Raw genomic sequence first — 144,179 nt, 5'->3', positions numbered from 1 at the left:
GATACGTTTTATGCTTAAGACCTTCCACCATTCTTGTAGCCCGTCTTTGGACCCGTTCAATTTTGTCAATATCTTTTTGTAGGTGAGGTCTACAAAAAGATATTGACAAAATTGAACGGGTCCATACGTCTTAACATTTGCTGAGGTGTAGAAACACTGGTATATTAAAAAAAAAAACCAAGGAGCATATCCCATCTTGTTTTTCTTCAGTATGGATTTACTTGTCACTTTCCCAAATTGATCTGGAAGAAACAAAACACCAAGTCAGAGGAAATGCTTCCATCTCTGCCTCGCTTGAAGCCAACCTATTCCCACCCCAACCCCCAAAAAACATTGTTTAAATACTTCCATAAAGTATGAAGCAACTTTTCCTAATCTGGCACCCTTCCAGATAAGACTAGAATTGCCACTCCAGAATTTGGAACCACTGTGGAATTGGATTACATTGTGGAAAAACGGATTAAGGAAGGTTTTGGAAAGGTGCCAATATTTAGTCAATTTTCAGGATGGGGGGGGGGGAACAGATAGTCCTCAACTTACGACCACAGTTGAGCCCAAAATTTCTGTCATCAAGGAAGACATTCGGAATCTACAACTGTTTCTTTCCTTTTACCCATCAAGTATAAGAACAATCTTTATCTTTCCCATATAAGCAGGAGAGTTACCTATCTTGTTTAGTATAAGGATTTCAGGCAAGCTTAACTACTCAAGAGGAAATATATATATATATATATTTAAAAAAAACACCTCTTTAGTAATCTCCAAAATGATGAACTCCCTGCAAGGGAAAATGTAAAAAAAAAAAGGCAGATTAAAATGAAATTCATCTTTTTAAAAAAAAATAGAATATGTAAAAAAATATTTTAGCTTATAAAAAAGGATTTACAGTCTGAATAAAAACAACGTACAGTATTTTGAGAGTTCCCACTTACCTTTCTGTGTATAAGTCCTGGTCATTTGGGACTTCTAGGTAAATGTTTAAATATTTGTTAAATAAGTATTAACCAGCTTGTCAATATTTAATTAAACTTTCCGTGGAATAAGCTCCATTCTAGATTTTATGAAAACTGTTAACAATCTTCTCGTAGACTTTTTTCAAATTCCCAGCAAAGCCCTTAGGTTTCAGAACAGGGGTCCACAAACTTGGCAACTTTAAGACTTGTGGACTTCAATTCCCAGAATTCTCCAGCCAGTGTGAAATCTGGGAGCTGAAGTCCACAAGTCTTAAAGTTGCCACGTTTGAAGATCTCTGTTTCAGGTTCTTGGCTTGGAATTTGGAAAAAAATTGACGTGAAGGCTCTTGCCAATCTCTTTTGTAGTCTTGCACAAATGTCTTCGTAAAACCTAGAATGGAGTTTATTCCAAGGAAAAGTTGTTTTATTTCCTGCTTATATTCCTCTCCCGATCAAGTGACATAATGATCACTAAAACCTGCCACTGGCCCCAATAATTAGTCCTCGACCTATGACCAAAATGGATCCTGCCTTATCACATTTATATACCATGATGCTTGTGAAAAGGTGGCTCATTAACCAAAGCCATTTGACCACTGTGGTCAGTAAGCGAACCAATAGTTTGCTACTGGCTGGTTTTGTCAAAAGCAGGAAATTAATGCTGTTTTTTTTGTGTGCAAAATTAGCATGAGACATGGTAAAAAAAACCCTTTAAATGGCCAATAATGCAGGCTGATTGGCAACACCTTTTCATATGACCCGAGATGGGAGTCTAGTTGTCAGAACAGGGTCCTAGGTACCTCTGAAGAGATCCGTTGTAACTTTGAACTGTCACTAAGCAACAAGTCATAAGTCAGGGACTACCAGTATATCTCATCTAGTGCCATCAAAATATTGTAATTCTGTATGCAGGTAAAAAACCTCATGAAGTTTTATTAAGAATTTAATTCAGGAAACCCAGATTAGTTCTTGATTTCCCCCATTAAACTGTGGTATACAGATTAAAAGATTTGGAAGGGACCTTGGAGGTCATCTAGTCCAAGTATTCTGAGTATTCTGAGCAGAGTCAGGTTACAAGCGGTGTGCCACAAGGGTCTGTTCTGGGTCCTATTCTTTTTAATATGTTTGTGAGTGACACAGGGGAAGGTTTGGTAGGGAAGGTTTGCCTATTTGCCGATGACTCTAAAGTGTGCAATAGGGTTGATATTCCTGGAGGGGTCTGTAATATGGTAAATGATTTAGCTTTACTAGATAAATGGTCAAAGCAATGGAAACTGCAGTTTAATGTTTCCAAATGTAAAATAATGCACTTGGGGAAAAGGAATCCTCAATCTGAGTATTGTATTGGCAGTTCTGTGTTAGCAAATACTTCAAAAGAAAAGGATTTAGGGGTAGTGATTTCTGACAGTCTCAAAATGGGTGAACAGTGCAGTCAGGCAGTAGGGAAAGCAAGTAGGATGCTTGGCTGCATAGCTATAGGTATAACAAGCAGGAAGAGGGAGATTATGATCCCGCTATATAGAATGCTGGTGAGACCACATTTGGAATACTGTGTTCAGTTCTGGAGACCTCGCCTACAAAAAGATATTGACAAAATTGAACGGGTCCAAAGACGGGCTACAAGAATGGTGGAAGGTCTTAAGCATAAACGTATCAGGAAAGACTTAATGAACTCAATCTGTATAGTCTGGAGGACAGAAGGAAAAGGGGGGACATGATCGAAACATTTAAAGATGTTCAAGGGTTAAATAAGGTCCAGGAGGGAAGTGTTTTTAATAGGAAAGTGAACACAAGAACAAGGGGACACAATCTGAAGTTAGTTGGGGGTAAGATCAAAAGCAACATGAGAAAATATTATTTTACTGAAAGAGTAGTATATCCTTGGAACAAACTTCCAGCAGACGTGGTAGATAAATCCACAGTAACATGCCTGGGATAAACATATATCCATCCTAAGATAAAACACAGAAAATAGTATAAGGGCAGACTAGATGGACCATGAGGTCTTTTTCTGCCGTCAGACTTCTATGTTTTTATGTTTCTAATCTACTGCCCAGGCAGGAGACCCTCATGTCTGCCTCTATCTAGGATCGAATAACCTCCAGATAGTGAGGCCAGAGTGCCAGCTCAGCTTATTTAAAAAATCCATTTTGATTTATTTTAATCCCTGACAAGTCCAAAGCATTTGACTAGTCTTGCTGCTTTTATTTTTTCTAAGCTTGGCCTTGAATGTAAAAAAGCAATGCTTTTTTAGGGGGGTTGGACATTCTCAATATAGTTAATTTAAAAAGTTACTGAGGACAATTAATTGGATTTATATGCCGCCCTTTAGAGAGGGGTGGCATATAAATCAATTAATCAATCAATCAAACAAACAAACAAAAATAAATTTGGGTCTTGGCCTTGCGGGCATTTCCCAAGTTTGGTTGAGATAGGTTGGTGGTATGAATTGATCAATTTATTTATAAATAAAATACCAAAAGAAAAAAAAGTCACAAAAACCTGGATGTTGTCTTAGGAGACTATTAATTTAATTTAATTTATAACTCCTTCTGGGCTCCATATTCATGAAATGATTTTTTTTCTATATCGCAACTACGATAAGACTTGGGTTAGATGGACCCAGGCTGCTCTTAATGTTATTTTTTGAGTTTTACTGGAAGTCCTATATTATATAAAATACAGAAAATAGTATAAGGGCAGACTAGATGGATCATGAGGTCCTTTTCTGCTGTCAGTCTTCTGTGTTTCTATGTCCTTGACTTACAAGCAGAAAAAACATAGAAACATAGAAGACTGACCACAGAAAAAGACCTCATAATCCATCTAGTCTGCCCTTATACTATTTCCTGTATTTTATCTTAGGATGGATATATTTATTTATTTATTAGATTTGTATGCCGCCCCTTTCCGTAGACTCGGATATATGTTTATCCCAGGCATGTTTAAATTCAGTTACTGTGGATTTACCAACCACGTCTGCTGGAAGTTTGTTCCAAGGATCTACTACTCTTTCAGTAAAATAATATTTTCTCATGTTGCTTTTGATCTTTCCCCCAACTAACTTCAGATTGTATCCCCTTGTTCTTGTGTTCACTTTCCTATTGAAAGCACTTCCCTCCTGGACCTTATTTAACCCTTTGACATATTTAAATGTTTCGATCATGTCCCCCCTTTTCCTTCTGTCCTCCAGACTCTACAGATTGAGTTCATGAAGTCTTTCCTGATACGTTTTATGCTTAAGACCTTCCACCCTTTTTGTAGCCCGTCTTTGGACCCCTTCAATTTTGTCAATATCTTTTTGTAGGTGAGGTCTCCAATGTTTCTGTCGCTAAGCGAGACGGTGAGCTTTGTCCCATTTCACAGGACTTTCTTGCTACATTAAGGAAATTCCTGCAGTTTTTAAGAAGACAGTTGTCAAAATGGGAGTTTTGCCTCCTTTTCCCCCACAGTGGTGAAGTCAGGGGAAGGCAAAGATGGATCTTCGATGACTTGTGAACTTCAACTCCCAGAATTCCTGAGCCAATCGTGCTAGCTCAGGAATTCTGGGAATTGAAGTCCACATTGTCATAGAAAAGCCAACTTTGGCTACCACAGGCAGCCATTTTGAAGTTAGCAACATGGTTGTTAAGCGAATCATTGCTTGTCAGAAGGTTGCAAAAGGGGACGTAACACACACGAGCCTGAGGCCTGTAGTAAATGTGAAGCGGTTGCCAAGTTGTCCTAATTTTACTCCCATGACAGGATGCTGGAACGGTCCTTAGGTGTGAAAACGGTCGTTAAGTGTGAAAAATGGCCGCAAGCCCCTTTTTCTCAGCGCCACTGTAACTTCGGTCACTAAACCGAGGCCTATTTGCCCACTCTGTTTGCAACTGCAAAACGGGCCCGTAAATGGCCCTAACATAAATTTATTGTTTCAAACTTCTCCTCAACCAAGCTCTGTATCGCAACTACGCAGCGAGGGAGGCTCGGAAATAGAAATAAGTCACTCAATTCGCCCCTCCTCCGTCCCCTCTTTTAGGAATGGTAGCCGCTAGAGAAGCGGTACTCCGTCCGGATCCCATCATCCACAGCTGCCTTCTTTTCGAGAGAAGCCTCGTAAGGAGGCCGCGACCGCCGGGACTCGAACGCGCGACCTTTGGAACGGGAGCGAGGGGGGGGGGGTACCGCTCAGTTGACGTTCCACTCAACAGCCGCGAGGAGACACCTCGCATCCGGGTCCTGCTGCAGGGGTGCCATGGCAACGCGCCGGCCCTTCCCAACCCCGCGCCCGTGCGCGCCTCTTTTTGCAAAGGGGAGGGGGTAAAAAGGCGCAGAGAGCAGCTATTACGAAACGCCAGTGGAACAGTTTTGGCCTTCGGGCCCCGCCGGCGGGAGGCCAAGAGCACTTCCCCCCCACCCCACCCCACCCCTCCTCGGGGAGAAGCCGTTTAATGCCACCCATCCGTTTTGCCTTCTTACACCGACCTACGAAGCGGCGGCTCCCGACGGCCTCTCCTTCGCTTTTCCGGCCGCGAGGCTCTTCACTACAGCTCCGCCGCCCACCGCCACGACTTCGGCCTAATTGCAGCCGCTCGCAGGAGCGGGCGCGTCATCTCCGAGCAGACGCCCTCTCCCGTCGGGCGTCTCGGTGGTTCTTTGGGAGGCTGCGCGGCGCCGAGCTTGCCGGGCGATGTAGTTCTCGCCGCGCTCAAGGAGCGCTATCAGGCCGGCTTAGCTTGGCGCGCTTCGGAACTCCCTTTCCCACCATGCCACGCGGCGGAGGAACGCCCGGACGAAAGGCAGCCAATGAAAAGCCGCGCTGGACTTCCCTCCCTCTCTCTCTCTCCCTCTCCCCCGCCCCGCTCCGAACCTTCAGAAGGATGATGTAATGGCAAAGCGGGCGAAAAGGGCGGAGCGCTCCTGCCTTGCGCTGCAATTCATTGTGCCGTATAAACCCAGCCCGGGGCCGCCTTCTTCCCGGCTCCCGCTGCTTTGCAAGCAAGCAGGGCAAGGGGGGAAAAACAGCCGCTGAACTCCCCCAGCGAAAGGGGGCGGGAGCGGGTGGGTTGGCGGGGAGGGGAGTTTGCATCCTTGAAGGAACCATCATCCCCCGCCAAATGTCCCAGTGACTTTGCCTTGGAAGCTGCCTTTTTCTCCCTCCGTTTTTTTCCTATTCTTTTGGCAAAGGGGGCAGAGGAAGCGGCAGTCCCCTAACCAGGTGAGTCGCCTCGCTTGCTTCCTAATTTGTGTGTCTAATTTGGGGTCTATGTGTGTCTATAAACGAAGAGCCCAGAGCCACCACAAGCTCTGGAACGTTTAAAATGTATTTGAAACTACTAAAAATTACTGAGCTTTCCTCAGCCCCCATTGACTTCGTCAGAGGATTAAAATCCCCATTGAAGAAATGCTTTATACATCCATTCATCCATATATATATATTGCAAGTGGTATATATATATATTGCAATATATATATTGCAAGTGATATGTATATATATCACTTGCAAAACAAGTGATATATATATATATATATATACACGGTATATATCCCTTAATTTTCAAATTCAGCAAAAACATGTGATATGCATATGTATGTATGTATGTATGTATGTGTCTGTGTATATATATATGTATATGTATGTATGTATGTAGATTGTTCTAAGTTCGGGTTTTACCCTGTGTAATAAAACCCAAACTCAGAACAATCTACATACATATATCCGTGAAAATTTACGAAAACACACACACACACACACAATGTGTGTGTCTCCTAGTCTACCTTAATTTTCAGATTAATTCAAATTTTCAAATTCAGCAAAAATATGTGACATATATACATATACTGTACATACACACACACACACATAAACTGTATATACACGGTATATACATATAAGTATAGTTTATTATGGGTTTTAATCTGGGTTTTGTTGTTAGATTGTATATTTGACTTCTTTTTAATTGTTTTTTGTATTTTATATTGTTGTAAACCGCCCTGAGTCCTTCAGAATTGGGCGGCGTGGAATTTGAATTATATATATAAATGAATTATAATATAATTTATTCATTTAATATGATATATAATATGTCTGTCTGTATGTGTGTGTGTGTGTGTGTGTATGACAAACACACATAGTTACACACACACACACATATCGGTGGGTTTTATAAAGATCTATACAGTATCTGTATATGGATATATAGATATAAGGGCTGCTCTGGGTTTTCCTGTTTTCCTTTTTGGTTTTTTTTTTCAAAATTCAAAAAAATCAGCTTGGGATGTCTTGAGCTGCAAAGCCTATACAGTATAACCTTCTGCTATAAGGGTCGTGGTTGGGGAAGCTTTGTCTCCTGTGGGTTGGTGGGTTTTTTGGGGGGGAGATGGTGGGGGGGAAGAACCAGCATCGCCCTGAAGTTGGAAAATTGGTAGGGATATGCAGGATTGGCCTCACCTTTCTTGAATAGGAGAGCGATGCCCCTTCCTGAGCTGCTGGGTCGGGGAGTTTATGTGAGGATCGAAGGGTTTCCCCCCTTCCTTTTCCTTCCTTCCTTCCTTCCTTCCTTCCTTCCTTCCTTCCTTCTCATCCCTTCCTCTTTCATCCTTTCCTCCCTCCCCTGTTTTCCTTGCTGTTCTGCTCTCTTTTCCTTCCTTCCTTCCTTTCTTCCTTCCTTCCCTCCCTCCCTCCCTCTGTCCTCCCTCCCTCCCTTCCTTTCTTGCTACTATCCTCTCTCCTCCCTTCCTCTCCTCCCTCCCTCTCTGTCTTCCTTGCTGTTGAGCTCTCTTTTCTTTCCTTCCTTCCTTCCTTCTCCTCCCTTCCTCTTTCATCCTTTCCTCCCTCCCCTGTCTTCCTTGCTGTTCTGCTCTCTTTTCCTTCCTTCCTTCCTTCCTTCCCTCCCTCCCTCTGTCCTCCCTCCCTCCCTTCCTTTCTTGCTACTATCCTCTCTCCTCCCTTCCTCTCCTCCCTCCCTCTCTGTCTTCCTTGCTGTTGAGCTCTCTTTTCTTTCCTTCCTTCCTTCCTTCTCATCCCTTCCTCTTTCATCCTTTCCTCCCTCCCCTGTCTTCCTTGCTGTTCTGCTCTCTTTTCCTTCCTTCCTTCCTTCCTTCCCTCCCTCCCTCTGTCCTCCCTCCCTCCCTTCCTTTCTTGCTACTATCCTCTCTCCTCCCTCTCCTCCCTCCCTCTCTGTCTTCCTTGCTGTTGAGCTCTCTTTTCTTTCCTTCCTTCCTTCCTTCTCCTCCCTTCCTCTTTCATCCTTTCCTCCCTCCCCTGTCTTCCTTGCTGTTCTGCTCTCTTTTCCTTGCTTCTTTCTTTCCTTCTTTCCTTCCTTCCTCTCTCTCCCTCCTTCTCCCTTCCTCTGTCCTCCCTCCCTTCCTTTCTTGCTACTATCCTCTCTCCTCCCTTCCTCTCTTCCCTCCCTCTCTGTCTTCCTTACTGTTGGGCTCTCTTTTCCTTCCTCCCTCCCTCCCTCCCTTCTTTCCTCTTTCCTCCTTTCCTCCCTCCTTCCCTAATGCAGAGAAGGACTTGGCTGTAGAAAATGCATCCCATGGCCAGCTCCCCCTGATTTCTTTTCCCTTCCAGATGTTGGGGGTTGCGGAACCTCTGGGGCTGCTGGATTGTGCATTGCTGGGTGGGGACGTTATAGGGGAAGGGAGGGAGAAAATGACACGTTGGATGACTTGTGAGTGGTGTGTGAATTCATGACACCTTATAAAACCGGCTCCTGGTCCTTCCCCCACCCTTTCATTGTTGGTTGCTTTGATGTAGGAAAGGCTTCCTAAATGCAAAGGTTGCTGTTTTTACCCCCTTTGTCCTTTTCTCAAAGGTGACAGACATGTAAGGTTTGGGGTTTTTTTTTTAAAAAAAAAAATCAGCTTCTTTAGCAGTTCTGAGTTGTGAGTTTTATCTACTCTGGTGTAAGCCCCAGTCAGATCAGTGGATCTTAAAAAACAAACAAACAGCCTTTAGCCTTTGCAATGGGAGTGGCCCTTTGCCTTTGATCTCTGCCCCATAAATGCCCAACCAACCTCACATCTGGGTGTTAAGGGGACTGCAAATGTAAATGTAATACTTCCAGATGTAAAATAATGCACTTGGGGAAAAGGAATCCTCAATCTGAGTATTGCATTGGCAGTTCTGTGTTAGCAAAAACTTCAAAAGAGAAGGATTTAGGGGTAGTGATTTCTGACAATCTCCAAATGGGTGAACAGTGCAGTCAGGCAGTAGGGAAAGCAAGTAGGATGCTTGGCTGCATAGCTAGAGGTATAACAAGCAGGAAGAGGGAGATTGGGATCCCGAAGCATTTTCCACTTACAAACCTGAGCCTCCGAAACTGTAACCGGAAAAGACAGGGAGAAGCCTCCATGGGCCTCTCTAGGAATTTTCTGGGAGTAAGCAGGGCCGGAAAAGGCAGGGAGAAGCCTCCGTAGGGCCTCTCTGGGAATCTCCTAGGAGGAAACAGGTCCGGGAAAGGTGGGGAGAAGCCTCCGTGGGGCCTCTCTAGGAATCTCCTGGGAGGAAACGGCCGGAAAAGGTGGGGAGAAGCCTCCGTGGGGCCTCTCTAGGAATCTCCTGGGAGGAAACAGGGCCTCCACTCTCTCTGTGGTTTCCCCAATTGCACACCTTATTGGCTTTTACATTGATTCCTATGGGGAAAAATTGCTTCTTCTTACAAACTTAATAAGAACCTGGTCACGGAACGAATTACGTTCATAAGTAGAGGTACCACTGTTTTTGCAAATATTCTTCTTCGACCTTCTGACTTTGATTAGTTTGATCCCAGTCAAGTAATAAATGGGGGGGGGGGGAACAGAAGGATATTTGTTGGTAATAATGGGTGGGACAGGGTCCCTTATTTTGGGTCAAAGGACATGCAATGCAGTTTCATTGGAATGGGCCACCAGCTTAAATGGTGACTTTGAAAGAGGTACAGAATTTGCTGACGAAAGAAGACATTAAAAGAGCTTCGGAACAAATTAATCTTGGCTTCTTTAAACAGCCTAGGGAAGTTCTCAGATCTTTTCAGTCTGTTGGGAAGAGTTTTGTGTCGTTGTCCACCCCCCCAGCTGTGGTCGCTGTTTGTTTAGTTGCAAAGGAATTGCTTTGAATTCTCCAGAACTTCTCAATATTGCAGTGTTTCCACAGTGAGGTCTTGTGATGCGTTTTGTGGTGCTCAGCAATCCTGACAGCACACAGCATAAAACTTGCCCTTTAGGATAGGACTGAGTTTTAGGAAAGGATATTTTAAGGTTTTGTTGAATGTTCAACGAAGAATGTTCTTTCTGCGCCAGCTCAGGAAGCTCAAGCTGCCCAAGGAGCTGCTGATCCAGTTCTAGAGAGGAATCATTGAGTCTGTCGTCTGCACCTCCATCACTGTCTGGTTTGGTGCTGCAACCCAACAAGACCGACACAGACTTCGGAGGAGAATCAGAACTGCAGAAAAAACAATTGCTGCCAACCTGTCTTCCATTGAGGACTTGTACATTAAACAAGTCAAAAAGAGGGCCATGAAAATATTTACTGACCCCCTGCATCCTGGACACAAAATGTTTCAACTCCTACCCACAAAATGTCGCTATAGAGCACCGCACACCAAGACAACTAGACACAAGAACAGCTTTTTCCCGAATGCCATCACTCTGCTAAACAAATAATTCCCTCGACACTGTCAAACTGTTTACAGTGCTGTAAAGCACTGTGAAGCGGTATATAAGTCTAAATGCTATTGCTATTAATGACTGAATGACTTATTATTATTGTTATTATTTATTAGATTTGTATGCCACTCCTCTCCGGAGACTTGGGGCGGCTCACAACAATAATAAAAACAATATATAACAAATCTAATAATTAAAAGTCACTAAAAAACCTCTTATTAAAAGCAAAACATACACACATTCCAAATTTGAATGGGCACAACAGCATGTGAAATTGATTGTCAAATCAATCTAAATCTAAATAATAATAATAATAATAATAACAACAACAATACTTGTTTGGATATAATAATAATAATAATAATAATAATAATAATAATAATAATAATAGTAATCCTGATTCCCCTTGTGGTCATGTCGAGGACCAACTCTACAGACCATATCAAACAAGAGAAGGGCAGCATACAAGTGGCGCAGCAGGTAGAGTTCAGTACTGCAGGCTACTGAAGCTGACTGTTGATTTGCAGGTCAGCGGTTCAAATCTCATCACCGGTTCAAGGTTGACTCAGCCTTCCATCCTTCCGAGGTGGGTAAAATGAGGACCCGGATTGTGGGGGCAATAGCCTTGCTCTGTTAAAAAAAAAAGTGCTATTGCTAACATGTTGTAAGCCGCCCTGAGTCTAAGGTGAAGGGCGGCATAAAAAAAAAAATCAAACAAACAAACAAATAAATAAATAAATAAAGATGATGTTGATGATGATGATGATCAGAACAGAGCTGGAAGGAACCTTTATTTTCCCAACCTGAGCAATTTTCAATGCTATGTGGACTTCAACACCTACAATCCCCCCAGTTGGCTGTGGAATTCTGGGAGTTGAAGTCCCAACATCTTAAAGTCTCTGGGGTTCAGAAGTGGCCGGCCAAAACGTGGACTCTAGGAAGGACGTCTTTGTGACGTCCAAGCTCCACCCCTGGAATTCCATAATGGGATTCCCCACCTCCGTTTGAGCCTCCTGACTGGCCGACAGCTCCGCAGCTCTTCTGCAAATGTGACAGCCGGGCAGTGGTGCTTCTCGGAAACTTTCCCAAACTTCCGGGTTCGGCGTTCGCGAGAACACCGAGAAGCCCCCCGGCTGTTTTGGAAGGTGACAGCCGGGCGGCGGCGCTTCTCGGCGTTCTCCCAAACCCGAACCTGAACTTTTGCTGAACTTTTCAGGTTCAGGTTTGGGAGAACTCCGAGAAGCGCCCGGCTGTTTCAGAAGGTGACAGCCGGGCGGCGGTGCCCAGCAGATCGCAGGTTTTTTTTGGCTTGCATGCATTAATCGGTTTTTCATTGTTTCCTATTGAAAACATTGTTCCGTCTTAAGAACATTTCGCCTTATGAACCTCCTCCCGGAACCAATTAAGTTCGTAAGACACGGTATCACTGTATAAGTCTAAATTAGTGTAAAGCACCGCAAAGTGGTATATAAGTCTAAATCAGTGGTACTCAATGAGGGGGTTGGGAACCCTTTGGGAGTCGAACGACCGTTTCACAGGACAAATTTCCCATGGTTTCCGGTCACAATTCAAAGTGTTGGTCATGACCTTTAAAGCCCTACATGGCATTGGGCCAGAATACATCCGGAACCGCCTTCTACCGCACGAATCCCAGCGGCCGATAAGGTCCCACAGAGTTGGCCTTCTCCGGGTCCTGTCGACCAAACAATGTCGTTTGGTGGGCCCCAGGGAAAGAGCCTTCTCTGTGGCGGCCCTGGCCCTCTGGAACCAACTCCCCCCCAGAGATTAGAATGGCCCCCACCCTCCTTGCCTTTCGCAAATTACTTAAGACCCACCTTTGTCGCCAGGCATGGGGGAGTTAAGTTATTCTTTCCCCCTAGGCTATTACAAGTTATGCATGGTATGTTTGGTTTTTTTATAATAAGGGTTTTTTAGTTGTTTTTATTAATTGGATTGTTCATGTTGTTTTACCACTGTTGTTAGCCGCCCCGAGTCTGCGGAGAGGGACGGCATACCAATCCAATAAATAATAATAATAATAATAATAATAATAATAATAATAATAATGATAATAATGATAATAATAATAACTACAGCTTCTATTCGGGCACCTTTTTATAATCAGGTGTTTACAGTGGGAGTATCCCTCTGACCTTCCTGCCAATCATCTTAAAGATCTGTTGGGAGAATTGGTGCTAGACTTATGGTTGGAGGTCACCACAACATGAGGAACTGTATTAAGGAGTGGTGGCCTTAGAAAGATTGAGAACCACTCCTCTAAATGCTAAACAGGCCTGTGTTTCGGACTTTGCTCTAATCCAGCTTTCAGGATTCCTCTCCTAAAATGTCTGATCTTCAGGGAGGAAACTTTTGCCTCTTAAAACAAAACCCCATGTTGTTTTTATACTTTAAATAAAGAGAGAAAGGGGGGTGGGGTTAGAAAAAGTTGGTCAGGCCGTCAAAGTTCCTTTCATTCTTTGGGCTAACACTGAGGCTTTTCATCCTTCTGGCCAAATCCATTCTGGTGAGAAGCCAAAGTTGGCATTCGTTTCGTTGGGAACCGGTGAAGTTTTTCAGATTTTTCGTCTTTTAAGATCCACACCCAGGAAGCTCCAAGTTAGTCTCCCCATAACTGTACTTTGAAAAAAAAAAAAGGGGTGTGTGTGTCAGAGGGCAATGATTCAGCAAGAATGAGGAGGTAGAGGTAGTGGTACCTCTACCTAAGAACGCCTCTACTTACAAACTTTTGTAGATAAGAACCTGGTGTTCAAGATTTTTTTGCCGCATCTCAAAAACCATTTTCCACTTACAAACCAGAGCCGCCGAAACTGTAACTGGAAAAGGCAGGGAGAAGCCTCCGTGGGGCCTCTCTTGGAATCTCCTGGGAGGAAACAGGGCCGGAAAAAATAGGGAGAAGGCTCCATGGGGCCTCTCTAGGAATCCCATAGAAATCTGTAAAAGCAGATAACGTGGGTGGAGGGTGGAGGCCCTGTTTCTTCCCAGGAGATTCCTAGAGAGGCCCCACGGAGGTTTCTCCCCGCCTTTTCCGGCCCTGTTTCCTCCCAGGAGATTCCTAGAGAAGCCCTACGGAGGCTTCTCCCCACCTTTTCTCGCCCTGTTTCCTCCCAGAGGATTCCTAGACAGGCCCCACGGAGGCTTCTCCATGCCTTTTCTGCCCCTGTTTCCTCCCAGGAGATTCCTAGAGAGGCCCCACGGAGGCTTCTCCCTGCCTTTTCCAGTTACAGTTTCGGAGCCTCGGGTTTGTAAATGGAAAATGATTTTTGAGAAGCGGCAAAAAAAATCTTGAACACCCGGTTCTTATCTAGAAAGTAGAGGCGTTTTTAGGTAGAAGTACCACCGTATAAATCTAAAGTGCCATTTGTTATTATTTGTTATCATTCCGAGTAGTTTAGACTTAGCAGGCGTTTTACCCGGGAGCTGAAATGCATAGGACAGCAGTGTGTTGTGTAATCTGCAGTTTCTGGGATTGTTGGCAAGTCGGTTCCTTCGCTGTGTGGGGATATCTGGAATTGAATCCATGGTGGGGCCCCAACGCCCGGATCCCTTCCAGCTGCTGTTTCTTGTTACGGCCGCAGAGATTTATTTGAATTCTTCCCTTGTGTAACCGACATTGTTTTGTCCCTTGGCAAACTTCTCCTTGTGTATGTGTGTGTGTGTGATTGTGCAACACGAGAGAGCTGGATGAACAATGACATCCCTTTCCTCTGAGTTTCCCCAAATTTGTAAAGACTGCCAGAGTGGCAAATTTTGTCTTGCATTATTTTCGAATTTGCTGTTTGTTTGTGCTAAAAAAAAATTGCCTTTCGCAGACATGGGATCTGATCTCTTTATCCTCCCTCCCGTATTTTCTTTCGAGAAGAACAATGAAGGCCCAGTTCTTAGTCTTTCCTAGAATTATTATTCCCTTATCCCCTTATTGAGCTTGGATTTCATTTTTTTTTAAAAGAAAAATTTAATTTTCTCCTCCTGGCTTAAAAAGGACAAACAATTGGGGAAGTTGGCTCCCCCGACTGCATTGGGAGACTTCTCTTGACAAGTCGACAAAAAGTACGAGAAAACTATGCGAAGACTTTAGGAAAAAGGGTGTGTTTTGAGTGTCAACTCCAAACCTAATGGAAACAGATGTTTTTCGTAGACTGGTTTAATGTTTTTTTCTGTTTTTGCAGTCTTGTGGGCTGGTTTCCTTTCATAGCTTCATCCCTTTTCTTTTTTCTTTTTATTATATACACATAAAACACATACATAAACAAGTCAGACAAACATATATGGGTACCCATATATGGGTATGTATGTGTTGTATGGTTGTTTAACAGTTGGGTTTTTTTATATAATTCTTATTATTAGATTTGTTCCATTGTGGGTTTTTTTTTTTGTTTAAAATATACTTTATTAGTTTATTAAAAAAGAAAAGAAAACAGGGGAAAAGGGGGATGGGAATACAAAAAAGAGAAATGGGAGGGGGAGGGGGTAAACAGTATTATTATACAACGGCTTATATATATTATTGTATACACATTCCGAGTACTGTATTTGTCTATATGTAAATATTTTGTATTCAATATTCTTATTTGGATAATATTATAGCTGTAATATTTAATAGTACAAGAATAACGTGGAAAGAGAAGGGATAGAAAAGGAAAGAGGGAAGAAGGAGAAAGAGAGAAGAGAGAGAAAAAGAGAGGAGGAGGAGTACCTGCAAGCTAGCAGGCATTTGGATTGTGACAGCTTAGTTTGATTATGTTTGTTGTTTTTGTTAGTGAGATTTGTTCCATTGTTTATACTGTTTTTTATTATTGTTGTGAGCCGCCCCGAGTCTTCGGAGAGGGGCGGCATACAAATCTAATAAAATAAATAAATAAAATAAATAAATTCCCCTTTGTTTACAGTAAGCATCTCTGGGTTTGCATCCACCAATATACACTGCTCAAAAAAAAATACACACTTAAAAAACAGAATATAGCTTCAAGTAGAAACACAGAAGATTGACGGCAGAAAAAGACCTCATGGTCCATCTAGTCTGCCCTTATACTATTTCCTGTATTTTATCATAGGATAGATCTATGTTTATCCATCCTACGTAAATAAAACTTCTGTGAAATTAAACTGTGTACTTGGGAAGCAACACTGATTGACAGTCAATTTCACATGCTGTTGTGCACATTCAACTTTGTACAGAACAAAGTATTCAATGAGAACATTTCATTCATTCAGATCTAGGATGTGTTCTTTGAGGGTTCCTTTTATCTTTTTGAGCAGTACAGTATACTTTCCCTATATAAAATATACTGCTCAAAATATTAAAGGGAACACTCAAATAACACATCCTAGATCTGAATGAATGAAATGTTCTCATTGAATACTTTGTTCTATACAAAGTTGAATGTGCACAACAGCATGTGAAATTGATGGTCAATCAGTGTTGCTTCCTAAGTGGACAGTTTGATTTCACAGAAGTTTGATTTACTTGGGGTTATATTGTGTTGTTTAAGTGTTCCCTTTATGTTTTTGAGCAGTGTATTTAGATTTTGATAAATTGTTTTTTCTTTCTCGCTTGTTTCTTCTTCTACATTATTCTATACCAGTGATGGTAAACATTTTTTGGCTCGGGGGCCAGAAGAGTATCTCCGAGCGATGTCCGAGCGCCATAGTGTTTTGCATGGGTGCCCACACCCATAACGCACTGCCCTCGCAATCAGCACAAATCACCCTGGGTCCCTGCAATTACGGGCTTGGCATATTTTCAGGAACTGGTTTTGTGGTTTAAGGAACTGTCTATAGAGCATTTCAGTATGAGAATGACGAGGATTGTTTATTTGTAGCCTATGACAATCATTAAGTGTTGTACCAGATGATTCTTGACAAATGTGTCCTTTCTTTTATGTACACTGAGAGCATCTGCATCAAAGACAAATTCCTTGTGTGTCCCATCACACTGGGCCAATAAAGAATTCTATTCTATTCTATTCTATATTCTATTCTGTTCTGTTCTATTCTATTCTATTGATTCTTGACAAATGTATCTTTTTCTTTTATGTACACTGAGAGCATCTGCACCAAAGACAAATTCCTTGTGTGTCCAATCACACTTGGCCAATAAAGAATTCTATTCTATTCTATTCTATTCTACCGACCTTGGAGCTGGTCAGAATTGAACCCCTAGAAGTTGGCAGAGTTAGTCTGAAATACTGCATCCTAACCACTGCACCCCCATGGTTCCTTCCTTCCTTCCTTCCTTCCTTCCTTCCTTCCTTCCTTCCTTCCTTCCTTCCTTCCTTCCTTCCTTCCTTCCTTCCTCTCTTATTCCCTTTTTCTTTCCTCCCTCCCTCCCTTTCTCTCTTACTCATTTTCTCCCTTCCTTCCTTCCTTCCTTCCTTCCTCTCTTATTCCCCTTTTCTTTCCTCCATCCCTCCCTTTCTCTCTTACTCATTTTCTCCCTTCCTTCCTTCCTTCCTCTCTTATTCCCCTTTTCTTTCCTCCATCCCTCCCTTTCTCTCTTACTCATTTTCTCCCTTCCTTCCTTCCTTCCTTCCTTCCTTCCTTCTTTCCTTCCTTCCTCTCTCCCTCCCTCTCTCTCTCTCACTCCCTCATACTGCAATAGCACTTAGACTTATATCCTACTTCATGGTCCTTTCCAACCCTCTCCAAGCACTTTACAGAGTCAGCCTCTTGCCCCCAACGGTCTCTAGGTCTTCCTTTTACCAGTCCCGCAAGATGTTGGGCTAATTTATGCAGCCTAGTTGCAGATTGTTTGCAGCGTAGGGAAATCTCCAATTGTAAATTGCTGCACCATTTAGTTCTTAGAATAGCTCAGTAAGTTTGGAGCCATTTGAAGAAAGGCGAGGGGGGGAGACGGTGGCCAAATTGTCCAGATTCCAGATAGCTAAACACACACACAAACACACACACACAGAGTGTATGGCCTCTGCCTTCTCCCTCTCCCCCTTTCATGATGCAATTTATTCCATTTTGACCCTGGGGTGGGCCTAATTGGCTTAGAACAGGTAGTGCTGTTCTCTAGGCAAATAATCTTTAATTTTTGGTAGGGTTTTTTAGCTGCTGCAAAAAGCTCCATGTAACACAAATGTGTGGAATGCGTGGTGGTGGGGGTGCTGGTCGGCTGCCCCCTTGAGTTGGGTGTAGTGTCAAAGAAAGCAGAACAGCCAAGTTTGCAGCAAACACACACAACACACACACCTCAATAGCACAATTATGATGTCATTAAAATAGAATAGAAATATGGAATAGAATAGAATAAAATAGAAGATGAATACAATAGAATAGAAAATGAATAGAATAGAATTGAATAGAATTCTTTACTGGCCAGGTGTGATGGGACACACAAGGAATTTGTCTTTGGTGCAGATGCTCTCAGTGTACATAAAAGAAAATATAGATTTGTCAAGAATCATGTGGTATAACACTTAATGATTGTCCTAAGGGTCAAATAAGCAATCAGGAAACAATATTAATAAAAATCTTAGGATACAAGCAACAAGTTACAGTCATACAGTCCTAAGTGGGAGGAAAAGAATAGAATTGATAGGAATGATGAGAAAAAAAACTAGTAGAAATAGTAGTGCAGACTTAGTAAAAAGTTTGACAGTGTTGAAGGAATTATTTGTTTAGCAGAGTGAGGGCGTTTGGGGAAAAAACTCTTCTTGTGTCTAGTTGTCTTGGTGCGCAGTGCTCTGTAGCAACGTTTTGAGGATAAGAGTTGAAACAATTTGTGTCCAGGATACGAGGGGTCAGTAATTGAGCACGTAGACTTGTAAATGAGGACCCGGATTGTGGGGGCAATAGCCTAGCTCTGTTAAAAAAAGTGCTATTGCTAACATGTTGTAAGTCGCCCTGAGTCTAAGGAGAAGGGCGGCATAAAAATCAATCAATCAAACAAACAAACAAACAAACAAATAAATAATATAAATAATATAAATAATATAAATAAATAATATAAATAAATAATTTAAATAATATAAATAAATAAATAATATAAATAAATAAATAATATAAATAAATAAATAAATAAATAATATAAATAAATAATATAAATAAATAATATAAATAAATAAATAATATAAATAAATAAATAATATAAATAAATAAATAATATAAATAAATAAATAATATAAATAAATAAATAATATAAATAATATAAATAAATAAATAAATACCACGCCCTACAGTGCTTTCCAGGCCTCTCTAAGCGGTTTTACAGAGTCAGCCTATCGTCCCCAATAATCTGGGTCCTCGTTTTACCGACTTCGGAAGGACGGATGGCTGAGTCATCCTTGAGCTGGTCAGGATCGAACTGCTGTCTTGGCTTGTGTGCAGAGTCAGCCTGCAATACTGCATCCTAAGCACCGCGCCACCACACTAGTACACGGAGCTCACGTGACGGTGGCCAATAAGGTTGTAAAATATGGGGTGGGGGACTTAACTGAATGAAGGTTTCACTTAACAGTAGAAATTTGGGGCTCAGGTTTGATCGTAGGTCGGTCACTAAAACGACGGTGTGTTTAATAGAATTCTGCAGAGAACATAGAAACATAGAAGATTGACGGCAGAAAAAGACCTCCTGGTCCATCTAGTCTGCCCTGATACTATTTCCTGTATTTTATCTTAGGATGGATCTATGCTTATCCCAGGCATGTTTAAATTCAGTTACTGTGGATTTACCAATCACGTCTGCTGGAAGTTTGTTCCAAGCATCTACTACTATTTCAGTGAGATAATATTTTCCCATGTTCATAGAATCATAGAGTCGGAAGAGACCTCCAGGGTCATCGGGTCCAACCCTCTGCTCAATGCCGGATTCATCAAACCAGCCCAGAAAGATTATTTTTATTAAAAACACTTCCCTCCTGAACCTTATTTAAACCAATTATTATTATTATTATTATTATTATTATTATTATTATTATTATTATTAATTAGATTTGTATGCCGCCCCTCTCCGCAGACTCAGGGCGGCTCACAACAACAATAAAACAATGTACAACAAATCTAATAATTTAAAAATCACTAAAAAACCGCTTATTAAAAAGCAAAAACATGCACACAAACATACCATGCATAAACTGTATAGGCCCGGGGGAGATGTCTCAGTTTCCCCATTCCTGACGGCAGAGGTGGGTTTGAAGGAGTTTACGAAAGGCAAGGAGGGTGGGGGCAGTTCTAATCTCTGGGGGGAGCTGGTTCCAGGGGGTCGGGGCCGCCACAGAGAAGGCTCTTCCCCTGGGTCCCGCCAAACGACATTGTTTAGTCAACGGGACCCGGAGAAGGCCAACTCTGTGGGACCTAACTGGTCGCTGGGATTCATGCGGCAGAAGGCGGTCCTGGAGATATTCCAGTCCGATGCCATGAAGGGCTTTATAGGTCATAACCAACACTTTGAATTGTGAACGGAAACTGATCGGCAACTAATGCAGACTGGGGAATGTTGGTGTGACATGGGCATACTTAGGGAAGCCCATGATTGCTCTCGCAGCTGCATTCTGCACGATCTGAAGTTTCCGAACATTCTTATTTAACCCTTTAACATATTTAAATGTTTCGATCCTGTCCCCCCCTTTTCCTTCTGTCCTCCAGACTCTACAGATTGAGTTCATCAAGTCTTTCCTGATACGTTTTATGCTTAAGACCTCCCACCATTTTTATAGCCCGTCTTTGGACCTCTTCAATTTTATCAATCTCTTTTTCTAACGAGAAGCGGGGCAGAGGGAAATTACCCCAAAGACACTTTTTGTGCTTAAGGAAGGGTGTTTGCCTGTTGCCGGGTTGCGAAAGTAAGGAAATCCGTGCTTTGCATCTTAATGAAATGCCCCAATTCACCTCTTTTATTTAATTATTTTGAGCCAAGAACATAACGGGACCGGAAGCTTTCAGCAAGAAGGGTCCCCAACCTCTCATTTGTGGTGGTCCAGTTTCTGCTTCCCAGCTTTTCAGGGCTCTTAATGAGGATAAAACTTTTTTTCGATTCCTGAATGGAAATGTTTGAAGTCCACAAGTCTTAAAGTTGCCACGGTTGGAGACCCTTGTACTAGAGCAAAGTGAAGTGATAGTTAGAAAAAAAAGCTTGCAGGATTTTAATTAGTTACCGTAGTAGGGAAAAGAGAGAATTATAATGTAGGATCTATCTATCTATCTACCGTATATCTGTCTGTCTGTCTGTATGTCTGTCTATCTGTCTATCTGCCTGGGATAAACATAATATACATCCTAAGATAAAATACAGAAAATAGTATAAGGGCAGACTAGATGGACCATGAGGTCTTTTTCTGCCGTCAGACTTCTATGTTTCTATGCCTATCTGCCTACCTGTCTACCTACATACCTACCTACCTATCTAATCAAACTTCTGTAAAATCAAACTGTCCACTTGGGAAGCAACACTGACTGACAATCATTTTCACATTCAACTTTGTACAGAACAAAGTATTCAAGGAGAATATTTCATTCATTCAAATCTTGGATGTGTTCTTTGAGTCTTCCCTTTATTTTTGTGAGCACTACAGTCATACCTCGTCTTACGAACCTAATTGGTTCCAGGGGGGAGGTTCGTAAGATGAAAAGTTCGTAACACGAAACATTGTTTCCCATAGGAAACAATGTAAAATCAATTAATCCGTGCAACGGAAAATAAAAACGCAAAAAACCGCTGCCGCCCAGCTGTCACCTTTTAAAACAGCCGGGGGGCTTCCCAGCGTCCTCCTGGCCCCGAACGCCAAACCCGAACTTCCAGGTTCGGCATTCGGGAGGCCGCCGAGAAGCCCCGCCACCTGGCTGTCGCTTTTTGAAACAGCTGGAAGTTCGGGCTTGGCGTTCGGGTCCAGGAGGACGCTGGGAAGCACCCCCGGCTGTTTCAGAAAGCGACAGCCAGGTGGCGGGGCTTCTTGGCGGCGGGTTCGTAAGAAGAAAAAAGTTCGTAAGAAGAGGCAAAAAATTTCGGAAGCCCGGGTTCGTATCTCGGGTTGTTCGTAAGACGAGGGGTTCATATCATGAGGTACCACTGTATATATATATAATGCAATACAATGCACAGAAAGGGAAGAAAGGAAGAAAAAAAAGGGAAGGGAAAGAGGAAAGGGAGGGGAAGAAAAGAAAGGGAAGGGAAGTAAAGGTAGGGAGGGAAAGGAGGAGAGAAGTAAAGGAAGAAAGAAAAGGGAGGGGAGAGAAGAGAAGGAAGAAGGTAAAGAAGAAAGGTAGAAAGGGAAGGGAAGAAGAAATGGAAGGAAAAGAAAGAAGGAAAGGAGAGGAGGGGTTGAAAGGAAAGGAAAGGAAGAAAATATATTGGGCACAAGAATAATGGGGAAAGATAATGAGATAAGGGAAGGGAAAGGAAAGAAGGAAAAAGGAAAGGAAAAGAAAATGTATGGAAGGCAGGAAAGAAAGAAAGAAAGAAAGAAAGAAATAAATGTTGGATGGTCAGAACCCACAAATGGCTTCTCCCTCTGCCAAGCATCTCTTAATTGTGGTTCACCCTAAACTTGGCATTATGCTCCATTGTAAACAAGCCTTTGGTTTCATCTACTCCACATTATTTCTGTGAAGGTAAGATGCCAGCATCCTATCACTCTCTCTCTCTCTCTCACACACACACACTCCTCCCCCCTCTCACAAGTTATAATGATTCCCACTAACTCAAAATTAAAACCAGCTGCTCAATTTGCAAAGCTGGAAACCAATAGTCCACTGTGGTCATTTTGGGAGTTGAAGCCTCCACATTTTCAAGCTGCCAAATCTGAGCCAAGCCCTGGCCTAGGCAATTTATTTATTTATTTATTTATTTATTGGATTTGTATGCCGCCCCTCTCCGGAGACTCGGGGCGGCTAACAGCAACAATAAAACAGTGTACAATAGTAATCTAATACTAAAAACGATTAAAACCCCATTAATATAAAAACCAAACATACATACATACATACATACCATGCATAGAATTGTAAGGACCTAGGGGGGAAGAGGATCTCAATTCCCCCATGCCTGATGGAAGAGGTGGGTTTTAAGTAGCTTACGAAAGGCAAGGAAGGTGGGCGCAATTCCAATCTCTGGGGGGAGTTGGTTCCAGAGGGCCGGGGCCGCCACAGAGAAGGCTCTTCACCTGGCTCCTGCCAAGCGATATTGTTTAGTTGACGGGACCCGGAGAAGATCCACTCTGTGGGACCTAACTGGTTGCTGGGATTCGTGCAGCAGAAGGCGGTCCCTGAGGTAATCTGGTCCGGTGTCATGAAGGGCTTTATAGGTCATAACCAACACTTTGAATTGTGACCGGAAACTGATCAGCAACCAATGCAGACTATGGAGTGTTGGAGTGACATGGGCATACTTGGGAAAGCCCATGATTGCTCTCACAGCTGCATTCTGCACGATCTGAAGTTTCCGAACACTCTTCAAAGGTAGCCCCATGCAGAGAGCGTTACAGTAGTCGAGCCTCAAGGTGATGAGGGCATGAGTGACTGTGAGCAGTGACTCCTGGTCCAAGTAAGGCCGCAACTGGTGCACCAGGCGAACCTGGGCGAACGCCCCCCTCGCCACAGCTGAAAGATGGTTCTCTAATGTGAGCTGTGGATCGAGGAGGATGCCCAATTCCCTGGGGTATCGTCCTGAACTAGTAAAGAAACCGTTTTGAGACCGGCTGTCTGCCAATCCTGCTGAGACGGAGGAATAATTCTGCATTCAATTCTCAGGGCGATGTTGAAGAAGCTTGTAGGGTGAGGTCATCATTTATGTCCCTCTGCCATCCGAGGAGGCTAAAGTGCTTTTCCTTCTGACCGGCAGCTGGAGATAAACACTGAAAGGCATTACCGACAGCAAAGGATTCTGTAGCTCAGTAGCACAGCTCTAATGGAGAATTCGGGATGGGATAGGATAGAATAGGGGAAGAATAGAATAGGATGGAATGGAATGGAATGGAACGGAATAGAATAGGGATGGGAGGGGGAATGGAGTAGAGGTAGAGTAGAACAGAACAGAACAACAACAACAGGAGAATAGGATTAGATAGGATCCGGCCCTATTTCTTCCAGGAGATTCCTAGAGAGGCCCCACGGAGGGTCCTCCCTGCCTTTTCCAGCCCTGTTTCCTCCCAGGAGAGTCCTAGAGAAGCCCCACAGAGGCTTCTCCCTGTCTTTTCCAGCCCTATTTCCTCCCAGGAGATTCCTAGAGAAGCCCCAGGAGGCTTCTCCCCGCCTTTTCCAGCCCTATTTCCTCCCAGGAGATTCCTAGAGAGGCCCCACAGAGGCTTCTCCCTGCCTTTTCCAGCCCTATTTCCTCCCAGGAGATTCCTAGAGAAGCCCCAGGAGGCTTCTCCCCGCCTTTTCCAGCCCTATTTCCTCCCAAGAGATTCCTAGAGAGGCCCCACAGAGGCTTCTCCCTGCCTTTTCCAGCCCTATTTCCTCCCAGGAGATTCCTAGAGAAGCCCCAGGAGGCTTCTCCCTGCCTTTTCCAGCCCTGTTTCCTCCCAGGAGATTCCTAGAGAGGCCCCACAGAGGCTTCTCCCTGCCTTTTCCAGCCCTGTTTCCTCCCAGGAGATTCCTAGAGAGGCCCCACAGAGGCTTCTCCCCGCCTTTTCCGGTTACAGTTTCAGAGGGTCGGGTTTGTAAGTGGAAAATGGTTCTTGAGAAGAGGCAAAAAAATCTTGAACACCCAGTTCTTATCTAGAAAACTTCGTAAGTAGAGGCGTTCGTAGGTAGAGGTACCACTGTATACCACTTCATAGTACTTTTACATCCCTCTCCAAGTGGTTTACAGAATCAGCATATTTCCCCATACAATCTGGGTCTTCATTTGACCTACCTCGGAAAGATGGAAGGCCGAGTCAATCTTGAGCCGGTGGTGAGATTCGAACTGCTGAACTACAGCTAGCAGTTAGCTGAAGTAGCCTGCAGCGCTGCACTGCGCCACCACTGAAATTTGGGATTCAGGTCTTGAGTTGAGGACTACTGTACACGTGTTTGCCCCCATTCAAAAAGGGAAATAGCAAAGTTTCTAGTCCTTATGACTTCTGGAAACCTTATTTACTGTATTTATTAATTGGACTTTTATTGCCGCCCCACTCTGAGGACTCTTATTGTGGGTGGTGGGTGGGGCAGGCTGCAATTCTCCTAGCTGAGTTTGGGCACTTTGACTCCCTTGCTGTGGCCTTCAGCAACCAGATAATCTGAGTAAATATTTACAATGTGGAGAGAACATTTCATGGCTTAATCTCCCTTGTCCCTTCCAGTACGTGTCTGGCTTTCAGTTTCCCATAGATTAGTAACCAGCCATCTGAATTTTTCCCTTCCTAATCTTTCTCTCTCTCTCTCCCTCTCTCTCTCTTTCTTCCTTTCTTTCTTTCTCTCTCTCTGTCTGTCTCTTTCTCTGTCTCTCTCTCTGTCTCCCTCTCTCTGTCTCTTTGTCTCTCTCTGTCTCTGTCTCTCTCTCTCTGTCTCTCTCTCTCTGTCTCTCTCTCTCTCTCTGTCTCTCTGTGTGTGTGTCTCTCTCTCTCTGTCTCTCTCTGTCTCCCTCTCTCTGTCTCTTTGTCTCTCTCTCTCTGTCTCTCTCTGTCTCCCTCTCTCTGTCTCTTTGTCTCTCTCTGTCTCTGTCTCTCTCTCTCTGTCTCCCTCTCTCTGTCTCTCTCTCTCTCTCTGTCTCTCTGTGTGTGTGTGTGTCTCTCTCTGTCTCTGTCTGTCTGTCTGTCTGTCTGTCTCTCTCTCGTACAAACACACACACACACACACAAACAAACAAACACACACACACAAACCCGAATGGATTTTTTTTTTCTCTTTGGCACGCTGGTCACACGGAAGTCCTTATCGGCAGAGAGGAAAAAGGCTAGAACGGGTCCCCAAACTTGGCAACTTTAAGACTTGTGGACTTCAACTCCCAGAATCCTCCAGCCAGCGTATAGATGGCGGTTTCTTTCCCTGCCTTCTGGTTCTTTGGAAAATAAGTTTACAGATTAACAGAGTTGGGAGGGACTCTGTAGGTCTTCTAGTCCAAGAATGATCAAGGAAATGGAGCCACCTCCCTTATGAAACCAGGTTGCAACGCCTCGGTCTCTTCAGCCTTGAAAGACGGCGTTTAAGGGGTGACTTGATCAAAGTGTATAAAATCATGCATGGGATAGAAAAGGTGGATAGAGAAAAATTCACAAGAATTTGTGAATGCTGGCTGGGGAATTCTGGGAGTTGAAGTCCAGATATCTTCAAGACCTAGAGAACATCCAAAGTCCCTTCCAACTCTGTTGTTGTTGTTGTTCTTGTTGTTAATTGTTATCCATAAGTTGAGGATTGGCAGTTCTGTTCTAGCATATATTTCAATAAATATTTTTTTAAAGTTTATTTTTTGGTTTTTACACAAATACAAAAATAAATATTGTTCACATTTGTCATTTACAGATCATAAACCATTCTATTACATTCCTTATTAACACATCTATACTGCTCAAAAAAATTAAGGGAACACTCAAAGAAACACAGCCCAGATCTGAATGAATGAAATATTCTCATTGAATACGTTGTTCTGTACAAACTCGAATGTGTACAACAGCAGGTGAAATTGATTGTCAATCAGTGTTGCTTCCAAAATGGATACAGTTTGATTTCACAGAAGTTTGATTTACTTGGAGTTATATTGTGTTGTTTAAGTGTTCACTTTATTTTTTTTGAGCAGTGTATATACAATATGTATTATTCAAAGGATAGGTGTGATAAGTAAAATAAATTATAGTAGTTAATTATACAGTATTTCCTCGATTTTCGTGGGTTCGAACTTCGCGAATAGCCTATACAGTACCACGGTTTTTCAAAAAATATTAATTAAATATTCGGGTTCGAGCTTCGCGAAATGGCTATACCATGGTTTTTCCTGCCCGATGACGTCATACGTCATCCCCAAACTTTTGTCCGCCTTTAATAATTTTTTTAAAATAAACTTTAATAAATAAACATGGTGAGTAATAATCTAAATGGTTGCTAAGGGAATGAGAAATTGCAATTTAGGGGTTTAAAGTGTTAAGGGAAGGCTTGTGATACTGTTCATAGCCAAAAAATAGTGTATTTACTTCCGCATCTCTACTTCGCGGAAATTCGACTTTTGCGGGCAGTCTTGGAACGTATCCCCCACGAAAATCGAGGGAACACTTATACCACGTTTTTCCCCGCCCGATGATGTCATACGTCATCACCAAACTAATAATTTTTGCAAACAAATAAGAAAAAAAATAATTATTGTTAATAAATAATTATGTTTATAAATATCAGGATCACTAAGTGTCTTATTCAATGGTGAGTACCAGTAATAATGGTGAGTAAATGGGAATGGGAAATGGTAATTTAGGGGTTTAAAGTGTTAAGGGAAGGCTTGTGATACTGTTCATACTGTTTCCGCATCTCTACTTCGCGGAAATTGGACTTTCGTGGGTGGTCTCGGAACGCATCCCCCGCGAAAATCGAGGGAACACTGTACTTATAAGTCAATAAAAATATCACTGATTAAGCTTGACAATATTTAAATAAATATTGTAGTGTTGGAAGAAAAGGCCAATACACAGGGACCTTTGTCCTGCCATAGTTGAAGGAGCAAAGTCTGTTAAACATGAAAAAAATCATCGGATCTGCCACCTCATCATTTTGCTTCTAATCCTGTAGCCGTTTTCTAGAGTCTCTGCTGCTTTCTGATAGAAGGAGAAATATCTCTCTCCGTCTGGATCGATTCATTGTTCTTTCTCTTTTTTCCCTTTTCCTTGCAGCTCGGTAAATGAGTATGGAAGATTATGACTTTCTCTTCAAGATAGTTTTAATCGGGAACGCTGGCGTGGGAAAGACCTGCTTAGTGCGACGATTCACACAGGTAAGAAGGCGTCTAACGTAGAAACGCTGTAGATATTTCTGCATAGCACGGAGAAAGGCCTGGATAGGATGCGACACATACACCCCGATTTGCTTGAGAGCTCTGTACAGGATTAGTAGCCATTGGCTTTTGATGGGAGGTGATATATTTTATTTTATATTTTATTTTATATTTTATTTTATATTATATTTTATATTGGTCAAAGCAATGTGCCACAAGGGTCTGTTCTGGGTCCTATTCTTTTTAATATGTTTGTGAGTGACATAGGGGAAGGTTTGGTAGGGAAAGTTTGGCTATTTGCCGATGACTCTAAAGTGTGCAATAGGGTTGATATTCCTGGAGGCGTCTGTAATATGGCAAATGATTTAGCTTTACTAGATAAGTGGTCAAAGTAATGGAAACTGCAGTTTAATGTTTCCAAATGTAAAATAATGCACTTGGGGAAAAGGAATCCTCAGTCTGAGTATTGTATTGGCAGGTCTGTGCTAGCAAAAACTTCAGGAGAGGATTTGGGAGTTGTGATTTCTGCAAAAAACAGCACAACGGGCAAACCAGAAGTCCATTTTTAAAAAAAAAAAACGTTCTGGTTTGCCGTTGGGCTGTAGGGGTAGTGATTTCTGACAGTCTCAAAATGAGTGAACCATGCAGTCAGGCGGTAGGGAAAGCGAGTAGAATGCTTGGCTGCATAGCTAGAGGTATAACAAGCAGGAAGAGGGAGATTGTAATCCCGCTGTATAGAGCGCTGGCGAGACCCCATTTGGAATACTGTGTTCAGTTCTGGAGACCTCACCTAGAAAGAAATATTGATAAAATTGAACGGGTCCAAAGACGGGCTACAAAAACGGTGGGAGGTCTTAAGCATAAAACGTATCAGGAAAGACTTCATGAACTCAATCTGTATAGTCTGGAGGACAGAAGGGAAAGAGGGGACAGGATCAAAACATTTACATATGTTAAAGGGTTAAATAAGGTTCAGGAAGGAAGTGTTTTTAGTAGGAAAGCGAATACAAGGACAAGGGGGCACAATCTGAGGTTAGCTGGGGGAAAGATCAGAAGCAACGTGAGAAAATACTTTACTGAAAGAGTAGTAGATGCTTGGAACAAACTTCCAGCAGACATGATTGATAAATCCACAGTAACTGAATTTCAACATGCCTGGGATAAGCATCCTAAGATAAAATACAGGAAATAGTATAACGGCAGACTAGATGGACCATGAGGTCTTTTTCTGCTGTCAATCTTCTATGTTTCTATATTATTTTATTATTTATTTATTAATTAGAATTCTATGCCGCCCTGTTCCTCAGACCCAGGGCAGCTCACAACAGAAATAAATACATAACATGTAGAAATCTAAATCTAAAAAAATACTAAAACCCCAATTTCTTAAAAAAAAAGTTGATCCCTTTCAGCAAACCAAACATATAAATCCATTTGTTGGCTGGGGCTAGATGTTGATCTTAGCGGCCCCAAGCCTGTTGGCAAAGATGGGTCTTTAGACTCTTGCAGAAGGCGGGGAGGGTGGGGGCAGTGCGAATCTCTGGAGGGAGTTGATTCCAAAGAGCCGTGCCACCACAGAGAAGGCCCTTCCACTAAGTCCTGCCAGGCGACATTGTCTAGCTGTAAAACTAGGTAGTTTTACGTTGTTAACATTATACAATTCTTTTGCCTCTGCAATTTGGAATATTGCATCAAGTAGGCTCCAATCTTGACATCTGCTCCCATCTACTGTCTTGTCTATCACATCCAAACGACACTTCTGCAGCAAGTAATCATTGTTTTAATTTTCACGTGCCTGTAAGGCCAACCGCCACACAAAGCAATATTATTATTATTATTATTATTATTATTATTATTATTATTATTAATTGGATTTGTATGCCGACCCTCTCCGCAGACTCGGGGCAGCTAACAACAATGATAAAAAACAACATGTAACAATACAATTTAATAAAACAACTAAAAACCCTTATTATAAAAACCAAACATACACACAAACAAACATACCATACATAACTTGTAATGGCCTAGGGGGAAGGAATATCCCAACTCCCCCATACCTGGCAACAAAAGTGGGTCTTTGGTAATTTGCGAAAGACAAGGAGGGTGGGGGTCGTTCTAATCTCTGGGGGGAGTTGATTCCAGAGGGCTGGGGCCACCACAGAGAAGGCTCTTCCCCTGGGTCCCGCCAAACAACATTGTTTGGTCGACGGGACCCGGAGAAGGCCAACTCTGTGGGACCTTATCGGCCGCTGGGATTCGTGCAGTAGAAGGAGGTTCCGGATGTATTCTGGCCCAATGCCATGTAGGGCTTTAAAGGTCATTACCAACACTTGGAATTTTGACCGGAAACCGATCGGCAGCCAGTGCAGGCTGTGGAGTGTTGTAGAAACGTGGGCGAATCTAGGAAGCCCCACGATGGCTCTCGCGGCCGCATTCTGCACGATCTGAAGTTTCCGAACACTTTTCAAAGGTAGCGCCATGTAGAGAGCGTTGTAGTAATCGAACCTCGAGGTGATGAGGGCATGAGTGACTGTGAGCAATGACTCCCTGTCCAAATAGGGCCGCAACTGCTGCACCAGGCGAACCTGGGCAAACGCCCTCCTCGCCACAGCTGAAAGATGATGTTCCAATGTTAGCTGTGGATTGAGGAGGACGCCCAAGTTGCGGACCCTCTCTGAGGAGGTCCATTACCCCCAGGGTAATGGACGGACAGATGGAATTGACCTTGGGAGGCAAGACCCACAGCCACTCCGTCTTGTCTGGGTTGAGCATCAATAATTGATTTCAGTTGCTTGTTCAAATCCATTTGGAGATCGCTGCTGAAATACAGAGGCTTCAATCTCTTCGATGGCTCGTAATGTTGAAAGCAAACCTTAAAACCCGTACGGGAACAACAAGGCATTTCTGCAGAGAGAATTAATACTTAAACCAGCTTCTTCTGCTATGGACAAAATGGGTTTTAGGGCCTTTTAAAATGTTGATAGATCAGGCTCCAGGTATACAATAATTCTGGGAAACTCCGGTGCCAACAGTCTGAAACGAGGGGGAAAAGGCTATTATTATTATTATTATTATTATTATTATTATTATTATTATGTCAGTACAACACAGCAAACAAGATCACTATGCTGGATTTCGTATTTCATCACCAGTCGGGCACTTCCCAAGCACCTAGGATTGCGTGATGTAGCGGCGAATTATGCTTGCCGATCCCAGTAAAGCGGCCTTTTGCAATTGACAGGTGGAGATTTTGTCAATTCCAATGGTTTTCAAATGTCCGCTGAGATCCTTTGGCACTGCGCCCAGTGTGCCAACTGGGGCCACTTTCACTGGCTTATGCCAGAGTCGTTGCAGCTCGATTTTTAGATCTTCGTATTTCACTAATTTCTCTAGCTGCTTCTCCTCAATTCTGCTGTCCCCTGGGATTGCGATGTCGATGATCCATACTTTCTTTTCCTCCACGAGTCACAATGTCTGGTGTGTTATGCTTCAGAATTCGGTCAGTCTGAAGTCGGAAGTCCTACAGTAGTTTTGCTTGCTCATTTTCGACCACTTTTTCGGGCTTATGATCCCACCAGTTCTTTGCCACTGGGAAATGGTAGTTCCGGCACAAGTTCCAGTGGATCATCTGTGCCACAGCATCATGTCTATGCTTGTAGTCAGTCTGTGCGATCTTTTTGCAGCAGCTGAGTATGTGATCGATTGTTTCATCTGTTTCTTTACAGAGTCTGCACTTTGGATCGTCTGTTGATTTTTCAATTCAGGCTTTGACAGCATTATTATTATTATTATTATTATTATTATTATTATTATTAATTAGATTTGTATGCCGACCCTCTTCGGAGACTCGGAGTGGCTCACAACAATAAAACACAGTACAAATCCAATGATTAAAAACAGTTTAAAACCCTTAATATAAAAACAATCATGCATCCCAGACAAACCATGCATAAAACTGAACGGCCCGGGGGAATCAATTTCCCCATGCCTGACAGCAGAGGTGGGGTTTTAAGGAGTTTGCGAAAGGCAAGGTGGGTGGGGTCAGTCCTGATCTCCGGGGGGAGTTGATTCCAGGGGATCGGGGCCGCCACAGAGAAGGCTCTTTCCCTGGGTCCCACCAGACGGAGAAGGCCAACTCTGTGGGACCTAATCGGTTGCTGGGATTCATGCGGCACGAATTGAGTATGACCTGGCTTAATTGTATGTCCGTTTGATTACGACCATAGCTTCTAGAGCTGGAAGTGTTGCCTAAATATTTTAATTTTCTTTCTTTCTTAAGGGACTTTTCCCACCAGGACAAGGAGCCACCATTGGGGTTGACTTTATGATTAAGACGGTGGAGATAAATGGTGAGAAAGTCAAGGTGAGTCCTTGTTTAACTTTCCGGTGTAAGCTTGGAATCGGTTCATCTTCCAAAAGTGTGTGTTGCAACTGAGGACAATTTAAAGGAAACATGGTATGCTTCCCATGTGGAACTGGGTCTCCAATCCAACCTCTTCTTAAAAACTTCCAGTGTTGGAGTACAGTGATCCCCCGAGTTTCGCGATCCCGATCATTGTGAATCGCTATATCGCGATTTTTCCACCCGATGACGTCACTCCCTTCCTTTCTCATCTTTCTTTCTCTCTCTCTTTCTCTATCTTGCTTCTTCCTCTCTCACACTCTCTCTCTTCCTCCCTCTCTCATCTCTTTCTTTCCTTCTCTCTCTTTCTCTATCTCTCCCCCTCTTGCTCTCGAGCGGCGGGCGGCACCCAGGGAAGGTTCCTTCGGCCGCCCACCCCATCTTCGGCTCCTCGCTGCTGCCGCGCTGCAAGCGAGCGGCAAGCGAACGGCAAGTGAGCAGCCGGGCGGGCAGGCGAACGGGCAAGCGGCAAGCGATCTTGGGGTTTCCCCTTTGCCTGGGCAACGGGGGAAACCCCATCTTCGGCTCCTCGCTGCTGCCGCGCTGCGGAGCAGATCAGCTGTTGGGCGGCCGAAGGGGTGTTCCCCACCGCCCACACGCAAACTCCACCATCTGCGCATGTGCGGCCATGGAAAAAGGGGCGCACATGCGCAGATGGTGTTTTTACTTCCGTGCCGCTACATCGCGAGATATCGATTATTGCGAGGGGTCTTGGAACGGAACCCTCGCGATAATCGGGGGATCACTGTATTCACAACTTCTGAAGGCAAATTGTTCCATTGATTACCCTCTTTCTTGGAGTAAATGATGCACCTCCCCCCCCCCCCCCAAAGCCCTAATTAGGTGCTAACAGTCTTCCCAGCTCTTACCTTGCAGGCTTTTCCATTGTTACTCTCTCCAAAGAATGTTTTCCCAGCCCTAAGTCTTTGCAGACTTTTTAAAAATGGTTCTACTTGCTCAGAATAAGTTTCTTTCCAGCCCTAACGAGGTTCTAATGATGTCCCAAGCTATCACTGGCTTGCAAACTCTTTCATTGTTACTCTCTCCAATTAAGTTTTTTTTAAAGCCCTAATCAGGGGATAAAATAATGTGCTGAAGCTGACCGGAGTAAGGACGCTAGCCAGATGAATTACCTGGTAAGCAGGTTTTTTCCCACCCATTTTTCTCCCCTGTAACTAAGTGTGTCTTATACTCTGGTGCATCTTATACTCCGAAAAATATGGTAAACGTTCTAACTATCAGGAAATTTCTCCTTAGTTCTATGTTGCTTCTGTCCTTGATTAGTTTCCACCCATTGCTTCTTGTTTTATCTTCAGATGTTTTGGAGAATAGCTTGACACCCTCTTCTTTGTGGCAACCCCTGAGATACTGGAAGACTGCTATCCTGTCTCCCCTGGTCCTTCTTTTTATTATTCATTCATTCATTCATTCAATTTTTATGCCGCCCTTCTCCTTAGACTCAGGGCGGCTTACAACATGTTAGCAATAGCACTTTTTAACAGAGCCAGCCTATTGCCCCCACAATCCGGGTCCTCATTTTACCCACCTCGGAAGGATGGAAGGCTTAGTCAACCTTGAGCCGGTGATGAGATTTGAACCGCTGACCTTCAGATCTACAGTCAGCTTCAGTGGCCTGCAGTACAGCACTCTACCTGCTGCGCCAGCCCGGCTCGTATTAAACTAACCAGGCCCAGTTCCTGCAATTGTTCATATGTTTTAGCCTCCAGTCCCCTAATCCTCTTTGTCGCTCTTCTCTGCATTCTTTCTAGAGTCTCAACATCCTTTTTGCATCGTGTTGACCCAAACTGGACGCCGTATTCCAAGTGTGGCCTTATTCCACGGCCTTATAAAGTGCTATTAATCTTTCACATGATCTTGATTCTCTCCCTCTGTTAATGCAGCTTAGAACTGTGTTGGCCTTTTTTTGGCAGCTGCTGCACACGGCTGGCTCCTATTTGTAGTGAGGGAGAAAGGGAGGAAAAGAGAGAGAGAAAAAGAAATCAAGAAAAGAAAGAAGGAAGGAAGGAAGGAAGGAAGGAAATGTGGGGTGACCAGTTGCAACAAAGAGGGAAAGAAAGAGAGAGAATGAGAGAAAGAAAGAAAAAGAAAGGGAAGGAAGGAAGGAAATGGGGATGATCAGTTGCAGCAAAAAAGAAAAGACAGAGAGAGAGAAAACAAGAGAAAGAAAATGAAAGGAAAGGAAGGAAAGAAATATGGGAAGATCAGTTGCAACAAAGAGGGGAAGAAAGAAAGAGGAAACGAAAGAAAATGAAAAAAAAGGAAAAGAAGGGAACCAAAAAAAGGAACGAAAGGATGGAAATTGTTTACTCTCTTTGCCCTTTCAAGCTGATTTATTTTAGAAACTTTGCCACTTTCTTTTTTTTTTTAAATAAATTTATTAAATATATACAATAAAAACCAAATACAGAAAGACAAAAGAGATATGCATATTGTACATTTTTTACACTCTAGTTATGTAGTAATTGGGGAGTGGGAGAAGGGGGTTGTGAAGGGAGGGAAGTAGATATAGAAGGAAGGAGGATAGGGAAAAGAAGGAGGGGGGGATAGAGAAACGAAAACCAGCGTTAGAGCTGGGTCTTTCATGATTTGCAGCCTGTAGTTTGAGCTCGTAGTTGGTGTGTTTTACCCTAAGGCTTTATCGATATGTTTTGAATGTAGTTTTTAGTGCCAATATATATAGTTCATTTAGGGGTTTATTTTCTTTGTAAAGTTGGAGTTCGTGTCGATCGATGTTTACAGTTTGTTGTTTCAGTTTGATGTTATGATTTGTGATGTAAATTGCTATTTTTTCAAGTTGTTTTTGTTGGATATTTTTCTTGATGAGTAATTTTTAGATAATTCCCTTTTTTTAACCAGAGGTACCATTTATCCCAAGCTTTGTAGAAATCTGTCTCATCCTTGTTTTGCAGTTCCATTGTTAGTTTGGACATTTCTGCGCATTCTGCGAAACTTTGCCACTTTCAAAACCGATCTTCAGAAAAATGTGTGTTTTTCTCATCTCTCTTTGGTCTTGTGTCCTTCAAGCAAGGGTGAGGGTAGTTTCCTTTCTTCTGGCTCATCAAAGCTGCTGTGATACGTTTGGGAGCTTAAGGGAAGGAGCCCATTCTTTCCACCCCAAAGCGTGTGTCTACCCCCTCCAATGTCCCAAAGCATCTGGAAGGGACCAGTTTGGGCTAGGCTTCCTTAAACAGAAGACTCATTAAGTGCTGACTTTATAATGGCTCCAGCTAAGCTTGGCTTGGCACGCAGTGTTTAGCATCTGTGGTTTGTTTTCCTTCAGTAGGAATCAAGTTGCTTTTTAAGTTGTTTTGAGTTCTCTTGCTAAAGCCAAGCACTGCCCTCAACACTTCACCAGCAAAGCTGAAATAACAGCCTCTCTGCTCAGGCAGAATTGCTGAAAGGGCATTTGGAGACTATTTACTGTGTTCAACACTTTTGAGTTATTTCTGGGAGTTGAAGTCTTAAAGGGGCCATAGTTCCCCATTCTGGCTGAGGAATTCTGGGAGTTGGAGTCCACACGTCTTAAAGGGGCCATAGTTCCCCATGTTGGCTGAGGAATTCTGGGAGTTGAAGTCTTAAAGGAGTCATAGTTCCCCATGCTGGCTGAGGAATTCTGGGAGTGGAGTCCACACGTCTTAAAGGAGTCATAGTTCCCCATGTTGGCTGAGGAATTCTGGGAGTTGAAGTCTTAAAGGAGTCATAGTTCCCCATGCTGGCTGAGGAATTCTGGGAGTTGAAGTCTTAAAGGGGCCATAGTTCCCCATTCTGGCTGAGGAATTCTGGGAGTTGGAGTCCACACGTCTTAAAGGGGCCATAGTTCCCCATGTTGGCTGAGGAATTCTGGGAGTTGAAGTCTTAAAGGAGTCATAGTTCCCCATGTTGGCTGAGGAATTCTGGGAGTTGAAGTCTTAAAGGGGCCATAGTTCCCCATTCTGGCTGAGGAATTCTGGGAGTTGGAGTCCACACGTCTTAAAGGGGCCATAGTTCCCCATGTTGGCTGAGGAATTCTGGGAGTTGAAGTCTTAAAGGAGTCATAGTTCCCCATGTTGGCTGAGGAATTCTGGGAGTGGAGTCCACACGTCTTAAAGGAGTCATAGTTCCCCATGTTGGCTGAGGAATTCTGGGAGTTGAAGTCTTAAAGGAGTCATAGTTCCCCATGCTGGCTGAGGAATTCTGGGAGTTGGAGTCCACACGTCTTAAAGGAGTCATAGTTCCCCATGTTGGCTGAGGAATTCTGGGAGTTGGAGTCCACACGTCTTAAAGGAGTCATAGTTCCCCATGTTGGCTGAGGAATTCTGGGAGTTGAAGTCTTAAAGGGGCCATAGTTCCCCATTCTGGCTGAGGAATTCTGGGAGTTGGAGTCCACACGTCTTAAAGGAGTCATAGTTCCCCATGTTGGCTGAGGAATTCTGGGAGTTGAAGTCCATACGTCTTAAAGGGGCCATAGTTCCCCATGTTGGCTGAGGAATTCTGGGAGTTGAAGTCCACACGTCATAAAGGGGCCATAATTATCCACCCCTAGGTTAAAAGATGAAGATATATTATTAGTCTGTTTCATGCCCTGCTTGGATATCAGGTATTAGTAGTCAGTCTGTCTACCGCTCCATTGATTTAGTCTACTGCCTGTGTAATTTATAGTTAAGGGGCCATGATAAGACTTGCATAAATGTTCTGTAAAATAGCAAATACTGCAATTTTAATACAGGTACATTTGATGGACGGCTAATGGCCAGAGAACAACAGTTATTGTTGAAAAGGAAATGCAATCTTTTGCTTGCTTGGGGAAAAAAAATAGTTTTGCAGTTTGGGGGGGGGGGGAAATATGGCATACATTACTTTAAATCACTCTCCGTAACAAAACTTAACTTTAAGTTGTTGCTGTTGGCTCTCGTTTATTAATCATATTAGCCCATAGCTCTGGAAACTTTAATCGGAGGGATTGGCCGAATTCATTGTATATTTAAGCTTTTTCTCTTTCCAAGAAAAAGAAAATCAAGTTATTAAAATTCTGTCAAACCAACAAACAATGGGTCAAATCAGCATTAGCGCCCAATTTTTTTAAAATAAGAAAAGGACTAAAAAAAAAGTGAGGCCAGATTTTTTTAAAAAAAGGATGCAGAGTTCGTTCATCCAGCTAAAACCTTTATAACAGTGATGGCCACTGTTCCCTCTAAGCTGCGCGCGCCGGCAAAGGTTTTTCTTATTTTGAATGTTCCGGGCGGGCTGGCAGGGGAATGGGGAGCGCTCATGCCTGCGCGCCCGACATTGAAAATCACCTTTGCCAGTGTTCGCTGTGAGAAGAACAGAGAGAGAACGCGAGAGAGTGAGAGCAACAGACGGAGCAAGATAGAGAGAAAGTGAGAAAGAGAGAGAAAGAGGGGGGAGAGAAAGAGATAGCAAGAGAGAGAGAACAAGAGAGAGAAAGAGTGAGAGAAAACAAGAGAGAAAGAGTGAGAGAGAGAGAAAGCAAGAGAGAGAGAAAGAAAACTAGAGAGAAAGTGAGAAAAAGAGAGAGCAAGAGGGGGAGAGGGAAAGAGAGAGAGAGAGATATGAGAGGAAGGAAGAGAGTGAGAGAGAGGAAGAAAGCAAGAGAGAGACAGAAAGCAAGAGAGAGAGAGAAGAGTGAAAGGGAGAGAGAGAGAGAGAGAGAAATGATAGAAAAAAGGGGAGAAAAAAGAGAAATGAAAAAATAATTGAGGCAGAGAATGACGGGAAAGAGAGAGAAACAGAGAGAGAAGTGACTCTTGATTTAAAGCATATGGTAAAAGCACTTAAATAATAACAGAGACAAAAAAAAACCAGCCCTCACCTGTTTTTATTAATAGTTATGTTTTTGGTTTTGCTGGTTGTTTTAGTTTTAATAGTAATGGATTTTGGTTTTTTTAAATTATTAATTTCTTTTAATAAAAGAGAAGGGATTTTTTTTCTTGTTTGTTTATTTATTTATTTATATTCTTATTTTTTTTTCTATGCCGCCCAGTGCCTAGGGGACTGCCGCTCAGACACTATACTTTTCCGCCCACAGCGAAAAAAAATTAGAGGGAACATTGGTGATGACGAACCTTTTTTTCCTTGGATGCCGAAAGAACATGCGCGTGTGCTATCGCACCCGTGTGAGTGCCTACACCCATAATTCAATGCCTGGGGAGGGTGGAAACACCTTCCCCCGCCCCCTCTGGAGGCTGGAACGGCCTGTTTCCCAACTTCTGGTGGGCCTAGTAGGCTTGTGTTGTGCCCACCCAACGTTCGAAGGGTTTCCCTGGAGCTGGGGGAGAGCAGAAACGCCCTCCCCCATTCCCTCGGAGGATTATTATTATTATTATTTATTAGATTCGTATGCCGCCCCTCTCCCTAGACTTGGGGCCGCTCACAACAATAGCAAAGACAATATAAAAACAAATCTAATAATTTAAAAAACACTAAAAAACCCATTATTAAAAGCAAACATACACACAAACAAACATACCATGTATAAACTGTATAGGCCCAGGGGAGATGTGTCAGTTCCCCCATGCCTGACGGCAGAGATGGGTCTTAAGAACTTTACGAAAGGCAAGGAGGGTGGGGGCAGTTCTAATCTCCGGGGGGAGCTGGTTCCAGAGGGTCGGGGCCACCGCAGAGAAGGCTCTTCCCCTGCGTCCCGCCAAACAACATTGTTTAGTCAATGGGACCCGGAGAAGGCCAACTCTGTGGGACCTTACCGGTCGCTGGGATTCGTGCGGCAGAAGGCGGTCCCGGAGATATTCTGGTCCGGTGCCATGATCTCTGGAAGCCAAGTCAATCAAACTTCTGTGAAATCAAACTGTCCACTTAGGAAGCAACACTGATTGACAATCAACTTCGCATGCTGTTGTGCACATTCAACTTTGTACAGAACAAAGTACCTGTATTCAATGAGAATATTTCATTCATTGTCATTGTCTTCTGCCGCATGAATCCCAGCGGCTGATCAGGTCCCACAGAGTGGGCCTTCTCCGGGTCCCGTCGACTAAGCAGTGTCGTCTGGCAGGGCCCAGGGGAGGAGCCTTCTCTGTGGTGGCCCCGGCCCTCTGGAACCAACTCCTCCCGAAGATCAGAACTGCCCCCACCCTCTTCGCCTTTCGTAAGTTCTTGAAAACTCACCTTTGCCGCCAGGCAAAAGGAAATTGATACCTCCCCTAACTACTTGGTTTATGTATGGTTTGATTGGGTTGTTTTTAAATACATTTGTACATTGTTTATTATTGTTATGAGCCGTCCCGAGTTTTCGGATACTGTTCTGTTGAGCTCTCTGCTAGAATCCTCCGGAAAATTCACCGATACAAATTTCAGACACACACAGGTTTGAAAATTCAAAACAATGTTCTTTATACCGAAAATTCAAAAAAACTAAGCACTCTTTTTGTATAGCAAAGAGCACTCGTCATCAAACAAACTATTTGTACAAGTCCCTTATCAGTTCTGAGATACTTAGCTTGCAGCTGTGAGGCAATTCACAGTCCTTCTTCTTTCACAAAGTGAAACACACTTTGCTCTGGTTTAGTTTCGAAGCGGGGAAAAATCAGCACACAAAGGTTAAAGTCAGCAAAGCACTCACGAAACACAATGATCAGATAATCCTCCACAATGGCCAAACCCACAGGCTGCTATTTATAGCAGCCTCACTAATTACCACAGCCCCACCCAACCACAGGTGGCCTCATTTTCTTTGATAATAATCTCTCAGTTGTTGCTGCCTATGCATCGCTCTCCGCATGCGTGGCTGTATCATTAACTCTTGTTCTGAATCCAAGGAGGAGCTAGATAATTGATCTCCTTCTGAGCTGTCTGCCACACTCTCCTCCTCCCTGTCACTCATGTCTTCTTGGTCAGAGGAGCCTTCATCAGCAGATTCCAACGGGGGGGGGAGCAAAACAGGCCTGCGGCATGTGGATGTCTCCCCCACATCCACAGTCCTTGGGGCAGGAGCTGGGCCAGAGCTAACCACAACAGATACAAATCTAATAAATTGAAATTGAAATTCAGATCTAGAATGTTTTATTTGAGTGTTCCCTTTATTTATTTATTTTGGAGCAGTATATATATTAATTTTTAAAAGTTTTAAAAGTTTTGAAAGAAATAAAGGTGGTATGGATGGACTTTGAAAGGTTTAATGCTAACTTGGGTTTTTTTCTCTTCTCCCCCCCCCCCCCCCAATACCCTTTGTTTTTCCTCTCTTCCCTGTTTTGGGGGAAAACAAAAGCTGCAGATTTGGGACACGGCAGGACAAGAAAGATTTCGTTCAATTACGCAGAGCTATTACCGCAGTGCCAACGCGTTAATCCTGACCTATGACATCACCTGCGAAGAGTCCTTCCGATGCCTCTCCGAATGGCTGCGGGAAATTGAGCAATATGCCAGCAATAAGGTCATCACCGTCCTAGTCGGTAAGAGACATCGGCATGTTTATCCGATACCAAGGATCTGTCAGTCACAATCGGCCAGGGAGCAAGGTGGTTCAAATGATTTCGGGTTTAATGCATGCTAAACGCTCCCGACAAGAATCTGAACTACTAACAGTCAAAGCAAATTAGCGGTAGATAAAAGTCAATGGAATTCAAGGTGGGCTTGGCTTCAGGACTTTTTCAATCCTGTCTAATTTCTCCCTCTCCTGTTTGGTTTCACTTAATCTTTGCAGATCCTTTTTTCAATTGTTGGCTTCATGACTTTCTCCCTCCTTGTTCTATTCTGGGCAGTTACAGCTTTCCAGACTCTCTGCAGACAGGGCAATTCTACTCCAAGGAATTTAGCAGAGAAATAACAGTTGGCTAGCGTAACATGGCTGGAACCCCAAATCCCAACTGACTCCACTCCACAACATTGAAACTCCACCCCGAATTTCCCATGAGCCATCCTTAAATACCTATGGGGAGTGGTCAACAATTCCCTGGAGTTAACAAACTACAGACTGTTGTGTATACTCCTGTTCAGTTTGAGGATTGTGCAGATTCTGGTTCAGATAGTGTTTATGAATTAGTGGCAGGGGGCCTCTTTTACAGGCAGAAGAAGAAGGGGGAGACCAACCACAGGACATTCCTATGAGTTCAGATTCAAGTGAAGGAGAGATAGATGTCAGATGGGTAAATCCTTCTTTCAGACGCTTGCAAAGGAGGAGGCAGCAGGTGTCAGGGAAGAAATATTAGGAGAGGAACGGGTTAATTAATTAAGTAATTAATTCGTCACGTCCGGGTGTCAGCGGAGGTGGAGTTTTCAATCTGTTATGAATCAATATGGAGGTGTCTTTCTGCAGCTCTGAATGTAATCTTTGTTTTATGTGTTTTTAATTGTAGTTTTATTACCCTGGGCTCATGCTTCCTAGCCATGAATTTTAAGATGAATGGAGGAATGCTTTTTTTATACTGTCTTAACTACTAAAGACTGAGATAAAAGAGACTGCATGCCAATATGACCCAGTTTGTAACAGAAGGAAGAAAAATAAATATGTTTTGTTTTTACAAATCTCTGCATTCAGCAAGCCTTTATTCCAATTTACAGTGGCCTTAGCCGGAGATCAGAACACAGACTACAGTGTTCCCTCGATTTTCGCGGGGGATGCGTTCCGAGATCGCCCGCGAAAGTCGAATTTCCGTGAAGTAGAGATGCGGAAGTAAATACACTATTTTTGGCTATGAACAGTATCACAAGCCTTCCCTTAATACTTTAAACCTCTAAATTACAATTTCCCATTCCCTTAGCAACCATTTAGATTATTATCATGTTTATTTATTAAAGTTTATTAAAAAAATATTTGTTAAAGGCGGACGAAAGTTTGGCGATGACATATGACATCATTGGGTAGGAAAAATCGTGGTATAGGGAAAAAACCCGCAAAGTATTTTTTAATTAATATTTTTGAAAAACTGTGGTATAGACTTTTCGCGAAGTTTGAACCCGCGAAAATCGAGGGAACACTGTACTTCCTTTTTCCATACAAGTATTCTTGTCTTTTTCTTAGTCTTCTAAAGCGGGCATCTAACAAAGGCTCATGGTTTTCCTCCTCCTCCTCTTCATCTGACCCTACTGTCATTGGCATATCTTCCACCTCTGGTGGTCCTTCAGGTTCATCCATGTCTATCTCTCCCTCACTCTCTGCATCAGATGGCAAAACCACTGGCCCAGTGTACAAAGATGGGCCTGGCTCATCCTCAGAATCTCTCATTATCAGAGTTGGTCGAGGATCACTCACAATATTCCCCTTGTTTGGTTTCACTCAAGTCTTTGCAGATCCTTTGCTCAATTGTTGGCTTCACGACTTTCTCGACCCCGTCTTAATTTCTTCCCCCTCCGGTTTGTTTTGTCTAGGAAACAAGATTGATTTATCCGATAAGCGAGAAGTCTCCCAACAAAGAGCCGAAGAGTTTTCCCGAGCCCAGGATATGTACTATCTGGAGACGTCGGCAAAAGAATCGGATAACGTGGAAAAACTCTTTTTGGACTTGGCTTGTCGGCTGATCAGCGAAGCCAGGCAGAACACCCTGCTGAACAATGTGGAGTCTCCATTGCCGGGCGAAGGGAAAAGTATCAGTTATTTGACTTGTTGCAATTTTAACTGATCGCGTCCGAACCCCCAGGAGTTACGGCTGTTCCTTCTACACGCCTCTCTCTCCGGAGGCGAAGGCTGCTATGACCCGGTCTGATTGGTGGAGATAGTCAGACACCCGATCATGAAGCACGCCAGGCTGGTCCTTTGTCTGCAGGGTCAGCCTAGAATATAACCTTCCCACCCCCTATTTTTAACACATTTCCCAACCCGGAACCTCAAAATTTGAGAAGAGATTAAGATTCAAAATACGTGCTAGGTTACGGCTGACCCAGGTCATGCTTTTCATTTCTTGGGAGCATCTGGAATCCTTGGAAATCCAGGATGAATTGTGCCTGCCTTTTTAAACATCTTCACAGAAGGAAGTCGAGAGGCGCGTTAGAAAAACGGCGGTGGGCCGCCAACTAATTTGACGACGCTTGTATATAAACCGAGGACCCCGAGTGCCATTTTGTACGGCACAAACTCGCGAGGTGTGCGTGTGTGAAATTTTTTTGTTCTTTAAAAAAGAACCGGACCCCCCTAAGTATTAACGCATCTGTTCCGGGATTTTGATAAAAACGTGGAAGTTAAAAAGGGATACGTTATTTGTTGGTGATCAACAGATCTTGAGATTGGATGGCTGTCCTTTCGGTTCCTGTAATTCCCGGAGCTAAATTTCCTGTGTTCTCCAGAGTCAGGTGTGTCCTTGGGAAGCTGTCGATCGTAAATACAGCAGCCTTTTGGGTTAGTTCATGCCCACGTGGGGCACTGCTCGTTCCGAGACCAATGATACGAATTTAAAAATTGGCCACTAGCTATCCGCACACCTCTGATCGAATAAGCTTTGCCTCTCAACCGAGTATTTGTTTGATCATTTTGCCATAAGGTGAGGCTTCCAAACCCATTTTGGTTTCTTGCTAGCAAAGAGCTGAAGTATTGTTCATACTGCTCCACCGGTTTTTGGGATGTAGCCAAAATGATGTGGTTGTTTTGACAGAACGCTGCAGCGCTGAGTGCTATATACCTATGCACAAATGTCCATATGTAGGGTGTACTCTGTCATTGAAGCATTGGAGGAATGGGGCATGAATGCCGTTGTGTTTCTCCTTGGAAGGTCTTAAAAAATCCTTCTTGAAATGAGCTGTTCAACGTAGCAGGCTGAATTCTGCTTTTAATTCTGCCACTAGCACCAGCTATGGAATTTGCTTTATTGGAAAAGATGTGTATAGTTCCGAAAGGTTTTTCTATATGGTTGAGTGGAGGGGGTGGGAATAGCACGTTCTAAACCTTTCAGACTTTTATCGGGGCTACGATCGTCTTGCAGAATACGTAGCTCTGCGAAGCAATTTTAAAAGGCAGAAAGGCAAACTCACAATTCCCACGGTCACTCGGAAATTTGTTTGTTTGCTGTACTTGGGCTTAATTCTTGTGTGCGTACGCAAAGAACAGTGTGTAGGCAATACCCTTGAACCAAAGCCCTCAGCGCTGGAAGGGACGATATACACAAAGGTTTTTACCATGCAGAGTTTGCAAATTCAGCACTCCGACGTCGAAGGAGTCAATGCACATTTTCTCATCGGTGCTTCATTGGCATGCCTTGAAGAGAGACAAACTGGAAGGCAGTGGACTCACATCAGATTATTAAGATATTGCATTACACAGCTGGCTGTTCCGCATTTAGCATCGTTTAATTTAGTAATTGGAAGAAACAAATGGAAGTTTTGGTCTGGCGTTATATGAAGAGGTGATTCTTATCCAAGGGGCACATCAGCCTCTGGTAAAAGCAGTGGTATCATAAATTCAAGAGGGCCGGCTGGTACAATATATTTTGGGGGATAGAATTGTGCTCAAACTATGACTGATGTCCCCTTTTGCATTAAAATAAAGCTGCTAAAATTTTAGCCTTTTTGAGAATAAAGCTGACATTTTAAAAGTGTGGCATTTTCCCCCTTTTCTTGCTGTTTTCTTTTTTTAAACCCAACATTACTGTGACAAAAATCAGAGTTATCCCTTTTTTTGTCTTTGTGTGGGTGTGTGTGTGTGTGTGTGTGTCGGAGGGGAGGGTAGAGCTCGGGGGGGTGGGGGGGGAATGCTAAGCGTCAGAATCGACAACAAGCAGCGGGCTTCTCTATCTCTCTCCCCCAGAAACATAGAAGATTGACGGCAGAAAAAGTCCTCATGGTTCATCTGCCCTCTTATACCGTGTTTCCCCCGATAGTAAGGCAGTGTCTTACTATCTTTTTACCCCCAAAAGCCCCACTGTGTCTTACTTTGGGGGTATGTCTTATATTGTCCTGGGCACCGGGCGGCTCGTCTTCGGGCTTTGGCCCGGGCGAGGCCTCTTCTCCTCTGGGCGGGCGGCGTTAGGCGTCCACCCACCCCCAGCCCCATACCGCTTTACGGGCCGGACGATTGGGGGGGGCGGGGAGACGCGAGGCAAAGGAAGTGAAGGGAACTACGGGCGCCGGGAAGGCGCGGAGCCAGGTGCGAGCATCGCCTTTGCCCGGGGAGCCCCGCTAAGCCTTCTGCGCCTGACTGGGCGAGGCGAGAGGGAAGAAGGAGAAGCGCCGTCCTTCGCCTTGCCGCGGCGCCACCGCCTCTTCCCCGGCTTGGCAAAGCGAAGGACGGCGCTGGTCCCCGCTAAGCCTTCTGCGCCTGACTCGGCGAGGCGAGAGGGAAGAAGGAGAAGCGCAAGTGGATGCAGAACGCCCGGGAGGCATTTATCCGCCCGGGAGGTATTTATCCGTCCTTCGCTTTGACGGCGCTGGTCCGAAGCGAGCCGAGCGGGCGGACCAGCGCCGTCAAAGCGAAGGACGGATAAATGCCTCCCGGGCGGATAAATGCCTCTCGGGCGTTCTGCATCCACTTGCGCTTCTCCTTCTTCCCTCTCGCCTCGCCGAGTCAGGCGCAGAAGGCTTAGCGGGGACCAGCGCCGTCCTTCGCTTTGCCAAGCCGGGGAAGAGGCGGTGGCGCCGCGGGAAGGCGAAGGACGGCGCTGGTCTGAAGCGAGCCGAGCGGAGGGGAGCGCCGTCCTTCGCCTCGCCGCCACCGCCTCTTCCCCGGCTTGGCAAAGCGAAGGATGGTGCTGGTCCGAAACGCCACAACCCCCTTCAGCGGAAGATGGAGAATTCTCGCTCGCAGGAAAAACAATCCAGGCTCGCCAACCCGGAAATGCGAGGCGAAGGACGGCGCTGGTCATCGGGCTCCCCCCCCTGCAATACCCCCGTGTTTCCTCGAAAGTAAGACATATGTCTTACTTTCGGGGTATGGCTTATATTAGCCAACCCCCCTGAAAGCCCCCATATGTCTTACAATCGGGGGGGTCTTACTATCGGGGAAACACGGTACTATTTCCTGTATTTTATCTTAGGATGGATCTATGTTTATCCCAGGCATGTTTAAATTCAGTTACTGTGGATTTACCAACAACGTCTGCTGGAGGTTTGTTCCAAGCATCTACTACTCTTTCAGTAAAATAATATTTTCTCATGTTGCTTTTGATCTTTCCCCCAACTAACCTCAGATTGTGTCCCCTTGTTCTTGTGTTCACTTTCCTATTAAAAACGCTTCCCTCCTGAACCTTATTTAACCCTTTAACATATTTAAATGTTTCGATCATGTCCCCCCTTTTCCTTCTGTCCTCCAGACTATACAGATTGAGTTATGAAGTCTTTCCTGATACGTTTTATGCTTAAGACCTTCCACCGTTTTTGTAGCCCGTCTTTGGACCCGTTCAATTTTGTCAATCTCTTTTTGTAGGCGAGGTCTCCAGAACGGGACACAGGATTCCAAATGTGGTCTCACCAGCGCTCTATGCAGCGGGATCACAATCTCCCTCTTCCTGATTGTTATACCTCTAACTATGCAGCCAAGCATTCTACTTGCTTTTCCTACCGCCTGACCATACTGTTCACCCATTTTGAGACTGTCAGAAATAACTATCCCTAAATCCTTCTCTTCTGAAGTTTTTGCTAACACAGAACTGCCAATACAATACTCAGATTGAGGATTCCTTTTCCCCAAGTGCATTATTTTACATTTGGAAACATTAAACTGCAGTTTCCATTGCTTTGACCATTTATCTAGTAAAGCTAAATCATTTGCCATATTACACCAGAAGCAGTGTTCCCTCTATTTTTTGGGGGGTGGGGAAGTATAGTGTCTGAGCGGCAGTCCCTTCGGGACTGAGCAGCACAGAAATAATAAATAAACAAAAAAACAAACAAATAAAAAACGCACCCTGTTTTGCCTCAGAGAATTTCAAAATAAAATACTGTACTGTGTGTCTATAACAGTGAGCTCATAATAGGGCAACTCTATCAATATCAAAATGCCACTTAAATAGTTGAGCTAGTTTCAAACTAGATTTTGATTTTCTTTCTCTCTTCCTTACTCCCATTCTTTTTCTTTTCCTTTCCTTTTTTCTATCTGTTTCTCTCTCTTCCTCTCTCTCTCCTTCCCTCTCACTCTTTCCCTCTCGGCTTCTGGGCAGGTTTGGAAAACTCTGAGTTGATGATGATTTTTAAGTGAGCGATTGCTCACTGCTCAGCTTAGAGGGAACTATGACCAGAAGCCGCCGCCTGCTTCCCTGAGGCAGCTGTATTGTCCATGGCTGCTCCGCCCGGGCAGCTTCGCCTTGAGATGAAGAAGCTCTGCGGAAAGTTTGTGCGCTTGCCACTCGCCTGCCTCGCTTGTCCCGAGGAGCCTCTTTGGGTCAAATCCCACAATGGCTTGGTGGAGGTGTGTGTGTGTGGGGGGGGTTGAGCTGGGGGGGGGAAAAATGCAACAGCAGCCAAACTTCTCTATCTCTCTCCCCCTTTGCCCAGTCCCTGGCCAGGGTGCTCCCTCTCCTGTTTGCCTCCCTCTTCCCGCACTTCCTCTGGCGGGGGTGGTGGAAAGTCCCTTCATTGAGAAATAATTTGCATGCTCGCAAGACGCCAGAGGGGAGCGTCTGAAGGGTCCCTGCATGCGCTCGGACCATCGCAGCACCCGAGCGCTGTCAGCAACTCGAGTATAAGTCGAGGTTGGATTTTTCAGCACATTTTTGGATTTATACTCGAATATATACGGTATTTATTAGACTCCGGCAAATCAGAAAAGTTCAAGGTGGCCATATGACAAAGGAAGACATAATGCCAAAGATGACAAATTCATTCAATTTTAATATTCTAGGAAAGAGTCCATTAATACTCTATTGCAGGGGGCCCTCAAATATGGCAACTTTAAAGACTTGTGGACTTCAACTCCCAGAATTCTCCAGCCAACTGGGTGGAGAATCCTGGGAGTTGAAGTCCACAAGTCTTTAAAGTTGCCAAGTTTGAAGATCTCTGCTCTATGGGATATAATCAATTCCTTAAAATGATCCCACGGAATATGAACAAACCTTGTTGGCAATCCTTTTCACTACTGAATGCCGAAATGAGGGTGCGCATATGCTGGAAACCAGAAGAACAACTGACTGGTGCGCATGCGCGTACCGGGAACACGATCCTCCAGTTTTTGGCACATGCATGCGCACCAGCCATCTGGTCTTCTGGTTTCTGGCGCACATGAAACCAACAAAGACCTGACCTGTGCACATGGGCATTCAGGAAATTGGAAGATAATTTTCCTGGCACGCGGATGTGCACCAGGTGGCGCTCTTCCAATTTCCGGGGCTCCGATGTATATGAAGACAAGATGGCTGGCGCACCAGAACCCAGAAGAGCAACAGATTTGCATGCCTGGAGAGATAGCTCTGTGCACAGCGGTGGGCTGCTAGCCGGAATGCTAAACTGCACTTGGGGCGGCGGCTCGTAAGTTCTTGCGGGGCCAGCGCGATTTTGCTGCTGCACCTGTGTAGGTAGCAAAATCACGCACGGAGCCGCAGTTGCACCCGTGTTTCGGCGAGGTGTTTTTTTGCTTCCGCGCATGCCAAAACACGGGCGCACCTGTGGCTCCGTGCATGATTTTGCTACCTCCACAGGTGCAGCAGCAAAGTGGTTCTAGCCCCGCAAGAACTTACGACCCATGGCGGTGAGCGCATTAGCGTTCTGGCTCGTAGCCCACCGTTGTGTGTGCATCACTTCCAGCACACATGCTATAGGTTCGCCATCAGGGGCATTATACAGTATACAGTAGTACCTCTAGATACGAGCTGCTCCACATGCGAGTATTCCAAGTTACAAGCCGAGACGCGAGCAAAATTTCTGTTCGACACCCGAGCTCAAATTCGGCATACGAGCCGAGCTTCCACTAGGTGGCGCAAGAATTCCTTGCTTCCAGTTATCTCAGCGCGAAAAACAAAGTCTAAAGGTATTCGTTCGAGATGCGAGTTTATTGACTTACGAGCTCGGGTCTGGAACGAATTAAACTCGTATGTCGAGGTACCAGTGTAATTTCTTTTTAAAAAACCTAATCTTTTGGTGTCACAAGCCCAAATTTACAACTATATTGAAGTGGCACTTCAAGTACAACTGTGACCAAAAAGACGTTATTCCAAAATCCAAGGTGTCTTCAAGAGGTTGGCCGTGATTCAGTGGCCTCCAAGTTGGACAGCTCTTCATGACTGGAGAAGAGTTCAGAAGACCAGTCTGCGATATGAGGCACGGGTGAAGGTGTAGGTGGTAGGTTAGGTCTACTGAAGTCTACCAAAGGTGGTTGCCCAGGCGATTCGTCGAGGACTGGAAGGCCAAGCATTGTTCTCCGTTGACGCAAAAGTTGGCCTTCGACACCAGCTTCTCTCGGTTGCTTTTTAGGAAGAAATCTGACCTTGGCTAATTTGGAAATATTTCTTGGACTCCAGGATCCTCCTTGCTTTTCAGATAGAGGAAACTCCTCCATAACTCCACTGTCACTGTGAAGCCTGGTGAAGCTTTTCGTCCTCTTCCTTCGCCACGATTTTACGTCCTGATCTTGGACTTTCCCCGAGGGAGGAGTCACTTCTTGGCCACCAACTTGGGCCGAGGGATGACTCCGAAGTCCACACGGGCTGTCCGTGTCAGCTTCTGCATTGCTGGACCTTGTGAACGGCGAGAATTTGCTGACGAGCTGTCTCACTAAAGAGTTTTTAGAAGAGAGCCTAGACCTTTGACACCTGGCCTTGTCCCAAGGCAATTTATTCAGGGGCAGTTGGCTTAGAAGGGGCCCTTCCCCTGCAGGCAGGTTCTCTGGATGAGAAGACCTTGCAAGGGGAACAGAGCAGGGACCAGGAGTGAAGTCTAGGGTACCCACCAGGCTGCATTCCGGCTTGAACCCGGAGCCAGCAATCGGAGTACTTGTTTGGGGGACTGAGACATCCGTTGTATCATAGAACGGTAACGCCAAATGGGTAGCAGTCCACCTAGCATTGCCCTTACCTTGCCTTGGCATGGATTCTGATGTTCTACAGATTGAGGTCGGCGTGCCAGTCGACAATGTGATTATCTGGGGCCTGCACAACGTCACTGGGCTGTTTTTCATTGATCCCCCAGTGCTAATGTCAAACAGATCTGCCGAAGCATCAAAATTAGCCTCGGGGCAACTGGAACCCACCCGCGGGACCCTTCCTCTCCAAAAACAGTCTGGTTTTTCTGCAGGCAGCTCGTTCTCTTTATTTTCGCCTGATTTTTCACAGAGAACCAACGCAGCATGCTGCCCTTGACCGCTTGGGAGATTGGCAGGGGAGCTGTGGTCGTCAAGTTTGGCAAGAAATTCAATCAAGGAGGTGGTTTCTGGAGCAGTTACACCACCTGTAGCATCAGAAGAGGAGGAAGCAAGGTGGTCCTTAGGTCTCTGGCGGGGCAAAGGGCGCCGGGGATTTGCTAGACCATAGCTGGACTGGATGCTAATTTTGCACGAAGAATCTTTCTGCTCTAATGCCAAGGGGCCTTCCGATATATCGACATCTTTGCCTTTTGCGAAAGGACTACTTCCTAGTTCGTCCCTAGAGGTGAGACCAGACTTCCTACCTTCATGTACATCCCCCTTATCCTGCGTCAACGCTTGGGCCCTGATACCATAAACCGATTGGTTGTGTGATATCATAAATCCATCTTCTCGCTTTACCAAGCTGGCTTTACGTGCATATAAGGCTGCAGAATGTTCTGTGTCTTCCGATGAGGTGGACGACCAAGTAAGTCCGAACGAGTAAGGCCAGAGGCTTAAGAAACCATCCCTGCGACTTGATTGAGTCACATCCAAATCGTCAGAGAGATGGAGGCCGTTGAATTCTCCGCTTGGGTGATCAGGCGCCAGGACGTGATCCGGAGGCCGTAAAGCCCCATCACTCTGCTTAAACAGAGAACTTCGCTGCTGCTCGATATAGTGGATAACGGTGTATCCCACAAGCCCGGGGTGAGGTACTTTCAGAGCTTCTCTCTGCTTGGTGGCCATTTTGCAATAAGTTGTCAGAAGGGACAACATAGGGATTGTCCAACACCAAAAACAAAACCAAAACAAACAACTAAAATAAGTTATTATTATTATTATTATTATATATTATTAGATATGCTCGCCGCCTCTCCGAAGACTCGGGGCAGCTCACAACAATAAGAACCTAAGAAGAGCCATGCTGAATCAGGCCAAAGCCCATCGAGTCCAGCATTATTATTATTATTATTATTATTATTATTATTATTATTATTATTATTATTATTTATTAGATTTGTATGCCGCCCCTCTCCGAAGACTCGGGGCGGCTAACAACAATATAAAAAGACAATGTAAACAAATCTAATATTAAAAACAATCTAAAAAACCCCAATTTAAAAAACCACTCATTCATACAAGCATACCATGTATAAATTCTATAAGCCTAGGGGGAAGAGAAATTTCAATTCCCCCATGCCTGACGACAGAGGTGGGTTTTAAGGAGCTTGCGAAAGGCAAGGGGGGTGGGGGCAACTCTGATATCTGGGGGGAGCTCTGTGTCACACAGTGGGCCACCAATTGTCAATGGGGATCTTGAGCAGACTTGCTGACTCCTGGAGAGGGTTTATGCCAGAGGTGTCAAACTCAAGGCCTATGGACTGGATCCGGCCCGTGGGGTGCTTTGATCTGGCCCGTGAAGCCACCCTGGAAACTATAAACGACTGGCTCACGGTGCCCCTGCCAGCGAAAAAATTTAATGAACTCAATCTGTATAGTCTGGAGGACAGAAGGGAAAGGGGGGACATGATCAAAACATTTAAATATGTTAAAGGGTTAAATAAGGTCCAGGAGGGAAGTGTTTTTAATAGGAAAGTGAACACAAGAACAAGGGGACACAATCTGAGCTTAGTTGGGGGAAAGATCAGAAGCAACGTGAGAAAATATTATTTCACTGAAATAGTAGTAGATGCTTGGAACAATCTTCCAGCAGACGTGGTTGGTAAATGCACAGTAACTGAATTTAAACATGCCTGGGATAAACATATATCCATCCTAAGATAAAATACAGGCAATAGTATAAGGGCAGACTAGATGGACCAGGAGGTGTTTTTCTGCTGTCAATCTTCTGTTTCTACATTTCTAAAATGGAGCCTCCTGGCATCCTTCTGTCAGAGAAAATGGACTGTAGCCTCCCCAGGTTCCGTTTTTGGCCATGATGACCACTTGCAGTCTTCTGCCAGTGAAAATGCAGCTCAGGGAGGCTGTTGCAGCCGAAAACGGAGCCCAGGCATGCTGTACACGGCCCGAATTCTGTTTTCGCTGGTCGAGAGCTGCAGGAAGCTGTTGCGGCTGAAAACAAAGCTTTGCCGAGTGATATTTACTTACTTATTTATTTTTTATGCCGCCTTCTCCTTAGACTCAGGGTGGCTTGCAACATGTTAGCAATAGCACTTTTTTAAACAGAGCCAGCCTATTGCCCCCCACAATCCGGGTCCTCATTTTACCCACCTCGGAAGGATGGAAGGCTGAGTCAACCTTGAGCCGGTGATGAGATTTGAACCGCTGACCTGCAGATCTAGCAGTCAGCTTTAGTGGCCTGCAGTACTGCACTCTACCTGGTGCGCCACCCCTCTCTGAGGACTCGGATATCAAGCTGGCCATGGCCACCTCAAGGTCGAACACAACCCTGATGTGGCCCTCAATGAAATTGAGTTTCACACACCTGATTTATAGCATTTAACAGTTCTTTCTTTCTTTCTTTCTTTCTTCTTTCCTTCCTTCCTTCCTTCCTTCATTTTTTAATGCCGCCCTTCTCCTTAGATTCAGGCACCTTACAACATGTTAGCAATAGCACTTTTTAACAGAGCCAGCATGTTATGCACGAAGATGATAGCTCTGTACAATTTGGGACACAACATGATAAACATGGGAAGGTGCAGCTGGACCGAGATAGGATCAACGTTCCAATTACTGGCACTGTTATTTCAGCCTCTTAAATGCCAATTACGAGGACGCCCATAGTTTAAAGCAGAAACCTGACCAGGCACACCCAGAAGCTTGCCCAACAACGTAAATGATCAGTCATGCTTAAATTGCATGTTTCCTAAAAAGGTTTATTCCGAGCACAACCGTCACCTTAATCCTGAAGACAAACTTCTTCCCAACAAAGCAAGTTTCGACGGCATGAAACAGTGCACCAAACACGCCTTCGTTTTCGTCCTCTCCTGCTTCATGGGTCAGCTCTTCGATGTACCTTGACGGAGAATAATTGAATTTCTAATTTAATAACACTATCACAACTCATTTAAAAAAAAACACGTTATAACTCAGGAAACCAAGCAAGCAAATAAACAAACAGAAATGTTTCATGTACCTTGTGAACATCTCCCACAAGCCCTTTAAAAAACCCAGCCCAAGTTCTTGAAATCAGGATTTCGAGGCACCCATTTAAACAACCCAATTTCTCTAGGGCAGTGATGGGTGAACCTTTTTTGGTTAAGATAAGATACAGTATTTCTCTCTTTTTAAATGGTGCAGTTTTTTTTGTTTTGTCTTTGTTTTTTGTCTGCTTTTTTGTACCTTTTTGATGACTTGCTTGCCTGTTTTACTACTACTATTATGATTATATATATATTGTAAATTATATTTGTAAATACAGTACAGTAGTACCTCTACTTAAGAACGCTTCTACTTAAGAACTTTCCTAGATAAGAACCGGGTGTTTAAGATTTTTTTGTCTCTTCTTAAGAACCATTTTCTACTTAAGAACCCGAGACTGGAAAAAATTCCCAGGAAATTTGAGAGCAGCACAAAGTTCCGGACAGTTTTCTGCCATTCCCCCTTTAATCCCGGCCATCTCGGGCTTTTCTGGGCTGCCAGAGGAGCCTTTCGGTGGCGCTTAAGGAGGCTTTGGCAGCCCAGAGCGAACAAAGGCGCTTGGAGAGGGTTTAAACCTCTGCCAGCACCCAGAGAAAAGATCATAAATCCATCTTCTCCATTCGCTCTGGGCAGCGACTGTCCTCCTCCTCTTCCTCCTCCTCCTCCCACCCGAATTCCGAGGTTTTATTTCTTTCCTAATGGGTTTGCACGCATTATTTGCTTTTAAATTGATTCCTATGGGAAAAATTGCTTCTACTTACAAACTTTTCTACTTAAGAACCTGGTCACGGAACGAATTAAGTTCTTAAGTAGAGGTACCACTGTACATTACGTTTGTAGCTTTTTAAAATAATAACATTTTAAAAATTTGAAAAACCCAAAAGGGGGTCTATGGGTGTGCCCACACCCCTTCTCCCCCCCACACATGCACATCCCCCCCACTGCCCCCGTGCATACGCACAGGCCTTCCTGATGTCTGGTAGGCAGTGGTGGGTTACTACCGGTGTGGTCCAGAGAGCCGCACCGGTATGAATCCACTAATTTTTGGCTATTTTTAAAAAATGGTGTCTCCATGTGGAACCAGCCCTCCCGCCCACTCTTGTCTTAATGGTGACCTTAATTTAATATCAAGTACAGTGGTGCCTCTACTTACGAACTTAATCCGTTCCATGACCAGGTGCTTAAGTAGAAAAGTTTGTAAGAAGAAGCAATTTTTCCCACAGGAATCAATGTAAAAGCAAATAATGTGTGTCATTGGGGAAACCACAGGGAGGGTGGAGGCCCTGTTTCCTCCCAGGAGATTCCTAGAGAGGCCCCACAGAAGCTTCTCCCTGCCTTTTCCGGCCCTGCTTCCTCCCAGGAGATTCCTAGAGAGGCCCCACAGAAGCTTCTCCCTGCCTTTTCCGGCACTGCTTCCTCCCAGGAGATTCCTAGAGAGGCCCCACAGAAGCTTCTCCCTGCCTTTTCCGGCCCTGTTTCCTCCCAGGAGATTCCTAGAGAGGCCCCACAGAAGCTTCTCCCTGCCTTTTCCGGCCCTGCTTCCTCCCAGGAGATTCCTAGAGAGGCCCCACAGAAGCTTCTCCCTGCCTTTTCCGGCCCTGTTTCCTCCCAGGAGATTCCTAGAGAGGCCCCACAGAAGCTTCTCCCTGCCTTTTCCGGCCCTGCTTCCTCCCAGGAGATTCCTAGAGAGGCCCCACAGAAGCTTCTCCCTGCCTTTTCCGGCACTGCTTCCTCCCAGGAGATTCCTAGAGAGGCCCCACAGAAGCTTCTCCCTGCCTTTTCCGGCCCTGTTTCCTCCCAGGAGATTCCCAGAGAGGCCCCACAGAAGCTTCTCCCTGCCTTTTCCGGCCCTGTTTCCTCCCAGGAGATTCCCAGAGAGGCCCCATGGAGGCTTCTTCCCGCCTTTTCCGGCCCTGTTTCCTCCCAGGAGTTCCTAGAGAGGCCCCACGGAGGCTTCTCCCTGCTTTTTCCGGATCTGTTTCCTCCCAGGAGATTCCTAGAGAGGCCCCACAGAGGGTTCTCCCCACCTTTTCCGGCCCTGTTTCCTCCCAGGAGATTCCCAGAGAGGCCCCATGGAGGCTTCTCCTCACCTTTTCTGGTTACAGTTTCGGAGGCTCAGGTTTGTAAGTAGAAAATGGTTAGTGGGGAGAGGCAAAAAAATCTCGAACACCCGGTTCTTATTTAGAAAGGTTCGTAAGTGTAGAAGCATTCTTAGGTAGAGGTACCACTGTAGCTCAGTCCCTTTCTTTGATGGATGCAAAGCCTCTCTTTTGTACAGTTTTTCATTGGACCAGCTGCAGACATAATGGCTAATGAAACCAAAGCCTTCCCTTTTACATCACTCCTTTAGCCACACACATTAAACTCTGCTACACATTGGCCTTTCCCTTTTTGTTCGTTATATACAGGTAAAACCTCTGAAAAGATAACCCTACAGCCTACACTACTAAGTTCATACCCCAATAATTGAACGATTGTCTCTGAAAACTTCCCCTCAAAATATGAGGGGGAAGCACACTAGAACTATTTGCTAGTGGCAGAATAAGCACATTTATAAAAAAATAAAGCCATATTGAAGAACAAAAATATTTTAAAGAAAACTAAGTCAAAACTTGAACTCTCAAAGTGCAGATGTGACAATGAAAAAATATACTGCTCAAAAAGATAAAGGGAACACTCAAATAACACATCCTAGATGTGAAATATTCTCCTTGAATACTTTGTTCTGTACAAAGTTGAATGGGCAGAACAACATGTGAAATTGATTGTCAATCAGTGTTGCTTCCTAAATGGACAGTTTGATTTCACAGAAGTTTGATCTACTTGGAGTTATATTGTGTTGTATAGGTGTTCCCTTTATTTTTTTGAACAGTGTATTTTTAAAATAAAAATACAGGAATTTGACCTGGACTTGGTTTATATTTTTTATGACTATTACATTTTATTGCTATTTGTTCACCCATTTATTGGATTAACAATTTAAAATAATTAAAACTGGATTACTAAAATTACACAGAGAAGCAATGTCAAGGTGAATCAAGAGCGCCATCTGATGCTAAGAGGAAAATTGTACACCTATGGGTATATTTTATCTTTGTTGGATTATAAGGATTTACTTCAAATTTACTTTAAACCTCAAAAATACAAAACTGCTGAGCAAATAAAGGTGATTGCATCTGGTGCTAAGAGGAGAACTCTGCAACTTTGGGAATTTTTACTTTTGTTGGACAAAATTGCTAAGCAAATAAAATAGATTGGAAGAAGCATGGAGGAGCCCCTGGATTCTTCTTTTAAAATTGGTCTGACTGTAAAATGGAAATAAGTAGAGATGAAGATATGGAGCAGACATACTGTTGTGGTTAGCTCTGGGCCAGCTCCTGCCCCAAGGACTGTGGATGTGGGGGAGACATCCACATGCTGCAGGCCTGTTTTGCCCCCCCCCCCCCGTGGAATCTGATGATGAAGGCTCCTCTGACCAAGAAGACATGAGTGACAGGGAGGAGGAGAGTGTGGCAGACAGCTTAGAAGGAGATCAATTATCTAGCTCCTCCTTGGATTCAGTACAAGAGTTAATGATACAGCCACGCATGCGGAGAGCGATGCATAGGCAACAACAACTGAGAGATTATTATCAAAGAAAATGAGGCCACCTGTGGTTGGGTGGGGCTGGGGTAATTAGTGAGGCTGGTATAAATAGCAGCCTGTGGGTTTGGCCATTGTGGAGGATTATCTGATCGTTGTGTTTCATGACTGCTTTACTGACTTTGACCTTTTGTGTGCTGATTTTTCCCCGCTTTGAAACTAAACCAGAGCAAAGTGTGTTTCACTTTGTGAAAGAAGAAGGACTGTGAATTGCCTCACAGCTGCAAGCTAAGTATCACAGAACTGATAAGGGACTTGTACAAATTACCAGTTTGTTTGGAGACGAGTGCTTTTTGCTATACCAAAAGAGGGCTTAGGTTAAGTGAATTTTCAGTATAAAGAACATTGTTTTGAATTTTCAAACGTGTGTGTGTCTGAAATTTGTACCTGTGAATTTTTGGGAGGAGTCTACCAGAGAGCCTGACAGAACACATACCAAGACATTAAGGATATCGTAAGAAAACAAAGTAAGGAGATGATGGAAGTATCTGGTGGTATGGATTATATAGAGCAGTGGTTCTCAACTTTTCTAATGCCACGACTCCTTAATACAATTCCTTATGTTATGGTGACCCCAACCATAAGTTTACCGCCAATTCTCCCAATAGAGCTTTAAGATGATTGGCAGGAAGGCCAGAGGGACACTCCCGCTGTAAACACCTGATTGGTCGGATTGTAAAAATATGTTCCAACGTGTCAGAATAGAACACCATGGGAAATTTGTTTTAGGCAACCCTTATGAAACGGTTATTCAACCCCAAAGGGGTCCCGACCCCTAGGTTGAGAACCACTGGTATAGAGTAAAAACTGGAAAATATAATACAAGGAATAACAAGTATAGATCAGAACTACAAAGAAAGAATGGAAAAACCTGAAAGAGTGGAGGAGACAACAGAATTGGGAAATCAACAAGAAGATAATAATGGGAGGATAATAGTAAAATTAATGGTGAAAAGGGGATTATTGCAGAAGGAAAATATTTTAGAAGACATGAAAAAGAAAAGGGAGAATCAGCAAGATAGTTGGAGAAAAGAAGGGGCTGGAACAGGTAGTCATAGAACAAAAGAACAAGGGGAAAAGACAAGGGGAGAAAGTTAGAGACTACTGTACAGTCAAAATACAGATTTAAAAGCAGATGAAAAAATGATCTGAAAGAAGTGTATGGGATACAACCTAAAAACAAGAGATGATTAAAAATTTGGGTGAGGATGAAAGATGTGGGATAAAGGGGAATGAAAAGAAAGGGAGTATGAAGCAAAACATTTTATGAAAGCTTTTTAATAATGTTTACGAATATTAGAATTATGCAAGTTGAATAACTATGTAGTGTAAGAGATAAACATTACTTTTGAATATTGATTAGGAATGTAGCAAAGTAATTTATAGTATTACTAGAATTGTATAAATGGAAAAATTAGCTTGTATTAATAGTAAGATTACAAGGAATGAAGAATTGGAGAAAATATATACATAAAAATTGTGAGCAATAAAGAAAAGCCAGAGAATGGATTATGATTGATACACAGAAAAAATGAATAATGAAAAAAGGAAAGATCATGTCTTTGATTATTTGAATGATAGGAGAAGGGGGGAAAAGAGGGATAAAATAGAGAAAGAAATATAAGGAAGAAAAGAGAAAAAAATAGATATTAAAATGGTAGAATTGTGATAGAATTATGAGAAGGGTTATAACTGACAGATGATAGCAGACATTATGTGTTAAAATTAGAAATGAAAATAAATTATAATTATTAAGAATGTTATGATTATTTGCATTGATATGTATGAAACCCAGAAAACAAACCATTCATGACATGAGATGTATAAAAATTTTTAAAAACTTAAAAAAAAACCCAAGGACATTTTACTTGTGAGCAAAGCACAAAGGCTGGGTGAACCTAGTTACAATAAGATAGGAAAAATTTACTGGTTTCTGGCAATATTCTTAAAAATCCCTTATTCTTTATCTGTTGCTCGACTTTCTCTGCAACAGCAATTATCAAATCTGTCAAATATTTTAAATAAACTGGACAACCTTAAGCTGTTGGGAAAAATTATTACCTGCCTGTAACTCATTTTCAGTACAGAATTTAAATGTTCTGGGCAGGAATCCAATAGTTACATTTTCTTTTGCTATACAGAATTGGTGTTAATGAACATATTCCAATGTTCCTATAAAAGAGATGAGAAAGGTGAGGGGTAATTTTCCCCAGGTTAATCATGAATTCAGGGAAATGTGATCTCGAAGAGTTTATAGACTCAAGTTGAGAATGTTTTTTCATTGAACACACTAACCCTGCCACAAATGTTATAGCTCTGCGAATTTAATTGCCATTATTAATATACACCAGCTTGGTATCCAGGCAGCAAACTGAACAGCAACTGTTCTGAGATATAATTATATCACTCAAATAGATGGAAGGAGCAGGCTCACGCTTCTCGGCGAAGCAATTCCTTTCTTTACCTTTGCAGGCCTTTCGCTGTAACTCCAAAATAGGCATCTAAGCAGCTTCCAAATACTGTGACCTTAAAAACATCACAAGTGTCGGCTACCTCCAGCGAAAGTCGGTATCTGTAGTTTGCCTCTTTGGTGTCGCCCGAACCACCACACTTCCGGCAATTGTATCTGACAAAAGAAAGACAATGAAGGGATTTAAATTAAATTAAATTCAATTCAATTTATTAATTTGTATGCCGCCCCTCTCCGAAGACTCGGGGCGGCTCACAACAATAATAAAAACAATATTCCATCAAAAACAAATCTAATATTAAAAAGCACATAAAATCCTATCATATTTAAAAAGCAAACAACATATACATACCCAAACATAAATATAAAAAAGCCTGGGGGAAAGGTGTCTCAACTCCCCCATGCCTGGCGGTATAGATGGGTCTTGAGTAATTTACGAAAGACAAGGAGTGTGGGGGCAGTTCTAATCTCCAAGGGGGAGTTGATTCCAGAGGGCCGGGGCTGCCACAGAGAAGGCTCTTCCCCTGAGGCCCGCCAAACGACATTGTTTGGTCGACGGGACCCGGAGAAGGCAACTCGGTTGCTGGCATTCGTGCGGTAGCAGGTGGTTCTAGTCCAATGCCATGTAGGGCTTTAAAGGTCATAACCAACACTTTGAATTGTGACCGGAAACTGCAGCCAATGCAGGCCACGGAGTGTTGCAGAAACGTGGGCGAATCTAGGAAGCCCACGTTTCTGCAACATGTTGTAGGATCACATGAAAAGTCTCACTGTTGCAGTAGGCCTAAGGCAGGGCTGTCAAATTCGATTTTCATTGAGGGGCGCAGAGGGCCGGGTTGGGCGTGGCCAGCTCGAGATCACTGGTGTCGGGGGGGGGGGGGACCTGGGGTGGCCAAGTGTTAATGCAGGACTTCCCTCAAACCCCCCCCCCACTCTCTTTCTTTCCTTCCCTTTTCCCTTCCCCTCTTCTTCCTTGCTCTCTTCCGCTAATGGGTCACAGCCAGTACGGCTGGGATCGGGGCACCGGTAGCGGAAAGGGAGATGCGCATGCATTTCCGTGCCACCGATGCATGGACCCACGCGAGATTTGGCTTCTGCGAATGCATAGCAAGCAAAATCTCACGCAAGGACGCTCTCGTGCATGAGATTTTGCCTATTTTCGGTGATTTCTTTGCTTCCATCAGCAAATGAATAGGCATAGCAACCAAATCATCCAATGGAAGCTAAACAGATCTGAGTCTGTGCAGAGAATCTAAACTGCGAAGCTTAAGGCTAGTTGTGGCTGCACTCTCCACTCTGCGCTCTCTGCTGAAATGAAACTAACTGTTCTCTGTCTGTAACTGCTTGAAGAAGAACTCTGCTGATATTGTAAATTCACCTGTTATGTTTACAAAGAAGTTAGTGCTGAATAAATCATCTGTGTGTGCTCCTGGTTTTGATTTTGCAACAAATTTTAACAGGGAGCCCGTTTTTTCCAGTCAGACTGCTCAGGCCATCATCACAGCAGCCCCCTGACCAGAGTGAAGTTGAGCTGGCCACGCGCCCTTCCCAAGTCAAACACAATCTTGATAATGCCCTTGATGAAATCAATTTTAACACCCCTGGTATAAGTTGAGGACTAACCATAATTCTTGAGAGGGAGCATACCGTTTGAATTGCAGTGATACTTTGGAAAAGCAACTGTGACATGATGGATACACAAAGCTTTTGTTCTGGATGGAAATCACAGAGGCTACCAGGAAGTGTCCACCATTCATGTGCTTTCACAATTATCTATGAGAGCAGGGCAAAAAAAATACAGTTTTAGATAACCCCGTGTATGCAGTTATACAATGGAAATAGTTCTTACCCTAGAAACACCTTACACCAAATGTTTATTTGTTGGCTAACTCACTGGGTGTTCTGACCTAGGCTTCCCCAGCAGCAGAAAGCCAAGTCCTTGTCCCAATAAACCCCTTTTATTTGATTTACATTGAATTCCTCTCCAGCAGAGTCTTTCCTCTCCCATCTTTCAAGATAGTTCATAATTACTGAGCTTTATCAGGCTTGGAGTGGCCAGGCCGATATCTTTGAGACCTCACGATTCTTGGCAAGAATGCAGGAACGAATTGTCTTCTGCAAACAGCCCCCCTTTAGCTCCTCTTTTATTCACTATGGAAGGGGCCATTCATTGTCCACCTGTGGCCTTACTTCCAAGTCGACCCTTGGTCCTTAGCTGTTCTCTTCAACTGGCAACTCTGTACATGAGCACATTGGGAACAGGCTCCAGCTGTTCTTCAGTCCCACTTATCTCCAACTTCTAAGGTAGCTGATAACTGTCAGATGGCCCTGGCCCCATTTCTGCCTATGACGCGGAGTCAACAACACCATCTAACCATCTTATCCTCTGCCTTCCTCTTTTTCTTTTAACGAAAGAACCTGGTTTAGCATTTAAAAGTAATTAATCATGGAATTATTCAGGTTCCTACTCAAAACTGGAACCTGCAATACTACTAATACTTACAACACTACTAATAGTACTAGTAATTCTAATACTACTAATAATATAATACTAATATTAGTAATACTATTAATAATACCAATATAATAACAATACTAATGCTAGTAATACTACTACTACTACTAATAGAACAATACTAATACTAGTAATACCAATACTAACAAACTAATAATGATAATAGTAATACTATTAATAATACTAATATAATAATAACAATACTAGTAATACTAATACTAATAATGCTAATAATATAATACTAATATTAGTAATACTAATACAATAACAATACTAATACTAATATTAGTACTACTATTAATAATACTAATAACAATACTACTACTACTACTACTACTACTACTACTACTAATAATAATAATCATAATAATACTTATGAGGTAATTGAGGCGACTATTCACCCACCGCTGCCTTTGAATAATAGAAACACACCTTCCAACAGGGACACCGCTTCTTCCGGAAACTATCTCGAGGTTCAGAACGGAAGTGACGGCATCGGGTTATTTTCTTCCTACGCGCCAATCAGCGAGGAGCGAGGAGGACAGCTGTTCAAACGCCCGCCCACTACTTTTTTCCCGCCTCAACTCAATTTCTCCCCTAGCCCCGCCCATTCTCCCGTTTCTAAGCCAATCGGAGGGCTTCGCCGCTTCTCCCTTTGCCGTAGCAACCACGACGGGGGCTGGGGGAGGATAAAAAGGGCACAGCCTTCGCTTTCGCCTCAGGCAGCAACCAATCGCAGGAAGCCTCCGAAGGCTCACTCGAATAGTCGAGTGGAAGGCGTGGCTTCTTTTAGAGAGGAGCCGCTCATTTGTCCGTCCCGGGCTCTGGGCGGAGTAAGACGACTTTCGGTCCCGCCTCCTTCCCGCAACCCGGGTATAAATAGGACAGAAACCGCGGCAGTCTTGATTTCAGACGGTCACTTCGTGGTCATGCGGGTGTCTGCGGGGCTGTGGGGCGGGTGGCTCTTCTGCCTTGCCTGGGTCGGTGATTTCGGGCGCGGCCGGAGCATCTTCGCCCATCCTCGCCTCCACACGGTTTCCCGTCCCGATGCCTCCCGGCTCTTGGGGCTTCGCGCTTACCGCACTTGCTATTTCGCCCAGAAGGTAAGGCAGAAAGAGCTGGGCGGCTTCCTCTCGAGCCCCTTTCGTCGCAAAACATTCTTCCCCCCTTTTAAATCATGGCTTTATCCAGTGGCGGGGAGTTCCGAAGGGGGAAAAGACTTGCAGCCACAAAGTTGCAGCATAAGAGAAGCCAGCAAAAAGCAATCAACCCAATGGGACATAATTTGCCTTTTATTTTATTTTTTATTTATTTATTTTGTCCAATACACAATGAGGGTTTTAGTGGATGTATATCTATTTACACATAGTAAAATACATGATGAAGGTTATAGAGGAGATACTCATAGTAAAATATATCTAATAGAAAAGAAGATATAGTAATAGAACATATCAATGAAAGAATAGAAGAAGAGATATAGGAATAGAAGAAAGGTATAGGAGATATAGGAGAGCAAAAGGACAGGGGACGGAAGGCACTCTAGTGCACTTGTACTCGCCCCTTCCTGACCTCTTAGGAATCTGGAGAGGTCAACTGTGGATAATCCAAGGGTAAAGTGTTGGGGGTTTGGGGATGACACTATGGAGTCCGGTAATGAGTTCCACGCTTCGACAACTTGGTTACTGAAGTCATATTTTTTACAGTCAAGTTTAGAGCGGTTAATATTAAGTTTAAATCTGTTGAGTGCTCTTGTGTTGTTGTGGTTGAAGCTGAAGTAGTCACCGACAGGCAGGACGTTGCAGCATATGATCTTGTGGGCAATACTTAGATCTTGTTTAAGGCGTCTTAGTTCTAAACTTTCTAGGCACAGGATTGAAAGTCTAGCCTAGTAGGGAATTCTATTTCTAGTGGAGGAGTGAAGGGCTCTTCTGGTGAAGTATCTTTGGATATTTTCAAGGGTGTTAATGTCTGAGATGCAATATGGGTTCCAAACAGAACTCATCTACAAAAAGATATGGATAAAATTGAACGGGTCCAAAAACGGGCTATAAAAATGGTGGAAGGTCTTAAGTATAAAACTTATCAGGAAAGACTTCCTGAACTCAATCTGCATAGTTTGGAGGACAGAAGGGAAAAGGGGGGACAGGATCGAAACATTTAAATATGTTAAAGAGTTAAATAAGGTTCAGAGGGAAAGTGTTTTTAGAGCAGTGTTTTTCAACCAGTGTGCCGCGAGACATAGTCAGGTGTGCCGCGAAGAAGGAAGCTCAGGTTCCGGTCTCGCAACTTTTTGTTGAGAGAGTGAGAGTGAGAAAGAGAGAGAGAAAGAAAGAGAGAAAGAGAGAGAAAGAAAGCAAGAGAGTGAGAGAGAGAAAGAAAAGAGAGAAAGAGAGAGAAAGCAAGAGTGAGAGAGAAAGAAGGCAAGAGAGAGACAAAGAAAGAGAAAGAAAGCAAGAGAGAGAGAGAAAAGGAGTGGAAGGGAGAGAGAGAGAGAAATTAGCAAAAAGGGGAGGAAAAAAGAGAAATGAGAAAATGATTGAGACAGAGAATGAGAGTAAAGAGAGAGAAACAAAAGAGAGACTCTTGATTTAAAGCATATGATAAAAAGCACCCAAAGAATAAGAGAGAAAAAACCCCAGCCCTCACCTGTTTTTGGAAATGGTTCAAGAGTGTGTATACACACACACACACAAGGGTGGGGAGGAGACAGGGATGGAAAGAGAGAGGAGAGTGTCTTAGGGTGTCATTTTGTGTCATTTTGGTTGGTGGTGTGCCCCAGGATTTTGTAAAAGTAAAAAATGTGCCGCGGCTCAAAAAAGGTTGAAAATCACTGTTTTAGAGAATGAGAAAGAAGAGAGAGAATGAGAGACATAGAAGATTGACGGCAGAAAATGACCTCCTGGTCCATCTAGTCTGCCCTTATACTATTTCCTGTATTTTATCTTAGGATAGATATATGTTTATCATGGCATCGGACCGGAATATCTCCGGAACTGCCTTCTACCACACGAATCCCAGCGACCGATTAGGTCCCATAGAGTTGGCCTTCTCCGGGTCCCGTCGACCAAACAATGTTGGTTGGCAGGACCCAGGGGAAGAGCCTTCTTTGTGGCGACCCCAACCCTCTGGAACCAGCTCCCCCCAGAGATTAGAATTGCCCCCACCCTCCTTGCCTTTCGTAAGCTACTTAAAACCCACCTCTGCCGCCAGGCATGGGGGAACTGAGATATTCCTTCCCCCTCTCAGGCCCATACAATTTTTGCATGGTATGTTTGTATGTATGTTTGGTTTTAATAAGGGCTTTTAGTCATTTTTAATATTAGATATGTTTCATGTTGTTTTATTGTTGTTGTTAGCTGCCTCGAGTCTGCGGAGAGGGGCTGCATACAAATCTAATGAATGAATGAATAAATAAATAAATAAATGTTGAAATTCAGTTACTGTGGTTTTACCAACCACATCTGCTGGAAGTTGTTCCAAGCATCTACTACTCTTTCAGTCAAATAAAGTGTTAAAATTCATATCTCTAGTTTAATTAAAAGAAGGACCAGGGGAGACATGATAGCAATCTTCCAATGTCTCTGGGGTTGCCACAAAGAAGAAGGAGTCAAGCTATTCTCCAAAGCTTCTGAAGGCACAACAAGAAGCAATTGGTGGAAACTAAACAAGGAGAGAAGTAACTTAGAACTAAGGAGAAATCTCCTGACAGTTAGAACAATTAACTAGTGGAACAGCTTGCCTCCAGAAGTTGTAAATGCTCCAACCCTGGGAGTTTTTAAGAAGATGCTAGATAGCAATTTGTCTGAAATGGTGCATGGTTTCTTTCCTAAACGGGGTTGGACTAGAAGACCTCCAAGGTCCCTTCCAACTCTGTTATTATGATTAATCAAAGGGAGAAGAAACTTAGGAGGAATTTCCTGACAGTTAGAACATTTGTTCAGTGGAACAGCAAGTTGTGAATGCTCCAACCCTGGAAGTTTTAAAGAAGATTTGTTGATTGATTGATTGATTTTGTCCATTACACAATGAGGGTTATATTGGGTATACATATAGTAAATATAAAATGAAGGTTATAGAGGATATACTCATAGAAAAGTATATATAAAAAAGAATAGAAGAAATAGGAATAAATTGTATGTATGTATGATATGTTTGTGTGTATACTTTTTTATATACTGGGGTTTCTAGGCTTTTTAATGTAAAATTGTTATTTTAGAATAGAATAGAATAGAATTTTTTTTTTTTATTGGCCAAGTGTGATTGGACACACAAGGAATTTGTCTTGGTGCACATGCTCTCAGCGTACATAAAATAAAATATACATTTGTCAAGAATCATGTGATACAACACTTAATGATTGTCATAGGGGTCAAATAAGCAATGAAGAAGCAATATTAATAAAAATCTTCGGATATAAGCAACAAGTTACAGTCATACAGTCAACATGGGAGGAAAAGGGTGATAGGAATGATGAGAAAAACTAGTAGAATAGAAGTGCAGATTTAGTAGAAAGTCTGACAGTGTTGAGGGAATTATTTGTTTAGTAGAGTGATGGCGTTCGGGAAAAAACTGTTCTTGTGTCTAGTTGTCTTGGTGTGCAGTACTCTGTAGCGACGTTTTGAGGGTAGGAGTTGAAACAATTTGTGTCCAGGATGCGAGGGGTCAGTAAATATTTTACCCGCCCTTTTTTTGACTCGTGCAGTATACAGGTCCTCAATGGAAGGCAGATTGGCAGCAATTGTTTTTTCTGCAATTCTGATTATCCTCTGAAGTCTGTGTCGGTCCTGTTGGGTTGCAGCACCAAACCAGACAGTTATAGAGGTGCAGATGACAGACTCAATGATTCCTCTGTAAACTTTAAACTTTAATATTAGATTTATATTAGTATATTGTTTAATATTATATTAGTATATTGTTTTTATCATTGCTGTTAGCCGCCACAAGACTGCGGAGAGGGGCGGCATACAAATCTAATAAATAATAATAATAATAATAATAATAATAATAATAATAATATGCCGCCCCACTCCGAAGACTCAGGGTGGCTCACAACAATAATAGAAACAGTATAACAATGGGACAAATCTAATAATAAAAATATATAAAACCCCCAATAATTAAAAACCATACAGCACATACATACCAAACATGAAATATAAAAAGCCTGGGGGAGATGTCTTAGTTCCCCCATGCCTTGCGATATAGGTGGGTCTTGAGTAACTTGCGAAAGACAAGGAGGGTGGGGGCCGTTCTAATCTCCGGGGGGAGTTGATTCCGGAGGATGGGGGCCACCACAGAGAAGGCTCTTCCCCTGGGGCCCGCCAAATGACATTGTTTGGTCGCCGGGACCCGGAAAAGGCCAACTCTGTGGGACCTTATTGGCCGCTGGGATTCGTGCGGTAGAAGGCGGCTCCGGAGGTATTCAATGAACGAATAGAAGAGATATAGGAATAGAAGAAAGGTATAGGAGATATAGCTATTTGTCTGAAGTCGTGTAGGGTTTCCCTGTCTAAGCAGGGGGTTGGACTAGAAGACCTCCAAGGTCTCTTCCAACTCTGTTGTTGTTGTTGTTGCTGCTGCTGCTATTATTATTATTATTATTATTGTTATTGTTATTACCAAAAACCCCCACAAGGACCACTCTTTTGAAGACCCTCATACAAACCTCAATTGGAACCTTTCTTCTCTTTATTTTTCCTTCCTAGAGATTGATTGAATTGAAGAAAAGTCCATCTTCTTCTTTCCAAAACTAAAAGGAAATGTTTTTTTCCATCGTTTTTAAAGCTCAGCATCTATGGGGAGGGGTGGGTGGGCTTGTCTTAAACTGGAAGGATGGATATATATAGCCTGATCTTCTTAGATATTTTTAGCATTAGCGGTAATATTATTTTTTTTCCCAATCTGCCCAGCAAACCCTAACTTGTCTGTATAAATCATGAAAGTATTAAAAACTTTCAAAGCGGGGAAAAGAATACAAAGTAAAACAGAATATCAAAGAGAAAGCAAAGAAGCTGCAAGATTCGGTTGAAAAGATGCCAAATGTTCAGTTAGAAGTGGCGACAGCATATGCCACTGATTGGAAAGTTAAATGGCAGTTTGTGATTTCCTAATAGAGATCTGTGAAGCAAGCAGATGAAGTTGCAAATATTTCGAACCTTCACCATCCTGCAACAGATGAATTTTCATCCCAGGCTAATGTAAGAATTGGCTCACAACGAAGTGTGTGCAAACTTTCAAAGTGTGCCAATCTTCCCACAGATTCCTTTTTTAAAAAATATTTTTTTAGTGTAATGTAAAACAGCTCTCCCCAACCTTTGTGGCTTGGTGGCTAGCTTGGGGGCAGGGGAATCGGGCGAGTAGCAGGTGTACATGGGCATGTGCAAACAGCTTGACTTGTGCAAATAGAGTTGTGCAGATGTGTGCATGCATGCACACTGATTCACCATTCATGTGCCCCAGTTCCAAATAAACCATATTGGATCGCAGCCCATGATGGGGTTTGGGGAACCATTACTTTAAAAAAAAGACCTGTATTTTTTCATATAAGACTCAACTTTTTCCTCCCTAAAAGAGGCTGATAATTTCTGTGCATCTTATACTCTGAATGTAGCTTTCCCCCCCAGTCCTAACTAGCTGCTAAGGATCTTCCCAGCTCTTACCTTGCAGGTTCTTTCATTGTTTCTCTCTGCAAAGAATGTTTTCCAAGCCCTAAGTCTTTGCATGGTTTTTTCCATTGCTCTAACTTGCTCCAATAAGTTTCTTTCCAGCCCTAAACAGGTGCTAACGATGTTATCAGCTCTTACCCTTTTGCAAGCTCTTTCCTTGTTACTCTCTGCAAAGAATGTTTTCCAAGCCCTAAGTCTTTGCAGGGTTTTTTCCATTGCTCTACTTGCTCTGAATGTTTATTTCCAGATGTTAATAATGTTCCCAGCTCTTTCTGGCTTGCAAACTCTTTCATTGTTACTCTCTCCAAATAAAGTTTTTTTAAAGCCCTAATCATGGGGTAAAATAATGTGCTGAAGCTCACCAGACTAAGGACACACTAGCCAGATGAATACCTGGTAAGCAGATTCTTTTCCCTATTTTCCTCCCCAAAAACTAAGGCAGGTCTAGAAACATAGAAGACTGACTGCAGAAAAAGACCTCATGGTCCATCTAGTCTGCCCTTATACTATTTCCTGTATTTTATCTTACAATGGATATATGTTTATCCCAGGCATGTTTAAATTCAGTTACTGTGGATTTACCAACCACGTCTGCTGGAAGTTTGTTCCAAGGATCTACTACCGGTACTCTTTCAGTAAAATAATATTTTCTCATGTTGCCTTTTATCTTTCCCCCAACTAACTTCAGATTGTGTCCCTTTGTTCTTGTGTTCACTTTCCTATTAAAAACACTTCCCTTGTGAACCTTATTTAACCTTATATACTACGGTGCGTCCTATACTCCAGAAAATACGGTACTTTTAGCCACTTTGCAGTTGAAGTGTGAAATCAAATTAACTGGGGACTAACATGACATTTTTTTAAAAAAAATAGAACTTTTAGATTACTAAGCAGGTTTTTAAATCATTTAATATTAAACCCTGAATCTGAATTTGGTTTTGTATTTTGTACTTTTATATGTTGTAAACTGCCCCGAGTCCTCAGATAGGGGTGGCATATAAGTCCAATAAAGAAAGAAATAAATTTGATGTGTCCTGCCTTCAGCAGAAATGAAATACAGTGTTCCCTCGATTTTCGTGGGGGATGCGTTCCGAGACCGCCCGCGAAAGTTGAATTTCCGCGAAGTAGAGATGCGGAAGTAAATACACTATTTTTGGCTATGATCAGTATCACAAGCCTTCCTGTAACACTTTAAACCCCTAAACTGCCATTTCTCATTCCCTTAGCAACCATTTAGATTATTACTCACCAAGTTTCTTTATTAAAGTTTATTTTAAAAAATATTTATTAAAGGTGGACGAAAGTTTGGTGATGATATATGACGTCATCGGGTAGGAAAAACCGTGGTATAGGGGGGGGGGGAACGCAAAGTATTTTTTAATTAATATTTTTGAAAAAACGTGGTATAGACTTTTGGCGAAGTTCGAACCCGCGAAAATCGAGGGAACACTGTATATATATATACACACTGCTCAAAAAAATAAAGGGAACACTCAAAGAACACTTCCTAGATCTGAATGAATGAAATATTCCTGTTGAATACTGTACTTTGTTCTGTACAAAGTTGAATGTGCTGACAACAAAATGAAATTGATTGACAAAGTGGACAGTTTGATTTCACAGACGTTTGATTTACTTGGAGTTATATTGTGTTGTTTAAGTGTTCCCTTTATTTTTTTGAGCAGTATATATATCCTTGATTTATTTTTGTGTGTCTTAGCAGGCGGTTGGTATGGCATAATTTATTTCAGCTACCATAAATCTGTAATTAATATGGAAGTGGCCTGCAAAATCGTCCTCCTCGATCCACAGCTCACATTAGAAAACCATCTCTCAGCTGTGGCGAGGGGGGCGTTTGCCCAGGTTCGCCTGGTGCACCAGTTGCGGCCCTATCTGGACCGGGACTCATGGCTCACAGTCACTCATGCCCTCATCACCTCGAGGCTCGACTACTGTAATGCTCTCTACATGGGGCTACCTTTGAAAAGTGTTCGGAAACTTCAGATCGTGCAGAATGCAGCTGCGAGAGCAATCATGGGCTTTCCCAAATATGCCCATGTTTCACCATCACTCCGCAGTCTGCATTGGCTGCCGATCAATTTCCGGTCACAATTCAAAGTGTTGGTTATGACCTTTAAAGCCCTTCATGGCATCGGACCAGAATATCTCCGAGACCGCCTCCTGCCGCACGAATCCCAGCGACCGATTAGGTCCCACAGAGTGGGCCTTCTCCGGGTCCCGTCAACTAAACAATGCCGGTTGGCGGGTCCCAGGGGAAGAGTCTTCTCGGTGGCGGCGCCGGCTCTCTGGAACCAACTCCCCCCGGAGATTAGAACTGCCCCTACTCTTCCTGCCTTCCGAAAACTCCTTAAGACTCACCTTTGCCGTCAGGCATGGGGAAACTAAACATCTCCCCTGGGCATGTTAATTTATACATGGTATGCTTGTGTGTGTGTTTGCTACTACATGGGGTTTTTCTTAAATCGTTAAATATTTAAGAATAAATATTTAATTGGATTGTTGTGACTGTTTTTACTTGTTGTGAGCCGCCCCGAGTCTTCGGAGAGGGGCGGCATACAAGTCCAACTAATAAATAAATAAATAAAAATAAATAAAATCAGTTGCATTTTAAGCTGCCCCAGCTGTGCAAGCAATTTTTTTTAAGGACCTAATCTAGCTATGATTTTTTTATCTGATATCTTATGACCATCTTGTTCTAACCAGGAACAAAAGAGGCCTCTGTCCTTAGGGTGTGGTGTGCCTTGCCTTCTCTTCGCCAACCTCATATCTCTGTAAACTTGTAAAATTACGCCCTTCGAAAATCTTGTATTTTTATAGTCTTGTGAACCCTCGTGAGATTTCAGAAATTTGGGGAAATGAAGAGGGGGGTGAGGACTTAATAAAGAATCTGTGTAAATTTCCCAGCTTTTTAAATTTAAGAGATGTGGGAATTTGCACTCCTGCTTGTTCCCGGCAGTATCTGTCAGAGTTAACATATGGCTTTAATAATAACAACTTGTTTTATGAATGTGTTAATTCTAATAATGCTAATAATGAATTCCATAGCATAATTTATTTGTTTGTTTGTTTAATTTTTTTATTTATTTATTTAATTTGTTTGTTTGTTTGTTTGTGTGTTTATTGGATTTGTATGCCGCCCCTCTCCGCAGACTCGGGACGGCTAACAACAATGATAAAAAACAACATGTAACAATCCAATTTAATAAAACAACTAAAAACCCTTATTATAGAAACCAAACATACACACAAACATACCATACATAACTTGTAATGGCCTAGGGGAAGGAATATCGTAACTCCCCCATGCCTGGCGGTATAAATGAGTCTTGAGTAATTTGCGAAAGACAGGGAGGGTGGGGGCCATTCTAATCTCTGGGGGGAGTTGATTCCAGAGGGCCGGGGCCGCCACAGAGAAGGCTCTTCCCCTGGGGCCCACCAAACAACATTGTTTCGTCGACGGGACCGGAGAAGGCCAACTGGGACCTTATCGGCTGCATTGGCTAAAGGCTTGGGTGTTTTATTTGTCATTATGTGGAAAAGAGTAGATATAAACTGCAATAAAGCCATCCTTGTCCTCTCATATACTGTAGCTGATAATATATCAGTAAAAGTCTTTTTTCTTTTCCCTTTGCTACTTTGCTATAATCAGTGGGGTCTTTGGTGCTCTCTAAGCTGGGTAGTTTTCTTGCAAATGTTTCATTACCAAACTAGGTAACTACAGTGGTTTCTCTACCTACAAATGTCTCTACTTATGAACTTTTCTAGATAAGAACCGGGTGTTCAGGATTTTTTTGCCTCTTCTTAAGAACCATTTTCCAAACTTACAAACCCGAGCTTCTGAAACTGTAAGCTTTAGAAAAGACAGAGAGAGGCCTCTGTGGGGACTCTCTAGGAATCTTCTGAGAGGAAACAGGGCCGAAATAGGTGGGGAGAAGCCTCTGTGGGGCCTCTCTAGGAATCTCCTGGGAGGAAACAGGTCTGGAAAAGGCATGGAGAAGCCTCCGTGGGGTCTCTCTAGGAATCTCCTGGGGGGAAAACAGGTCCGGAAAAGGCGGGGAGAAGCGTCTCTTGAGCCTCTCTAGGAATCTCCTGGGAGAAAACAGGGCCAGAGAAGGCGGGGAGAAGTGTCTGTGGGGCCTCTCTAGGAATCTCCTGGGAGGAAACAGGTCCGGAAAAGGCGTGGAGAAGCCTCCGTGGGGCCTCTCTAGGAATCTCTTAGGAGGAAACAGGGCCGGAAAAGGCGTGGAGAAATCTCCGTGGGGCCTCTCTAGGAATCTCCTGGGAGGAAACAGGGCCGAAATAGGTGGGGAGAAGCCTCCGTGGGGCCTCTCTAGGAATCTCCTGGGAGGAAACAGGTCTGGAAAAGGCATGGAGAAGCCTCCGTGGGGTCTCTCTAGGAATCTCCTGGGGGGAAAACAGGTCCGGAAAAGGCGGGGAGAAGCGTCTCTTGAGCCTCTCTAGGAATCTCCTGGGAGAAAACAGGGCCAGAGAAGGCGGGGAGAAGTGTCTGTGGGGCCTCTCTAGGAATCTCCTGGGAGGAAACAGGTCCGGAAAAGGCGTGGAGAAGCCTCCGTAGGGCCTCTCTAGGAATCGCCTAGGAGGAAACAGGGCCGGAAAAGGCGTGGAGAAATCTCCGTGGGGCCTCTCTAGGAATCTCCTAGGAGGAAACAGGGCCGGAAAAGGCGTGGAGAAATCTCCGTGGGGCCTCTCTAGGAATCTCCTAGGAGGAAACAGGGCCGGAAAAGGCGTGGAGAAGCCTCCGTGGGGCCTCTCTAGGAATCTCCTGGGAGGAAACTGGGCCTCCACCCTCCCTGTGGTTTCCCCAATCGCACACATTATTTGCTTTCACATTGATTCCTATGGGAAAAATTGCTTTTTCTTACAAACTTTTCTACTTAAGAACCTGGTATTAAGTTTGTAAGTAGAGGTACCACTGTACTTCACTGTCCACTGATGACATTACCTAGTTTGGTAATGAAACATCTGCATGAAAACCACCAAGGAGCCTACAGTTCAACGCTGAGCTAAAAATCTTGTTTAATTATTGGTATCAGTATAATCTCTCTTTTATAACCACTCTTGATCTTCTGTATGTACGAGGGTTATACGGAAAGTAAGGTTACAAGGCACATAGCTCTTGTGGGTAATGTTCGCGGGGGAAGTTGGTATTACTAGTGGTCAGTACATCATCGACTGGCGTTGTGGTGAAGGTTAGAGATGAGCGTCCTCACTCCATTTCCCTCCAAGGGCGATGCACGGAGTCTTGGTGGATAATCAACTAAACATGAGCCAACAATGTGCAGCAGCAGCTAAAAAAGCCAACACAATCCTGAGCTGCACTCCAAGACCAGGGAAGTCTTAATACCACTCTACTACGCCCTGGTCCGACCATACCTGGAGTACTGTATTCAGTTCTGGTCACCACACTTCAAAAGAGACATTGAAACTCTGGAGAAGGTGCAAAAAAGAGTAACCAAGATGATTAAGGGACTGGAAACCAAGACTTACGAAGAGAGACTGAGGGAACTGGGCATAGATAGCCTAGAGAAAAGGAGGGCCAGAGCAGACATGATAGCAGTCTACAAGTATACGAGGGGTTGCCACAGAGAGGAGGGGATCACTTTATTCTCCAGGGCACCAGAGGGCCGGACGAGGAACAACGGCTGGAAGCTGACCAAGGAGAGATTCAACATGGAGATAAGGAGGAACTTCCTGACGGTCAGAGCGATCAACCAATGGAACAACCTACCAGCGGACGTTGTGAACTCCAACACTCTGGACATTTTTAAGAGAAGATTGAACTGCATTCGCTGGCTGGGGAATTCTGGGAGTTGAAGTCCAAATAGCTTCAAGCTGCCAAGGTTGGGAAACACTGCCATAGACAACCAACACCTTGGATTGGGCCCAGAAATAAACAGGCAACCATTGCAGCTTGTGTGTTATACATGGCACGCTAGAGGCCTCTAAATCTCTGCCACTGCAACCTGTGCCACCTGTAGCTTCCAGATAGTCTTCAAGGGTTAACCCCATGTAGAGCGCATTGCAGTAATCTAACCCTGAAATTTATCAGGGTGTGAGTGAGGCAGATATTTCCACACCAAGTGACCATAACTGGAAAAAACCACAACCCCACACTGGAGTAAAACAATAGCCTTTGAATAGCTGGGAAAGTACGGAAGTTGTTGTTTGTATATTCCCAGTGAAATTTTATTTCTATGCACTTATCTACAGGTCACACTGCAGATTTGACTTCTTAAGGATGTCCGGATATGAAGAACTTCCTGCCCAATTGACAGTCGTCGCCCCCTCTTCAAGACAGTGGCTAGCATCATAAAAAAGCTCCAGCAATTATCGAGCCATTGTAAATTTCCTTATAATAATATTTACGTACACGTAGTAATAATCTTTCAGCTTGCAATATTTACGTGTGCATAGTCATAGTAATTAATACATACACACAAACACACACACACGGACACACACACATATATGCCAAATACCACTCACTCATCATGAAATCTTCAGAACAGTGAAGCCTACAAACTTGGCACATATGTTCCTATCGGCTTCCAAGTGCTTGCTAAGAAAAGGTTTTTCAAAATGACCATCAGATCAGCAGAATGCAGCCGCGAGAGCCATCGTGGGGCTTCCTAGATTCGCCCACGTTTCTGCAACACTCCGCGGCCTGCACTGGCTGCTGATCGGTTTCCGGTCACAATTCAAAGTGTTGGTAATGACCTTTAAAGCCCTACATGGCATTGGGCCAGAATACATCCGGAACCGCCTTCTACCGCACGAATCCCAGCGGCCGATCAGGTCCCACAGAGTTGGCCTTCTCCGGGTCCCGTCGACCAAACAATGTCGTTCTTCTCTGTAGCGGCCCCGGCCCTCTGGAATCAACTCCCCCCAGAGATTAGAACGGCCCCCACCCTCCTTGACTTTCGCAAATTACTCAAGACCCACCTTTGTCGCCAGGCATAGGGGAGTTAAGATATTCCTTCCCCATGGCCATTACAAATTATGCATGGTATGTTTGTGTGTATGTTTGGTTTTTTATAATAAGGGTTTTTAGTTGTTTTATTAAATTGGATTGTTACATGTTGTTTTACCATTGTTGTTAGCCGCCCCGAGTCTGCGGAGAGGGGTGGCATACAAATCCAATAAATGAATGAATGAATGAATGAATGAATAAATAAATAAATAAATGTAACACACTCTGATGCTAAGGAGTTAGACATTCCACTCCCCTTCCCCACCTGAAAAGAACTCTCTTCCAACTGCCAGTTGCCTTATATTAACAGGCTCTGATGCTAAGAAGTTACACATTCTACATAAATTTTCAAGCTTTGTCAGTGTGTCAAGCCTGGACGTTAATTACTCATTAATTTTCAAGCTTTAACTGTCAAGTTATCAAACCCGATCACATAGTATCATAGCGAAGCAATGGGATTGGCTCTCCCAGTCATGAATATCTTAACACAGTACTCTTCCCCATAGTAAATTTTCTAATCTGGTTTCAATCATCTTTTTTATTCTGTCGGCCCCCCAAAACCTTTTTCGGAGAGGTAGTCCTTGATGTAAGACCACAATTAAGGCCAAAATTCCGGTCGGTAAGCAAGACACTAATAGCAATAGCACCTAGACTTGAGTATCGCTCAAAATGGTTAAGTGAGTTTTTCTCCATTTCAAGATCTTTTTTCCGCCACAGTTGTTAAGCAAATCTAGATTTTCCCCCATTGACTTTGTTTGTAACCTGGGAAGGTTACTGTTCTGTCGGGCTCCCTGGTAGACTCCTCCCAAAAATTCACAGGTACAAATTTCAGACACACCCACGTTTGAAAATTCAAAACAATGTTCTTTATAATGAAAATTCACTTACACCAAGCCCTCTTTTGGTATAGCAAAGAGCACTCGTCTCCAAACAAACTGGTAATTTGTACAAGTCCCTTATCAGTTCTGTGATACTTAGCTTGCAGCTGTGAGGTAATTCACAGTCCTTCTTTCACAAAGTGAAACACACTTTGCTCTGGTTTAGTTTCAAAGCGGGGAAAAATCAGCACACAAAAGGTCGAAGTCAGTAAAGCAGTCACAAAACACAACGATCAGATAATCCTCCACAATGGCCAAACCCACAGACTGCTATTTATAGCAGCCTCACTAATCACCACAGCCCCACCCAACCACAGGTGGCCTCATTTTCTTTGATAATAATCTCTCAGTTGTTGTTGCCTATGCATCGCTCTCCGCATGTGTGGCTGTATCATTAACTCTTGTTCCGAATCCAAGGAGGAGCTAGATAATTGATCTCCTTCTGAGCTGTCTGCCACACTCTCCTCCTCCCTGTCACTTATGTCTTCTTGGTCAGAGGAGCCTCCATCAGCAGATTCCACCGGGGGCAAAACAGGCCTGCAGCATCTGGATGTCTCCCCCACATCCACAGTCCTTGGGGCAGAAGCTGGGCCAGAGCTAACCACAACAGTTACGGATGGTGATCACATGACCTTGGGACAGGGCAGCCATTTTAAATACATGCCGGTTGCTAAGCAACCATATTTTGATCACGTGATCCTTGGGATGCTGCCACGGTTGTTTACTGTGAAAACTGGTCATAAGTCAGTTTTTTTCAGTCACACTGTTACTTTGAACAGCCATTAAACGAATGATTTTAAGCAGAGGACTACTAAAAATGTGACGTTCGTTCTGGCCGGGAAATTCTTGGCATTGAAATCCACCATCTTAAAACAGCTGAGGGTGGATAATACTGTGCTGATCTGTATTCCCAGGAGGAAGGAGAATGACCGGAGTGGAAGTGGGAAAAATTCTGTGTGGGTAGGTTGTTAGTGAAGTGGGTGCAGAAGGAAATGTCTTCAGGAACTGGTTCTACAGCTAAAGGAAGGGTTGGTTTTTGGTTTTGTGCAGAAAATCTTAACAAGCTGCAGATCTCTTCAGATGGTAACCAGGAATTTTTAGAGCGTGTTTAAGTAGTGTGACATCACATCTTGTGAGAGTTAATTCTTCCTTCCCTTCCCTTCCTTTCCCCTTTCTTTGTTTCTTTGTTTCTTTCCTTCTTTCTTTCCTTCTTTCCTTCTCCCTTCTTTTCCTCTCTCGCTCCCTGTCCTTGCTTCCTTCCTTCCTTCCTTATTTTCTCTTTCTCTCTTTCTCCCTGTTCTTCCTTCCTTCTTTTTCTTTCTTTTTTTCTTTTTCCTTTCCTTCTCCCTTCTTTTCTCTTTTTCTCTCGCTCCCTGTCCTTCCCTCCTTTTCTCTTTCTCCCTTTCCCCCTGTTCTTCCTTCCTTCTCTTTCTTTCTTTTTTCTTTCTTTCCTTCTCCCTTCTTTTCTCTTTCTCTCTCGTTCCCTGTTCTTCCTTCTTTCCTTCCTTCCTCTTTCTCCCTGTTCTTTCTCCCTGTTCTTCCTTCCTTCCCTTTCTTTCTTTCTCTTTCTCTCTATTTCTTTCTCCCTTTTCTCTTTCTTCTCCCTCCCTTCCTCCTCCCTTTCTTCCTTCTTTCCTTCCTTCCCTCCCTCCCTCTTCCTTCCTTCCTTTCCAAAAGCCATGGAATGTAGAGGTTCTCCTGATTTTATCAGATTTCTTTTTTGGGGGAACCCACCTACACATTGCCTTTTAGCAAATGCAGCAACATAGATGAGTCCAAAATAAATTGTAATTCAATCTACAGGTGGGTTGCCCCGTAGGTACAATTCTGACAAGCTTGAGAACATTTGTCAGCTTTGTGTTGAAAAGCAACTCACGCCATTTTTGTGTCTGCTGTTCGGAGCTGCATGCAAGTTGGACAGGGTGGCCACATCAGTTGAATAAATAGATTTATTTTTGTAGAATGGCCCAGCTCCAAAGTAGGAACTGACAGATCGGTACCCTTATTTGGTAAACAAGACAAATTATTTATGATTTTGTTTAAAACACACATGATCCCTAAGCTAAATGCAGTATGTGCAGATTGCTAATGAAAACACCATTCAAAAGTTCCAGCAGGAAATCATCTGCTCATGAAAATCCCTTTGTCCTATACTGGGGGAAAAAATCACACTGCCCTGAATGGGGAATCAGGGAACCTTTGATAGTCAAAAAGAAAGTTTGATTTAATGCATTTTTCAGAGTATAAGATGCCCCTTTTTCCTCTCTAAAAGAGGCTGGAAAATTCAGGTGAGTCTTAGACTCTGAATGTAGCTTTATTCGAAGCTTTTCCCCCCATCCCTTACTAGCTGCTAAGATCTACCCAGTTCTCTTTTTTTAAAAAATAAATTTTTATTATAATTTATTTATTTTATTTATTCAATTTATATGCCGCCCTTCTCTTTAGACTCAGGGCAGCTTACAACATGTTAGCAATAGCACTTTTTAATAGAGCCAGCATATTGCCCCCACAATCCGGGCCCTCATTTTACCCACCTCGGAAGGATGGAAGGCTGAGTCAACCTTGAGCCGGTGATGAGATTTGAACTGTATTGACCTTCAGATCTACAGTCAGCTTCAGTGGCCTGCAGTACAGAACTCTACCTGCTGCGCCACCCCGGCTCTCTCCAATACAAGGATTAAAAAGAGCAGGCATATAGTATTGTACATATTGTATCATTTCACAGTATAATTATTATTTGTGTAGTTGTTGTACTTAAATTCTAAAATACCTTATACAGAGCTGCCCCTAGTTTCCCCTCCCTCCCCGTTGAACTGTTAGCCTCACAGTTCTTTTTTTCTTTTGATATCAATATACAGCTTATGGCATCAGCGGTTGTCAAACATTTGTTCTATCATACAATTAATCTAAAGTCAGATAGATTTGATCTTAATTTTGTGTCTCGGATTGATTTTAAGAACATCTAGTTTATTTACTACCATTTTTTTTTCTTGTCTCGACCCAGTCATAATTTTTTTTCCAAATTTCATAATATTTTAATTCTTTATTTTTAAGTTTTTGGGTTAATCTGTCCATTTCTGTACAGTCGTATATTTTTTTTTATCATTTCTCTTTCTGATGGTGTTTCTTCTTTTTGCCAATTTTGTGCTATTGTAATTCTAATTGCAGTGATCATGTGTTGTATTAAATAATAATAGTCTTTTTTAAGTTTTTGATTTATTATGCCTAGAAGAAAGGTCTCTGGTTTTAATACCAGTTTAATTGTGGTAGTTTCGAAGATCCATCTTTGCAGTTTTTTCCATGTCTTTTTTATTTGGGGACATGTCCACCATAAATGAAAGAAGGTCCCATTTTTATTTTTACACCTCCAACAATTTGGTTTCAAGTTTGGATATATTTTGGCTAGTCTAGCTACCCAGTTCTTATCTTGCAGGTTCTTTCATTGTTACTCTTTGGGAAGAATTTTTACAAAGCCCTAAGTCTTTGCAGGTTTTTTTTTCATTGCTATAATTTCTTTCCAGCCCTAACCAGGTGCTAACAAGATTCCCAGCTCTTACCGGCTTGCAGGCTCTTGCATTGTTACTCTCTGAATAAGGTTTTTTTTAAAGCCCTATCCAGGGGATAAAATAATGTGTTGAAGCTGACCAGACTAAGGATGCTAGGCAGATGAATATTTGGTAAGCAGATTCTTTTGGGGTTATCTTTGAAGAGTGTTTGGAAACTTCAGATACCCCAAAATGTAGCCGTGCGAGAGGTATTGGGCCTTCCAAGACATGCTCATATCTCGTCATCACTCCGCGGACTGCATTGGCTGCCGATCTGTTTCCGGACACAATTCAAAGTGTTGGTTATGACCTATAAAGCCCTACACGGCATAGGATAAGAAGGATAAGATCTGCAAACACAACAGAGTTCATTAAATTAGGTCTCCCCATAGATCTGCATGTTCACAAGAATATAAAGCCCTATATGGCATTGGACCAAAATATCTCCGAGACCGCGTTCTGCCGCACGAATCCCAGCGACCGGTGAGGTCCCACAGAGTTGGTCTCCTTAGGGTCCCACCGACCAAACAATGTCGCCTGGCAGGATCTAGGGGAAGAGCCTTCTCTGTGGGGGCCCCAGTCCTCTGGAATCAGCTTCCCCCCGGAGATTCGCACCGCTCCCACCCTCCTCACCTTCCGAAAGAGTTTAAAAACTCATCTTTGTCGCCAGGCCTGGGGTTATTACATTGTTGAATGAATTGTTAATGGAAGTTTTTTTAAAAAAATTAGAATTTTAAGGATTGTTTTTTATGTATATTAATTGGATTGTTTATTACTGTCTCTTTTATATGCTGTGAGCCGCCCGAGTCCTCAGAGAGGGGCGGCATACAAATCCAATTGAACTTGAAACTTTTTCCTATTTTCCTCCCCAAAAACTAAGGTGCGTATTATACTCCGAAAGATACGGTACCTTGATTGTTACTCAGGGTCCATGTTGCACAACTGTTTATGAAACCCTGCCTGCATCTTATCTTCAGCCATTCCTTCGTAATGATCGGGAGTCTTATACAATATGTGGGAACATTACCACACCCGGAAACTAAACGTTGCGCCATGCAGTTTAAGTGGAACTATTCCTGAAACTCTGGTTTGCTAGATGGCTCTTTGCTGAAGGATCACTGCATTTCTTCCTTATCCAAAGAGGTCATCTTAGATCAGTGGCTTTCAAACATTGGCAGGGTTAAAAATGTTGGGGATGTCAACTCCCAGAAGATTTACAAAGGGCATCAGATACAGGTCGGCCTCGAGCGACCACCATTTATTTATTTATTTATTTATTTATTTATTTATTTGTTTATTTATTTTTTATTATTTATTCTTTGTTTATTTATTTATTATTTATTTATTTGTTTATTTATTAGATAGATAGATAGATAGATAGATAGATAGATAGATAGATAGATAGATAGAGTTGGAAGGGACCATCTTGACCAAAAAAATGTGTTTATTTTGGAGTCATACAAAATAAAATCCAGTGTTGGATGAAGTATTATTTATTTATTTATTTATTTATTTATTTATTTATTTATTAGATAGATAGATAGATAGATAGATAGATAGATAGATAGATAGAGTTGGAAGGGACCATCTTGTCCAAAAAATGTGTTTATTTTGGAGTCATACAAAATCAAATCCAGTGTTGGATGAAGTATTATTTATTTATTTATTTATTTATTTATTTATTTATTAGATAGATAGATAGATAGATAGATAGATAGATAGATAGATAGATAGATAGATAGATAGATAGATAGATAGAGTTGGAAGGGACCATCTTGACCAAAAAAATGTGTTTTATTTGGAGTCATGCAAAATCAAATCCAGTGTTGGATGAAGTATAATGCCACATTGGTGCTCCACAGGGCAAAATGGGATGTTTATCTACTTAATAAATTGTGCATCCCATTTATTTTTGTAGGTTTTCTCTCAAGTCTCAACTACCTAAATTATGTTGGTAGTGATAATTTGTGTGGTTAATTATGGAAACAAACCTTCTGCCTGTCAATGGCTACTTCAGCTTCAACCACAACAACACAAGAGCACGCAACAGATTCAGACTTAATATTAACTGCTACAAATGTGACTGTAAAAAATATGACTTCAGCAATCAAGTCGTGGAACTCATTACCTGACTCAGTAGTAACAACCCCTAACCCCCAACATTTTCCCCTTAGACTATCCACGATTGACCTCTCCAGGTTCCTAAGAGGTCAGTAAGGGGCGTCCATAAGTGCACCAGTGTGCCTTCCGCCCCCTGTCCAATTGTCTCTCCTTATCTCATTTATCTTTTTTTCCTTTCATATATCTTCTCCTCTATTTTTATATCTTTTCTTCTATCCTTTTCTTTATATATATTACTACATGTCTATTCTCTTCAATATGTATTGTGTATTGGACAAAATAAATAAATGAGTAAAAATAAATAAAATAATTGCCTTCTGACCTTCCTACTCCTCTTGGTTTCACTTTGCCTTAGCCTACACACACCTACAAACTCTTGTCAATTAACACAAATAAAACAATTAGTGGGCAGTTGGGCAGGGTATTGGGCAGTTTCAGTACCAGAATAACAAAATCAGAAAGCAAAAATATCATAAATAGGTTATGTCACCGCAGAATATTGCAACTGGCCATAAAGATGCACTAATTTCCCAGCATCCAAAATGCAATCATGGTTTTTACTGTCGGAACTCCAGAACTGGGACTAAATAGCATTTTTTTTAATGCAGGGAGGTGTAACTTGGAATGGTCATTAAGTGAGGACTGCCTGTAGTGCAAATTTTTTTGGGGGGAGGTTAATTTTCCATGTGAGCTGTAACGATGATAATTTCATATTTTAATTTTAAAAAGCGCCAGAATTCATCTGTCTCAAAATGTCTGTCAGAACCTAACGCAATGGTATCTGAAATGGTGTAAGTCAGTTATAGCGAACTTAGTTACTTACTCACTCATTCATTTATTAGATTTCTATGCCACCCTTCTACTGAGACTCATTCACGGCTCACAACAGATGTAAAATACAGACATATAAGAAATCTAAACTTAAAATAGACTCTGAAACCCCAATTCTTAAACCCAGTCATCCATATTCCATGACCTATAAAGCCCTTCATGGCATCGGACCAGAATATCTCTGGGATCGCCTTCTGCCACACGAATTCCAGCGACCGATTAGGTCCCACAGAGTTGGCCTTCTCCGGGTCCTGTTGACTAAACAATGTCGTTTGGCAGGCCCCAGGGGAAGAGTCTTCTCTGTGGCAGCCCCGATTCTCTGGAACCAGCTCCCCCCGGAGATTAGAACTGCCCCCCCCTTGCCTTCCGTAAACTCCTTAAAACCCACCTTTGCCGCCAGGCATGGGGGAATTGAGATATCTCCCCCGGGCCTATACAATTTATGTATGGTAAGTTTGTGTGTATGTTTGATTAATAATGGGGTTTTTTTTAAATGGTTTTAAATTATTAGATTTGTTATATTGTTTTATTACTGTTGTTAGCTGCCCCGAGTCTGCAGAGAGGGGCGGGATACAAATTTGATAAATGAATGAATGAATGAATGAATGAATGAATGAATGAAATGAAATGATAAAATAAAATAATAAAATAAAATAAAATAAAATAAAATAAATAAATATTCATCCTATCATACCATATACATTGAGTCATTGCCTGGGCTAGATGTTAAAAATTCAATAGCCCCAGGCCTGTCAGCAGAGGGCAAACCTTAAGACCTTGCGGGAGGCCAGGAGGGTGCAGGCAGTGCAAATCTTTGGAGGGAGTTGATTCCAAAGGGCCGGGGTCACCACAGAGAAGGCTCTTCCCCTAGGCTCTGCCAGACGACATTGGCTGGCTGATGGGACCTGGAGAGGTGGCACGTGGACCCATATCTGCCGGCACATGATTGTTGCCCTAGCCTCCGGAGCCTGGGGAGGGTAAAAAATGGGCCTACTGAGCCCACCAGAAGTTTGGAAAAGGGTCGTTTCTGGCCTCCAAGGGACCTCTGGGGAGCGGGTGAGGCCATTTTCGTCCTCCCCAGGCATTGAATTATAGGTGTGGGCACTTGAGGAAAAAAAGGTTCCAATCACCGGTATAGCTTTTCCTGCTTGAGCAGAGGTCTGGAGTGGACTAGAAGACCTCCAAAGTCCCTTCCAGCTCCTGTTCTATTCCGTTCCATTCCATTCCATTATCATTCCTCCACTCCACTCTATTTCTACTTTATCTTCTACTTCTGCTTCTACTTAACTCTACTCTTCTATTATTATATTATTACTTGTATTATTTCTATATTTCTATTTCTATATTTCTATATTTATATTTCTATATATTTCTGTTTCTATTATTTCTATTTCTATTAGTTTTATTTCTATTATACTGCTCAAACTTAAACAACAGTATATAACTCCAAGTCAATCATACTTCTGTGAAATCAAACTATCCATTTAGGAAGCAACACTGATTGACAATCAATTTCACATGCTGTTGTACACATTCAACTTGGTACAGAACAAAGTATTCAATGAGAATATTTCTTTCAGATCTAGGATGTTATTTGAGTTTTCCCTTTATTTTTTTGAGTAATATATTATTTCTATATTTCTATTTCTATATTTCTATTTCTATATTTCTATTTCTGTTTCTATTATTTCTATTTCTATTACTTCTATTTCTACTCCACTCTAAAATCTGATTCGCTACAGTTCTGCAAAGTTTGACAAAAAAGTTTTGTCAGTTGAAAATGTTTTACGAAAAGTTTTCTCATTCCCTGGAGCTCTTGGGTGATGGTTCTGCATCATATTTTGGGATAAATTCAACATACTTGATAAACATACTCTTTGTAGCAAGGGGTATGGACTAGAAAAGCCAAAAAGTTTCGTAAAGCTTCTTGTAGCCACAGTGTTTGGAAGCTGTTGAATTGTCCTATTGTTCCATTAAGTATGCTTTGTAAATATGGCGCTACTTCAAAAAGGCACCAATGTTTGTTCTTCCTAGAACTCTTCATTTGACCCAGGACGTTTGGATTTGTGCCAGAAAATTTGCAGAGAAAGCTATAAAGTTAGAGTAGCTACTAGCAGAACTGAATAAATGTTGGGGTTTACGGTCAGTTGCACAACCAAGCCAGACGCTCAGCCTGGATTTGGTATTTTGTCCCCCTATCGAGTCCTATCCCTGAGACAGTCCAATGTGGATGTTTGATGGTGTATAACAGACCTGGGCAAAGTGCGGCCCGGGGGCCGGATGCAACTCGCCCGCTGTTTGTGACCGGCCCGTGGAGGTAGGAAGGAAGGAAGGAAGGAAGGACAGGGCGAAAGAGAGAAAGAGAAAAGAAGGAAGGAAGAAAGGAAGAACAGGGAGCGAGAGAGAAAGAGAAAAGAAGGAAGGAAAGGAAAGGAAAGGAGCCGGGGTGGCGCAGCAGGTAGAGTGCTGTACTGCAGGCCACTGAAGCTGACTGTAGATCTGAAGGTCAGCGGTTCAAATCTCATCACCGGCTCAAGGTTGACTCAGCCTTCCGTCCTTCCGAGGTGGGTAAAATGAGGACCCGGATTATGCTGGCTCTGTTAAAAAGTGCTATTGCTAACATGTTGTAAGCCGCCCTGAGTCTAAGGAGAAGGGCGGCATAAAATTGAATGAATGAATGAATGAATGAATGAATGAATGAATGAACAACAAACAAACAAACAAGCAAACAAGGAGAAATGGAGGAAGGAAGGAAAGAGAAATTCTCTTTCCATGCCCTTTTGCAAAAGTCCAATAAATGCTCATTTTTTAATTGTTCATTGGTTTCCTTTGCCTTTCCAAGAAATTTAAAGCAATCCCCCCACCCCACCTCTCAGGGGAGAAAAAGGGAGGAGGAAGAAAAGGAATCCAAAGCTACTTTCAGGCAAAGCCTCCACTATGTTTTCTCAACTGACAATGTAGGTCAGTTGAAGAGAGGCACCTGGAAGGAATATTTTGAAAGAGAAGTAAAGAACTGCCCAAAAGCAGAAATAAAAGGCAGAGAAAATCAGAGAGACAGAAGGAAGGAAGGAAGGAAGGAAGGAAGGAAGGAAGGAAGGAAGGAAGGAAGGAAGGAAGGAAGGAAGGGGTGGGCAATTAATTTATAATTATAATATAATTATAATATATAATATATATATAATATAATATAATAAATATAATACTCAGGGGAAGAGCCTTCTCTGAGGCGGCCCCGACCCTCTGGAACCAGCTCCCCCCGGAGATTAGAATTGCCCCCACCCTCCTTGCCTTTCGTAAACTCCTTAAAACCTACCTCTGCCGTCAGGCATGGGGGAATTGAGACATCCCCCCCAGGCCTATACAGCTTATGCATGGCATGTTTGTGTGTATGTTTTGCTTTTAATAAGGGGTTTTAGTTACTTTTAATATTAGATTTGTTGTATATTGTTTCATTATTGTGAGGCGCCCCGAGTCTACGGAGAGGGGCGGCATACAAATCTAAATAATAATAATAATAATAATAATAATAATAATAATAATAATTTATTAGATTTGTATGCCGCCCTTCTCCGAAGACTCGGGGCAGCTCACAACAATAATAAAAACAATGTTACAGTGGAACAAATCTAATATTAAAAGAGAAAAAGACATATATACCCTATCATTTAAAATCAAAGAACACATACATACCAAACATAAAATATAAAAGCCTGGGGAAGGTGTCTCAGTTCCCCCATGCCTAGCGATATAGGTGGGTCTTGAGTAATTTAAGGGTGGGGGCAATTCTAATATCCGGGGGGAGTTGATTCCAGGGGGCCGGGGCCGCCACAGAGAAGGCTCTTCCCCTGGGGCCCGCCAAATGACATTGTTTAGTCGACGGGACCCCGAGAAGCCCAACTCTGTGGGACCTTATCGGTCATTGGGATTCGTGCGGTGTTGTTGTTGTTGTTGTTATTATTATTATTATTATTATTATTATTATTATTATTATTTCCGCTAACGGATCGCCGATCCCACCCGTACCGGTGCAACCCATTATGGATTGAACCCTTTTGTGCCCTGTCAACTGAGCTGCGTGGACGCAATCTCCCGATAACATCTGTCGGCAGCGAAGTCTGCCTTTGCACTTAAAACCCGAGAGTGACTCACAAAAAAAGAGGAAGCTGGCATCCGGATGTCATTAAGAGACATCCATCCCTTAGTTTATCAGCACATCAGGATGAAAAGAGCTGGAAGTTTAAAAATAGTTGGGCGCTGCGGCACCAAATGTCTAGCAAGAGAACGTTCTGTGTCCCCCGTCCCCCCGTTGCCTTCAAGGTTGTTCGAAGGACTTGTCAGGGAGAATAATTTGGGGTTCCAACTCGAGCAGGTATAAATAAAAATGAGATCTAGACAGCTGTGAGAAAAACTGAGAAATATTTATTTACTTACTTACTTACTTACTTACTTACTTACTTACTTACTTACTTACTTACTTACTTACCGGTACTTACTTACTTACTTACTTACTTACTTACTTACTTACTTACTTACTTACTTACTTACCGGTACTTACTTACTTACTTACTTACTTACTTACTTACTTACTTACTTACTTATTGGATTTGTATGCCGCCCCTCTCCGTAGACTCGGGGCGGCTAACAACAATGATAAAAACAGCATGTAACAATCCAATTCAATAGTAAAATAACTAAAAAAACCCTTATTATAAAAACCAAAAATACATACAGACATACCATGCGTAAATTGTAAAGGCCTAGGGGGAAAGGATATCTCAGTTCCCCCATGCCTGACGGCAGAGGTGGGTTTTAAAAAGCTTACGAAAGGCACTAACTGGTCACTGGGATTCGTGCAGCAGAAGGCGGTCCCTGAGATAATCTGGTCCAGTGCCATGAATTTGTAATGTATTTATTCTTAAGAGCAAAAAACCAACAACTCCAAATCCCCAAAACCCAGCAGTTTACCTTTAGGGACTGGGGGCTGAGAAATGGGATACAGCAGCAGATTTTTTTTATAGCAGGGAGGGCTTGCCCAGAGCGTGGAAGTGTCTATGTGCTGATTCCAGGGTGACACTTGAGTGATATGTGCGCGTACATGCGTGTGGGTATACTGTAGTTAGTTATAGTTTATAGTTTATTAGATTTGTATGCCGCCCCTCTCCGAAGACTCGGGGCGGCTCACAACATAACAGTGATACAATACATTACAAATCCAATACTAGAAAGTTAAATCAATTTAAAAAAAACATTAATGCATAGTAAAATCCTTAACTATACAATCATATACATTCAACCTACTCCATCATACAGTAAGGCCAAAAACATAATAAAAAGGGGGAGAAGGTGGTAATAAAAAATACGACTTTAGTAATAGAGTTGTTGAAGCGTGGAACTCATTACTGGACTCTATAGTATCATCCCCTAACCCCCAACATTTTACCCTTAGACTGTCCATGGTTGACCTCTCCAGATTCCTAAGAGGTCAGTAAGTGCACTAGAGTGTCTTCCGACCCCTCTCCTATTGTCTCTCCTATATCCCATATATCTTCTCTTCTATCCCTATATCTTTCGTCTATTCTCTCATTGATTATTATTTAATAATAATAATAATAATAATAATAATAATAATAATAATAATAATAATATATTAGTCTTCGGAGAGGGACGGCATACAAATCTAATAAAATAAATAAATAAATATATTATTATTATTATTAATAATAATAATAATAATAATTAGATTTGTATACCGCCCCTCTCCATAGACTCGGGGCGGCTCACAACAATAATAGTACAATACATAACAAATCTAATAATTAAAAAGTCACTAAAAAACCCTTATTAAAAGAAACATACACACAAACATACCATGCATAAACTGTACAGGCCCAGGGGGAGATGTCTCAGTTCCCCCATGCCTGGTGGCAGAGGTGGGTTTTAAGAAGCTTACGAAAGGCACGGAGGGTGGGGGCAGTTCTAATCTCCGGTGGGGGAGCTGGTTCAAGAGGGTCGGGGCCGCCACAGAGAAGGCTCTTCCCCTGGGTCCCGCCAGCCGACATTGTTTAGTCAACGGGACCCGGAGAAGGCCAACTCTGTGGGACCTAATCGGTCGCTGGGATTCGTGCGGCAGAAGGCGGTCCTGGAGATATTCTGGTCCGATGCCATGTAGGGCTTTATATTCTTGTGAACATGCAGATCTACTGGGAGACGTGATTTAATGAACTCTATTGTGTTTGCAGATCTTATCCTTTGATATGTGGATTGGGTCAGGGTAACCTTGGTCCACAGCTGAAGGTAGAGCAACGTATCTCAGCTGTGGCTAGGGCAGTGTTTCTCAATTATTTTCGGTTAACGCCCCCCCAGGAAGAAAATATTTTGCACCCACCCTAAACTCCACCGGAACAATTGTTTGCAAAAGTCAGCACGTTTTTGCTGAAAAAACTCAAGCGGCTTATCAGCATGATTGGGATATACAGTGTTCTCTCAATTTTCGCGGGCGATGCGTTCCGAGACCACCCGCGAAAGTCGAATTTCCGCAAAGTAGAGATGCGGAAGTAAATACAGTACACCATTTTTGGCTATGGACAATATCACAAGCCTTCCCTTAACACTTTAAACCCCTAAATTACCATTCCCATTCCCTTAGCAACCATTTACTCACCATTATTACTGGTACTCCCCATTGAATAAGACACTTAGTGATCCTGATATTTATAAACATAATTATTTATTAACAATAATTTTTTGTTATTTATTTGCAAAAATTATTAGTTTGGCAATGACGTATGACATCATCGGGTGGGAAAAACCGTGGTATAGAAAAAACCCGCAAAGTATTTTTTTAAATTAATATGTTTTGAAAAACCGTGGTATAGGCTATTCGCGAAGTTCGAACCCGCAAAAATCGAGGGAACACTGTAATATCTTTAAGTGATGCCTTAATTTATTTGGCTTCATGCTGTCCGCTGCCAACATTTTTGGACACAGTAAACATAGCGGTCTTTCCTCGTCTCCTACCATAGTCACAGTAAAGATAAGCACTACAGATGCTTCGTCCTATTTCCTCCATCTTAACTTTCAGGAGACTTACGTTTGTCTCATTATCTCCGTCTCTCTCCTCCTCTCTTTTCATCCCTGTTGAATATTTTTCCATGGTGTCTCTTAAAGGTTTGTGATATGTACTTTATATCTCCTACCCTCTACTCTCTGCGGCAAATAACCCCATGTTCTCTGGGGTCATGCGCCCCCCTTGCCATCGTTCCATGCTCCCACCCAGGGGGCCCTGCCCCACTATTTGAGGAATACTGGGCTAGGGGGGACATTTAGATTAGATTAGATTAGATTTATTGGATTTATATGCCGCCCCTCTCCGCAGACTCGGGGCGGCTCACAACAATAGCAAAAACAGTACATAGTGACAAATCCAATGCCCACCAATCCAATTACAATTTTAAGTTAAGAAATTCATAAAACAATCCCAATACAGTGATCCCCCGCTCGTTGCGAGGGTTCCGTTCCAGGACCCCCCGCAACGAGCGGGTTTTCGCGAAGTAGCGCTGCGGAAGTAAAAACACCATCTGCGCATGTGCAGATGGTGTTTTTAACTTCCGCAGCGCTAGCGAGGAGCCGAAGATTGGGGGCGGCGCGGCTGTTTTAAAACGTCCCCGCCGACATGGGGGGCTCGCTAGCACCCCCCTGCACCCCCAACCCGGGTTTGGGGGGGGTGCTAGCGAGCCCCCCATGTCGGCGGGGACGTTTTAAAACACCCGCGCGGCTTTCCAATGAGTCCCGAAGACAAACGCGGAAGTTTGACGTTTGTCTTCGGGACTCATTGGAAAGCTCCGATCGTTTTAAAACAGTTGCGCCGTTCTCCGCTGACTCCTGGCGAACTTCCCCGCTTTAGGAGTCAGCGGAGAACGGCACGCCTGCTTTAAAACGATCGGAGCCGGCCGGCTCCGATCGTTTTAAAGCAGGCGCGCCGTTCTCCGCTGACTCCTGGCGAACTTCCCGGGCGAAGGGCGAAGGGCGGGCGAGCGGGTGCTGTGGGGGGCTTCGCCCTCCCGCCAGCAAGAGGGGGAAGACCCAGGGAAGCCGCCCAGCAGCTGATCTGCCGGGCACCATCTACGCATGCATGCCCATAGAAAAAAGGGCACGCATGCGCAGATGGTGTTTTGACTTCCGGGTTCAAAAATCGCAAATTACCCTGTTCGCAATGGTCGGGGACGCAATAACCGGGGGATCACTGTAATAATATTTTCTCACGTTGCTTCTGATCTTTCCCCCAACTAACTTCAGATTGTGTCCCCTTGTTCTTGTGTTCACTTTCCTATTAAAACACTTCCCTCCTGAACCTTATTTAAGCCTTTAACATATTTAAATGTTTCGATCCTGTTCCCCCTTTCCCTTCTGTCCTCCAGACTATACAGATTGAGTTCATTTAGTCTTTCCTGATACGTTTTATGCTTAAGACCTTCCACCATTCTTATACGTATGATTTTGTACACACTGAAATTTCCTTGGATGGAAATGTCTCAGGACATTAAAAACAAACCACAAAGCTCAGATTCTTTATCTCAATTGCTAACTTGCAGAGCTGATCCGATGTTCCTGTTTGGGGCAAAAAGGAGACCCGGGGGATTTTTATACGTGGTAGAACGGATGTAGCTACAGAAAAAGTGGGAACCCTGAAAAAACGACAATAACACATGAGCTGCTTTGCCCCAAGAGGAAAGACGACACCATTTCCTTCTTCAAACCCAACCTTTTGAAATAGGTTTTCGAAGACGATTCTTTGAAAAACAGTTGTTGTAGCAAAACAAAGAATTACAGGAATTAAGGGTGACTTGATATGTTTTCTCTATATAAGGAGATATCATTTCCCTTTTCGGAAACGGCTTGTTGAAATGGGTGAGGGGAAACTCAGGCTGGGATAGAACAGGGATGTACTACAGGCTACTTCTGCTGATCACCAGCTGCCATTAGTTTGGCAGTTTTCCAAGGTCGGTAAAATGAGGACCCAGATTAAAGCACTGTGAAGCGGTGTATAAATCTAAAGGCTAAAGGCTATTGCTAAATCCAGCAGGTTCTGACAGGTTCTGGAGAACCAGTAGTGGAAATTTTAAGTAGTTCAGAGAACTGGCAAATACTACCTCTAGTTAGCTCCAATGAGGGGTGGGAATGGGGATTTTGCAGTATCCTTCCCCCAGGAGTAGGGAAGGAGTGGGGATTTTGCAGTATCCTTCTGCTGGAGTGGGGAGGGAATGGGGAATTTGCCAGTACCCTTTGCCCAGGAGAGGGGATAGGATGGAGATTTTGCAATACCCTTCCCCCAGGAATGGGTTTTTTGAAATATCCTTCCCCCGGGAGTGGGGAAGGAATGGAGATTTTAGAATATCCTTCCCCTAGGAGTGGGAGGGAATGGGGATTTTGGAATATCCTTCCCCCAAGGGTGGGGAGGGAACGGGGATTTTGCAGTACCCTTCCCCCAGGAGAGGGGATAGGATGGAGATTTTGCAGTACCCTTCCCCCAGGAATGGGGATTTTGAAATATCCTGCCCCCAGGAGTGGGGAAGGGATGGAGATTTTAGAATATCCTTCCCCTAGGAGTGGGGAGGGAATGGGGATTTTGGAATATCCTTCCCCCAATGGTGGGGAGGGAATGGGGATTTTGCAGTACCCTTCCCCCAGGAGAGGGGATATGATGGAGATTTTGCAGTACACTTCCCCCAGGAATGGGTTTTTTTGAAATATCCTTCCCCCGGGAGTGGGGAAGGGATGGAGATTTTAGAATATCCTTCCCCTAGGAGTGGGAGGGAATGGGGATTTTGGAATATCCTTCCCCCAAGGGTGGGGAGGGAACGGGGATTTTGCAGTACCCTTCCCCCAGGAGAGGGGATAGGATGGAGATTTTGCAGTACCCTTCCCCCAGGAATGGGGATTTTGAAATATCCTTCCCCCAGGAGTGGGGAAGGGATGGAGATTTTAGAATATCCTTCCCCTAGGAGTGGGGAGGGAATGGGGATTTTGGAATATCCTTCCCCCAAGGGTGGGGAGGGAATGGGGATTTTGCAGTACCCTTCCCCCAGGAGAGGGGATATGATGGAGATTTTGCAGTACACTTCCCCCAGGAATGGGTTTTTTGAAATATCCTTCCCCCGGGAGTGGGGAAGGGATGGAGATTTTAGAATATCCTTCCCCTAGGAGTGGGGAGGGAATGGGGATTTTGGAATATCCTTCCCCCAAGGGTGGGGAGGGAACGGGGATTTTGCAGTACCCTTCCCCCAGGAGAGGGGATAAGATGGAGATTTTGCAATACCCTTCCCCCAGGAATGGGGATTTTGAAATATCCTTCCCCTGGGAGTAGGGAAGGGATGGAGATTTTAGAATATCCTCCCCCTAGGAGTGGGGAGGGAATGGGGATTTTGGAATATCCTTCCCCCAGGAGAGGCCTAGAGGTGGAGCTCTCACCTCCCAATCAGGAGGCTGTGAGTTCGATCCTAGGTAGAGGCAGATATTTCTCTCTCTCTCTGGGCACAATTGAGAATATTATCTGCTGAACAAAACTCCTGTCGCATTGGTGACAGGGAGGGCATCCGGCCATTAAAACAGCCTGCTTGCTCTAGCTAGTTGCCCAGAGTCCATTCCACAACGGATGACGGGCATCGTTAAAAGATGACGGTAATAATAATACAGAAATGTACTTTACTTCACTTCACTTCTATGCCACCCGAAAGACTCAGGGCAGCTTACAACAATACAAAAATACAAATTACAACAATAAAGAAGTCAAATATAAATATTTAAACGATTAAACCCCAGTTATAAAACCCACAACTCAAACAATCCAATCAACACACAAACATACCATTCAGTGTAATTCAGCCATGACAGATGTAAATGTTCATGGCCCCCATAACTCATAACTTTGAATGGCTCACTAAACAAATGGGGGCAAGTGGTGGACTACTAGTATCTTGTATAAGGTAGTAAATAAATTGTGGGGGTTTTTTTCCCCTAATCTGGAAGGAGGGTTTTCTGCTTTTTTGCTGATTCCTGATTCTTTGATTCACAAGGGTTAATGAAGCTAGTTTTTGCCATCTGGTAGCTGTTGCCTTCCTAGCTGGGATGAATATTGTCTACAGAGCTGTGTGCGATTCAGCTTTCACTCCATTTCCACTTCTGCTTTTTTAAAAATATTTTTTGAAACTGCTATTTTTGTTCCAATGGGCTGCTGAAACCCTTTGCTCTTTTCCTGAGCCACCTGGAGGAAAGAATAACTATTGAGAAGCAGGCTTCCTGATTGCATGAAGGGGAAAGTCTTTTTCAGAGTGGTTTCATTTCTCCTTCTCTTGTCTAATGTTTAAATTACATTTAAATTCTCCTTCTAATGTTTCAAATTAAATGTTTAAATTGATTTGTTAATAAATTCCAATTTATTAACAGAGCCATGTTAGCACATCTGGAGAAACCCGAATCTGATGGGTTTCTCCACCCAGTTTAAAGTTCAACCCCTTGTTCCCACACCCACAAGTTCATCGCATAGCCCACTCTGGTTCTGCCAACGTCTCCTATCCTCCCATCAACTTCCAGGCAGGTGCTGAACAAAGGATGACCTTGAGTATCTAGAAAAAAAATTGTTACGGCGGGCTGCTACTCCACCCCCTCCTGCAACCGCCCTTCCTAAATTCCCACAGTCGTATTACATTCTACATCCTATTTTGTGGCAGGCCAAAGATTCCAACTCAAACGATGGCTTTGGCCTGATCTGAAGCTCCATCCGCGGGATGCAGGTAGCATAGAAAGCCCGCATCCTTCCAGCAGTGGTGGGCAGCCACTTACCTCGCTACCTGAACATTCCTCAGCGGCTGGCACGTGCCACTGACATGTTCACACGCCGTGCTCTCTATGCAAGATTTGGCTTCTGTTCATGTGCAGCAAGCCAATTCTTGTGAGATTTTGACTATTTTCAGCGATTTTTTTAAATTTTTTTAAATTTTTATAACAATTTTATTTAACATACAAACATTTAAACATCAAAGAAACAACATTAAACATTTACAATTTATATGTATACAAAATTTATCTTTTACAATTCTATTTTTACTATACATTTTTCTTAATTTCCACCCAGTTGTATAATTTCTCCCACACTCTGTAATAGTCCTTATTTTGTTGGTTTTGTATCTCGTATGTTAATTTGCTAAATTTGGCGCAGTCTAATATTTTTTTCATCACCATTTCTTCATTTGGGGTCTTTTCTTGCTTCCATACTTGTGCAAATGCTAATCTTGCAGCTGTGAGTATATGATTTATTAAGTAATAATTTTCTTTACTATGTTTGCCTCTAATTATTCCTAATAAGTACATTTCTGGTTTTATCTCAAGTTTATAATCCAATATTTCTTCCATCCATGTCTGAATTTGGGTCCAAATTTTTTTTGCTTCCTTACATCACCACCAAATGTGGTAGTATGTTCCTACCTCTTTTTTGCACTTCCAACATTTGTTGCTTACATTCACATTTATTTTGGCTAAGTGCGCCATCGGAAAAACATTTTATAGAGATTTTCTTTGTAAGGTGTTGATAGCATCATCTTGTAGTTTACTGACCATAGTTTTTCCCAGTCTTCCAGTTGGATCGCATAGCCAAAGTTGGTCATCCAAGCTATCATATTAGGTTTAACTATTTCTTCGATATTTTCGTAGTTCAGTAGATATTTTTGCTTCTGTGCACAAATTAAAAAACGCCGGAAATCGACATCTCACGAGCATGAGATTTTGACTATTTTAGCCAGTGTTTTTGCTCATGCTCAGAAGCAAAAAACCAGTGATTTTCCCCAGAAATCTGTCGGTTGTGCTATTTCTGGGCCATTTCCGCTACCCGGATGGCGCCCCCTCATGGTGGGAGGAGCCTATGACTGCCTTCTAGTCCATGGAAATTCTTTCCTTCACGGAACTGGTCCCTGGTTCCCAAAAGGTTTGGGGGTGACTGTCCTAACTGCCATGTTTACTAACTTTAACAAACTGTCGCAATTCACTTAACAAACATGGTAAGGAAAATCCTAAAAAGGGGGCAAAGCTCACTTAATTAATTTCTCACTCGGCAGCATAAATTTTGGACTCACTTGGACGGGGTCCTAATTTGAAACTATCTGTGTTTTTCTGTTGTCTATCTATGTTTTTTTTTAAATAAAATTCCCTCCCCTGTTGTTTCAGATCGATCACTTTGGTTTTGCTGAGGACGGCACATTCAAGCAGCGCTACCTCATTGCAGATCAGCACTGGAAAAGAGACACCGGGGTGATCCTTTTCTACACCGGCAATGAAGGGGACATCGCCTGGTTTGCAAATAATACGGTAAACTAATCACACTACCAGGCTCTGTAGCAACTTTGACATCTGCCTAGTAAACTCGCGAGATTCGTTTTTCTCACCATAAACTTCTGTAACTAGACTGGGTGGTTTCTCTGTGTCATGTAATATATGTGGGTGCATACATAATTTTATATTCATTCATTCATTCATTCATTTATCTTGTCATTATTATTATTATTATTATTATTATTATTATTATTATTATTATTATTATTAATTAGATTTGTATGCCGCCCCTCTCCGTAGACTCTACATGTTTATGTAGTGTAAAACTGGAGGTGATGACCCTTTAAGAGTTCTGTGCAGCAAAATTTAATTGTTAATGTATGACAATTGATGTACATTCAAAACCATTCCATTCATTCTATATACTTCTATATTCCATTCCATGTATTCTATATTCTGTTCTATTTTATTGTGTTCCATTCCGTTCCATTCTATACATTCTATATTCCTATTCTGTCCTGTCCTATCCTATCCCATCCCATCCCATTCCATTCCAATCCAATCCAATCCTTCCCTTCCTTATATTTTATATTCTATATTCTATATTCTATTCTATTTTATTTTGTTCCATTCTATTCCGTTTCATTCTATATATTCTATATTCTATATTGCCATTCTAGTCTATTCCATTCCTCCTCTCCTCTCCTCTCCTCTCCTCCCCTCCCCTCCCCTTCCCTCCCTCCCCTCCCTTCCCTTCCCCTCCCTTCCCTTCCATATTTCTATTCTATTCTATTCTATTATTTTTCCCCTTTTCCTTCTTTTTCTTTTTCCTTTTCCTTATTCCTATTCCAGGCTTTTTTTACAGTATAAACGTTTGAAAGATCATTATTTACTTAATTTTTTTTTTTTAAAAAACCAACCTGACCATCTTTACTCTTTCCCAGGGTTTCATGTGGGATGTGGCTGAAGAACTGGATGCCATCCTGGTTTTTGCCGAACACAGATACTATGGGGAATCCTTGCCTTTTGGAAATAAGTCATATGCCGTAAGTATCACTTCCAATTCAAGGAGGAATCACTCAAGAAAGGATTAAGAAGGAGAGGAAGTAGATTTTTGGAGAAGGCTAAAGGAGGAGAGGCAAGAGAAAGAGGGAAGGTTGGAGAGACGGGAAGGAAGGTAGGGGGGAGAGATGGCATGGCTGCTGAGGCATTCTGGGAGTTGAAGTCCACAAGTCTTAAAAGTGGCCAAGTTTGTAGACACCTTCAACTCCTAGAATTCCCCAGCCTGCATGGGTTGATCAGGAATTCTGGGAATTGAAGTCATAGAAACATAGAAGATTGACGGCAGAAAAAGACCTCATGGTCCATCTATTATTATTATTATTATTATTTATTAGATTTGTATGCCGCCCCTCTCCGAAGACTCGGGGCGGCTCACAACAACAATAAAAAACAGTATAGACCAGTGATGGGCAACCTTTTGAGCTTGGTGTGTCAAAATTCACCAAAAAACTGAGCATAACTCAGGTGGTGTGTCACCTTGAGAAATAAACATAATTTTGTGATATTTATAGTTTAAATAACAAATATGCATAATTATCTTTCTCTCTCTTTCCTGTCATTCTCTGCCTCAATCCTTTTCTCATTTCTCTTTTTTTTCTCCCCTTTATTCTATCATTTCTCTCCCTCTCTCTTCCTATCTTCTCTCTCACACACTCTCTCTCTCTCTCCCTTCTTTTCTTTCCTTCTCTCTTCCTTCCACTTTTTTCTCTTTCTCTCTCTCTTTTCCTTCCTTCCCCTCTTCCCCTCCCTCTCTTTCTCCCTCTCTCCCTTTATATTTATCTCTTCCTTCCTTCCTCTCTTCCTCCCTTTCTCTCTCCCTCTCGTTCACTTTTCTCTCTTCCTCCCTTTCTCTCTCCCTCTCGTTCACTTTTCTCTCTTTGGCGAACCCCCAAACTGTTCAGATTCAAGAAAAAGCTTATCAAGGGGGGTGGGGGGTTGTAAAAATCTAGTTATGAGCCACCAAAGGAGGAAGCAAATGGCGTGACGTCCACGCAGGGTTTTTTTTTTCAGACTCTCTTTTTTGCGAGCCCGGCATGATTTTTTTTTGTTACAAATTAATAACCCGGAAAGGGTTTACCTTAGCACCGTCTCCTGTAACACCGTTCTGGTAGGCGAGCAGGGAGCAGAGGGGCGAGGGCAGTGTTCCCTCTAATTTTTTTTTGGGGTGGGCGGAAAAGTACAGTGTCCGAGCGGCAGTCCCTTTGGGACTGGGGGGCATATAAGTATAAATAAATAAATAAATAAATAAATAAATAAATAAATAAATAAATAAATAAATAAATAAATAAATAAATAAATAAATAAATAAATAAATAAATAAATAAAGTGTGGGCGTGCGCTATCACACATGAGTGAGTTCTTGCATTCATAATTCTATCCTTTCTATGTCTCCCTCCCTCTTTCCTTTCTATCTCTCCCTCCCTTTCCTCCCTCCCTCTTTCCTTTCTATTTCTCCCTCCCTCTTTCCTTTCTATCTTTCTCTCCCCCTGCCTTTCTCCAAGCCCTTCCTTTTCCCTCTCCCTCTCCTACTACCCCTCACCTCCTTTCTATCTCTCCCTCCCTTTCCTCCCTCCCTCTTTCCTTTCTATCTTTCTCTCCCCCTGCCTTTCTCCAAGCCCTTCCTTTTCCCTCTCTCTATCCTACTTCCCCCTCTCCCTCCTGTCTATCTCATCCTCCCTCTTCCCTTTCCCCCATTCTCTCCCTCTTCCTTTCTATCTTTCTCTCCCTCTTTCCTTCTATCTTTCTCCCTCTTTCCCTTCATCTCTCCCTCTCTCTTTATCTCAATTCCCTCTTTCTCCCTGGGCTGCTGTGCCTGCCCTGCAGCCCTACCACGGACGGACTGCCTTAGCATCGCCCCCCCCCACACGCTGCAGCTGGCGGACCATCAGCGGCACCCCCCCCCCCCACATGCTGCGTTTCTCCCTCTTTTCCTTCATTTCTCCACGCACACGCTGGCAGCACACGCGCACACACCCCACACACTCTGCGTTTCTCCCTCTTTCCCTTCATCTCTCCACGCACACGCTGCAGCTCCCGGACCATCAGCGGCACACACACGCGCGCACACACACCCCACACGCTGCATTTCTCCCTGCCTTTCTCACTCTTTTCCTCTTTCTTTCTTGCTCTCTCTCACTCTCTCTTCCTTCCTATATTCTCTCTCTCTCCCTTCCTTTCTTTCCTTCTCTCTTCCTTCCACTTTTTTCTCTTTTCCTTCCTTCCCCTATTTCCCTCCCTCTCCCTCTTTATATTTATCTCTCCCTCCCTTTCTCTCTCCCTCTCATTCACTTTTCTCTCCCTTCCTTCCCTCCCTCCCTCCTTCTGTCCTCTCCTCTTTCCCTCCCTCTCTTTCCCTTCTTTCTCTCCACATCTCCGGCGTGCAGCTGGCTTTGCTGACCGGCACAAGTCTCAAGCCAGCTGCCCCGGAAAGCCAGGAAGGTCCTCCTGCCCCCCCCCCACCGAAAAAAACCCAGAGGTCTGCCGCCACCAGCCTGAGCCTCCCGTTGCTCCACTCGGCTTCGCTGTGGACCTCCGTTGTGTTTTCGGGGGGAGGGAGCGGCGGGAAAGCCCTGTGCCGGCCAGGAAAGCTGGCTTTCCGAGAAAGCAGTGCGCTTTTCAAATGCACTGCTTTCTTACAACTCTTTCCTGGGCAGGGGGGAGGGAGGAGGCCTGAAATAGGCCTGCAACCCCTCCCCTCGCTCCCAGCGGCCCCTGCGAGCCAACCACCATTCGTGGTGGGCTCCGACGCTTGGCGCCCCGCCAATCAGCTGGGAGGCGGCGCCCCGCCCCCCCCAGCTGAAACTGATGTTGGGCCGGGGCGATTCTTCCCCGGCCGGACAGGCATGCTTGTGCTGCCAAAGGCAGCGTGTGGGCAAGCCTGCGCTCTGCGCAGGCGCACCCAGCTGGGAGGCAATTGCACTCCCTAAAGCTCCGTTTCTCCGGCGGCCGCGTGTCACCAAAAATGGCTACGCGTGTCAGTGCTGACACGCGTGTCATAGGTTCGCCATCACTGGTATAGACAATGGAACAAATCTAATAATAAGAATTAAATGAAAAACCCCAACTGTTAAAAAGCCATACAACATATACATACCAAACATAAAATATAAGAGAGCCTGGGGGAGATATTCCCCCATGCCTGGCGATATAGGTGGGTCTTGAGTAACTTGCGAAAGACAAGGAGGGTGGGGGCTGTTCTAATCTCCGGGGGGAGTTGATTCCAGAGGGCCAGGGCCGCCACGGAGAAGGCTCTTCCCCTGGGGCCCGCCAAACGACATTGTTTGGTCGACGGGACACGGAGAAGGCCAACTCTGTGGGACCTTATCGGCCGCTGGGATTCGTGTGGTAGAAGGCGGTTCCGGAGGTATTCTGGTCCAATGCCATGAAGGGCTTTAAAGGTCATGACCAACACTTTGAATTGTCTGCCCTCATACTATTTCCTGTATTTTATCTTAGGATGGATATATGTTTATCCCAGGCATGTTTACATTCAGTGACTGTGGATTGACCAACCACCTCTGCTGGAAGTTGGTTCCAAGCATCTACAACTCTTTCAGTCAAATCATATTTTCTCACATGGCTTCTGATTTTCCCCCCGACTCACCTCAGATTGTGTCCCCTTGTTCTTGTGTTTACTTTCCTATTGAAAACACTCCCCTCCTGAACCTTTTTTAACCCTTTCACATATTTAAATGTTTCGATCATGTCCACAAGTCTTAAAAAGTTCCCAGGGTTGGAGACCCCTGGTCTAAGGAACCTCTTCTTTTGATGGGCAGGCAAGGTGAGTAAATACACTAAGGGCGCCATACAAAAAGTTTTGTGGTCTCGTTTCAGGATGCCAAGCACCTAAATTACTTGAATTCGCAGCAAGCGCTGGCCGATTTTGCGATACTTATCCAACACTTGAAAAATACGATTCCTGGAACGCAGAACACTCCCGCGATAGCCATCGGAGGGTCCTATGGAGGAATGCTTGCTGCCTGGTTCCGAATGAAATATCCTCACATAGTAATTGGGTGAGGAAGCAAACCAGCAGCGAGGAAACCTAGAAGCCCCCCCTTGCCTCAGACCCTCCCTCACTTTCATTGTCTCTTCCCCTGCAGAGCCTTGGCTGCGTCGGCCCCCATTTGGCAGTTCGACAGTTTGGTTCCCTGTGGTTCTTTTTATAAGATAGTGACCCAAGATTTCAAACAAAGTGGGGTTGGCTGTTCGGAAACCATCCGAAATTCCTGGGCAGCCATTAAACGTATTTCTGACACAGGTAAGAAACTAACAACGAGTAATTGCTAAGCTGGGAGATTCTCTATGTTGAAGTCCATTCGTCTTTAAATGACCAAGGTTGAGTAGCTCTGACACATAGAAACATAGAAGATTGACGGCAGAAAAAGACCTCTTGGTCCATCTAGTCTGCCCTTATACTATTTCCTATATTTTATCCTACGATGGATCTATGTTTATCCCAGGCATGTTTCAATTCAGTTCCTGTGGATTGACCAACCACATCTGCTGGAAGTTTGTTCCAAGGATCTACTACTCTTTCAGTCAAATAATATTTTCTCACGTTGCTTCTGATCTTTCCCCCAACTAACCTCACATTGTGACCCCTTGTTCTTGTGAGAACTGCAGAAAAAACAATTGTTGCCAACCTGCCTTCCATTGAGGACCTGTATACTGCACGAGTCAAAAAGAGGGCGAGGAAAATATTTACTGACCCCTCGCATCCTGGACACAAACTGTTTCAACTCCTACCCTCAAAATGTCGTTACAGAGCACTGCACACCAAGACAACTAGACACAAGAACAGTTTTTTCCCAAACGCCATCACTCTACTAAACAAATAATTCCCTCAACACTGTCAGATTTTCTACTAAATCTGCACTTCTATTCTACTAGTTTTTCTCATCATTCCTATCATCCTTTTCCTCCCACTTAGGACTGTATGACTGTAACCTGTTGCTTGCATCCTAAGATTTTTATTAATATTGATTGTTTCTTCATTGCTTATTTGACCCCTATGACAATCATTAAGTGCTGTACCCCATGATTCTTGACAAATGTATATTTTTCTTTTATGTACGCTGAGAGCATCTGCATCAAGACAAATTCCTTGTGTGTCCAATCACACTTGGCTAATAAAGATCTATTCTATTCTATTCTATTCTATTCTAATCTATTCTGTTCACTTTCCTATTAAAAACACTTCCCTCCTGAACCTTATTAAACCCTTTGACATATTTAAATGTTTTGATCATGTCTCCCTTTTCCCTTCTGTCCTCCAGACTATACAGATTGAGTTCATGAAGTCTTTCCTGATAGGTTTTATGCTTATGCATATATAGATTCGAATGAGCTGAAAGGGACCTTCAAGGTTTTCTAGTCCAGCCCCATGTTCAAAAAGGGGACCCTATACTAGTGGTTCTCAAACTTTCTAATGCCGCCCCTCCGGAGAGGGGCAGCATATTAGTCCAATTAATTAAAAAAAAATCATGCCGCGACCCCTTAATACAGTTCCTCATGTTGTGGTGACCCCCCAACCATAAGTTTAACGCCAATTCTCCCAACAGAGCTTTAAGCTGATTGGCAGGGAGGTCAGAGGGACACCCCCACTGTAGACACCTGATTGGTCGGATTGTAAAAATATGTTCCAAGGCTCCAGAATAGAAGTTTTAATTCTTAACACCATGGGAAATTTGTCTTCAAAGTCTCTAGCAACTCTGTTGTTGTTGTTGTTGTTGTTATACACACATATACACACACACACATAAATTATATATAAAATCCTGGTACGGTTATTATGCTAGCTGATGAGAGCATAATAAGCTCAAAATAGACATATACTAGTCTCCCTTCCTTTTCACTTATCAGCAAAAATGTTACATATATAATAATAACAACAATAACAACAACATAGTTGGAAGGGACCTTGGAGGTCTTCTAGTCTGACCCCCTGCTACACTATTTTAAACTGATGGTTATCCAACATCTTCTTAAAAACTTCCAGTGTTGGAGCATTTACAACTTCTGGAGGCAAGCTGTTCCACTGATCAACAGTTCTGACTGGAAGGAAATTACTTCTTAGTTCTAAGTTACTTCTCTCCTTGTTTAGTTTCCACCCATTGCTTCTTGTTCTACCCTCAGGTACTTTGGAGAATAGGTTGACTCCTTCTTCTTTGTGGCAACCCCTGAGATATTGGAAGGCTGCTATCATGTCTCCCCTGGTCCTTCTCCTCATCAAACTCCCCATGCCCAGTTCTTGCAACCGTTCTTCATATGTTTTAGCCTCCAGTCCCCTAATCCTCTTTGTCGTTCTTCCCTGCACTCTTTCTAGAGTCTCAACATCCTTTTTGCATCGTGGCGACCAAAACTGAATGCAATATTCCAAGTGTGGCCTTACCAAGGCCTTATAAAGTGGTATTGACACTTCACGTGATTTTGATTCTATCCCTCTGTTCATGCAGCCTAGAACTGTGTTGGCTTTTTTGGCAGCTGCCACACACATCTGGCTCATATTTAAATGATTGTCCACTAGGTCTCCAAGATCCCTTTTGCATTTACTTCTGTTGAGCAATATATGTGTCTGTGTAATTTCTTGTTCTTATTCTCTTTAGGGAAAGGTTTACAGTGGCTTTCCCACACATTTCGATTGTGCAGCCCGTTGAAAACCGCAACAGATGTCGTCAACTTCAAAGAGTGGCTAAGGGGGACGTGGATTTACGTGGCCATGGTAGACTACCCATACAAAGCCTCCTTCTTACAGCCTCTCCCTGCCTGGCCTGTTAAGGTAACCAAACCCGAAGTGACCTGCCTCACAATTGGCCTTTCCAGAAGACGGCCAAAATTAAATTCCTGAGTGTTCTGGTCTGGGTGGCCTGCTCCAAGAATACTCTCTTTACTAGCTTGTACAGTGGTACCTCATGATACGAACCCCTCGTGATACGAACCCCTTGTGATACGAACCCGGGGTTCGGAAATTTTTTGCCTCTTCTTACGAACTTTTTTCGGCTTACGAACCCACCGCAAATCGCAAAGCTCCGCCCATGGAATTCCCTATTGGGATTCCCCACCTCCTTTCTAGCCTCCAGATCGGACGAAAACGCCGCTGCCAATTGTAAAAACGGCGCTCCGCTGAGCGGTGGTACCCAGCTGTAACCTTCTGAAACAGCCGGGCGCTTCTTGGCGGCCTCCGGAACCCGAACCTGAACTTCTGGGTTCGGAGTTCGGGAGAACGCCGAGAAGCCCCCCGGCTGTTTCAGAAGGTGACAGCCGGGCGGCGGCGCCCAGTGGAGCGCCATTTTGTGATTTTTTTTCCTTTTTGCACAGATCAATCGCTTTTACATTGTTTCCTATGGGAAACAATGTTTCGTCTTATGAACTTTTCGCCTTACGAACCTACTTCCGGAACCAATTAGGCTCGTAAGACGAGGTATTACTGTATTTTCAAAATAACACTTCTTTATTTACTTTCTTCCACATTGGAATCCGTCACAGCACTTCTCCGGCATGCAAATTGCCTTCCAAACTCACAGACTAAACTACAGAGTCACAAATTCTTTCTAAATGAGCAGGCTGTCCACTTTAAACATCTCCTTATCTCTGGGTCAGGTTAACGCTACTTCCAAACAGTTTTAGCAAGCATGCAATATAAAAAGCTCACTTCTCCAGAGAAACGGCAGAAAGCATCCATCTTGACTTTTTCACTTTGCAGAAAAGTATCCATCATTTCCAGTCAATTCTGGATGTGAGGTAATTAATTAATTTACACACTCTGAATAGCATTTTCAAAACCTCTTTCCCTTTTCTTTCCACCAACCTCCTAAATTTGGCACTTAACCAAGGACTATTCTCTACACCAGTGATTTTCAACCTTTTTTGAGCCGCGGCACATTTTTTACATTTACAAAACCATGGGGCACATTGAGTGGGGATGGGGGGGGCGGCTAAAAAAAGTTTGGACAAAAAATTATCTGTCTCTCTCTTCCTCCCTTTCGCTCTATTTCTCTCTCCCTCCCTCTTTCTCTCTCTCTTTTTTCTCTCTCCTTCCCTCTTTCTTTCTCTCTTCCTCCCTTCCTCTTTTTTGCTCTTTCTCTCTCCTTCCCTCCCTCCCTCTATGTCTTTCTCTCTCCCACCTTCCCTCCTTCTCTCGCTTTCTTTCTTTCTCTTTCTCTCTTGTTCTCTTTCTTTCTCTCTCTCTCGTTCTTTCTTTTTCCCTCTCTTGCTTTCTCTCTCTCTTTCTTTCTCTCTCTCTCTTTCTTTCTCTCTGTTTTCTTTCTCTCTCTCTCTCTCTTGCTTTCTCTCTCTCTCTCTTGCTTTCTCTCTCTCTCTCTTGTTTTCTTTCTCTCTCTGAGCTTCACGGCACACCTGACCATGTCTCACGGCACACTAGTGTGCCGTGGCACACTGGTTGAAAAACACTGCTCTACACCAACATTATCTGAAGAAGTACTACTATGCATACTATCGTCCGATGGATTTTCTATTAAGTTCTCTTCACCACTATTCTCCTCCATTTTTGAAATAGGGGTGGGGCTCCCCTTGAGAGAACCTTTTCACAATATATTTTTATTTGTTTATTTATTTGCTCTGTCTGTCTGTCTGTCTGTCTGTCTGTCTGTCTGTCTGTCTATCTATCTATCTATCTATCTATCTACCTTTCTACCTTTCTACCTACCTACCTACCTACATATCTCTATCTATCTATCTTTCTTTCTTTCTTTCTACCTACCTACCTACATATTTATATCTATCTATCTATCTATCTATCTATCTATCTATCTATCTATCTATCTATCTATCTATCTATCTATCTATCTATCTATCAAATGGTGGTAGCAGGGATTCCCTTGTGAGAATCTTCTCACAAGATTTTATTATTTATTATTTATTTAAGTCTTCGGAGAGGGGCAGCATACAAGTCTAATAAATTATTATTAATAATAATAATAATAATAAAAATGGTGGAAGGTCTTAACCATAAAACTTATCAGGAAAGACTTAATGAACTCAATCTGTATAGTCTGGAAGGCAGAAGGGAAATGGGGGGGACATGATCGAAACATTTAAATATGTTAAAGGGTTAAATAAGGTTCAGGAGGGAAGTGTTTTTAATAGGAAAGTGAACCCAAGAACAAGGGGGCACAATCTGAGGTTAGTTGGGGGAAAGATATAGAAGTAACGTGAGAAAATATTATTTTACTTAAAAGAGTAGTAGAAGCTTGGAACAAACTTCCAGCAGACATGGTTGGTAAATCCACAGTAACTGAATTTAAACAAGCCTGGGATAAACATATATCCATTTATTTATTTATTTATTCATTCATTCATTCATTCATTCATTCATTCATTCATTCATTCATTTATTTATTTATTAGATTTGTATGCCGCCCCTCTCCGTAGACTAAGATAAAATACAAGAAATAGTATAAGGGCAGACTAGATGGACCATGAGGTCTTTTTCTGCCGTCAATCTTCTATGTTTCTATGTTTCTATAATAATAATAATAATAATAATAATAACAACAACAACAACAACAACAAAGGATCTAAGCGGACATTTGAAAACCATCGGAATTGACAAAATCTCCATCTGTCAATTGCAAAAGGCCGCTTTACTAGGATTGGCAAACATAATTCGCCGCTACATCACGCAGTCCTAGGTGCTTGGGAAGCGCCCGACTGGTGATGAAATACGAAATCCAGCATAGTGATCTCGTTTGCGGTGTTGTACTGACATAATAATAATATTTATTTTTTTTATTTTTGAAATACTAGTTGTGGGGCTTCCTTTGAGAAAATCTTTTCACCAGATATTATTTATTGATTTTTATTTATTTGTTATTTATTCATAGATTCATTCATTCATTCATTTAGTGATGGTGGGGCTTCCCTTGAGAGAACCAGGGTCTAAAATCAAGAAAGGGGGTGGGTATTTCCTTCTCTTTTGTTAAATCTTTCTTTAAAAAAAAAGAAAAAAGACTTAACATATTCAGCTTTCCCCTGGGTGACGTAAGCTTTTTCCAGTCATTTTTCTCCCCCCCCCCTTTGTTTAGAAACCCGGAGGGTTTTCAGTGACCAAACTAATGTGATTATTCTCAGACTGAGCTGTAGAGCTATTGAGTAGCTAGAAAGGTGCATTCATTCAACTGACCTGAATACATTGGTTTAATCCTCTTCAGTCATGGGACAGGGTGGGGGTGTGTGGAATACCCCCTCTAGGGAAATGGGGTCTTTCTCTCTCTCTCTCCCACCCTTTCCCCACTGTTCTCCATAAAAGTTGCAGCCTCTTTTTTTTAAACAAATAATATTTTTATTGGTTTTGCACATTTGAAAAAACATAAAACAAACATAAAACAGTGCACAGTGCATGTGCCCATCACCCGACTGACAATACCCACCACCACCAATTAGGGGGTTCAAATATTTACTAGTTTATGTTCTTTGTTTTCCTTAGCTCTAGTTTGCATTTGTTTATTATTCAAAGAGTGATTGGAGTTTATTTTTCACATTTTCGTCACAAATTCTTTTTTTTAAATTTTTTTAATTGATTTTATTTAACATACAAACATTTAAACACCATACAAACAACATTGAACATTTACAATTCCCTATATGCATAAAAAATTAATCCTTTACAATTCTATTTACTTTTTAAAATTTCCACCCAATTGTACAGTTTCTCCCACACTCTGTAGTAGTCCTTGTTTTGTTGATTTTGTATTTCATATGTTAATTTGCTAAATTTGGCGCAGTCTAACATATTTTTAATCACCATTTCTTCGTTTGGAGTCTTTTCTTGCTTCCATACTTGTGCAAAAGCCAATCTTGCAGATGTATGTGGTTTATTAAATAATAATTTTCTTTACTATGTTTGCCTCTAATTATTCCTAGTAAGTACATTTCTGGTTTCATCTCTAGTTTATAATCCAATATTTCCTCCATCCATGTCTGGATTTGGGTCCAAATTTTTTTTGCTTCCGTACATCGCCACCATATGTGATAATATGTTTCGTCACAAATTCTACTCAACATATAATCTTTTACCTTATTCCATCGTACCATCAGCTTCTCCAATTTATTTTCATCAAAATTGTTTAATCTTATTTCCATGATTTCAAAATGAATGTGATCCGCCATGTACCATTACCAATTCTGTAATGTCCATTTTTTTAGACTCTTTCCAACCCAACACCACTACCGCTTGAGCGCTTTCCAGTGCTGCAGTTTTTATTTCTCTGAAGTCTCTTAATTCTCTTTGTTTAACTAATATCGCTATTTCTTTTGTAATTATCCACTTAATATTTAACATTTTATTTATTTCATTCTGCACTTCCTTCCAAAATTTCTGAACTTCAACACACTCCCAGAACATAGGCATAAAGATTCCTTTCTTTTGGCAACCATGCCAACAATTACCTTTCCCTTTCCTCTGGAAGTGTGAAAAAGTTGCAGCCTCTTAAAGCAATTCTTTTAACTTCATACAACCAGTCTGCAAGAGCGGAAAAGGTTTGGGAAATCCTGGATTTAAAGCTGAATCCTGGATTTAAAGCTGAATCCTGGATTTTCCAACTGAGATAAAAGGATTCAGACCATTGGAAAAAGATAGAAAAGATAGAAGGAGAGACTTCCTGACAGTTAGAACAATTAATCAGTGGAACAACTTGCCTCCAGAAGTTTTAAAGCAGATAACCGTCTGTCTGAAGTGGTGTAGAGTTTCCTGCCCAGGCAGGGGGCTGGACTAGAAGACCTCCAAGGTCCCTTCCAACTGTATTGTTATTGTAACAATAACAATATAAATTCAAATACAAATTGCAAATCAAAGGCAAAACACAAATGCATACAATTTTTTAAAAAAAATTAAATTATTTAATTCTTCACAATAAACAGTTTGCAGATACCTGTATCGGCATTTTCCATGCTCAATTGATTTATGTTTATGTCTCTTAAAAATAAAAATATATACTCCAGTTCAAATGAATGTAAAAAGTAAAAGAATTTAGCCAGTGTATTTTTCCCCTATAGTAAAATAAATCTTTTATTAGAATGCAAAAATCCTATATTAATCCAATTTAATTTATCTATATTATAGCATGACTGACCCACAAAAAAATAAAAGAATAAACACTTCTTTGTAATGTAAATGAATTAATTATTCCTGTTCCTTATTCTTTTTTGAACGGGTCCAAAGACAGGCTACAAGAATGGTGGAAGGTCTTAAGCATAAAACGTATCAGGAAAGACTTCATGAACTCAATCTGTATAGTCTGGAGGACAGAAGGAAAAGGGGGGACATGATTGAAACATTTAAATATGTCAAAGGGTTAAATAAGGTTCAGGGGGGAAGTGTTTTTAATAGGAAAGTGAACACAAGAACAAGGGGACACAATCTGAAGTTATTTCGGGGAAAGATCAGAAGCAACATGAGAAAATATTATTTTACTGAAAGAGTAGTAGATGCTTGGAACAAATTTCCAGCAGACGTGGTTGGTAAATCCACAGTAACTGAATTTAAACATGCCTGGGATAAACATATATCCATCCTAAGATAAAAATACAGGAAATAGTATAAGGGCAGACTAGATGGACCATGAGGTCTTTTTCTGCCGTCAGTCTTCTATGTTTCTATATTGTAACCAATCCACACCTAACCTAGTGTACATATTATAAATAAAGTAATGGAATTGGCTGAAATGAACAGATTAATTATGTGTATTAAAGGGAAAGAAGATACTCTTTTCTATAAAGTTTGGGACAAATGGTATAATTGGTTATAATTGTTATTGTTATGATTATTATTATATATGTCACATTTTTGCTGATAAGTGAAAAGGAAGTGCTTTGCAGGTGTGGCTAGATTACACTTCTCTCTGCAGGACTGGGATGTTTAATTATCTGCTCTTTTGGGGAGACTCAATTCTTCTCTGTTGTGTCCCTCCCTCCCCAGGTTATGTGCAAATATCTGAGAAACCCCAAACTATCGGACAAGTTGTTGCTGCAGAATATTTTCCAGGCTGTAAAGATCTACTACAATTACACGGGGCATGCATCCTGCTTGAACACAACTCAGACCGCTACTAAAAGCCTGGGCATCCGGGGCTGGTCTTACCAGGTGTGTGTGTGTCACTACCCCTAAATCTTTCTCTTCTGAAGTTTTTGCTAACACAGAACGGCCAATACAATACTCAAATTGAGGATTCCTTTTTCCCCAAGTGCATTATTTTACATTTGGAAACATTAAACTGCGCTTTCCATTGCTTTGACCACTTCTCTAGTAAAGCTAAATCATTTGCCATATTACAGAAACTTCCAGGAATATCAACCCTATTGCACACTTTAATAGGGTGTGTAACCCTATTGCACACCAGTATAGAGCGCTAGTGATTTCTGACAGTCTCAAAATGGGTGAACGGTGCGGCCAGGCGGTAGGGAAATCAGCTCCCCCCATAGATTCGTACCCGTCCCCACCCTCTTTGCCTTTCGCAAGAATTTGAAGACGCACTTGTGTCGACAGGCTTGGGGACACTAATATTTACAGCCCTTGCCTATGAATGAATGTGTGCTGAAAGGAAAGTATGTTGGTGGACTGAATATGGCTGTTTTTAGATTAAATTGGGGGTTTTAGACTTTTTGTTTTAGTTTTATTGGATTTTAGAACTGTATTTTTCATATGTTGTAAGTTACCCTGAGTCCTTGGAGAGGGGTGGGATACAAATCCAATTAATAATAATAATAGTGGTAATAATAATAGTAATAATAATAATAGTAATAATAATAATAATAATAATAAAAAAAATACACCAGACATCCTGATTGTGGAGAAAAAGAAAGTCTGGATCATCGTCATCGCAATCCCAGGGGACAGCAGAGTTGAGGAGAGGCAGCTAGAGAAATTAGTGAAATACAAAGATCTAAAAATCGAGCTGCAACGACTCTGGCAGAAGCCAGTGAAAGTGGTCCCAGTGGTGCTTGGCACTCTGGGCGCAGCGCCAAAGGATCTCAGCAGACAAAATCTCCACCTGTCAATTGCAAAAGGACGCTTTACTGGGATCGGCAAACATAATTCGCCGCTACATCACGCAGTCCTAGGTGCTTGGGAAGCGCCCGACTGGTGATGAAATACGAAATCCAGCAGAGTGATCTCGTTTGCTGTGTTGTACTGTTGAAAATAATAATAATCATAATAATCATAATAATCATAATAATAATAATAATCCCAGCGACCGATAAGGTCCCATAGAGTTGGCCTTCTCCGGGTCCCATTGACTAAACGTCGTTTGGCGGGCCCCAGGGGAAGAGCTTTCTCTGTGGCGGCCCCGGCCCTCTGGAACCAACTCCCCCCGGAGATTAGAACTGCCCCCACCCTCCCTGTCTTTCGTAAACTAGTCAAGACTCACTTATGCCGCCAGGCATGGGGGAGTTAAGATAGCCCTTCCGCCTAGGCCATTACAAGTTATGCATGGTATGTTTGTGTGTATGTCTGGTTTTATAATAAGGGTTTTTAGTTGTTTTATTAATTGGATTGTTACATGTTGTTTTTTATCATTGTTGTTAGCCGCCCCGAGTCTACGGGGAGGGGCGGCATACAAATCAAATCAAATCAAATCAATCAATCAATCAATAATAGTAATGTTGATGATGATGATGATGATAAATCTTTTAAGAGTTCATGTTTTTAGGGATTCACATATGAACCCCTGTCTCTCTGACAGAGCTATTCCAAACCAGGATCTTATGAAATTAAACTCTGCTATTTTCTTTCTTGTCGCCAAGGCTTGTACAGAGATGGTGATGCCCATATGTTCGGATGGTATCAACGACATGTTTGAGCCACAGAAATGGGACTTCCATACTTACTCGGAGGACTGTTTCAAAACCTGGGGGGTACGACCCCGCCCTTCCTGGATTGCCACCGTTTACGGCGGGAAAAACATAAGTGCTCACAGTAACATCATTTTCAGGTGAGCTTCTGTTGTACATAACCAATATAGTGTTCCCTCGCTTTTCGCGGGGGATGCGTTCCGAGACCGCCCGCGAAAGTTGAATTTCCGCGAAGTAGAGATGCGGAAGTAAATACACTATTTTTGGCTATGAACAGTATCCCAAGCCTTCCCTTAACACTTTAAACCCCTAAATTACCATTTCCCATTCCCTTAGCAACCATTCAGATTATTACTCACCATGTTTATTTATTAAAGTTTATTTAAAAAAATATTTATTAAAGGCAGATGAAAGTTTGGCGATGACATATCACATCATCGGGTGGGAAAAAACGTGGTATAGGGAAAAAACCCGCAAAGTATTTTTTAATTAATATTTTTGAAAAACCGTGGTATAGACTTTTCGCAAATTTCGAACCCGCGAAAATCGAGGGAACACTGTAGTAGTTTCAGGATATAAACCTGAAGTAATATTACAAGTAGAGTAGAAGTAGAGAGAATGCTGAGCTATGGTACTTCAGCAGAATGATGCAATCTCTTCTATGATCTGATTGGTCAGTACATGTATATAACGTAATACACCTGTTCTGTGGGTGTGGTCTCATTTGCTTTAGTGGTTTAGTATAGTGTGATCTGATAGTTGGTGGTTAGTTGGTGGTTTGTTCTGTAATATAGTGTCGAGTAAATAGTTATTTTATGATACTACTGAAGAAGTAAAAGAGCCTTCTGAAGAAAGAACTCCTGCTTTCGTGACTTTATTGAGAAAACGACCTAGTGTGTGGTATTAGATAATCAACTAAACATGAGCCAGCAATGTGCAGCAGCGGCTAAATAAGCCAACACCATCCTAAGCTGCATCAACAGAGGGATACACTCCAAGACCAGGGAAGTATTAATACCACTCTACTACGCCCTGGTCAGACCACATCTGGAGTACTGCATCCAGTTCTGGTCACCACACTTCAAAAGAGACATTGAAACTCTGGAGAAGGTGCAGAAAAGAGCAACCAGAATGATTAGGGGACTTGAAACCAAGACTTACGAAGAGAGATTGCGGGAACTGGGCATGCATAGCCTAGAGAAAAGAAGGGCCAGAGGGGACATGATAGCTGTATACAGGTATATGAGGGGTTGCCACAGAGAGGAGGGGGTCACTCTATTCTCCAGAGCACCAGAGGGCCGGACGAGAAACAACGGCTGGAAGCTGACCAAGGAGAGATTCAACCTAGAAGTAAGGAAGAACTTCCTGACGGTCAGAGCGATCAACCATTGCGGAGGTTGTGAACTCCCCAACTCTGGACACTTTCAAGAGGAGATTGGACTGCTATTTGGCTGGGGTGCTTTAGGATTCCTGCTCAGGCAGGGGGTTGGACTAGATGACCTGCATGGTCCCTTTCAACTCTTAACAATAAATAAATAAATAAAAATAAATAAATAAAAAATAAATAAGTCCGCCATGTTTCTGTTGTGGTTCAGCCTGAGGCTGCTCAGGGACCGGCTGTGTCTCTGCTGGCTACATGCCAGGAGGAGGATGACAGCGAAGAGGAGGGGGCTGAACAGGGGAGAGGAAAGTCAGGAATGGACAGGGGAGAGGAAAGTCAGGAATGGGACGAAGGAGAACAGCATGAGAGCCCAGGGGGGGGGGGCCCTCTCCCCAGCCAGTAGCTTGGAGTCATTAGGTGATGAAGCACAAGCCGTCATTGACATGTGACGTTCAGATCAAAGAAAGGAGCAATTAAAGAAGTATTATCAGCACTGAATTAGGAACAGCTGGGCTTGGGTGTGGTCCTCCTTAGCAGGTTTTAAAAGGCAGGCAAGCCCTTGAAGCCATGTGGAGTGTTATCAGTTGGAGTTACGGTGTCCTGCTTTGTTCTCGGCGTCTCTGTTCCTGGCTTGTGGCCCAGCAGTTTGGAAGACCCGTGGGAGGTGTAGGTCTGCTATCTACAGCCTCGTCTTGGCAGCAAGAATCCTGTATTGCTGCATGGACTTTTGCCTTCGTGGATACATTTGAAGATACAGCGTTTTCCTGTTTGTAAGGACATTTTCTGTTACCTGTGTTTTTTCTTGAATTTTATAAACTGCCTTTGCCTTTTATCGGTGTGTCTGGCTTCTCTTTTTGGGTTGGTATTGGCTTCTGGAGTGACCCAGACAGAACAGTTTCCAACGCAAATTCAGAATAACTCGGACAGGTTATGGGACTAGGGCTGGCAGGAAACCAGAGCTGGTAGGAAACCAGGTTTCTGGAAGAGACAGACCCCGGTCTACGACAGAAAGTTTGTTCCTGAGGAAATTGAACAGTTTTTCTTGTGATTAAGGGCTGTTTGAAGTTAGAAAATGGCATTTTTAGCAACCGGGAAGAGGGAGGAGGATTAAATATTTTATTTATTTATGTTTATTTATTTATTGGATTTGTATGCCGCCCCTCTCCGTAGACTCGGGGCGGCTAACAACAGTGATAAAAACAGCATGTAACAATCCAATCCAATACTAAAATAACTAAAAAAACCCTTATTATAAAAACCAAACATACATACAAACATACCATGCGTAAATTGTAAAGGCCTAGGGGGAAAGAATATCTCAGTTCCCCCATGCCTGACGGCAGAGGTGGATTTTAAGAAGCTTACGAAAGGCGAGGAGGGTGGGGGCAATTCTAATCTCTGGGGGGAATTGGTTCCAAAGGGCCGGGGCCGCCACAGAGAAGGCTCTTCCCCTGGGTCCCGCCAAACGACATTGTTTAGTTGACAGGACCCCTTTGAGTAAATTGTAAAAATGTCAAAGGTGGGATAAAAATAAACAAAAATAGTGAAGTACTGGGATGGCTCTAGGAGAAACTGTCATTTTCACACCCTGTCTTCTCCGTTCTCTGCCAGCAACGGAGGACTCGATCCTTGGACCGGAGGCGGCGTGACCAAGAACATCACGGACACCCTCGTGGCCATCATGATCCCGGAAGGAGCTCATCATCTGGATCTGCGTGCCAACAACCCCTATGACCCAGACTCCGTCCTGCAGGCTCGCCTCTTGGAAGTCCGTTACATGAAGTTGTGGTTGCAGAAGCACAAGAGGGTTAAAAAATGCCCAAAATAACCTGGATCATAGTTGAGGATGGTGGTTTGTGCAGCAATGGTGACCCTTGAGTGTCCACCTCCTTTTCTTGGATTGTCTCTTCTTCAACTTGCTTTCTGAGCATTCTTTAGCTTCTCCCGATTCTCAATCAAGGGTCTGTTGGAGACAATCTGGAACCGACATTGGTTGGTGACGCCCCATCCATGTCTCTCTTTACGGAGGAAGCCGAGACAATTTATTGCTATTCTTCATTGAATTGTAGGACCCACAACTGGGAAAGGAGAGTGCTTCTTATGCCCGTTGTCTTTCCCTGACCCACTTGCTTAGCTGTCTTTGTGTAGGGAGCTGGACTCCCATAGTGGTAGTCCTTGACTTACGAACCACCACGGAGCCCCAAATTTATGTTGCGCAACGAGAAATGTTGTTGAGCGGGTTCTTGCCCTGTTTTACGACTTTTCCTGCCACATTGGAGCCGAGGTGGCGCATTGGGGTAGAGTGCAGTAGTACTGCAGGCCACTAAAGCGGACTGCTAGATCTGCAGGTCAGCGGTTCAAATCTCATCACCGACTCAAGGTTCACTCAACCTTCCATCCTTCCGAGGTGGGTAAAAGGAGGACCCGGATTGTGGGGGCAATAGGCTGATTCTCTGTTAAAAAAAAGTGCTATTGCTAACATGTTGTAAGCCGCCCTGAGTCTAAGGAGAAGGGCGGCATAAAAAAAATCAAATAAATAAATAAATTTCCTAAGTCGGTGCTGGTGAACCTTTTTTTCCTCGGGTGGCAAAAGAGTGTAGGCACATGCTATCGCACATGCATGAGTGCCAACACCCATAATTTAATGCCTGGGTAGGGTGAAAACAGCTCTTCTCCCCCCGGAGGCCCTCTGGAGGCTGGAAATGGCCTGTTTCCCAACTTCTGGTGGACCTAGTAGGTTTGTGTTTCGCCCTCCCCAGACTCCAAAGGCTTCCTCGGAGTGGGTAAGGGTAAAAATGGCCTTCTCCATCCCCCCAAAGGGTCTCTGGAAGCCAAAAACACTTCCTAGGGACACACAGGCACATTGGTCTGCTTTATGTATGGTTATGATTGTTTTTAAATAAGGTTTTTTATAACTCTTTGTTTTTAACAGTTAGATTTGTACACTGTATTGTTGTTGGAAGCCGCTCCAAGTCTTCGGAGAGGGGCAGCATACAAATCTAATAAAAATAATAATAAATAATAATTTGATCTCCTCCCACCCAAATTCAGAGCTTTTATTTCTTTCCTAATCTCCTGGGAGGAAACAGAGCCAGAAAAGTTGGGGAGAAGCCTCTGCGGGGCCTCTAGACATCTCCTGGGAGGAAACAGGGCCAGAAAAGGCGAGGAGAAGCTTCCGTGGGGCCTCTCTAGGAATCTCCTGGGAGGAAACAGGGCCAGAAAAGGTGGGGAGAAGCTTCCGTGGGGCCTCTCTAGGAATCTCCTGGGAGGAAACAGGGCCAGAAAAGGCGGGAGGAAGCCTCTGCGGGGCCTCTATGTTGCTGTGAGCCGCCCCGAGTCTGCGGAGAGGGGCGGCATACAAATCTGATTAAACTTAAACTTAAACTTAAACTCTAGGAATCTCCTGGGAGGAAACAGGGCCTCCACCCTCCCAGTGGTTTCCCCAATCGCACGCATTATTTGCTTTTACATGGATTCCTATGGGAAAAATGGCTTCTACTTAAGAACGTTTCTACTTAAGAACCTGGTTGCGGAACGAATTAAGTTCTTAAGTAGAGGTGCCACTGTATATAAATATTCTTTCTGAAGAAACGCAATGTGGAATTCTATTGATAACAACGGACTTAAGGGGGCAGTATTGTATTTAAGGAAACATCTCCACTTCGGTTGTATTATTATATATTTATTTATTTAAACCTTTTTCCCGCCGATTTACCACACCTTAACTAGAATTATTCTAGATGGCCCTCCAATTTTTCACTTGATGGGGGAAAAAATTCTTTTTTAAAAAAAAAAAAAGCACGATCTTCAGAGTTTAGAAGGACTTGAAAAGCGGAGCTTTGGGGCACCAAACTCCTTCCGTTGGCCTTGTTTTTTTCCTAATCTCTGGAACCCCATCAGGGGTTTAGGCCTTTGCCCTAAAGAGGAAGGGGACCTTTTAATGACAAAAGTAATGTGATTATCGGACTGAATGTGAGGAGCGGGGCGTGGATGGAAGGCTTAGAGAAAATCTGTTAGAATAGCTGAATGTCTCAGCTTAAATCTTTTCTCTTTAAGATGGAGGCACAATAGTTGCTCTTTCTTTTAAACGCTCCGTATTTGGCGGAAGGCAGTTGCCTGAGGGGGATTTGAAATATGCTGTGGAGAAATTTCAAATAAAATCTCTCCACAGAATTCGAGGTCGGGTGGAAATCTTTTAAAATCCACAAACCCAAATATGGGCAGTATCCTCGATTTACAACAGTTTCATTTAGTGACTGTTCGAAGTTAAAAACTACCCTGAAAAAAAGTGACTTAAGACCGTTTTTCACATTTACAACTGCACGTCGCACATCTCATTTGGTCACACGATCCAAATTCGGACACTTAGAAACATAGAAACATAGAAGACTGATGGCAGAAAAAGACCTCATGGTCCATCTAGTCTGCCCTTATACTATTTTCTGTATTTTATCTTAGGATGGATATAGGTTTATCCCAGGCATGTTTAAATTCAGTTACTGTGGATTTATCTACCATGTCTGCCGGAAGTTTGTTCCAAGGATCTACTACTCTTTTAGTCAAGGAAGACCGTAAAATGGGGCAAAACCCACTTGACAAATGTCTTGCTTAGCCAACAGAAATGTTGGGTTCAGTTGTGGTTGTAAATTGAAGGATGATCCTGTAGTTGAATCAGAACTATAGAAGCTTCTGGGATGAGAAGCAAAGAACTTTCTAAGATAAAGTTCTGGAGAAGGTGCAGAAAAGAGCAACCAAAATGATCAGGGGTCTAGAAACCAAGACTTACGAAGAGAGACTGCTGGAACTGGGCATGGATAGCCTAGAGAAAAGGAGGGCCAGAGCGGACATGATAGCAGTCTACAAGTATACGAGGGGATGTCACAGAGAGGAGGGGGTCACTTTATTCTCCAAGGCACCAGAGGGCCGGACGAGGAACAACGGCTGGAAGCTGACCAAGGAGAGATTCAACTGGAAATAAGGAAGAACTTCCTGACGGTCAGAACGATCAACCAGTGGAACAACCTACCAGCGGACGTTGTGAACTCCAATACTCTGGACATTTTAAAGAGGAAATTGGACTGCCATTTCGCTGGGATGCTATAGGGTTCCTGCTTAGGCAGGGGGTTGGACTTGATGACCCACATGGTCCCTTCCAAATCTAACAATAAAAATAAATAAATAAATATAAATAAATAAATAAATAAAACTAAGAAAGTCCAATTTCCTTTTGAGCAGGGGAAAAAAAGTACTTTGGGGATATTTGAGACAAAAAAAGCAAATAGCACTTGGATTTACATGGTTAATCTATGTAATTCTGGGTGACTTGATAGCAGTGTTCCAATATTCGAGGCACTGCTGCAGAGAAGAGAGGGAGGTGTCAAGCTATTCTCCAAAGCACCTGAAGGCCAGACAAGGAATAATGGATGGGAAATGATCAAGGAGAGAGATTTAACCTAGAAATAAGGAGACATTTTCTGACAATGAGAACAATCAGCCAATGGAACAGCAGAGTCCTGTCCAAACCAACTGGTTGGAAGAACTTCCTTGATTCCAAAATTGTGGCCAGTCTCTTGTTTTTCAAAAAGATCAAATTAGATTTGATGTCCCCGGACAGCAATACGTGGGAGGCAGAGAGAGAGAGAGAGAGATTGAGAGAGAGGGAAAATGAGAAAGAGAATGAGAGAGGGAGAATGAGAGAGAAAGAGAGAGAGCGAGTGAGAAAATGAGAGGGAGAATGAGGTAGAGAAAGAGAGAATGAGAAAGAATGAGAGAGGGAGAATGAGAAAATGAGATGGAGAATGAGAGAGAAAGAGAGAGAATGAGAAAGAATGAGAGAGAGGGAGAATGAGAGAATAAGATAGAGAGAATGAGAAAGAGAATGAGAGAGGGAGAATGAGATAAAGAGAGAAAATGAGAAAGAATGAGAGGGAGAATGAGAGAGAGAAAGAGAGAGAATGAGAAAGAATGAGAGAGAAAGAAAGAATGAGAAAGAGAATGAGAGAGGGAGAATGAGAGAGAGAAAGAGAGAAAGAGAGAATGAGAGAGAAAAAGGGAGAGAGAATGAGAAAAATAGAAACATAGAAGATTGATGGCAGAAAAAGACCTCATCATCCATCTAGTCTGCCTTATACTATTTCCTGTATTTTATCTTAGGATGGATCTATGTTTATCCCAGGCATGTTTAAATTCAGTTACTGTGGATTTACCAACCATGTCTGCTGGAAGTTAGTTCCAAGGATCTACTCCTCTTTTGGTAAAATATTTTCTCACATTGCTTTTGATCTTTCCCCCAACTGACCTCAGACTGTGCCCCCTTGTTCTTGTGTTCACTTTCCTATTAAAAACGCTTCTCTCCTGAACCTTATTTAGAATAAGAGAATAAAGAATGAGAGAATGAGAATGAGAGAAAATGAGAGAGAGAGAGAGAGAGAATGAAAATGAGAGAGAATGAGAAAAAGATGAGAGAGAGGGAGAATGAGAGAGAAAGGGGAGAGAATGAGAGAATGAGAAAGAGAAAATGAGAGAAAATGAGAGGGAAAATGAGAATGAGAGAGAGAGAATTTGAATGAGAGAATGAGAAAAAGATGACAGAGAGAATGAGAGAGAAAGAAGAGAATGAGAAAGAATGAGAAAGAGGGAATGAGAAAAAGAGAGAGAGAATGAGAGGAATAATGAGAGAAAGAAAAAGAAAGAGAGAAAAAGAATGAAAGAGAAAGAGAGATAAAAAGAATGAGAGAGAGAAAAAAGAGAATGAGAGAAGAGAATGAGAGAGAGAATGAGAAAAAGAAAAAGAGAGAATGAGAGAGAGGGAGAGAAAGAGAGAGGGAATGAGCGAGCAAGAGAGAATGAGAGAGAAAGAAAGAAAGAAAGAGAGAATGAGAGAGAGGGACAGAATGAGAGAGGGAATGAGAGAGAGACAGAGAGGGAAAGAGAGAGAGAGAGAATGAGAGAGAGAGAAAGAATGAGAGAGGGAGAGAATGAGAGAGAGAGAGAGGATGAGAGAGAGAGAGAAGTTCAATAAACCCAGCCGCTTGAGTTATAGCCGCTCCCTGCCGAAATCCTGGGTCACCAAGTAATTTACTGATGAGGCTCAAGCACAATTTGGACAGCCCAGGGCCCTCACTGTCTGCTGACTACTGCTGTTCGTATTATTAATGCAATCAACCAACAGCAGGGTGCTGGGCCATGAAAAGCCACTCGGCTGGAGCAACTAAGCCGGAGGTGGCCAACGATCAGTGGAAAATCCAGAATTAAGAGCTAATGGGGAGGTTAAAAAAAAAAAAGGGGGGGGGAGACGAGGTTAGAAAACCTCCCTGACTATCACTTTTACAAAAATAATAATAATAATAATTCTAGATGGATTTCTTCAATTTAGAAGGTCACCTATATAGGTCAGTCCTTGGCGCTCTCAAAAAAAGCATGGTTATTTTTTGGAAGATATTTCATTACCCAAATAATCCTCAGTGCTGGTTAGAAACCTCTGCAAGAAAAGGGGCAACCTCAGAGAGGATCCTGCAGGTGGTCCTCCTTTTCCATCCTCCATACCAAACCCCCCACTCCCTTCTAGCACTGATGAAGTTACCTAGTTGGGTAAGGAAATGTCTGAATGAGAAGAAGCAAGCTCATAGAGCATCAAGGACCTCACCTCCTCCTCCTCTTCCTCCTCCTCCTCCATCCTCCATACCAAACCCCCCACTCCCTTCTAGCACTGATGAAGATACTTAGTTGGGTAAGGAAATGTCTGAAAGAGAAGAAGCAAGCTCATAGAGCATCAAGGACCTCACCTCCTCCTCCTCCTCTTCCTCCTCCTTCATCATCCTCCAGTCCACAAACCCCATTCCCTTCTGACACTGATGAAGTTACCTAGTTGGGTAAGTGTTGTGGTTGGCTCTGGCCCAGCTCCTGCCCCAAGGAATGTGGAGGTGGATATGGGGGAAACATCCACACGCTACAGGTCTGTTTTGCTCCCGATAGAATCTCCCGACGAAGACTCCTCTGATGAAGGAAGCGTGAGTGAGAGGGAAGGGGGGAGTTTGGCAGACAGCCTAGGAGGAGATCAAAAATCCTTATCATCCCTGGATTCTGAACAAGAACGTATGACGGATCCACGCATGCGTAGAGTGATGCATAGGAGAGAACAACTGAAGGATTATTACAGAAGATAAGTGAGGCCACCTGTGGTTGGGTGGGGCTGCTGTAATTAGTGCTACAGATAAGGGTTTAGCCTTGTGGCAGTTTATCTGATTCATAGTTTCTTCAAGATCGTGGTTTTGCTGTTTCCCTGTTCAAGACTGTGCGGACTTTCTGGACTTTGGAATTTGGATTCAGTTTCCCAGTTACTGGGTGAGAAATTGGATTGCATTTAACCTGTGCCTTGTGTGTACCAGAAAATCCCTTTGACATTTAAAAAGGGAGTTTTTTCTGCTTTTCTGTTGATAAAGACTTTTGTTTTTCCTTCTATCATGTGGTGTGTGTCTTTCTGGACTAATTACCTTGTAATTATGGGTGGTTGGGACACACCGGCAGAACAGTAAGGAAACATCTGTAAGAGAAGAAGCAAGCTCATAGAGCATCAAGGATCCCGCAGGTGGTCCTCCCCCTCCTCCATCCTCCATCCCAAACCCCCCACTCCCTTCTAGCACTGATGAAGTTACCTAGTTGGGTAAGGAAATGTCTGAAAGAGAAGAAGCAAACTCATAGAGCATCAAGGACCTCACCTCCTCCTCTTCCTCCACTTCCTCCTCCTCCATCATCCTCCATTCCACAAACCCTACTCCCTTCAAGCATGGATGAGGTTACCTAGTTGAGTAAGGAAACATCTGCAAGAAAATAAGCTCAGACAGCATCAAGGATCCCATTGTTGTCGTCATTATTGTTGTTGTCACCATAGTCCTCCTCCATCTGCCATTCCACAAACCCCATTCCCTTCTAGCACTGATGTTACCTAGTTGGAGCGGTTTAAGTTTAGTTTGAATCTGTTACGTGCTCGTGTGTTGTTGTGGTTGAAGGTGAAGTAGTCATTAACAAGAAGTACATTTTGGTATATGATTTTGTGAACTTTGGTTAGATCAGTTAAATTCGGAGGTGACGTAGCTGTAAATTGTCTAATTTCATTAGATTGCCCAGGCAATCTCACACTACTCACAAGAGCCTACAAAACTTTTGCCAGACCCATCCGAGACTACTGCTCATCTGTCTGGAACCCATACCACATCTCAGACATCAACACCCTTGAAAATGTCCAAAGATATTTCACCAGAAGAGCCCTTCACTCCTGCACTCGAAACAGAATATCCTACGAAAATAGACTAACAATCCCGGGCCTAGAAAGCCTAGAACTACGGCACCTAAAACACGATTTGAGTATTGCCCACAAGATCATATGCTGCAACATCCTACCGGTCAATGACTACTTCAGCTTCAACCGCAACAACACAAGAGCACGCAACAGATTCAAACTTAATACGAACCGTGCCAAACTTGACTGTAAAAAATATGATTTCAACAATCGAGTTATCGAAGCATGGAACTCATTGCCGGACTCAATTGTGTCAACCCCTAACCCCCAACACTTCTCCCTTAGATTCTCCACGATTGACCTCTCCAGGTTCCTAAGAGGCCAGTAAGGGGCGTACATAAGTGCACTGGTGTGCCTTTCGTCCCCTGTCCAATTGTCTTTCCTTTCTCGCACTTATCATATATATATTTTCTTTCTTTCATATATCCTCTCCTCTAAGTTCACTTTACCCTTATATATATTACTACATGTCTATTTTTCTTCCTATGTATTTGTATTGGACAAATGAATAAATAAAATAAATAAATAAAATTATTTCAAGTCTGGAAGGACTCTTCTTGCAAAATATTTCTGGACACTCTAAATTGTATTAATGTTTTCATTTTTTTTTTTTTTTTTTTTTGCCCAATACGCAATGAAGGTTATAGAGCAATGTTTCCTAACTTTGGCAACTTGAAGATATTTGGACTTCAACTCCCAGAATTCCCCAGCCAGTGGATGCTTGCTGGGGAATTCTGGGAGTTGAAGTCCAAATATCTTCAAGTTGTCAAGGTTGGGAAACACTGTTATAGAGAATACATACATAGTAAAATATATCAAAGAAAGAATAGAAGAAAAGATATAAGAATAAAATATGTCAATGAAGAATAGAGGAAAAGATATAGGAATGGAAGAAAAGATATATGAGATATAGAAGAGATAATTGGACAGGGGATGGAAGGTACACTAGTAGTGCACTTATGCACGCCCCTTACTGACCTCTTAGGAACCTGGAGAGGTCAATCGTGGATCGTCTAAGGGTAAAATGTTGGGGGTTAGGGGTTGACATTGCGGAGTCCGATAATGAGTTCCAACTCGATTGCTAAAGTCGTGCTTTTTACAGTCATGTTTGGAGTGGTTAATATTAAGTTTGAATCTGTTGTGTGCTCTTGTGTTGTTGTCGTTGAAGCTGAAGCTGAAGTAGTCGTTGACAGGCAGGACGTTGCAGCATACGATGGCTGGGAACATCTGGACTTGTTGCAATCCATCTATCCCTGTCTTTGAACACGGGATCTGCTTCTGATGCTGAGCATTTTGGACACAAGATGGGATTTAAATGTTCCTCCAAGCAGCAGTGGGCCAAGGGGTGTGGGGTGCAGGGGGGGCATAAATTGCCATCTTTTCTATGGTTGCTTAGCTACCACCCTCCCCTTCCCCACACAGCCTTTTTGGCATGAATCGAGCAACTGGAACTTGGCAACCTGGTTTCGATCGGTTGCCAGCGCTCCACATTATTTCTTCCTGAGGTCTCCCAGTCCTGCCTGTGTGCCATGTTTTCGATGCCACCCGAACTAACTTCTGCAGCCACATTACCCAAGAAACAGGGCCTTTTTTTCCTTGGGCCTCTTCCTGGTTTCCCTGCCCTTTCTCCACAGCGGAAAAACTGGCAAGGGTGGGTTTGGTTTACAGGAAGCCTGTTGCCGTGGCCATGATTTGGCTTTCTCCAAACTAAGGCTCTGCAATCACCAAATATCTATCTATCTATCTATCTATCTATCTATCTATCTATCTATCTATCTATCTATCTATCTATCTATCTATCTATCTATCTTCTATCTATCTATCTATCTATCTATCTATCTATCTATCTATCTATCTATCTAACTATCTATCTATCTTTCTTTCTATCTATCTATCTATCTATCTATCTATCTATCTATCTACCTACCTACCTACCTACCTACCTTTTTTTAAAAAAAATAAACTTTATTGAATTTTCATAAAAAGACAAAACCAACAAACATACATTTAACATAAATTTGGGGTTGCAATACCCCTGCTTATTCTAGAAGTTAAGTTTCCATACAGAAAAAGAATACCTTATTAATACTTTAAGCCAACTTAATACTTTAAGTGAAAAGAAGAAACTCTATTTGATCTTATATATATAAAAAAACTTCCATTTATAAACCTACCTACCTACCTACCTTTCTGTTCTGTCGGGCTCTCTGGTAGACTCCTCCCAAAAATTCACAGGTACAAATTTCAGACACACACACGTTTGAAAATTCGTAACAATGTTCTTTAGAATGAAAATTCACTTAAACCAAGCCCTCTTTTGGTATAGCAAAGAGCACTGGTCTCCAAACAAACTGGTAATTTGTACAAGTCCCTTATCAGTTCTGTGATACTTAGATTGCAGCTGTGAGGCAATTCACAGTCCTTCTTCTTTCTCAAAGTGAAACACACTTTGCTCTGGTTTAGTTTCAAAGCGGGGGAAAATCAGCACACAAAGATCAAAATCAGCAAAGCAGGCAAGAAACACAACGATTAGATAATCCTCCACAATGGCCAAACCCACAGGCTGCTCTTTATAGCAGCCTCACTAATGACCACAGCCCCACCCAACCACAGGTGGCCTCAATTTCTTTGATAATAATCTCTCAGTTGTTGTTGCCTATGCATCGCTCTCCGCATGTGTGGCTGTATCATTAACTCTTGTTCCGAATCCAAGGAGGAGCTAGATAATTGATCTCCTTCTGAGCTGTCTGCCCCACTCTCCTCCTCCATGTCACTCATGTCTTCTTGGTCAGAGGAGCCTCCATCAGCAGATTCCACCGGGGGCAAAACAGGCCTGCAGCATGTGGATGTCTCCCCCACATCCACAGTCCTTGGGGCAGGAGCTGGGCCAGAGCTAACCACAACATATTCTATTCTATTCTATTCTATTCTATTCTATTCTTTCCTTCTTCACAGGTAATTCTTGACTTACAATTTGTAAGTGATCAAATAACTTGATCATTTACCGACTGTTCAAATTTACAAAGTTCATGAGCCACAGTGGCACAGTGGTAGAACAGAATGGAATAAACACAGTTGGAAGGGACATTGGAGTGAATGATTGGATTGCTATTTGTCAGAAATCTTCTACTTTGGTGGGGGGTTGGACTAGATGACCTGCAAGGTCCCTTCCAACTCTGTTAATCTGTAATTCTGGATGGACCGCAGTTTCTATCCATCAAACCTTGCCTTCTTCTTCGATCCAGGAGACCTCAGAGCGCCTGCCCTCCGAAATGATATCCCCCCCCAAATTTCTGGGTCGCCCACTTTTATAACCATCCAGAAATTTCTAAAAAACCCAACAACCCTGTTATCCCATCACGCTTAGGGACATGATGGTCAAGAAGCCCCTTTTAATTCTGCTTAATTTTGTTCTTCTGGTTGACTGTGTTTCTCTTTTACTCCCATTGTTTCTTTTCATCTTATCTGGAAACCTCCCAAGTGGTTGGGCGGCTTTGAGATGGGAATAAGTAAATAAATAATTTATTCACAGTTGGGTAGATCAAGATCTCTGCGGCTTCCATTCCCAGATGGGATAACTTTCCAAAAAAAAAAAAAAAAAAGGAGAAAAGGGAACATTTGATTTTGGAAGTTAAAGAATATTATTATTATTATTATTATTATTATTATTATTATTATTATTATTATTATTATTATTATTATTATTATTATTATTATTATATCAATACAACACAGCAAACGAGATCACTATGCTGGATTTCGTATTTCATCACCAGTCGGGCGCTTCCCAAGCACCTAGGACTGCGTGATGTAGCATCGAATTATGTTTGCCGATCCCAGTAAAGCGGCCTTTTGCAATTGACAGATGGAGATTTTTTCAATTCCGATGGTTTTCAAATGTTCGCTAAGATCCTTTGGCACTGCGCCCAGCGTGCCAAGTACCACTGGGACCACTTTCACTGGCTTATGCCAGAGTCGTTGCAGCTCGATTTTCAGATCTTTGTATTTCACAAATTTCTCTAGCTGCTTCTCCTCAATTCTGCTGTCTCCTGGGATTGCGATGTCGATGATCCATACTTTCTTTTTCTCCACAATCAGGATGTCTGGTGTGTTATGCTTCAGAATTCGGTCAGTCTGAAGTCGGAAGTCCCACAGTAGTTTTGCTTGCTTATTTTCAACCACTTTTTCGGGCTTATGATCCCACCAGTTCTTTGCCACTGGTAAATGGTAGTTCCGGCACAAGTTCCAGTGGATCATCTGTGCCACAGCATCATGTGTATGCTTGTAGTCAGTCTGTGCAATCTTTTTGCAGCAGCTGAGTATGTGTTTAGTTTAGTTTTATTGGATTTGTATGCCGCCCCTCTCCGGAGACTCGGGGCGGCTAACAGCAATAATAAAACTGTGTACAGTAATGTGATCGATTATTTCATCTGTTTCTTTACAGAGACATCATCATCATCATCATCATCATTATTATTATTATTATTATTATTAATTAGAGTTGTATGCCTCCCCTCTCCGTAGACTCGGGGCGGCTCACAGCAACAATAAAACAATGTACAACAAATCTAATAATTTAAAAAACACTAAAAAACCCTTATTAAAAGCAAACATACACACAAACATACCATGCATAAACTATATAGGTCCAGGGGAGATATAGGTGGGAGAGAGGTAGAGAAAGCTAATAAACGAAATAGAAACCTTGGCAGAGATGGCCTCTTTGGATAATTCCTCTCACTCAGTTGAACAACAGAAACAATTTCCGAAACAACTTAGTACAATTGCATCCAAATTGTTTAAAGATCAAAGAAGCTAATTAACCACACGCAAAACAGTCTTGTTCTCGTTGGAGCTTTGCCCAGCTTATATGAAAGTTGATAAATGCTTTTTGCAGCAAATATTTTTTTTGCAGGACACACACACACACACACACACACAAAATTAGCAAGGACAACAACAATATTTGTGCAAGAAAAGATGGATGGCATTCTTCTAGCAGTTGAATTACCACCAGCCCCAGTGCAGTTATTTCTTTATTTTCATCTATCTATCTATCTGTCTGTCTGTCTGTCTGTCTGTCTGTCTGTCTGTCTGTCTGTCTGTCTGTCTGTCTGTCTGTCTGCCTGCCTGCCTGCCTGCCTGCCTGCCTGCCTGCCTGCCTGCCTGCCTGCCTGCATTACTTTCTGGGGGACCCTCATAACTCCATCAACAGACTTCTGGCAATTGGTGTTTGACACAAAGTCACCCAGCCAACTTCAATGCTTAAAGTGGCACTGTAACTCACTGTCTCCTGGTGACTGGTGCAAAGTCACCCAGCCAGTTTTCATATATATACGAGGGTCACCACATTCCCCCCCCCTTCAGCTTACAGTAGTGGTACGAATGCGAATCTTTAGATATACATTATTTAAATTGTCAGGAGTGCATGTGTAAATTTTGCGTTTCTTCAGACAGGTAGCGTAGCCGCAGCAGTGTTTCGAAATGGCGTCTGTAAGTGATGTACATTACAATCAGCGTCATTTGATTTCTCACTGGGGAGAAAGAAACTGTTGGGAACATTCACAAACATTTGTGTGCAGTTCATGGAGAATCTGCAGTCGACAGAAGTACGGTTAGTCGCTGGGCACAGAGGGTGAGGGTGAAGAGGTGATTTGCACAGTGTAGAAATGGCTTCGTGACCAGTGGTACTGATAGGCCATACACACCCTTGTGTGTCACTGGAGGAAGGCCTTAGAATGGGATGGACATTACGTGGAAAAATAGGCAGTGCAGAAGAAACATATTTCTTGTGTGTAAGATTATTATTATTATTATTATTATTATTATTATTATTATTATTATTAATTAGGTTTGTATGCCGCCCCTCTCCGTAGACTTGGGGCAGCTTACAGCAATGATAAAAACAATATATAATGACAAATCTAATAGAATAATACATTTAAAAAGTCTAAAAAACAAGAAACCCCAATATATAAAAAACATACATACAGTCATATCATACATAGAAAACTACATAGGCAGGGGGAGATGTTTCAGTTCTCCCACGCTTGACGGCAGAGGTGGGTTTTAAGGAGTTTACGAAAGACAAGGAGGGTGGGGGCAGTTTTAATCTCTGGAGGGAGCTGATTCCAGAGGGTCGGAGCCGCCACAGAGAAGGCTCTTCCTCTGGGTCCCGCCAAACGACATTGTTTAGTTGACGGGACCCAGAGGAGACCAACTCTGTGGGACCTAACCGGTTGCTGGGATTGTGTTCAATAAATAAATGCTGAAGGGGAAAAAAATGTGGTGCATTACTTTCTGGGCCACCCTCGTATATTTAGTGGAGTTTTAATTTAAACAACCATGAGAAAGTAGGAGGAGGGAAAGGAGCATTTTAGGCATTTTCCCAGATCTCTCTCTTAGAAATCCTTTCTTGGCAGTCACGATTTGGCTCCACAGCCTTCCAGAAGCTGCTTCCATTGTTGGTTGAATCCAGAGATAAATAGAGTGAATAAAGAGAGCATCTCTCTCTCTCTCGCATACAATTCTGCCTTTATCGCTGGGGGAAAGAAACCTCAGCGCTGAAATGTCACAATCACACTTATTTTCCCTTTTTGTGCTTGGGCACAGATGTTGTGCCAGAAACTCGCCGGACTTTATTTATTTATTTATTTTTAAAATAAAGCTGGCGTTATCAGTATTTTCCACTGCACGCCATAGAAATGCAAATGTGCTTACTGCAGCTAATGGCCAATCTCGCTGTATTATTATTATTATTACTTTTTATTAGCTCCCACTTTCTTTGAGCATGTCTGGGTGTGGAATTCTGTCCTCTTCCCATACCTGCATTCTTTATTCTTCTCCTTCTTTCTCTCCTTCCTTCTCCTTCTTTCTCCAGTTAATGTATTTTTTAAAGATAAGGCCGAAATAGTCTCCCTTAATTTTAAAAATTCAGCAAAAACATGTGAGATATAATAATATGTAATATTAATATTAATATGTAATATTAATATTTATTTATTTAGCAGAGTCCTGTCCAAACCAACTGGTTGGAAGAACTTTCTTGATTCCAAAATTGTGGCCAGTCTCTTGTTTTTCAAAAAGATCAAATTAGATTTGATGTCCCCGGACAGCAATACGTGGGAAGCAGAGAGAGAGAGAGAGAGAGATTGGGAGAGAGGGAAAATGAGAAAGAGAATGAGAGAGGGAGAATGAGAGAATGAGAGAGAGAAAGAGATCGAGTGAGAAAATGAGAGAGGGAGAATGAGATAGAGAAAGTGAAAGAGAATGAGAAAGAATGAGAGAGAGGGAGAATGAGAAAATGAGATAAAGAGCGAATGAAAAAGAAAGAGGGAGAATGTGAGAATGAGAGAGAGAGAGAGAGAATGAGAAGGAATGAGAGGGAGAATGAGATAGAGAAAGAGAGAGAATGAGAAAGCATGAGAGAGAAAGAAAGAGAATGAGAAAGAGAATGAGAGAGGGAGAATGAGAGAATGAGATAGAGAAAGAGAGAATGAGAGAGAAAGAGGAGAGAGAATGAGAAACATAGAAACATAGAAGACTGACGGCAGAAAAAGACCTCATGGTCCATCTAGTCTGCCCTTATACTATTTCCTGTATTTTATCTTACAATGGATATATGTTTATCCCAGGCATGTTTAAATTCAGTGATTGTGGATTGACAAACCACGTCTGCTGGATGTTTGTTCCAAGGATCTACTACTCTTTAAGATTTGTATGCCACCCCTCTCTGTAGACTCGGGGCGGCTAACAACAATAATAAAACAACATAAAACAAATCTAATATTTAAAATGACTAAAAACCCTTTTTAAAAACCAAACATACACACAAACATACCACGCATAAATTGTATAGGCCTAGGGGGAAAGGAATGTCTCAATTTCCCCATGCCTGATGACAGAGGTGGGTTTTAAGGAGCTTATGAAAGGCAAGGAGGGTGGGGGCAATTCTGATCTATGGGGGGAGCTGGTTCCAGAGGGTCAGGGCTGCCACAGAGAAGGCTCTTCCCCTGGGTCCCGCCAAACGACATTGTTTGGTCGACGAGACCCAGAGAAGGCCAACTCTGTGGCACCTAACTGGTCGCTGGGATTCGTGCAGCAGAAGGCGGTCCCGGAGATATTCTGGTCCGATGCCATGAAGGGCTTTATAGGTCATAACCAACACTTTGAATTGTGACCGGAAACTGATCGGCAACCAATGCAGACTGCAGAGTGTTGGAGTGATATGGGCATACCTGGGGAAGCCCATGATTGCTCTCGCAGCTGCATTCTGCACGATCCGAATTTTCCCGAACACTTTTCAAAGGTAGCTCCAAGTAGAGAGCGTTACAGTAGTCGAGCCTTGAGGTGATGAGGGCATGAGTGACTGTGAGCAGTGACTCCCGGTCCAGAGAGGGCCGCAACTGGTGCACCAGGCAAACCTGGGCAAACGCCCCCCTCGCCACAGCTGAAAGATGTTTCTCTAATGTGAGCTGTGGATCGAAGAGAATGCCCAACTTGTGGACCCTCTCTGAGGGGGTCGGTAATTCCCCCCCCCCACAGGGTGATGGACGGACAGATGGGATTGTCCTTGGGAGGCAAAACCCACAGCCACTCCGTCTTATCAGGGTTGAGTTTCAGTCTGTTGACACCCATCCAGACCCCAACAGCCTCCAGGCACCGGCACATCACTTCCACTGCTTTGTTGACTGGACATGGGGTGGAGATGTACAGCTGGGTATCATCGGCGCACATGCGCGGAATCAAAACTATGAGCGAAAGTCGCCAAAATCTCACTCGCGTGCATCCTTGCAGAAGCCATATCTCATGCCAACAGGCGCACATGCGCTCACAAAGGCCACAAAGGGCGCACTGGCAGAAGGTAAGACAAGCGGTCCCTTCAGCATCTTCCTCATGAGTTTTATTTTTCATAGAAACATAGAAACATAGAAGACTGACGGCAGAAAAAGACCTCATGGTCCATCTAGTCTGCCCTTATACTATTTTCTGTATTTTATCTTAGGATGGATATATGTTTATCCCAGGCATGTTTAAATTCAGTTACTGTGGATTTACCAACCACGTCTGCTGGAAGTTTGTTCCAAGGATCTACGACTCTTTCAGTAAAATAATATTTTCCCACGTTGCTTTTGATCTTTCCCCCAACTAACTTCAGATTGTGTCCCCTTGTTCTCGTGTTCACTTTCCTATTAAAAACACTTCCCTCCTGGACCTTATTTAACCCTTTAACATATTTAAATGTTTCGATCATGTCCCCCCCTTTTCCTTCTGTCCTCCAGACTCTACAGATGGAGTTCATGAAGTCTTTGCTGATACGTTTTATGCTTAAGACCTTCCACCATTCTTGTAGCCCGTCTTTGGACCCGTTCAATTTTGTCAATATCTTTTTGTAGGTGAGGTCTCCAGAACTGAACACAGTATTCCAAATGTGGTCTCACGAGCACTCTATACAGCGGGATCATAATCTCCCTCTTCCTGCTTGTTATACCTCTAGCTATGCAGCCAAGCATCCTACTTGCTTTTCCTACTGCCCGACCGCACTGTTCACCCATTTTGAGACTGTCAGAAATCACTACCCGTAAATCCTTCTCTTCTGAAGTTTTTGATAATACGGAACTGTGCGAACACCCATTTCTTTTTTTCTTCTACATACAGAATATCTGATCCGGTTTCAACGTTTGCTGCATGGCTGTGTTCCCTGCAGAAACCCGAGTGGTTGATTTTCTTCTTTCTGAAGAGGGCCTTTTTTTTTTCTCAAGTAACCCCCCCCCCGCTCCCCCTCCCCAATTCCTACTGAACAAGGTGTCCTTTTCTTTCCTCCCCTTGGAGCGCTGCCCGACTGCCCTTCCGAACAAAAGCCGGAAAAAGGAATCAATGAACCCGTCCGAGGCTCTTTTCTAAAACCAAACTATGTCTGTCTTTCAAGAGGTCTGTATGTTTGGAAAACTTTGGATTACGCAGGGATGCCATCCTTTCTTTAAATGGAGAAAAGAAAACGGGGGGAGGGGGGCGGATAAATAAAAAGCCCAAGGTTTAAAGGAAGTGGTCTCTTTTAAAAAAAGAAGAGCCAAAGACATTAATTAAATGTCCCCATTCATTTCAACGTCCCCCCCCCCAACCCGGAGCATTAATCAGATTTCTGATTAGCATGTGGATCACAGCCAAACATCTGGGTGACGAAATAGATCTATCTGTCTGTCTATCTATCTATCATCTCTCTCTCTCTCTCTCTCTCTATCATTGTCTGTCTGTCTGTCTCTCTCTGTCTGTCTATCTGTCTATCTATCTATCTATCTATCTCTATCTCTCTCTCTCTCTCTCTATCTCTCTATCTATCTCTATCTATCTATCTATCTATCTCTATCATCAATCAATCAATCAATCAATCAATCAATCTCTATATATCTATCATCTATCTATCTATCTATCTATCTATCTATCTATCTATCTATCTATCTATCATCTCTCTCTCTCTCTCTATCATTGTCTGTCTGTCTCTGTCTCTGTCTCTATCTATCTATCTATCTATCTATCTATCTATCTATCTATCTATCTCTATCATCAATCAATCAATCAATCAATCAATCAATCTCTATCTATCAATCTATCAATCTATCCTATCTATCTATCCTATCTATCTACCTACCTACCTACCTACCTACCTACCTACCATCTCTCTCTGTGTGTCTACCTATCATTGTCTGTCTATATCTATCTATCTGTCTGTCTGTCTGTCTGTCTGTCTGTCTATCTATCTATCTATCCATCCATCCATCCATCCATCCATCCATCCATCCATCCATCTATCTATCTATCCATCTATCATCTCTCTCTCTATCATCGTGTCTGTCTGTCTATATCTATCTATTTATCTCTCTCTCTCTCTACCTACCTACCTATCTATGTACACACACACTCACACTGAACTTATTTATTGAATTAAATTTATATGCCACCCACTCTCTGAGGATTCAGGGCAGCTGACAACAATAATTATAAAACAATATAATCAGATTAAAACATTTCATAATAATAAAAAACATTTCATAATAATAAATAAACAAATTTCCTAATAATAAAAACATTTCGTAGTCATAAAAACCCTACAATATAATCACTAAATTCATGCACCAAACATCCCAATCAATCCGTGTCTTGGCCGGATAAAGAGATGTCAATTCTCACGGCGTCAATATATCGGTATAAAATATCTGCCTCTATGATATCCCTCTGTCTCTCTCAGCCTGTCGATCTTTGCCTTAAAGTTTTGCAGTGGGAAAATTCACAGTCACTCAATTCATGGTTTTGGATCAGTCTCGAAGACTGGGAAACAGGATTCACAGAAAAAAACTTTCTGGGTTTTTCCACCTCTCTCTCCTTTTCTTTCGCCAGCACTGAAAGCCTTGGAAATAAAAAAGTGGTCATAAAATTCTCTTTTGTGCCCAGAAAGGAGTTGTGTCCGTGCGGGTATGTTTTAAACTGTTGCTATGTTGCCTTTTGTTACCAGCTTGTGTTTTGTGGATGGGGGCAACCTCCCTTCCAGACTTCTTTCAATGAAATTCTCTATTTGGGGCTCCAGATAATTAGATCATTGCTATCATTTTCACCATCCTCTCTTTCTCCCTTACCCCCCCAAATCTGGCTGGAATTTGCATCACAATGTGTAGTTTCCCTGCTTCCTTTCACCACCGAAATGCCTGGATTCAAATAAGAGAGAATGAAGTACGTGTCCTTTTGTTTTAGGAAAACAAGAGTTGTTCATCTGTGTTGAAACCCTTGCAAATGTCCCAAAATCTCTTTTCTTCCATAACAACAGGATTAAAGAATTAGCCATCAAGATGGGATCAGGAGCTTAATACCAAAACAAAGATATTTCGCCTTCTCTGTGTTATCAAGAACCAGTGTGATTCCGTGCCAGTTTGGGGGTTCGGTTTCCAACAGGCCTGTAGAAGGTAAAAGATGTGGAGGCTGTAGAAAGAGTTCGGAGAAGAGCGACAAAGATGATTAGGGGACTGGAGGCTAAAACATATGAAGAACGGTTGCAGGAACTGGGTATATCTAGTTTCATGGCATCGGACCAGAATATCTCCGGGACCGCCTTCTGCCGCACGAATCCCAGCGACCGGTTGGGTCCCACAGAGTTGGCCTTCTCCGGGTCCCATCGACTAAGCAATGTCGTTTGGCGGGACCCAGGAGAAGAGCCTTCTCTGTGGTGGCCCCGACCCTCTGGAACCAGCTCCCCCCAGATATCAGAGTTGCCCCCACCCTCCTTGCCTTTCGCAAGCTCCTTAAAACCCACCTCTGTCGTCAGGCATGGGGGAATTGAAATTTCACTTCCCCCTAGGCTTATAGAATTTATACATGGTATGCTTGTATGTATGAGTGGTTCTTTAAATTGGGTTTTTAAAGATTATTTTTAATATTAGATTTGTTTTCATTGTTTTTTCATTGTTGTTAGCTGCCCCGAGTCTTCGGAGAGGGGCAGCATACAAATCTAATAAATGAATGAATGAATGAATGAAAAGAAGGACCAGGGGAGACATGATAGCAGTCTTCCAATATTTGAGGGGCAGCTACAAAGAAGAGGGAGTCAAGCAATTTTTCAAAGCACCTGAGGGCAGGACAAGAAGCAATGGGTGGAAACTAATGAAGGAGAGAAGCAACCTAGTTCTTGTTGTGGTTGGCTCTGGCCCAGCTCCTGCCCCAGGGAATGGGGAGGTGGATGCAGGGGAAAATTCAACATGTCACAGGCCTGTGTTATTGCCGACAGAATCAGTGCAGAGTTTAGTTTCCTCGGACGAAGAAGAAGGTGGGAGTGACTCGGCAGAGGAGGGCTTGGCACACAGCCCAGGCAGTCAATCTCCCTTATCTTCCATTGATTCGGATGAAGACGTTTTGGACCCACGCAAGCGCAGAATTATGCGTAGAAGAGACCAAGTAAGAACATATTACAGGAACTAAGGGAGGCCACCTGTGTTTGGGCGAGGCTTCCAGTAATTAGGGCTTCTGCTATAAATAGCAGCATGTAGGATTGGCTGTTGTGGAAGAATATCTGATCAGAGTTCATCAGGAATCTTGTGCTGGACTTTGTTGCTTTTTCACGCCTTTGAAACCAGTTGGAAGAAGGGGTGTGAAGTTTCTTCACAGTTGCTAGCTAAGTACTTAATGACTGCTTAAGGGAAATTGTACAGACTACCAGGTTGTTTTGGGAAGAGTGCTCTTTGCAATACAAAAAGAGTGCTTTGTTTATTTGGAATTTTGTGATAAAGAACATTGTTTTGAATTTTCAAACGTGTGTGTGTGTCTGAAATTTGTACCCTTGAATTTTCGGGAGGCTCCTATCAGAGAGCCAGGCAGAACAGTTCTTAGTTCTAAGGAGAAATTTCCTGACAGAACAATTCATCAGTGGAATGATTTGCCTCCAGAAGTTGTGAATGCTCCAACACTGACGTGGGGCCAATGTCCCTTCCAACACCTTGTTATCATCATCATCATCATCGTCGTCATTGTTATTGTAGTTGTTATTGTTAATATTATTATATTCATAAAATCAGTAATACACAACAAATGAGATTTATATGCTGGATTTCGTATCACAATATCACAAGTCAAACACTTCCCAAGCGTCTAGGACTGTGTGATACATTTTCGTATGATGCGTGCAGATCACAACTGCATTGGTTCACTTAAGAAACGTGGCAAGAAAAGTAATAAAATAGGGGTAAAACTCACTTAACAAATTTCTCAGTGAACAACATAAATTTGGGGCTCAATTGCAGTTGTAAGTTGAAGAGGACTTGTATGATGAATTGTGCAGAAGCACTGAAGGTCCTGTTGAACTTTCTTAAGGCAGCGGGAGTCTGTGGAGAGGGGCGGCATACAAATCTAAATAATAAATAAATATAAAACTCTTCCAAAGAGGGGAGAGGTCAACCAACGACCCTCTTGGCAATGACGTTAACCCTCTGGAGCGCTGTCCAATCTGCCACACTGCAATTGGCAAACCATACACAGGTACAGTAAGTTAAAATACTTCTTATGGTGCAGCGGTAGGACGTCACTAGCGGTTTTTCATTCCATTGTTCTTTCCTGAGAAGTCTCAGGTAACTTAAACTCTGTTGGGCCCTTTTGACCAGTGCTGCAATGTGAGTGCCTCAGGCCAGTTCCTCTTATATAACAACACCCAACTGGCCATTTTGTTAGTATGATGTCCCGTTAGTACATGGTACTCACCTGTATTTGGGGTTGCCATGTATTAAACTACCATTAGTAGTTTGTAACTCTAAATGAGTAATATGTCTTTAAGAGCTTTGGCTGGTTTTGCCATAAGGGGGCGCCAGCACTCTCTCCCTTAGGCTCACACTCATTCTTTGCCTTTACCTTTTGAGGGGAGTATACTTTGCTTCGTGCTTGGTGCGTGGTTTGTTACATATTTTTGCTTTTTACTTGTATATATGTACATATGTAAAGCCCACCGCAACAATATCACCAAAAAAGCTTCTGGAGTTGTTAACCTGATCCTACGCAGCTTCTGCTCAGGCAATCTCACACTACTCACAAGAGCCTGCAAAACTTTTGCCAGACCCATCCTAGATTACTGCTTATCTGTCTGGAACCCATACCACATCTCAGACATCAACACCCTTGAAAATGTCCAAAGATACTTCACCAGAAGAGCCCTTCACTCGAAACAGAATATCCTACGAAAATAGACTAACAATCCTGGGCCTAAAAAGCCTAGAACTACGGCGCCTAAAACACGATTTGAGTATTGCCCACAAGATCATATGCTGCAACGTCCTACTGGTCAATGACTACTTCAGCTTCAACTGCAACAACACAAGAGCACGCAACGGATTCAAACTTAATAAGAACCGCTCCAAACTTGACTGTAAAAAATATGATTTCAACAAGCGAGTTATCGAAGCGTGGAACTCATTGCCGGACTCAATTGTGTCAACCCCTAACCCCCAACATTTCTCCCTTAGACTCTCCACGATTGACCTCTCCAGGTTTCTAAGAGGCCAGTAAGGGGCGTGCATAAGTGCACTGGTGTGCCTTTCATCCCCTGTCCAATTGTCTTTCCTTTCTCTCACTTATCATATATATTTTCTTTCTTTCATATATCCTCTCCTCTAAGTTCACTTTACCCTTATATATATTACTACATGTCTATTTTTCTTCCTATGTATTTGTGTATTGGACAAATGAATAAATAAAAATAAAAAAAATAAATAATACTTGTTAGCATACTAAGTCTGTGTCTTTTACTGGCTGGATCACACATCTACACCCTTGCCTTTAACTCTGCTCTGAGTATGTCGAAGGTCTCGCAGCAAGCTCCACCGAGACATACTAACAACATGTACATAACAGTTTGGATTTGGAATATATAAACAAACTAACAAAGAATGCTTGTATGTATTGAAGCACTATAACTTTAAGAGTAAGTGTTGGAGATTGCCATAAGAGGGAGCCAGAAGCTTGATTCTCTCTTTCTGTGTAACTGTTATTTCTGTTTGGTCTTGCTGATTCATTGTGACTGCTGTAGTAAGAACTGTGTGTTCGATGATAGTTTATGCATTTGTAAGCTGTACAAGTAAGACTTGTAGTATTGGTAATGTATTGAGAGTTATTGACTGATTTCACTGTGCATGACTGGACTGTTTAACTTGACTATGATGTTTGCTAAAGTAAATACTATTTAATACACTTTAATATATCTATTTTGTATGACTAAACCATTACTCTTATCTCCCGACTATCTGCTGGATATCTGCTAGAATTCCATGTTTACTTTGCCCGTGTGCATCCTTGATAACTCAGGGGTCACTCTGCATACTCCTTAATACACTTGCTCCACTGATAACCAAGAAATGGATGTCTGATCTATTCCTTCTATACAGTAATCCCTGGCTACTTCGCGGTTGATCTTTCGTGGATTCGCTGCTTCACGGGGTTTCAAAGGGGGCTTAAATCCATTAAAAAAATTAAATCCATTAAAAATTCATAAAATTATTCTACAGCACTAATGCATTCTATTAAAGAAACTGGTAGGATATCACATGTAGTTCCAGCTGAGAAACATTATAGAATGACTGTTTAATGCAGTGTTTCCCAACCTTGGCAATTTGAAGATATCTGGAACTTAGAAACATAGAAACAAAATGTAGTAGATTGATGGCAGAAAAAGACCTCATGGTTCATCTAGTCTGTCCTTATACTATTTCCTGTATTTTATCTTAGGATGGATCTGTTTATCCCAGGCATGTTTAAATTCAGTTACTGTGGATTTATCAACCACGTTTGCTGGAAGTTTGTTCCAAGCATCTACGACTCTTTCAGTCAAATATTTTCTCACGTTGCTTCTGATCTTTCCCCCAACTAACCTCAGATTGTGCCCCCTTGTTCTTGGGTTCACATTCCTATTAAAAACACTTCCCTCCTGGACCTTATTTAACCCTTTAACATATTTAAAGGTTTCGATCGTGTCCCCCCTTTCCTTTCTGCCCTCCATACTATACAGCAGTGTTTCCCAACCTTGGCAACTTGAAGGTATCTGGACTTCAACTCCCAGAATTCCCCAGCCAGCGAATTCCCCAGCCAGCGTTCGCTGTCTGGGGAATTCTGGGAGTTGAAGTCCAAATATCTTTGAGTTGCCAAGGTTGGGAAACACTGCTATACAGATTGAGTTAATTAACTTTCAACTGAGTGGGAAACTTAGATTTAGATTCCTTAGTGTAAGTGCCAGGATGGCTCCGGAAATATATTGGAGGAGTACTTTGACTCGAACTCTGATTTAATTTGAATATCACTTGGAACCTTGACATCCTGCCCGAACAGGGAGTTTGGACGAGATGACCTACAACGTCCCTTCCAACTCTAGTAGTAATCTAATATCTTCTGCCTGGACCACTTCTCCATGGCCCAGCAAATGATCTGACCCTCTCCAGCTGCGTCCTGCCAAAAAAAGTTACAAGGAGAAGGGGGCTCACAGAGTCCCTCGACACCCCCCTGTCCCCCCTATCTTTGAAGAGTGTTCAGAAACTTCAGATTGTGCAGAATGCAGCGGCGAGAGCAATTATGGGCTTCTCTAAGTATGCCCATATTACTCCAACACTCCGCAGTCTGCATTGGTTGCCGATCAGTTTCCGGTCACAATTCAAAGTGTTGGTTATGACCTATAAAGCCCTTCATGGCACCGGACCAGAATACCTTCGGGACTGCCTTCTGCCGCACGAATCCCAGCGACCGGTTCGGTCCCACAGAGTTGGCCTTCTCCGGGTCCTGTCGACTAAACAATGTTGTCTGGCAGGACCCAGGGGAAGAGCCTTCTCTGTGGCGGCTCCGACCCTCTGGAACCAACTCCCCCCTGAGATTAGGATTGCCCCCACCCTCTTTACCTTTCGCAAACTCCTTAAAACCCACCTCTGCCGTCAGGCATGGGGGAACTGAAACATCTCCCCCTTGCCCATGTTGTTTTGGTGTTGGATTGATTGTGTGCTTGTTTTTTTAATATTCTGGGGTTGTTTTTTATGAATTTTTTAGCTTAAAATTGTAATTGGATTGGTGGGTATTGGATTTGTTACTATGTATTGTTTTGCCATTGTTGTGAGCCGTCCCGAGTCTGCGGAGAGGGGCGGCATATAAATCCAATAAATCTAATCTAATCTAATCTAATCTGCATGACTGAAATTGGGGGTTGCAAACCTTTGCAGGCGGAGGCCTCCTTCCAGTTTTGTAAAAAAATCCTACGCACACACACACACACACACACACAAAGAGCAACCAAGATCTCCCCCCTTCGCCTTTTAGGTCACTCAGCCCAAAATGCCCTTGGTTTGCCTTTAATTTAACAGCTTCTGGCTCCTTTTGCAGTTAAATGGAGTGTTCATTATTGAGGGATCCTCCCTCTTCCCCCCTCCCATCGCCCTTTCTTATCCTCCTCCTCCCCATTGGGGGGGGGGGACACTTTCTGAAGGTCTGTGTGGTGCAGTTTAATGAATATTTGGCACAAAGCTCTCTTTCACGCAAGGCAAAGAATAGGCTGGCCTGTTTAGGTCTTGGAAAGCTGTATGTCAAACGCTTTCCATAATGCTTGTCAAGGCAGGGACAGAAATTCCCACTGCTGACGAGCAGATTAAGACGCAAGCAGGAAATGAGATTGTATGGTGGGGGGGCATACAGGGTGGGTGGGTGAGGGGACACCTGTTTGGCCGCTCTGATTTTCCCATCGCTGGAGGGAGAAAGGAAGAAAAGAGAAGGGGTCCACTTTGATCAAATTAAAGAGAGGGAGAAGTGGGGGAAAAGGGGGGGGGGAGAGAAAGGATACTCTGACTTTGGCCATGCTCCATCCACTTTGTTGGCCCTTAGTCTCTTTCTGTCCATCTTGTGAACTGGGGGTGGGGGGGAAGTGGGGGAAACTGTTTACAATTCAAGGCAGCAAAGTGAGATAGGTAGGTTCCCTGGGAAGGTCCCAGCAGGGAAGAATAGGTAGGTAGGTAAGCAGAGAGAGGAGAGAGAGAGAGAAAGAGAAATATGGGTGGATAGGTGGATGGATAGAGATAGAGATTTTATTATTTGTAGTGATAAACAGATATTTCATAGATCTCTGTATTTGGATACATAGATAGACAGACAGACAGACAGACAGACAGACAGGCAGGCAGATTTCTATATTTAGCGAGACAAAACAGACAGACAGAAAGACAACCATAGTGACATATAGATTTCACATCTATTAATCATCTATCAATCTATCTATCACCTACCTATCATCTATCATCTCTATCTTATCTATCTTATCTATCTATCTATCTATCTATCTATCTATCTATCTATCTATCTATCTATCTATCTATCTATCATCACTCTCTCTTATCTATCTATCTATCTATCATCACTCTCTCTTATCTATCTATCTATCTATCTATCTATCTATCATCACTCTCTCTTATCTATCTATCTATCTATCTATCTATCTATCTATCATCACTCTCTCTTATCTATCTATCTATCTATCTATCTATCTATCTATCTATCATCACTCTCTCTTATCTATCTATCTATCTATCTATCTATCTATCTATCTATCTATCTATCATCACTCTCTCTTATCTATCTATCTATCTATCTATCTATCTATCTATCTATCTATCTATCTATCTATCATCACTCTCTCTTATCTATCTATCTATCTATCTATCTATCTATCTATCATCACTCTCTCTTATCTATCTATCTATCTATCTATCTATCTATCTATCTATCTATCTATCTATCATCACTCTCTCTTATCTATCTATCTATCTATCTATCTATCTATCTATCTATCTATCTATCTATCTATCATCACTCTCTCTTATCTATCTATCTATCTATCTATCTATCTATCTATCTATCTATCTATCTATCTATCTATCTATCTATCATCACTCTCTCTTATCTATCTATCTATCTATCTATCTATCTATCTATCTATCTATCTATCTATCTATCTATCATCACTCTCTCTTATCTATCTATCTATCTATCTATCTATCTATCTATCTATCTATCTATCTATCTATCATCACTCTCATCTATCTATCTATCTATCTATCTATCTATCTATCTATCTATCTATCTATCTATCTATCTATCTATCTATCTATCTATCTATCTATCTATCTATCATCTATCTATCTATCTATCTATCTATCTATCTATCTATCTATCTATCTATCTATCTATCTATCTTCTATCTATCATCTCTCTCTATCAACTCTCTCTCTCTCTCTCTCTTACATGCACACCACTTTCTCACCCCCCTCTCTCACACACACCCCTTTCTCTCTGTTTTCTCACTCTCTCATACATTTTTTTCACCCTCTTTCTCTCTCACCCTCTCTCTCAACCCCCTCACACAGTCCCCTCTTTCTCAATCTCTCTAACACACACCCCTTTCACTCCCCCTCACCTCTCTCTCACACAGCCCCCTTTCACACTCACCCCTCTTTCACACACATCCCTCTCACCCCGTTTACACACATCCCTCTCACCTGGCTCTCTCTCTCACACACTTCCTGCTCTCTCTTACAAACACACACTTCTCTCACCCCCCTCTCTTACACACTCAGCTTTCTCTCTCTCTCTCATACACTTTTTTCACCCCCCCTTTCTCTCACACACCTCTCACCCGCTCTCTCAACCCCCTCACACACTCCCCTTTTTCTCAACCCCTCTAACACACACCTCTTTTCATCCCCTCACCCCTCTCACACTCCCCTCTCTCTTTCACGCACACCCCTCATCCCGCTCTCTCACACACACTTCTGCTCTCACTCCCTCACGCACACACTTGTCTCACCCCCCTCTCTTACACCCCCCCTTTCACCCCTCATACCCTACCCTCTCTCTCACACACACACACATTTCTCACCCCCCCCCTTACTCTTCCCGCGCGCTCTCTCACATACACACACTTCTCTCACCCCCCTCCCTCTCCTCCCCTCACACACTTTGGCGCCCGAGGCCATTCAAGAGTTAACCGCCTCAGGCGAGCGAGCCCCTTTCCCGCCCCCCGCCTCCCCCTTCTCCCGCCAAGTGAAAAGCGAGGGGTGGGGAAAATAAAAAAGCAACAACAACCAGCCGCGCCACCATCGCTCGCAGCTTCCCCGAGTTTGCAGAAGAAGCGGCGGCGGCGGCGGCTGCGTCCCCGGCAACCGGCAGCCAGGCTCCGGCTCCGGCAACAGGCCCCGGCTTCCCAAACTCCCTCCTCTCTGGGTGGCAAGATGGTCGCTCCGTCCGGGCCGCCTCTTCCTCGACGCCGGCCTCCTTCCTCCGCCCGAAGTCCGCAGTAAAAACAACAGCGCCCGAAAGTGCGAACATGGCCGTGCAAGCGGCGCCCCTGCCGCCTCCCCACCGCCACCCCTTCGTCCCTTTCGGCTTCCCGACGGCCGACTTCGGAGCGCTGGAGAAGAGCTGCTACGGCGGCGACGGCGGCGGGGCGCTGCTCTTGCTGGAAGGCGGCGTCGGGGCCGACGGTGGCGGCGTAGGCGGAGGCCTCGGGGGCCTCGGCGTGGGTTGCCCCGAAGCGGCCGATTTCCGCGAAGCCACCCGGGAGCTGTTGAGCTTCATCGACTCGGCGTCGAGCAACATCAAGCTGGCTTTGGACAAGCCGGGCAAATCCAAGCGGAAAGTCAACCATCGGAAGTACCTGCAGAAGCAGATCAAGCGCTGCACCGGCCTCATCGAAGCCAGTCCCGGCTTCCCGGGTCCCGCCGCGAACAAGCCAGCCTCGACGGCCTCCTCCGCGGCGGCTCCCGCCAACAAGCCTCCGCCGGCCAAACGGGAGAGCAAAAGCCTAGCGGCGCTTTTCGACTCTTTGCCCTCCGCGCCTTTCCACCCTGGAGGAGCCCCGACGGTGGTGGCCCCCGCAACTGCTGCTGCTCCTCCCGCCGCCGGGCCGAAGGATTCCGGCTCGGGTCCTCCGGCGGCCGCGGCTTGCAAGAAAGTCCCGTTGAGGAACCGT

The 144,179-nt window shown here is 43.0% G+C and overlaps 4 protein-coding genes across 4 annotated transcripts in view; 3 read left to right on the top strand and 1 right to left on the bottom strand.

Annotated features, from left to right (window-relative positions):
* The first annotated feature begins 5,573 nt into the window (after window positions 1-5,573).
* RAB30 (RAB30, member RAS oncogene family) lies at window positions 5,574-44,343 on the top strand. Its single transcript, XM_070749557.1, has 5 exons — window positions 5,574-6,153; window positions 27,341-27,441; window positions 31,724-31,807; window positions 40,089-40,272; window positions 42,188-44,343. Exons 2-5 carry the CDS (start codon window positions 27,349-27,351, stop codon window positions 42,436-42,438), a joined length of 612 nt encoding a protein of 203 aa, XP_070605658.1. The 5' UTR covers window positions 5,574-6,153; window positions 27,341-27,348; the 3' UTR covers window positions 42,439-44,343.
* Window positions 44,344-48,304: 3,961 nt separating this feature from the next.
* Window positions 48,305-62,258, bottom strand: DDIAS (DNA damage induced apoptosis suppressor). Its single transcript, XM_070751629.1, is given in 6 exon segments — window positions 48,305-50,736; window positions 50,738-50,829; window positions 52,863-52,989; window positions 59,221-59,382; window positions 60,874-60,999; window positions 62,147-62,258. Coding segments are annotated over 5 exon segments (2,325 nt in total). The 5' UTR covers window positions 60,984-60,999; window positions 62,147-62,258; the 3' UTR covers window positions 48,305-48,902.
* A 371-nt stretch (window positions 62,259-62,629) lies between these two features.
* PRCP (prolylcarboxypeptidase) lies at window positions 62,630-115,920 on the top strand. Its single transcript, XM_070751626.1, has 9 exons — window positions 62,630-62,844; window positions 96,009-96,149; window positions 97,058-97,159; window positions 101,010-101,191; window positions 101,279-101,436; window positions 103,784-103,956; window positions 110,113-110,277; window positions 111,939-112,126; window positions 114,979-115,920. Exons 1-9 carry the CDS (start codon window positions 62,671-62,673, stop codon window positions 115,193-115,195), a joined length of 1,500 nt encoding a protein of 499 aa, XP_070607727.1. The 5' UTR covers window positions 62,630-62,670; the 3' UTR covers window positions 115,196-115,920.
* Window positions 115,921-143,174: 27,254 nt separating this feature from the next.
* The window catches only part of FAM181B (family with sequence similarity 181 member B), a 3,717-nt gene continuing 2,712 nt past the window's right edge, over window positions 143,175-144,179 (top strand). Inside the window, exon 1 of the mRNA XM_070749580.1 lies at window positions 143,175-144,179. This exon is cut by the window's right edge and continues 2,712 nt beyond it. Within this exon, the coding sequence (XP_070605681.1) occupies window positions 143,535-144,179 (645 nt within the window). The 5' untranslated portion in view covers window positions 143,175-143,534.

The sequence above is a fragment of the Erythrolamprus reginae genome, chromosome 4, assembly GCF_031021105.1.
Source record: "Erythrolamprus reginae isolate rEryReg1 chromosome 4, rEryReg1.hap1, whole genome shotgun sequence".
Taxonomy (NCBI): domain Eukaryota; kingdom Metazoa; phylum Chordata; class Lepidosauria; order Squamata; family Dipsadidae; genus Erythrolamprus; species Erythrolamprus reginae.
Note: the sequence above shows the minus strand (reverse complement) of the source record. Positions and strands in the feature narration are given on the sequence as shown.

Coding starts and splice junctions, on each gene's coding strand:
- RAB30 (XM_070749557.1), top strand. CDS start 27,349: ATGAGTATGGAAGATTATGACTTTCTCTTCAAGATAGTTTTAATCGGG. Junction 27,442..31,723: donor TAGTGCGACGATTCACACAG/GTAAGAAGGCGT, acceptor TTCTTTCTTAAG/GGACTTTTCCCACCAGGACA. Junction 40,273..42,187: donor GGTCATCACCGTCCTAGTCG/GTAAGAGACATC, acceptor TGTTTTGTCTAG/GAAACAAGATTGATTTATCC.
- PRCP (XM_070751626.1), top strand. CDS start 62,671: ATGCGGGTGTCTGCGGGGCTGTGGGGCGGGTGGCTCTTCTGCCTTGCC. Junction 103,957..110,112: donor TCCCTGCCTGGCCTGTTAAG/GTAACCAAACCC, acceptor CTCCCTCCCCAG/GTTATGTGCAAATATCTGAG. Junction 112,127..114,978: donor CACAGTAACATCATTTTCAG/GTGAGCTTCTGT, acceptor GTTCTCTGCCAG/CAACGGAGGACTCGATCCTT.